General features: G+C 43.9%; 1 protein-coding gene across 2 annotated transcripts; it reads left to right on the top strand.

Annotated features, from left to right (window-relative positions):
* Positions 1-8,966: 8,966 nt before the first annotated feature.
* BCL2 (BCL2 apoptosis regulator) lies at positions 8,967-105,093 on the top strand. 2 transcript variants are annotated; one of them, XM_061995944.1, is made up of 3 exons: positions 8,967-9,651; positions 9,997-10,783; positions 100,306-105,093. In XM_061995944.1, the coding sequence occupies exons 2-3, from the start codon at positions 10,196-10,198 to the stop codon at positions 100,438-100,440; spliced, it is 723 nt and encodes a 240-aa protein (XP_061851928.1). In that variant the 5' UTR covers positions 8,967-9,651; positions 9,997-10,195; the 3' UTR covers positions 100,441-105,093. The 2 variants fall into 2 exon arrangements, with proteins under 2 accessions (XP_061851928.1, XP_010196385.2); XM_010198083.2 differs by having other exon boundaries at positions 8,967-10,783.
* The last annotated feature ends 255 nt before the right edge of the window (positions 105,094-105,348 follow it).

The following is a 105,348-nucleotide window of genomic DNA, read 5'->3' as shown; positions in this document are numbered from 1 at the left end:
CCATAACAAAAAGTGGGATTAAATTGACAAAATCTGCCTTTATTGCAGGAGGTGCTGCCAGTAGACAAACTAGTGCTTGCCAGTCCTGATGAGCCAAGTGATGCTCATTCTCCTCCAGTGGAAAACATTAGAAATAATAGTTCGGGGTAGCCGACTTTTTCTGTACTACCACTGAGCCTGCAGCTGCGTAGAAAATCACTGCATTATGTTTCAGCTCCATGGTAAGAGGGCTGAATGGATTGCTTAGCTCCAAGGTAGTAGCAGGGGAGAAAGAGCCTCAAGAGACTTGTTCTCAAACCCAAAATCGCAGAAGTTCAGTCTTTTACAGACACATCCTTATTAAATTCTCAGGCGGATAAAATCAACATTGGAGTCAGGAAAGTATCTGCTATCTAAAACATGGTTTAAAGCTGAGGGGCTGGTGTTCACCTTGGAATGTAGGAGACTGAATGTTTTGAAATGGAAGAATCATAGAATGGTAGGGGTTGGAAGGGACCTATAGAGATCATCTAGTCCAACCCCCCTGCAGAAGCAGGTCAACCTAGATCAGGTCACATAGGAACATGTCCAGGTAGGTCTTGAAGACCTCCAAGGAAGGAGCCTCCACACCCTCCCTGGGCAGCCTGTGCCAGGGCTCTCTCACCTGAACAGTGAAATAGTTTTTTCTTATGTCTAAATGGAACTTCTTGTGTTCCAGCTCCATCCCATTACCCCTTATCGTGTTGCTGGATACCATTGAAAAAAGGGATGTCCCAACCTCCTGAAAAGCCACGTTGCAACTGGAGCTGCCGATTTTTGGTGGTTTTTTTTCTTTTACCGTAAAAATAGCAGGCCAAGGTAGGTTGCTCTTCATTCCTTTTTGTAACTGGATTTCAGCTACAAGGCTAAATCATCTGGTAGCTCCATTTCTTTGAGTTTTTCCGTGCCCAGCTAGTACCTATCACGCTGAAGGGAGGGGAGTGTGTCATTATCTGTCAAAGCTGGTGCTAAAACCTCCTGAAGTAATTTCCTTCCTTCTGTCACTGGGGGGAGACTCTCACCAGAGTCAGAGCCCTTTAAATGAGGTGTCTGCGTTGCCACACCTCCCAGCTTCTTATTTCCTTTCTTTCAACCTAGATGCACTAAACTGCTGAAAAAAAAAGAAGACGGTGCTAATCTTCCATTGTTGGTGGTGTGCGGTGAGGGGAAAATTATACTGTTAAGCTTCTGGACAGAAACTTGCACTGAAGGAAGAGAAAAGTGTAAATACTTTTATTTATTTATTTATTCCTTTTGTATGTGTGTTTTCAAACCTCAAAGATTTCCTAGAGGAGGGGCTGGGGGATGCATGTGATAAAGCTGACCAGGCAGATTTGCTCTTTGGGGAAACCTTGATGTGAAGGAATATCATACCAAAGCTCCCCTCCAAGCCAGTCTAAAAGCTTTATTTTTTTTCTAAGTCAAAAACAAGTTTGTTTTCATCTTGAAGGGGAATCCCCATGATAAGTTTAAACCTTTCAAGTTCTAACTGTGAAGTTCATTCTGCAGTAGTGTGGCTAGAGCAATGTAAATAAACACAAGGGGTGAAAGCAAAACATAAATGACTAATACTAAATCATAGTACTGAGCACTGAGAATCAACTCCCTTGACCAAAATAAGGTGTTACATCTGTGAAGCCACCAGCTGTAAATAATATAGATGAAAATAAGCCTAAAGCCAAATTTTTAGTGTTCTAGGCAACTTGCAACTGAGGGGAATGTCCTTTTCAAAGCTAAGAGGTGCTTCAGAGAAAGTACTTAAGATATGAGGTGTGTTGGTCTATTTCAAAGCATTTACTCAAATGCTTTTTACTTTGAGGAATTTTAACAGGTGTAGTAAAAGTTTATGGATCAGATGTGGAAGGTCCTGTTTGTCCAGCAAGCTCTTCCCTTTTCCTGTTCCTCTGTGCTGAAACCACCTCCTTTGCTTTTCTGCCATTACAACTAGGAAGTTGGTTTCCAGGTCCTTTTCCCACAGCAGAAAGAAGAAAGGCAGGCATAGGTAGCATTGCAGAAGTCACGGGAATAGATTGGTAGCTTGTGAGAGGTGATGGGACAGGTCAGATACTGTGAAGACAAGACCCTGTTGTCAAATAGCAAAGTAGATATGTCAAAGAGGATTTATAGAATCATTTTAGTTGGAAAAGATCTTTAAGATGATCAGGTCCAACCACTAACCTCACAGTGCCAGGCCCATCACTAAACCATGTCCCTCAGCACTTGAGCTACATGTCTTAAATAAAAATCTCCAGGGATGGTGACTCCATCCCCTCCCTGGGCAGCCTGTGCCGGCGTCTAACAACCCTCTCAGCGAAAAAGCTCTTCCTATTCTTCAATCTAAACCTCCCCTGGCACAACTTGAGCCCATTTCCTCTTGTCTTATCACTTGTTACCTAGGAGAAGAGACTGACCTCCACATCACTACAACCTCCTTTCAGTTAGTTGAAGAGTGTGATTGCGTCTCCCCTCAGCCTCCTCTTCTCCAGACTAAACACCCCTAGTTCCCTCAGCTGCTCACCAGACTTATTCTCCAGATCCTTCACCAGCTTTTTTATCAGTCTCTGGACATGCTCCAGCACCTCAATGTCTTTCTTGTAGTGAGGGGTCCAAAACTGAACACAGCACTTGAGATGTGGCCTCACCAGTGTTGAGCACAGGGGCACAATCCCTTCCCTGGTCCTGCTGGCCACACTATTTCTTGATACAAGCCAGGATGCCATTGGTCTTCTTGGCCACCTGGGCACACTGCTGGCTCATGTTCACCTGGCTGTCAGTTAACATCCCCAGGTCTCTTTCCAGTGGACATCTTTCCAGCCACTCTGCTCCAAGCCTGTAGCTTTGCCTGGGGTTGTTGTGACCCAAGTGCAGGATCCAGCACTTGGCCCTGTTGAACCTCATGGGATGGGCCTCGGCCCATTGCTCCAACCTGTCCAGGTCCCTTTCAAGAGCTTTCCTACTCTCAAGCAGGTCTACCCTCCTGCCCAGCTTGGTGTCATCAGCAAATTCACTGAGGGTGCATTTGATCCCCTCATCCAGAGCATTGATAATGTTAAACAGAACAGGCGCCAGCACTGAGCCCTGGGGAACACCACTGGTGACCTGCCACCCACTGGATTTAGCTCCATTCCCCACCATTGCCAGAGCTGGAGGCAGATGTTTTGCCCCCGTTCTATCCACACCATGGGGCCTCTGTGTCTTGAGAAGTGAAGATGAGGGACGAACACAGTAAAAGAGATCTGAAAGCCAGGAGGTGTTTGCTATGTTGGACCCTAGGGATATTATCTGAGTATCTCATCCAGCTGTCTTTCCTGATGAGCACAATTAAGCCCCATGAAATAAACCATAATTGCAGGTTGAGCATGCCTTAAGCATTTTACAGTAGCATTCTCTGCTCTGCGGGCACGTCCAGCCAAAAAAGATCCACTCCACACCTGCAGCATTTGCAGCACTGGCAGGATGAAAGGCAACCTCCCAGTTCAGGAATGCAGGCGGAAGAAGTTTGTTCAGGTTAACCTGCCACCCTCCTGGTTAAAAATGAGGAAAATGTGCATCCATGCTACTTTTCCCTATACTTCTTACATGCAGAAAACTGTGTTTTTAAAGCATAGTATGTGACAGATGCTGGATAGCAATGCTGGGCAACACACTGAGCAAAACAGACGAGCCACCCTTAGCAATAAACTGTGGTGTGCAGCTGATAGCAGAGGATTACGTGCATGTATACAAGTCTCTAGAAGAGCGTTGTTTTCAAGGCATTTCATGCAGCTCAGCACGGTACTGTGGGTATCGTGGTCTCATGGACAGAAACAAATGTGAAAGATCATGTGGTTGGTGGTTGGTTTTAGTTGGGGCAAGTTAGAAAGCTCTTGCAAGCACAAAGGCACGCAGAGCAAATAATGTGCTAATGTGGAGAGGAGAGGCACTGAATGCCTTGGACAGGGGTAAACCCAGCTGTGAGTGGCACAGACCAATACCTGGACGTAGACTAAATGCTGGACTAATCAGCATTTACCGGGCTGTTGGCATTTACAGGTGTTAACAGAGCCACTGGCTGTGTGAGGAGCAGCCTGCTAATTTGCATACATGCAAATTCCTCACCCCTGGGCCCAATCTTAGCAGACTCTCAATAAAATGAGTATTTAAACTGTGCTAGAACACCATAAGGCAAAAGGTCACTTTAGTTGCTATAATTGTATTTACTTATGCCACTCTAAATTCTCTTTTAGGGTTACAGATTTTATGGTTTTGTTGAGATTCTTTCTCTGGCTTTGATTTGTTGTAGAACAGAAAACCTCTGCAGATTTTCAGCCAAAAAAAAAACCCAAGTGGCAATATCCTTGCTCACTTTGAGTGCTGTAGCACAATGCAGAGATACACCCTCTTGGTTCAAGCCTGCTCAGGCAGGGCTTTAAACAATCGTTCGCTTCTCTCCGACTTGGCTGCTCACAGGCCAAGGAAATAAAAGGGTGGGCAGGTCACCAGGAACCAGGGTTGCTGTTGAAATCCTGTTGATGTTAATACAAAGGTACAGGAGAAAGGTGTCCACTTTCAGGTTGTCAGGAAGTTCAGTGTTGCCAGGCATTACAAACTTTGCAAGATCGTTTGTTAATAATGCATCTACTGTACATGAGGCACCTGGGAAGCTCTCAAAGAGAAACAGCAGGCTCTGCAGGATCCTGCCTGTTTGGTCAGTTGCCCAAGCATGGATAAGAAAGCCATCTTGAGAAAATAATCTGCCCTTGACACTGCCAGACCTGACCAATGCCTGATGCTGCTGCCTCTCTAATTGTCAAAGGAGCTTTATTTTTCCTTTTCACTCGAGCTTCTGTTTGTATTGTTAATCAGTTCCAATTCTTTATACAGCTAATTCTTATTGATCTGATTAACTTTGGTGGCCCAGCTCACATAAAGGTAAATGTGTGTGCAGAAGCCTCTGTAGGCTCAGATCTTGAATAGTCTCCCCGTTATCCTGCTACCTAGAAGCACCAGAATGATTTCTTAGCTGATTTTATGTACTCACACCATGTTCCTTGATAAACCCTGAGCCTCTCTTGCCAGTTTCTTCTATCTGCCCCCACAGACACGTTGCCTTTATTTTGGATGTCTTTTTAACTGTTGTTTTATCCCACTGAGCTCAAACAAACAAGCAAGGTAAAAAGCAGGTTTGTGACACTGTAACATGCTCATCACTCGCTCAGGTAGCATTATAATTGGTTTTAAGATGCAGCTCCCTTCAATTACAGCTGTAAACACAGGTCAGATGCAATGCATTGGATGTGTTAAATCAAGAGCAAGAAAGACCGTTTAAATGCACCTCGTTTTGCTTTTTTTATAGTCCAAATTTGTCCTTCTTCAAGGCATAGTTTTTGTTTCCAGTGACTCATCCCTACTACTCTTGCTTAAAGCAAACAGTTCCTAGGATTTTGCCTTGTGCTTTGCTTTTTTTTTTAGTACAGTCTCAGCTGTGTTTGGTATTAGGAAGCTTTCTTGGGAACCATGACCACCATTTTCCTATTAAACTTTGAAAAAGGCTGGGATCTGTCATTCCTATAGCAGAGTGCCGAATGTAGAGGTAGTGGGGGAAAGGCATCTTTAGCAAATCCATTCCAAAGTCTTGCTGTGTACCCATTTATATCAGAAAACAGTTATGAATTCTCAAAATGGTTACTGGTTAATGGTTAATTATATCCTCTCAGTATGCTCTGTTCGTTTAGTTGGTCTTACTCCCATTTCTGCATACAAAATACATTTAAATACACTGAGCAAATTCAGTGATATTTTCAGTTTCTCCTTAGAAGAGACCGTTGATTTTATATTCATCTTTGTTTTCTGCATCAATCCTACACTGATTTATCTTCTAGGCTTTAAACCCAATCCTGCTATAACATTGTTGTGCAGCTTACCCAGACAATTTTCTCCTGTGGCACCTAACATCTGTGTCTGATGTATTTCCAGTTGTGGGACCAACTGCATTAGATTCAGCCACTATCACAGTGAGAACCTGAATCCACAGCCCAGGTGGTTATGGCTGTTCTCAATTTCTGTATCACTTGTTCCATTTGTATGTACATCTTTCTTATGAGTAAAGGCTACAGGATCTGAGGCTGTTTACCCTGGAGAAGACTGAAGGGGGGACCTCATCAACACTCACAGGCACCTAATGTCAGGAGGATGGGGCAACGCTTTTTTCTGTAGCACCCAGTGACAGGATAGGGGGTAAAGGACATAAGCTGGAACACAGAAAGTTCCACTTAAACACAAGGAAAAACTTTGCTGTTCAGCTGAGTGAGCCCTGGCTGCCCAGGGAGGGTGTGGAGCCTCCTTCTCTGGAGGTTTTCAAAACCCACCTGGACAAGTTCCTGTGTGACCTGATCTGGGTGAACCTGCTTTAGCAGAGGGTTGGACTGGATGATCTCTAGAAGTCCCTTCCAGCTCCTACCATTCTGTGATTCTAGGAGTCTATTTAAACCATATCATGTTCCATGCAAATGTCAGCTTACTTTCTGTATTCAAATGAGACCTTTTTCGTTCTTTTGGTGCAGGAATATAAAGGCAGTGATTTTACTTGGTTGACAGATCCCTCGGCTACATTTCTGCCATCGGAAGCAATCTCTCACTTCTTTTCTGAGGTCTCTGAGGTGTGTTTGCACTCCAGTTTCACCGTGCCCTGGTGGGGTAGTACCCTTATCCCATGGTTGCCTCGAGCATCCCAGCTTCTTTTGACCTCATTTCACCTGCTCTCCGGCAACCTCCGTCCCTCTTACACAACCGAGTCTTTCAGACACCGACGGGCGGCAGCGAATACGAGGCGGAGGAAGGGATCATCGCGCTACCCTCCCTGATTCCCCAGGCGTGTACGAAGCGGGGAGAGCCCTTCGCTACATGCAGCCTCCGGGGCTGGGGGTCCCGGCTGCCGCCACCGCCGGCGCGCCCGCGGCGAGCAGCGGCCGCTGGGTGGCAACAGCCGCCCGCCAGGGAGGGGCTGCCGCCGGGGGACCCCCGCTCGCCGCCGCTCCGCCCGCCCGCCCCGCCACGGAGCGTCGCGCCGGTCGGGGGCTGCGTGTGTACCCCGGCGAGGAGGGCAGACAGGGACAGAGGGGAGACGGAGAAAGGAGGGAGGAGAGCTGGCTGGGAAGGGGAAAATGCTGACACTAGGGGACGGTGCCGAACGCCGCCTCCTGCCCCCCTAAAATAAGCGACGCTAGAACCATGAAACATTTTGAACATCTGGAAAGGTACTGGTTTATACACGTTGGATACAGATTCCTCAGCGCGGCCTCGAAACAAATCCCTGCATCACCCAGGGCACAAAGGAACTCTGCTAGCTCATGGGGAATCCTTCTCATTTGGGTGCCAGGATCCGCTCTTCTTCTGGATGGAGCAAAAGCCGATCACCCACCGTGCGCCTTCCCCCAGCAGGCGAGCTGCCAGCCTGGGAATCACGCGTGACGGGGCACGAACCGTGAAGCAAATGTGGCCATGAAAAGGGAGGTTTGGAGGGCAGCACACATTCATTTCCCATGTCCCCGTGTCAAACTCACATTCACAGCTTTATTCAGGCACTTGATTCCTCATAAGGTCAGGATAGTTTATGAATGACATTATGATCCCAGTCACTCTTACGTCAACAAAAGCTGGCAGGATTTATCAAACGTCCTCGTTTCTCTCCTCATACCAAGCAGAGAAAGGTGCTGAGCATCCCCTGCTCCCGTTTCACTTGGCTTTACCCTGGGACAGCTCCCCATTTCAGCAGGGGCTGTGCCAGTATCGCTCATCCCTGCCCTGAGGTCGCCTGTCGGGGTAGCAGCGGGACGGAGGCATCGCTGTTTCCCGGCGCACTGGCTTTAACCTACTATGAAGGTTAACTCTGGTCCTTTAGTCAAGATCCAGATTGATCTCACCTCCAAACAGGTCGGTTCACCCCCTCCTCAAACTAAAAAACCAAAGTCTTCGGGCCAGGCACTGGGACTAATCCGAGTCTAGTTCCCGAAAAAATGCCCTAAAATCCAACTCGGCGCCTGAAACCCGCCCGGGCGGCAAGTGCGGAGCAGGTGTGCGGAGCTCGCACCGCCGGGGAGACGGCAAACAGGGCCTCGGCCTGTGCCCGGCTCCGCAATGCCTCCGCGGCCGCGCAGGAGCGCCTGCCGGGCCGCCCCGACCAGCCTGCAGCCCCTGCGCGCCTGCATCGGGCCGCTTTCCTTTTTTAAAAGGGTGATTCTAGTTTTTAACCTCGCTTCTCATTTCTCAAACAGCTTTTTTTTCCCCCCTCCTCAAATAAATCTGGGGCAGCCGAGGAGCGAAGCGGCGCGGCCGGCAGCTCTCAGCCCGCCGCGCTGCCTGCCTCTCTCCCTGCCTCTGCCGCCCGCTTCCTCGGCGGAGGCGGCAGCGGGCGGGCGGCGTCCCGAGTGCCGCCCCTCCGCTCCGCTCCGCTCCTCCGCTCCGCTCCTCGCCGCTCCGCCCCGCCGCCGCCCCGCCGCCGGCCCCAGGCCCGCGCCGCGATGGAGGGCGGGCCCGGGCAGCTCGGGGCTGTTCGCCTCTCGCCTCCCCCCGCCGCCCCTTTTTTTTTATGTTTGATTTTTCATAGCACACCCCCCTTCCCCCTCCCTCCCCATTTCCCCCTTTTCTTGAATGAAGCGTGAGGCGGAGCTCTAGGAAACCACCGCGCCCGGCTGCGCCGCGCGGGGCCGGAGCCTCCCCCTCAGGCTCCGCTCCTCCCCGCCTCTCCCCGCCTCCGCCGCGGCGCTCCGCTCCGCTCCCCCGCCGCCGCCGCCGCTGCCGGGAGAGCTCCCCGCCCGCGCCCGTCGGAGCCGCCGCCGCCCGGAGCCGCCGCCGGCAGCAGCAGCAGCGCGGAGCGCCCGGAGGAGCCGCCCGGAGCCGGAGCCGGAGCCGGCGGGGTGCGCGGGCGGGCGGGCGGGCAGCGGCGCCGCGGCCGCGGTCCCCATCGGCACCGGTCCCAGCGCACACGCGCCCCGGCCCGCGCCCCGCCGCGGCAGCGCCAGCGGCTCTTCCTCCTCCGATACAAAGCTGCTCGGGAAATGGCATTTCTCCCCGGAGCCACAGTCAAAAGCAATTCGCCGCCTTTATTTTTATTTTCATTTTCCATTAATTTTGTGAAAAAGAATTAATTTCCTAAATACATCCTTTTTTTAACGTATTTTTTTTTTCGGTGTGTGCATGCGTGTGTGTGGATGCACCGGGCTCCTGCGATCGGTGTCTGAATGAAACTACGTAAATGCCTATGTCTGTACGTTGCACTGGAGGGAAAAACGGAGCACTTCGGCGAGAGCTTGGATTCAAATGTGGTTCATCTGGTCTCCAGGATTTTCCATCTCTTTGGGGTCGTTCGCCTTCCCGGGCTGCCAGGCGGGATTTTCTGAGCTTTGACACATCTTTGGAGATGTCTGTTAAACAGGAGTCTGGGAAAAAACATTTGAAATCGTAGAGATTTTTTTTAATCTAATTTTTTTCTTCTTCTTTTTTTTTTTTGGTCCCTTTCCCATCCCCTTTGGTGACTTGAAGCATCAAAGCAGCCAGCATCCAACGTTCCTGAAGACTTGTCATGTTTGGGTTTTGTTGTTGCTAATTTTTTTCTTTTTAGAGGAAACTTGACAGAGGAACATATTTATAGTCCAAGTAAGTACTTTACAGAGGAAATCTAGTTTGTGTAACTTAACGAAAAAAAGCAATGTTGAGGTTTCTAGCTTAAAGTGCGTTGGATTAACGTTCATCCAAGGCTGTTAAGCAAATCGTATCGAATTGCAGTTCTTACGGTGTGTGTTCCTGCGTGTCCGTGGTAGTTCAGCACCTAGGGGAAAATGCACCTGATTTTCAGTCGGTAGAATACTTTTTAAGATGTGTTTCGACACCGAGGAGGAAATGATCCTAAAGTAAATTTATAATAAGTAATAAATGTGCACCTGGAAGTAAAGTATTTACAGCATTTTAATCCCTATTTAATACCGTGCATCTCAAACCGAGGAGGAGACACTGAGAAGACAGAAAGTACCTCCGAGAACTCCCCCACGTCACCATGAATGAAACCGTGTCCGATACAGTAACTGGATTATAATTTTTTGGTGTTATTAATTTTATTATCGTTGGCTGCTTTACTTTTTTGGGTTCATCCTGCTCCTCTTCTTCCTCTCTCCCTCCCTCTTGCTGCTTCCTCTTGGGAATTATGGCTCACCCGGGGAGAAGAGGCTACGATAACCGGGAGATAGTGCTGAAGTACATCCACTATAAACTCTCGCAGAGGGGATATGAGTGGGCTGCCGGTGAGGACAGGGGACCCCTGCCTCTGGGTCTCTCTCCTCCTGCTGCTGCTGCTGCGGTTGCTGCTGCTGCTGGGACTTCCTCTGATCACACTGGGCTGGTGTCTCCGCACCCCGAGCCCCCTGGCTCGGCTGCTGCTAGCCACGTGCCCCCAGCCGAGGGGCTGCACCCCGCGCCCCAGGTCGTCCACCTCACCCTACGCCAGGCGGGAGACGAGTTCTCCCGCCGCTACCAGAGGGACTTTGCCCAAATGTCCGGCCAGCTGCACCTGACGCCCTTCACGGCCAGGGGCCGCTTCGTGGCGGTGGTGGAGGAGCTCTTCCGAGACGGGGTGAACTGGGGCAGGATCGTGGCCTTCTTTGAGTTCGGCGGCGTGATGTGCGTGGAGAGCGTCAACCGGGAGATGTCTCCCCTCGTGGACAGCATCGCCGCCTGGATGACCGAGTACCTGAACCGGCACCTGCACAACTGGATCCAGGACAATGGAGGCTGGGTACGTCCCCCGATCGCTCATGCCTGCGGCTGGTGGGGCTGTGGGGTGGGCAGTGCTGGCGGGGTTGCGTTGGTATTGAGGGAGTGAAAGGTGTGTCGGAGGGGAGGCATCTGCACTTGGCGTGTGCCAGAGCAGCATAGGCCTGTTGCCAGCTGTCGGGTTTCGCTTGGCCACGGGGTTACGGTGGAGCGGTTTGGGAGGCACAGGAGCAGCTACAGCTTGGGAGCAAGCAAGGGTGAGTGAGGCACCCTCTTCATCAGCGTTACCTGCTTTAGCAGCGTTCTCTGCTGATGGCAGCACTGGCCTTTGCCATGGAAGGGTCTCGCAGAGAGGTGGGAAAGGGTACGTGGTGCCCGTCCAGCCGCCAAGGACAGGCCCGTGGCAGCAGATCCCAGGCGTGGGGGCTGCAGGGACCGCAGGCGTGTGTCCCTGCCTGGGACAGGGGACAGGCCAAGGCAGGCGCACGGCCAATGCAGGACCCCGAGGCTACGGGCAGGCAGGTGGCCCTTGGTGCTGGTAGTGACTGGAGTGGGGTTTTATGGTATACGGTATGTCTAGTGTGAGAATTCTGTCTTTGTCTCGAGATGAGACAAAGGTGCTGGAAGCCATGGTTGTGAGGTTGTTCTGGAAAGGGAATATTTGCTGTGATCTGATGAGTGGCTCTGTTTCTGGGGGACAGACCACCTCAGGCTGGGGCATCATCCAGAAAGGGAAGATTTCCACGTGTGGAAAATGGACAGCTTTTACACTGTTAGTCAGTGGAAAGCCTTTCCTTTCTCTCTCTCTTTTTCCAAAATAAATAACCACACTGAAACTGGAGGGGTATTTCTTTCCTTTTCTCCCATATTAATTGATATACTGTAACAAAATGTGGTCCCAGACGTTCCCTCACAAACCAAACGTGTTGTATGTGTAAAGCTTGTGATATTAATATGTTGGAAAAAGAAATGGCAACAGTCATACTGGAGAAGAAACTTTAGGAATAGGCTGAGAACTGGTGTAAGTCACCTGGAAATGGAGGTCAGATAGGTAGGACACTGGAAATTTTGGGTCTGGTCCCCTGTGAAATACAGAGAGCTGACTCAGTTCCACAGCACAACTTTAAGAGGCATGTTTGAAGGAATGTAAAGCATACGATTCCCAGTTAACATGGTGTGCAAGCCTGGTGTTTGTGAAGCGTTGGGTCTCTTGCTATGTCAGCGTTAGGGTTGGTAACATCACCCGAATGGACCATCTCCGTTTAAAAAATGAAGATGCAGCATTGCCACTGCTGAACCCACCTGACTAAAGGGTATATATGTCTGGGGATCCAGAGGACATCTACATCCTGCTGTAATTGAAGGGAGTAAGGCTCTAGGGCCCTTTTCTCAGCAGGAATCCATGCTGCACACCTCCGAGATGAGTGCTGCAGAGCTCTGGCTACAAGTCACATTGGAGGCAGGACTGTTCTCCTGCTCTCCCCTACTTCCACAGAGAAGAAAAATACAAATCAAGATCCATGGGGCCAGAAGGGGGAGCAAAAAATGTGTGTGTGTGCGTTTGTCTGTATTTATGTACATGTAAACACACACACATATATATATATATATAAAGATGCACATATGTTCTGACACACACATAAAATGACTCCAACACTTTGTGGTTGGGACCACACTTAGGAGAGGGAAACCTGTACTCTGATCCTCTACTTCATGGGTCACTACAGAGGGTTCATCGGTGTTTGTTTGGTTTTGTTTTTTAATGAAACAGATAACAACTGGGGGGAAAAAAACCCTATTCTGCAAACAGCTCAGGCTTTTGGAGACCTTGGCTGGTTAGAGGACGAGCAGCTAAAGGGTTAGGGATTTTGTGATCACACTTCTGGGCTGGGATGCCTAACTTGTGCGTAAGTCCCTCCTCAGGCTGGAAGCCTGTTTGCAGAGCTGGGGCCCTCAGTTCACTCCAGAGCCAATGAAGTCATTCTGTTGACTCCAGTGAGCTTTGGATCAAATCTGTAAGTGTGCTGGAGATGTATTGTCCTGTGGGTGTATTCTGTAAAGAGAAACATAAATAATGAATAAAACTGAGAATGTGAAAAGACAGGTGTTACCAGGTGTGATTGGCCAGATGAGGCGAGTGCTGGAGCGGCCTCTCGATGGTTAGGAACGCAAGAAACTCGGACTATAAACACTGGCTGCCTTTAAATGGAAAAGATGCTTCTTATCAATAGCTGTGTAGTTGTTTATTGAGGTTTCCTGTAAACAAAACCTCCAGAGGCTGGATGCATGTGATGCCATTTACTGCTGCTTGTTATTTGTAATGTACACATGGAAGAAGATGTGCAAAATATTGCCCCAAGGTGGCTTTTTGCCTGTCTGTCCGGTAAATGGCTGGTACCTTTGAGCCATGGGATTATTAACCACGGGCAAAATCTTCTAGCCAGTTACAAATAGCAAAAGACTAATGTGAAGTTGCAAACACAGCTCTTAGAATCCTCTCTTGAGACAGAAGAAAACAAACGTGTCATTGGGTGGTAGATTTTTCTTCTTTTTCTAGCTTTCAGGATCTGTCAGTGGAAGAAGACGCTTTAATATATGCACTCGGTCTTCAGCTGTCACCTGCACCACACCCCACATATGAACCTTATCACAGCATCATAAATGGTTTCTTCGAAGTAGCTGACATCATGTTAGAATCGTAGAATGGTAGGGGTTGGAAGGGACCTCTAGAGATCATCTAGTCCAACCCCTTGCTAAAGCAGGTCCGCCTGGATCAGGTTGAAAAGGAACGCATCCAGGCGGCTTTTGAAGACCTCCAGAGAAGGAGACTTCATAACCCCTCTGGGCAGTCTGTGCCAGGGCTCCCTCACCTGAACAGTAAAACAGTTTCTTCTTACATTTAAGTGGAACTTTTTGTGTTCCAGCTTTATCCCATTACCCCTTGTCCTGTCACTAGGTGCAATAGAAAAAAGGGCTGCCCCAGCCTCCTCACATCCACCATTTATATACTTGTAAATATTAATGAGATCCCCCCTCAGTCTCTTCTCCAGACTAAACAGCCCCAGTTCCCACAGCCTTTCCTCATAAGGAAGATGCTCCAGTCCCCTGATTATCTTGGCGGCCCTGCACTGGACTCTCTCTAGAGGTTTTCTGTCCCTCTTGAGCTGGGAGCCCAGAACTGGACACAGGACTCCAGATGAGGCCTCATCAGTGCAGAGTAGAGGAGGAGGACCTCCCTTGACCTGCTGGCCACACTCTTCTTGATGCACCGCCTGGTAGGATATCCGAATGCCTGCCTGCAAGATCTCTCTGTCACGCAGGTTGCTGCAACATGCAGGAGTGCCAGCTGGTGTAGCCTTCCCCTCCCTTATGTTGTGGCTCCCTGGTATGTCGTGGAGTAATAATAATATTAGAGGCTCTATAGCAGTAGAGAAGAGAACATCAGAGTTAGTCACAAGCATGTGTTACGGCAGCAGATAACTTGGGCAGCAAGTGTTTTGAGTCTCTTGTCTGGGCCTGTGTCTTATGCTCAGGTCTGAAGTTTGGGTGACGTGTCTGTCTTATTTATCCGTTTCATTGGAATCGGTTCTGTAAGATGGCAGTGTACTTTCAGGGTGTGAATTCTTTATGTCATGAGGAGGAAAGCAGTGTATTGAAGGGACAGTTGGAAGCGGATGTAGCTGGTGGAATATAAATTTTAAGCACTAGACATCACTGTTGTCTGGGGATTGTTAGTACCCTTACAGTACACAGCTTCATGGGTTTGTTTGAAACTTAGAAGCAGCAACAGATGGGGACTGCCTGCATGGAGGCTGTATTATTAGCTTGTGGTTCTGGTGGCAAATAAATGCAGCTTTCAAAGATTTCCACATCGGCCAGGATACCACAATATTGTACTTTGGCCTGATAACATCTTAATTGCATTACAAAAGAAATAAGAGGAGAACTAGCTCATCTCTGCAATTTCGTGGTACTGGGTGTAATGTATGTTTTCTGATTGACAACTTAATGGCTTCGTTTCAGTTTTTAGAGCCTGGTGTTTGAGCTGCAGAAAGACTGGCTTGGCAGCGGGCTGTCTACGCCTGGTGACTTTTGACTTTGACATGGGGAGCACTGGGCATGATGCTGTGGGGGAAATAACAGTGCTTGTCTTGCAGTGATGGGTTGGTTCCTTCTTTGGGCACACAACTGAATGTACATGGGGAGCTGTGCTGAGCGCTGGGTACTTCTAGTCCAATGTGTGGCTTCGTCCCCGAGCTGTTCAAGAAAAAGCAAGAGCATGAGAAGTCCAGAAGGAGACACTGGCATCATCATAAGCACATAGAGAGGTGCATTTTTGATGTAACAAATGTAAAGAAGGGCAGGTGAGAGAAGTAGCATCGTGTTGAATTCAGCCAAGAAAGCGTCATCTCAAATGATGACAGTATTTACATGTGAACCAGGAATGCCATAGTTGCGCGGTTTCATCCGATTCTGCTCTTTTATTGCAGTTCTTTATTCTGTTCCAGAGTTAAGGCCAGATGTGGGGAATGATTTAGATGTCTGAAGAGGACCTGAGGTGGAATGTGAGCACTTGGATCCTCTGAGTGCCTGCCTGCCCAGAACGGTGGCAGAAGTCCCCATCTTCCTCCCATTCCTCACCCCAGCCAGCTGGGAGCTGCTCTTGCCTTGAGAGAGGAGAGCTGCTGGGGACACCATTCCCAAGACTCTCTGTGTCCTGAAGGCAACAGGCATCCTCTGGCCCAGCTGTTGTCACTCACGTGCCATACTCATGTGCAAACATAGGAGGGGATGACCCCCTGCTTTTTGTGGCTGCTCCACGGTTAAAGCCCTCTCCCGAGGTAGTGATAGGTTTGCATACAAGAACTTCTTCAGCCTGGGTTGGGGTTTACACCCACACATTTGCAACATCGCAGAAGGCCTTGCCTGCCAGACAGCTGCTGCTTTTGTTGAGGTGTCCTTCCCTTTGACAACAGGGTTTCTCCTGCAGGGATGAGGTTCCATTTGGTGGAAGAGGAAGAACTGGGGTGTCTAATTCCTGCTGTCTTGATGTGTTTTCTCAGGTGGCTGTCTACAGCCAAATGCATAAACGCTTCCTTGGACCAGCAACTAGACCCCAGGTTTCCCTTCTCCTGAGTTGACTGCCCTAATCACCGAGCTTCCTCTTTTTTTTCCCTAGTAAATCATTAATTTTCTTTGCTCAGTGGCACACCTTGGAAAGGAAGCCCAGAGAGCTGCCGTGCCCCACGGCAATCCATAGCCCCCTCATGAAGGCAAGGGATGGCAGATGGCCTCTGTCTCCGGGACAGTGCTAGAGGTAGTGGGTATCTCTGCGTCGCAGGGGCCTCCCCGTGCTCCTGCGTGGAGCAACGGTTGAAATCTCATCCCTTGTGGGCTCTGGAGCTGGCCTCCCAGCAGCTCAGCCAGGCACCCTCCTGCACAGCACGTTGCTTCTCCTGCAAGTCCTGAGCAGAAGCGTGTGGCTCATCTGGCAGGAGATGGAGTGTTCCTCGGAGCCGGATGGCCCGTGTGGGAGCAGAGGCGCTTTGGGGTTTTTTAGTTTTACTGTCGACATGAGGCCTTGTAACGACTGAATCCCCAGCGGGGCTAACCCCAAGTCACTGTTTGACTGGTAAAAGGAAACTGTCTGAAATCCACTCAGTTAAATAAATGAATTGGCAGTTTCAAGTGCTACACCTTCTAGGTCCTTTGCCAGTTTTTGTGGCTTTGTGGGTTTATAATCAAATTCTCAAAATATTATCAAAATATTTTTCTTTTTGCTGTTGCTGAAGAGCAAGAAATTCATTTTGCAGAGGGTCTGAGCTGAAGCGAGCAAGAGAGCCAGGGCAGAAAGAAAATGTGATTCTCTGGTCCCTTTAGTTTGTAATAGCTTTCTCTGTAACTTGCAGCAATGACAGGTTCCATATTATCTCAGAAGTCTTGTTTTTGGTGTGTTTTTGTTAAAAAAAAACCCCAACCCTATATGTATTGACTGTGACCTTTAAAATTTCAGAAATAGGGGTCTTGGCAATGGAGATGATGGCATTTGCCTTGATCTTGCAAAGAACAAGTTCAAACAGCAATCCTATTAAAAAGTTTGATTTTACTTTCAATATTGAGAAAGAAGTGAGTTCTGTGCCTGCGTTTACACGGGCCTCTCTCGGGCTGCTACGTTAGCTCTGCTAGGCAGTAAGTAGCTTAGGTTTTGAGTATGTAGCTTGAAATTCAGCGTCAGTAATCCATGAAGAAAATCCAGTTGAATGTTTCTGCTGAGGCACAAGCGTGTCTCCGATAGCAAAGCAGGACTCTAGCAGGAGAAACACAAGACCTATGCAATGATGTGTGAAATTGCACGTGGAGCAGAAGCATTTTCTCATCGGCCAGATGCTGGGGCTTGCTAAGGCAGCACGGGAACTTTGTACGGCATCGCCAGCAAACAGGAAGCCCTTGTGCCTGATACAGGCGTCCTTGACGACAGGGTCATTCTTCAGTGGGTTGGACCTTGGATGGTGGAGGCAGGTGGCTGTCGAAATGGGAGCGATGCTAAAGCGTCACTCCGAAACCTCTGCTGTGGTTTTGTACGCTCGCTCCTGGCCTAGGGTCTGGGTCTGTGGCCTTGGCAGTCAAGTAGCCATAAAAAATAGGTCTGATCAAATGGCAACTCTTTGTGGCAAAGTGATTTGGTTTTTTTTTTGGTTTGGATATGGCATTTCCTTCCCATCTTGCACTGGTAGGCACGCTGCCCGCTCCCGTCATGCACACCGGTGTATTTGGCGGATGTCTGGTTCTTTGCCTGGTTTGTCTTTCTGAATCATGGAGGCCTGTCAGTCCCTGGCTTTCCACAGGCCTTCCTGACCATCCTTTTCCATCCCCACTGCTGGTGATGGGCGTTGGGTGCCAGACATGGCCCTTGGAGCTGCTGCTCGGCCGTCAGTCAAGGTGCGTGCCGGGTCCGGCCCTTCCCTCCTCCCTCCCAGGCCTGTTTTGGTTTCTTTCATGCCCTTGGGAGGATGGAGCCCAGTTCTGCTCGGTTTGTTGGTTTTTTAAAACTAATTCATTTATGAACACCTCATGGGTACTCTCCTGTGGACTTAATAATAATAATAACAACACATGTTACTCGGTGGCAGCAAAATACCGATTGTTATGTTTTTTCTGAGGGCAGTACCGGGCTGTTTTAGTTTCCATTTCATATATATAATAATAGGATGGATGAAGGTGTGTGGTGCTATAAATCTTCTCTTCCCCAGCAGGATAACATCCAGGCCTTCTTGGCAAACACAAATGCCGATGACAGATTTGAGGGATTTTTATTTTACTCTGGCTTTCAGTCTCATTAACAATCTGATGGCTTGCTTTTTTTTTTTTTTGACTTTTTTTTCTTTTTGGCTCCTGGAGGACTATGAAACTGGATAACTTTTCCAAATGCATCTAGAAGTCTGGAATTTATTTTCCGTTCTTTTATCCCGATGTTAGTTTACTGTCAGAATTATTGTCTATCGATAGACCCTGCTAAATCCCCCTCGCTGGAAAGTTCCTTGCAGGTTTCTGGATTTTACAGTTAATGAGTAAGAAAACAAATCTGATTTTAGGCAGTGTTGCCACTGACTTCAATAGGAACAGGAAGAGGCACTTAATTGGACAATTGTAGCCATGTTTACTTTGTATATGCGGCAAGAAAAATAAGATCAAATGAAAAAGCCACAGGTTTTCAACTAGGAGAGAAAAACAGCCTTTTCTGCAATGCATGAGTAACCTTTGGGAGCTGTTTTTGTGGCAGAGCTGTGAGTGGGAGTACTAAGTTGCATTCAGGAAAGGTTTAGATATTTATAAGGGTAAGGAAAACATCTATACTTACATTTGAATAAAATTGCTTGCAAGGGCTGTCATACACCTTGGGGTAAATTTAACATTGGCTGCTGAAACGAGATCACCAGGTGCTGAGGATAAACCTTTCTCCGGGGAATGCTAGGTCAAAATTATCTATTACATTGCTTCTCCCCCAGAACACCTGGTGCTCGTTGATGACTGGGGATACTGGGATGGATGCCCTGCCACTCTCATCCATCCGGGGAAACCTTACTTCTGCATGTGTTCTGTGAAGGTAATTGTAATTGTGCTTGCTGTGTTGCCAAGAGCGCCCACATCCCTGAATTTGCTGACTGAAGATCTGTTAGGAATTGCCCCATTTAGAGTGAGTTAAAAGAAATAGCGTCTTTCAGTGCATACGTCATTTTCTTGCTGTTTTATTTTATGGAAGAACAAAAAGGATGGTTCCATTTCCTTGGTTGAAAAGGCAACTCAGTGGGTTTCAGGGTACATCAGTGAGTAATTTCTGTACAAGGGCCAGGTACAATCAAAAAGAAAAGGCCCCATTTTTCCCACTTAGTGGTTGAAAGAGGCTGTTGCGCAGTTGTTCGAGAAAGCGACTGAGAGTCAAAACTGAACTTCCTCTTCTTGGCTCTAGCACTGAGTACATGGTAGGACATGGGACAAATCATTAATATCTCTCTTTTTCAGTTAACCCAGTGATGAAATTGGTATTCTTGCGAACTATACAGCACATCAGGTCTAGGAAATATATTGTTGCTCACCATGCTATGGTGGGTTGGGCTGATGATTCTTAATTAAAGCAAAAAGAACTCATACAAGGCACAATATTGAACAAAATGTCCGTCATGGTAATTTGTGGCTTAGAATAAAATTCAAATCTGTAGCATTAAATTTTGTCATTGCTGGAGCTCGTTAGCCTGGGAAACAGCAAAGTGAGTCAGACTGTGAAACTACCTGGGGGTGAGATTTGAGTGGAGAGAGGACGTAGAAGAAAGAGAGAAAGAAAAAGCTAAATGGAAATTAGGCTTAAACTTTTTAAGCCCCACTGTTGTGTTTAGCAATGCCTGTGATGGAAACAGATCAGTTTCAGCTGTTGATTTCTGGTTTTTATTTAGGAAAAGCAGTGCGAGAAGCTGCAACTGACAATGTTAGTGTTTTCCTTTTTGTATCGGCACAGTTCTTCCAATGTTTCAAGAAGAAAACTGTCCTTCCTTTTCCATTCCCACCAAATGTAAAAGCTGTCTGTAGCACTCTAGAGGAAGGTGCTGTATTATATGTACTTGTAAGACTATCTTCGTGCATGTGGATTCTTCTGCTTCCATTCATAAGTTTCATGAGGTATTTAGATATAAGCAGAAAAAGCAATTTTAAAACATTAAAAAAAAAAAGTGAGTAGTAGTCAAGCCTTTGGGCTTAACCCAAAGATAATGTTGACTGTCTTGCTGAACTGAAGCTTAGGAGACAAAATTCCTGTTACGTGCTCTGGAGTGACTTGTGTGATGCACTGGAAAGTCAAGGTAGGAAGTTGGACAGAAGGCCAGTGAAATGCCTCCCTCTGTGGTAGGGGACAGACTTGTAGCATGACTTTGCAATGAAATAACAGCTTTGTCTCTTAAAGAAAGAACTCCTTTCTTAAAAATCTTCCTCACAGATTCAGACCGTGTATTTACAGACACGTAGTAGAGGACCCTGTTTCTAATCTTTTGAACTAAAAATGGTTCAAAGACAGGTTGAAGTAGAGCAGTAAATGAGTTGGCATTTCCATTAGCAAAGTTGGTCAGTATTGTAGGTGAGTAAAATCTGTTGACTTCTCAAGAATGTATGCCCAGCTGAAGTAAAAAATGACAATAAAAAAATCTGAAGTAAAAACTCCCTTGTTCATAACAGAGGCAAATCCTACATCATGCTCCAAGTGTCTGCAAATTTTACTTCAAGTTAGACTTATCCAAAGCCTCTCTCCTGAAGTCATCTGGCAAGTCACAGTAAATCACTGTCTAAATATCTAATCCCCAGTCTGCTGCTGGATGCAAAAGGTCCTGGATATAACTGAGAAGGAGGCCTAATGCCCGTGTTATTGTCAGGTTACAGCTTGACCTATCCCTTTCTCTGTTGCCCAAATCTGTAATAAATAGGCCTGCCATGAAGCCTGGGCAAGGGAAAGACTTTGCTTTTTGCAAGGCTGGAGCGTAGCAGCAGGACACACCAGCAAGGGAGGAAATAAAACCAGTGGCTTGAAATGTCAGGTGGCAATCAAGGCTGCATGGAAATGAACTGGCCTGGAGTCTGTTCAAGCTTCTGCAGTAGCTCACGGCTGTCTGCAAAAAATTCCTGCAGTAGAAAATTTGCGTATTTAGCTCTGGACTGAATGTATTAAATCCTTGCCCGGTTGGAGTCATACCTGTTTTTTTCCAGTATGGATGCTAAACCCAGCAGTATCCAGCCTCATACAGCAGTCAGCATGTAGGCAGACCTGACAAGGGATCTGTAAAGCATCATACAAAGCCTTGATTGTAGTGGATGGTTGGGCACAACTGTCCAGCAGTGGAAAACTGGAGTGAGGCTGCCTTGTGTTTTGCCTGGAAAGTGCTCCTTAGCCTCTCTTGGCATCCTCACTGTAAGGGCTGCTACAGACGTCCCTCTGGCAGTGCCTGTGTGGGTCAGGGGTGGTGAAGCCACCACAACAGCTTTTCAGAAATGGATCCTGTACAGCTTTGGCTAGTAAAGCTGTGCCTGAGCCTCAGGGACTAGCTGATGAACCTCCCTGATGCTTCAGGACCATAAGAGAGGGGGGTTCCTGCCTCTGCTTTCCAGTTTGGGTGGTACAGGTGGTGGGGAAAGCTGTGACGACATTTTTTTGTACCTTTATCCATCTCTGTTGAAGCTGATTGATTCACAAGGGGATGGTGTGTTTATTTTGCAAACAATAGGAATTTTCTGCCTTTTTTTTTTGTTTAATTATTATTTTGCTTTCACCAGCCCAGCGAGAAGGATAGTAGGGGCATGGTAGTGCATCCTGCAGGCTGGGACTTCTGTGGCAATTTAATGGGAGGAAGGAAGAGGCAGCACTGGCATGCTGTTAGGCTGTGTACATGGGCTTAGGGTTTGTTTTAGAAAACTGTCTCTCTTTCTTACCTCCCCCCCGCCACTGCTCCCTTCTCTCTCACCCTGCAGACACAAATACATCATTCTCACAAACAAAACTGTTTAATTTTAATAACTGGCCTAGAGCTAAAACTGACAGTGGGAGAGGAGCTGTTTGGTTTGTAGTCGCTGACAGTTGGAATAAACTACCTGTTCTCTTGGAAGGGATGGACAGCCAGCTTGTTTGGTTTTGAGGACACTTTGATCCCTAAAGAAACTCGTCTCAACAAAAAAAATATAAATGGTTGGAACTGTGACAGCTTGGTGTTACTGACTGCTCTTTGTATGTAAGGCTGTTAAGTATGATGGAGAAATGCTGTGTGTAGATGTTCCTTGTCCCTGTAGTTCAGACCCTTCTGTTGAGAGCAATTCCTCATCACCAAAGGTCACTGTCACCAGCACCTTGTGAGACATCTGAGGTCCCACTAGAGTAAGTTTCCCATGATCAAGGCTCCTACTAGGCTGGTTTGACAAGAGGTCTTTGGTATAGCTAAATGGCCTGGGTTCTCAAAACCCTGTCTTGAAGTGGCAAAGGCTGGATGATTAAGTTAGATATTAAATAATTTTGCAATGACTAGTTTTACCTCTGGCTCTGTACGAAGATCAGCCACCTTATTTTGCCAGTTCTCAGAAGAAAATGGCAGCACTCCCATTTCCTCTTCTGCTCTCTCAGGGGCTGCCACCCTTTTTATTTTTATTTTTTCCCTCCTGAGCCATTAGACAACATGTAAATTATTGTTAATAGGGCCAGAACAATACTGTGTTCCCAGTGGGATCGTTAGGGTCAAAGCTATCGCGTGCCAGCCCTCGGCGTGATACTAATTTTGGCTGTGTCTGCCCCAGGCTTTGGAGGTCAGGCTTTGGAAAGGGGCCGTGAAGTGGAGACCCAAGCAGGACCTGTCCCTGCAGCCCCGCTGCCCCACAGCAGGCTCTGGCTGGGGGCTCCCCTGACCCCCACAGCAAGTCTGGTGTGCTAAAAGGCCCTTTCTGCTTGCTCTACATTTGCTGCAGCCTCCTGAGAAGTCCCTTGGAAGACACAAGTCTTCCCCTGGACAGAGACCTTGCTGACTGCTTTCCTCCCTCTCTTCCCCACCACTCCAGAGGCATCTTTGCACTTGAGGAATACGCAAGCACTGCCTGGCTTGTTTGGACATGAGCTCCAGCTTGAAATATGGGGACACTCAGTAGCAAAAGGGTGGCCATGAGGCTGGTCTTGCCAAAGGGTAGCTAGCTAGCAGCCCACATCCACCCTGAGTTTTGGTGTGGCACCTCCAGAGGACAGGGACAGGTTGAGGGAGCTGTGGGGAGGATGCTCTAACCCTAGCGTCAACTTTCTCTGCCCCAGACCCTTCCCTCCTGGGAAGCCTGAGGGTCCTTTCATGGAGTAACACGCTGGCAATGAATTTTTAACATTAGCTCTACTAACTACGTGGACTGGCTGCCACAGCTCAGGGGGAATGGCAAGGCAGCTGCCTTCACACCTTGGCCTTGGGCTGGTTTCTGTGTTTGCCATTCAATTAAAGTCGTGGGATTTTGTCAATGGGATTGTTGAGGAGAGGGATTAGGGCATTTGCAAGGCTGCTTTTGTGACATCTGTTATAGAAAGGTGGCTGTAACAATATTTAAAAGTAAAAATAGGAGAGGACAGAGAAATGTACTTGCAACATCACTGACTGAAGTAGAAGTAGAGTACATTGGATGTTTCTATCAAGACTGGGGTTCCCTCTTGTCCTACCAGGCTTGCTAAGCGGCAGTCCATACCTTGGTTGCACATTTGGAAATGACAAGTCCCTGATGTTATGTCTTCACCTGAGGTTTTGGTGGATGAGCAAAGTGAAAAAGGAATGCTTTGGATTTTATAAAGTACTTCAAGTAGTGGTTGGGATCTTTGTCTTTTCTTTGTTTTGTTTTGACCAGGCCAGGGATTTTGCTAGCTCCCCAGTGCTGCAAACTCAGATGTACTTAGCTTTAAGAGGTAGCAGTAGGCTCACTGAAGTCTCTGACTTCCAGGGAAGCAGGATGAGAGGGCTGAAGCAGAAAGTGAAACTCTCTAAAAACAAAAAGGCAACAGAACAGCCTTCTTTCATTTTCCCGACTGAACATAATGCAAAAAGTAAACAGTTGGCACAAATGACTAATGCAGGTTTGCCAGGGGGTTGATCAAAAACACGCCGAATTCAGCAGTATGTTTTGCATGAGGTTCAGAGGGGTTTTGCTACGGGCCTGTTGCAAGGTAGGCAAGAATATCTTTTTGAAAGAAAACTGTCATTTAAAAAAATGTGGAAAATTCTCCTGCTCTACCTCCTACATGTTTCTATTGTCAAAGAGTCACTGATCTTATTTTAGACTTGACCTTCGTGTTCTTTCCACAGCACACAGGCTGAATGACATGTTATTCAAGTTCTCAGACAATATTATGATATATCAGCTTTTATATTTAGCTGTAACTTTTATTCTCCTTATAAACAAACCCACCTAATGCAACCACCACCTATCCAGGGAAAGTATTTCCATTCCCCCTGGTTTAATTTGGACAAATTTGGCATGAAAACATTCAATAGTTCCATAATAACCTTTGCAACAGGATGCCTGCTGTGCTGACATGCAGGTCTAGAGCAACTAGTACCATGTGCCAGGAAATTGCATTCTTAAGAAAAATCTAGACATAAATCCTGAACAATCAACACTTAAATTTTGAAAAGTCTGGCAGCAAGCTGTTACCTGCCTCATGGGTTTTTTCTTTAATAGATTTTTACTTTCTGAGCTCTACCTCTCTGTCCTTTATGAAGGCAGTACACTTCTGGCCCAAGTAAGCTGATCTCTGTAAAGTTGGAGAGAGGGGGCAATTAGTTGTTACTCTCTCCTTGTTCTTGTGTGTCTGTGTGCTCCAGGACTTCATCCTGACAAGGCTGGGGAGTGATTTCTTATCTGAAGAGAGCAGAGCTTAGCTGGAGGTTACACAAACGGGCATTTAGCTCACTGTCGGCATTCACGCGACAGGAGCTTGCTGGGTTGCAGTGCAGTTCAGCCTTGCCTCAGCCTGGGGAGCTGGAAAGGTGATGGGAAGAGATGACGTTCCCCCAGACCTAGCTGTCCGAGATTGGCCAGGCTCATCCTTCCGTGGGACACGCTAGTTTACTGAGATATGAAAGGACCAAAGACTAGACTTGACTCCAGGGTGAGAAAAAGTTTTCCCTGCCATGAAACCTCTTTGGTCTTGTTGCTCATCTTACTGGAAGTGGAGCAAGGAAACAGTGTCACGTGGATGCCGACTTTCCAGGACTGCTGTCAGCTTGGTTGGAAGGCTCTGTGACTCTCAAATGTTCCTGAGACCTTCATTGCTCCTACTTAAGAGGGCAACAGCATAGCTGGAAGAGCTTTGTGCTACTTTCTGCTGAGAAGGCCCCTCTAGATGTGTCTTGAATGTTACAACAGCAAAAGCAGGGTGATTGTCAATCTGCATCTGTGAGCTTTGCCACTAGATTGCAAGAAAAACTGACAAAACACTCACAGCTCCTTGGGAAAGAAAAAATCCTACTGGTTTCTGTAACGAGTTCAGTAAAGCAACTGGTGGATTTAATTGGTAAAACATTAAATGAGATTCTAGGAGGAGGCAGGGATGGGGAGGGGATGTTCCGTGGATACAAACTCAAAGCAAAATGAAGGGCTGCGAAACCGTGTGAACGGAACCCCATCAGGGAAGGCTTGCTAAAACTTGAGCCAGGAAAAATTATAGAGCTCTATAAATAGCTAAATTGGAAATTGAATGCATTTGTGTGTGTGTGGATGCACACATCTATGAGGTCATGTGTGTAAAAGAAATACAGTAGTACTTCATGTGATGGGTTTTTTTAAGTAGTGGAAAATGTTTTAATGATTTTTTTTCTTTCTTTCTTTTTTTTTTTCCTGGAGACAGTACATTATGTTCTGTCCTTAGGGCCAGAAACACAAAGTGCCTATTTTCTTGAGGAATCCTACAGAAGGAGGAAGGGAAAGTATTATGCAGTGTAGCAAGGGTATAGTAGCCATTCCACAGTGATTACACACACAAGCAAAGCCTGCACAAGAAAACTCAAAAATGTATTAGAAGCGGAAAACAAGATGTGTGAAGTATTTCCTATTCCCTCCCCACACTTAATGACAACCAAGCGAGCAGGGAGGTGGTCATGGAGTTTAAATTTAACCCCTTGTATTTGATAATAAGACCGTATTTCAATGGCAGGCAGCAAGTGTGTTATGTACATGCCAGATTGAGGACTTCCTCTGCTTATTAATTTTGCTCCCTCAAAACTTTCAGTTATTTTCAGTATGCTAAAAAAGTCCAGACACAAACCAGAAGCGACTGGAAGCACTCAATAATGCAGCAGACGTTCAGGAATTAAGGTAGCTGAATGACTCACAGCTTGAACAACTCCTTAATTAAAATACAGAACTGTTTTTAGTTTTAGATCAATAATTTGTGATTCAAAGTCTGACCACTATCCCCCCTCACACCCCCTTCCTTCGCCCATTACCTTTAGTACCTTTCATTCATACTGCAGTGGTCAAATGATGAATGAAGTAAGTCTTCTGAGAAAAAAAGGCTCACTTTCATAAGGAATTCAAATGGATTAAAGAATCTGTGCAGTTGTTCCATTTGATTTAAGAGCAAGACACAGTCTGGAGTGTAATGCCCTCATACCACAAGGGAATCAAATTTGTATTCAAGTCTCCTTTGCCGGCTTGTTTAATCGTTTATGATAACATCAGTAGCTTGGTAAATGATGTAATGGGAGTTAAATCAGGATGACCAACATAAACATCTGTCAGTGCATGTGAACATTTGATGTATGACCCCAGGGCCCAGTGCTGCAGTCAGTATCTTGGCAAAGAGTCCTTGGACGTCAGCGTCACTCGAGGTTGCAGGATCGCACGCTGGAGAGGAGACATGCCGTCTGCTCTGTGCCACCAGCCGCTACTTGGGTACGTGATCTGGCTGGTGGGTATTGAGTGTGTCCCTTGGCAGAGTGTCCCCTCCAGTTACTTCCTGTGAGCAGGACTCACCCCAGTGCTGAGGGGCAGCACAGGGCAGGGCATCAGCATCTTAGTGCTTGGCCTAGTGAGCCTCAGCTGGCATTAGGTGATGAGTAGGTTTGTGCCAGTCCTCCGAAAGCAGGAGAGTTTGAGAGAGATAACTGATATCATTCCGTGTAGCACATAGGCTGGCGAGGCTCACGGTCTGATTTCCACCCAAAAAATCAGCCTTAGTTTTGTATGACCATAGTATCAGAAGAATAATTTCCTAAGCTTGGATTATGCTGGTGTTATTTTCATTAAAAATGATCTTGTCAGCATATTCTTGCATGGATTTGTAATTTTCTGAAAGCAAGCTGGCTAGTATGTTTGTGTTCCTCAGGGTTATTTTTTTTTTTAAATGAGATTCATATGGGAAGCTAACAGTATCTAAGATGGACAGATGTGTTAGTTATTGAAGCTGTATGCCCTCCACAGAAATGTACAGAAAGAAATGTGTTGCAGAGGAAACACAAAGCTAAGGCAACTCTGCCTGCTGCTTTTTGGATTAAATTGTTCTTTGAAGGCAAAGCTGTTGGTAACAGAGGTGAGAAACACCTCAGTGAGGGGTATGGGGGCAGATGGCTCTGTCTCCCTCAGTATCGACAGAAACTTCAACCAATGTAGTGTCTGGATACAAAACCTGTGGTTATTGCCATGTGCCCACCCGCCCCAAGAGCAGCTTTGCTTTAATGTGTGAAGATACAGGAAAACTCTTCCTATTCATACTACATCCTTGCTGTTATAATCATGCTTTTGCAGAAAAAATACAGGCATTTTTAGCTATTTACTAATTCTGAATCACTTCAAGGTATTGCATGCTTACAATTTACTTCAAAAGGAGTCTTTCTTAGAATCATGGGGTTGTTTCAATTGGAAAAGACCTTTAAGATCATCAGTTCCAACCACTAACCTCACACTGCCAAGCCCACCACTAAACCATGTCCCTCAGCACCTCAGCTACACAGCTTTTCAACATCTCCAGGGATGGTGACTCCTCCGGCTCCCTGGGCAGCCTGTGCCAGTGTCTTAAGAACCCTTGCAGTGATAAATTTTTTTCTAATCTCCAATCTATACCTCTCTCCTGGCCTAACTTGAGGCCATTTCCTCTTGTCCTATCACTGATTACTTGGGAGAAGAGACTTGAGTAAGTACATAAAGTCACAAAACGTAAACGTCTTATTGCCACGACTTTTCAGACAAGAAGGCTGGCAGCATCCCTCAGTTTTTAATTTGAATATAGTCTAGAGTCGGTTTTCAACAAGAAGGAATAAGTTATGTATTCCAGAGTTGCTGGGATTTTTTTTAGAGATGAAATGCAACCACTCAAGAATGCAACTTAAGCTCCATTACTTCAAAATAAATTTATAGGAGTAAACATAAATGCAAGCTAGAATGTTTTATCTCTCTGAAGAGGCACTACCAACTAAAAAAAAACCCCAAACTTAATTAGGTGTGTATGTTAAAATGAAAAGTGCCAGAGCAGTACATGGTTATTCTAAATGAGAAGGAAGACTGAAGAAAGAAACTACCCCTCCTCACCCGCAGATGTGCACACGTGCACCACATATGCCCAATTTGCTTTTTACAAAGTACGCTGTCAAGTGAATACTGTCATGTTCCCTGTTTAATCAGTTTCCTCTTTTATTTGTGCGCTGTTGTATATAAAAGGAAGTCTGCTTGTAAAGTCAGGCTTTTTAATAATTCATTCAAAAATGATTAGAGTTCAAGGGGAGAGTTGTTCCTTTAAATGACAGAGTGAAACAGGAAAAAAACCCATGGGTATCAGAGGGTGAAATTCACTTCTGCCTACATTATGTATTGGATATTTAAATTCTACATTCAGACCTAAAAATTAGGCTTAAAGTGGAAAGTCAGTAGTTACCATCTCTATTTGGGTCCTCCTTTATGCTCCGTTTGGGTATATGTAATTTGTTCTGAATGTTCAAAGGTGCCATCTTACATGGTAAGATAAGAAAGACGATTTTCTTTCTGGTCTTTACGTGTCTTTTGCCAGTGGTAACTTTCATCTTCTCTTCAGGCTGTACTCTACTAAGCCCTGGGAAATGGTCATTATTCCCAGCTGGGCGCTGGGCTGGCAGGGGGCAGACCAGCTGTGGCTGGGTGTTTGCTCTGGGAGAGGGGAGATGCCAATCAGCGCCCGCACAGCTGCCATTTAAACGAACGCAACAGTGCTGGACGGTTTGGTGCCGTGACATTTGGAGGCTGGAGGAGGGGTGGTGTGAGAGAATCGGTGGGTGGGCAGGGTGTGGGACTGGCTGGGCTTCAGCCCTTTGGATGCCCTGGGAAAGTGCTTGCAGTGGGGTTTTTTATTTCATGTTTTCCCCTCCTTTCTCTTGTGCAACGAAACTACCAGGGGCCTGGATTCAACAATGTGTTTAGACCCGAAACTTCCCTTTGAAATCCCTGTCAACACTTTCCCAACGTTCAGTTAAAGCAGTGAAACAACAGGGCCTGAGGACGCTGAAGCAGAAATGAGAGCCTATGCATTGTACTGACTCCGGTCTCTAGAACTGCCCACGTGGCCCCAGAAAACCTCTTTCTATTAATGAGGACATTTCCTTCAACCGCTTTGCTTTCCAGAAGCAGCTGTGACCGGCGTTTTCTCTATTTGCTGGAGGCTGCTTTTGTGAGTACTGGTCAGAGCTTGCGTGGTGAGGCAGAAACACCATTCCTTTTTGGGGAAGCTCAGCTGGGGTGGTCTGCACTTCCCCCACGCACAGCTCATGTATCTGTGTGTGCTCAGTGTGCGTACCATCCTTGGGGATGCTATTGTGCCACACACTTTGTCTCTTGTCTTCCTGAAGCCACTCTTGAATGAGCAGAGTGTCATCATCTAAATCACTGGAGTGTGCTGACGCCACTTACATGTGACTGAAACCCAAAAGGTGATGTAGGTGTGAAGAGCAAGAAAGATAGCGCTTGTCACCCTGTGGTGAGCACATCCAAGGATGGTATTTGTAGGTCAATTTTAAATAGGAACGCTTTGGTCGTAGGAAAGCATAATCTCATTTCTTGAGCTGGAACAGCCTTAATCCAGGCCGCTGGTGTCATATGAGCTGGTTCAAACCTAAGCTTTAGGAATCTCACCATGGGAAGAGACAGAAATCTCATTGAGGTGTATCTGCCATATGGAAAAGACTGTTGCTAGTGACGACGAGCCCCTGGCCCTTGTGGGGTCCATAGTTTGCTTGGCAGAATAGGCAAGTGACAGCTGACCGTGACCTGCAGGCAAAGAAATAGTTTGATGCTAGGTCCGGTACCAGTAGATGGTGCTGAAGAATGGATAGCACAGTTCCTGGGTTTTGCCAGGACCCGTTAAGACTTCTTGTTTGAAGGCATTTTATTAGCTCCTTACATGCAGGTCTTAGTGTGGAGTTCATGTTATCAGCTGCGGCAACCTAGGCCCTGAGGTCTGAACCAAACAGGTTATTGGGTATGTTGCAACTTCAGTTTCTCCTGCTAAATTGAAGGTGTTTCATGTTTCAAACTTGTGCGTGTTGCTGGTTCAATATTCCCTCAACCAAGCATGCTCTGAAACTGCTTAGTCACTGGCAGTAAACAGCATTATTTTAGCAGCTTATGATAACACCCAACAGCTGCTCATTTTCAGCGAAAGGCCAATGTTTATTGGCCCCCTGCTATTGCCTCTGTGCTCTTCTGTCATGTACTGCTTTTGTCTCAGAAGGTCTGCAGTCCTTGTGGGCGTGATCCCAGTCCCAGCGGACTGTCACTTGACCTTGGTACACTTTGAGTCAGATCCGAAGCCGTCTTTTTTCACCTCAGGCTGTGTCCTACTTGCTACAGATCAGAAGTGCTGGAGTTTGTAACCGAGTAGGTCGTTGCTGTATTGTTTTCCATTTGAAGTAGGAAACTGCCTGTACAAGGAAAAAAAAAATAGTAGAATTTGAGATTGTTTCATGAAAAATAGATTCTATATTTTACAAGTTCAATTATGAGCGATTTTTCCATTTTTATCTTTATATGCTGTTAATGTTGAGTCTAAATTAGGCCACAGGAAAAGGATGGTCTATCTTCAAAGAAACAATTAGGCTGATTGCGCTCTTCAAATTCGTGGAAAACATCTGTGGGTGTAGCGGTGGCTCTCAAGCTTTCTTCCATGCTAGCGTATAAGATGCGAGTGCAAGCAGGATACTTCTGCTATGTGGGAGTTTGGAGGAGAGGCTTGGTAAAACTAGTCAGTGAAATTACCAACAGAGCTGTAGAGCTTCAATGGCAGGACCTTTTAGAGGTGCGTGAGCAGGTGGAAGTGGACATGCAGAAAGGCATCCCACATCCTCCTCATGCAACTATTAAGCCTCAGTGGATTTTTGTGGACAGAAACCACACTGCACAGAGGCATGAATACATTCTTTTCACTGCTACCTGCTCATTAAGAAAAGTTTCTTTTAAGTGCATAATTATTGTTCCTTTGATTGAAATGCAGCCCTAGCCTTATTAGTGCAACCTATGGAAGGCATGTCTTGTGCATTTCATTACACACTCACAAACTTTGTAGGGTGTTTGAAGGCAAGCAGGTATGTAGCTAACTCTGCTGAATTAAGAAAGATCTCCAAAGAGGCAAGAGTAGGAAAAGAAAGTATTATGTCAAGATGAATTGTACTTAGCTTTTCAGTACGTCTTCTTGCTGTTTCTTGTGCAACATGCTTTTGGAATTAAGTTTAGAAAACGTGACTCTAATTTTCATGGGCTTGTTTGCATGTTAACTTTTGTATGCAAAGACTGAACTCACATGCAAAATAAATTGCTTGTTTGCCATGTGAAAAGACCTTTTTTATGTGTAACGGCATGTTCATGAGCTTGAATCCAAGCTGGAAGGTGGTACCATGGGGAAAGCACCACAGAAGCCCTTTGGGAAGCCCATGGTACTTCTGCCAGCAGAGATTCTGCTCTTTGATCTTTAAAGTTTTGTAGTGACTATTCTGATTTTCTAGCAGCTTTTCATACAGCTCATCCAGGACAGTGAGTTAAACTTCAGTCTTCGTATTTGGTACCCAATGACCTGCATGTAGGTGTCTAACATATCTCACCAGTCCATAGCTTGATGTATTTGGAGACATAGTTTTCCCAGGAGTTTTTTACTAACTATATTGTTCAGAAACAGGCATGGAGGAGAAGCTATTTGTGAATGAGTCCGTGAACCAGCAGTGGTTTTTTGGAAAGAGGCCATGTTGCCTCCTCCTGAGGAGTCTTCGGTGTATTGTAGCGTTGGTTTTGGCCAAAAAGGAACAAAGCACTCCTATTGCAGAGCAAGACTGGCAACTCACAGAAGAATTCAGAAATAGCTGCTCTTCAGTAATTCCACACAAAACTGAGCTCTATTCTTTCAATGGTCTCTATAGATGTGCTGCAGGGCTTGGTTTGGGGCTTCTGAAGACCTGTCTTCAAAGTTTATGTTACTTAGTGGTTGTCTGAATGGTGACTTCAGAAACATTTAGCTTGGCAGGCAAACTGAACAAGCTTTGTTTAAATAACCAAACAAGTACAGGAGGCTATTTGATGCTTGGGATTGTCGGCAAATGCTGTTGAATAGATATTTTCAGCAAAATCTTTTTAAGTTTCCTACTGCTTCAGAGTACAAATTCAGCATTGGTTTGAGAATATTAAATGTACAAGAGTACAAGTGCTCATATGTGAGGTGCTGCAGTTTGGTTTGGGCAGGCAGCTATTTGCTGGCTTGCCAATGGCAACAGAAGCAATAACTGGGCTTTGCAAAAACATGTGTTTCTCTTCTTCTGAGCGACTGATAGCTCCAGCCCTTTCGGCGAACACAATAAAATTAGCAAAGATCTTGTTTTCGTGTTATAGATTTCATCAGCACTTGGAAAAGCAAAGCAATTAATAACTTAATACCTTCCAGCACAAGCCAGTTGATGTTTCTGAGAGAGACTCTTTCCATGCATGTGTCTGGACATGTCCTGTAGCCCATCTTCTGTTTGAAAAGTACGAAAAGTCATGTTGAGTGGTATCATTCTACCCGATTTTCATTTTCTGGCCGGGCTGTGATGCTTTTGCAGACTGCTAGGACTATCAGAGGGTAGCTCCCGAGCCTCCCCAAGGTTGCTCACACCAGCCCTGTGTCGCAGCAGTGGTCAGACCCTGCAGGCTGCATTAGTACCTGAAAAACCAAGAGTATTTGTGTGGTGCTTTCTTTTCGTAGCAAATGCTGATGTTTCATTACAGTACTTTGCATTGCTCTTTGTCTCTCTGAGTTTACAAGTTACTGAGACTTAGGAAGCCTTCTTGTTTATTGTTCCCTCTCTCACTTTCACATGACTTTTTATTGAAGGCCCAAACCCTTCTTAGGCAGAGTGTTAGATTCAACATTCTTTTTAAATTAAATGTACTGGGGTGACCTAATCAGATGCTAGCTGGTTGACCACAGGAATGGGAACCGCGATATTCTGTAATCTAGTTCAATGTTAATTCACTCTTTGACCTTAGGCAAACAGCTTACTTTCTGCAAAATGGGGATGATAGTTCCTTTGAAATGTTGTCAGAAAATTGAACAAATAAGCAAGTTTTACTCTCTGTGGGTCAGGCAGTCTTATTTTCAAAGGGACTTCAGAGTTTCCATTCTTTCAAAATATATCGGAGTCAAGGGATGTAGCGCAGATTATGGATCACCGAAAATTTACCGTGTTTTCCAATACTGACCCTCATACCTCAGCTTTCAGCTGTAGTGGGGGGATTTTTTCAGGATGGAGTGAGGGATTTATGCCTTGCCTCCAACCTCTGTGCCATTCACCATCTTAAAACTTGGGATGTGTATGCACTAGAGGAAAGGGCGTCATACTTCCCTCTCAGGCAGATATTTGACAGTTCTATGATGTTTTCAGTTTTGAAATAGTGTGCCATTATGCTAAATAATGACATGAATAAACTCAGCTCTGTAGGGTTAAGTGCATTTACTGCCAGTGAGTTTGCCTTTCCACGTTTGCCTGAAATTTCCCATGAAGTCCAAAGTGGTCCACTTGCTGCTTAACATCCCAGTGACAAAACACCTCGTGACAGCAGAGCAACCTTTCCAGTTTTTCATTTCTCAATTGTGTTTTTTAAACTTTAAAGTGCCATTTATATTGACACCTGGTATTTTTCAGTCCATGCTTTTATTTGGTGAGAATAGCATTAATGTGTACTAAAAGGCAGAAAAGCCTGAGGAAATGGCTAGAAGTTATTCCCAGAATGTAAATAATTCCCTAAATTTTGAACTCCACAAGTCCGATGTGTTTTAAACGGCCTTCCAGAGTGCAAAATGAAACTCGGTGTGGCATTTAACCAACGGTTTACAGAGGTGCTAGTTATTCCACTTGGCTATATTTAGGAGTCCAGGAAACAACAATGACAAAAAAAAATATAGTGAAACATTCTTGCAAAAAAAATTAAAGGAACAGTTTCAGCTATAAAAGTGATGTCTGCAGCAAAAACCCCACAGCTGCTAAATGTTACCAAATCATAATAATTGTGACAGAGTTACATCCCGATCTTTCTTTAAGACATCTTCACTCATGTGAAGGCCTCTTGATTTAAACAGGTCTCTGCAGCAGCAGAGGGGTTTATGTTAGAGGATCCTGGTAAAACTGGACTGCTTGTGTAAATTAAGACTTATTTTTGCATTCCAGAGGGTGAAAAAGTCATATTAGGGGAGTGAGACACGAGATGTGTGTAGAAACCTTTGTACAGAGACTCCATACTGGTGAAGTCTCAGCTGGATGCTGTGCCTGGCTTTAAACAAAAAAAGCAGTTGACCAGTCTGAGAGGGAACCTAGAAGCTTCCCTGTGGCCTTGGGAGCATCACCCCCAAGGAAAATCAGAGCTGCTTGTTTGGTCTGTGAAAGAGCTCAGCTGGCAGGATAAGTCTTCAAATGAGCAAGGAGCAGCCCCAGAGCCCGAATCGGGTAGGACAAGAGCAGAAATGCTAAAAAATTACGTAGTCATAGTTGAGAGACCATCTCTAACTTAATGAAGCCCTATTTTGTAAAGATGAGACAGTACAGTTAATGTAGGTAAACACACATAATTAGTCTCCAGCAAATAAAGTAGGTAAAGTAACTTAAGCTGACATTTTGCACTCTGCCTTATGATGTAACTTTCACCAACCTTTAAAACACTGACGGTGAATGAGTCAGTGTTTCTCAAGGGTTTTGGTCAGCTGTTCCCATTTACTGGTCTGGAATCTCGCTTTTATCATCCAGTCTCCCTGAGCTTCCCCTCATGTGTTTCAAACCGAAGTTACCATCATTATACTGAGATACTGTCATATTGTGAAGGTCAGAAATTCACTGTGATAGATCCTACTTTAGTGTACAGGGAGGCTGAGTTACCTGCTTTTGCAGGTCTGTGGTTGAATTGTTTTCCTGCTACAGTACAGTTTGTAGAGCTGTGATTTCTCATCACGGCACTTTTATAAGCCTAGCAGAAATGCAGTTTTATCATCAAAAGGGTGGTTTTTCTTGCCACGAGAAAGTGCTTGAGAGCAAATTGATGCAAGCTTCCTTCCTTACTCCCCACCCTCCCCCAGGATAAATGGTTTTTGCACAGCCCAAGCTCGCCTTTGCCATCAAGCTGCTGCAGTTACGTTGGTCAGCTGTTCCTAGTGCTGACCCAGCCTCAGGCCAGGCTGCTGCAAACACCAGACACATCACCGATTGGAGGACACTGGCTTGAATAGGAGCATCAGTGGGCCCAGGCCTGGTACAGATGCCATATTGTTAGCAAGGGGAGGGGAGGGAGCTGGTCTCGCAGGGCTAGTCTCCACATCCTCCAGCCCGGCCAAAGGGATAGCCTGGGAATGAATGTGTTACAGGGTGGATTGATACTTAGCTCCTGTGTTTCTTCTCTGAGAGTTTCGCTGCTATCCACCAGTGATTACCTGATGGGCAAAGCAGCCCCATTGCCCTCCTTCCAGGCAGGTAGAAAGTCTTTTTATAACCAAACACCTTCTTTTGCCCGTCTTCCTTCCTGCCCCTGGCCCCTTGCCATGAGCAGGTCGACAGCCCTGCTCAGAGACGTCCCTAATGAGGTCCCTTGCTGCTTGCTGGGCTGATTTGGTTGTAGTTTTTAATAATGTGAGGTTATTTTGTTAGCGGCTTTACTTTCCAAGTCTTTTCCCCTTTCCAGCACCCCTAGGTACTGCTCTACTGGATCAGTTACCATCTGCTCCAGTGTTTGCATTTAGCCTGCAGGGCCTGTGATCTCAGAAATATTTCCTGTAAATGGGATCTCTCATGCCAGGCCTGTCACACAATAGATATATAATTGGATAAAACCTAAACTGAAAACAACAAACAAAAAGAAGAAAACTACGTATTGTGCCATACGCAGCACGTGAGGCTGTCCAAAATGGGATATGCTCCTTGTTTATGTCTGAATCTGCTCTCATATATCTTTTTTATTCCCTTTTGCTGTTTGACAAAATCAAATTAATACAATAACTGAATTCCATCGTGCATTTTTTTCCCCACTTAATATCTGACCCGAGCAGCTCGTGGTGCACAAGCAGAACAGCGTTACAGCCACAAAAAATTCAGGTCTTGATCCCGGTCTTGGATACCAGGTGGAGTCTATGTGGAGGTCACAAATCTTTCTTCTTCTTCATGGGTTGGCCATGCACAGCATTTTTTGTTCGTCAGCAAGCACAGCTCGGGAGCAAGGCTGGGCCCTGGGAGAAACAGCAGGCAAACCACAGGCAGCCAGTCCCCGGGTCAATAAGAGCAAGGGTGAACATGGCAAAAAAAGGCATCTCTGGTCTTTGCAAAGGAAAAAGAAATGCAAAATGTCTTTAAATTCTTTCAACCCAGTTTGAAGGCCTGAGCAGGGCCCTATGTACGGGTTTGTGTAAGATGCATGCTGCTTTCTGGGACAGTTTGCATTTGGGAGCTGCCAGCCTTTCTGCAAGAAGGTGGAGGTGCTGAAAAACATCTGATGTGGTGAATGCACACCTAAACATTAAAAAGACCCAGACTGATTAAATAAATTAGAAATTGATGGCTGTGATTTTCCCCTTGCTCATACTGTGATTTTTCTTCATCATCCCTGCAAGAACAAAATGTTTGAGTCGTGTCCATGCCGTTATTCTAGTAGTAATGAGCTTACAAATACATTTTCTGTTTTGTTGGAGGGACAGCAAATGCTATATGCTAGTCATAGCTTGCAAAAGCTGCTCAGGAGTGCACTGCAGAACATCAAAAAAGGAATTGAATTCAGCTTCAGTCAAGACCAGTAATTGAGTTTTATACTTAAAAAAAAAAAAATCCCCAACTGAAAGCTGTTCATCTGTCTCTCTAAGATAAAAAAAAAAAGACCAGAGTTTGGATTTGATTTCCCTCCCTTAAACTAATAACAGTAATCCTAATAAAGGGGCTGATTTGAAAATATTTCCTGACAGGCAGTGCCACAACGTTATACTAACTTTGGCTTATTTACGGTAAACGCAGTCTAAAGCATGAGAAATATAAACCTTGAATCCTTTTTAATTCCAACATAAAAGGATTACATTTTATCAATATAGCTTATCTCCTAGCACCTTGCCTTTTGTCTCGCATCCTTTTTTACGGACCTGCAGAACATGAGCTTTTTTTCCCTTTTTTATTCCTCTTTGTTTTTCTCTTTTTTCCAGACCATAGCAAACATTTTCTAAATCAAGAATAAATTTCTAGTACCATTTTTGGCAATGGGCTATTTTATTGATTTCTACAGTGCCAACATTTCATCAATAATGATTAAATATAGGCCTGTAAATTTACCCTTCCTAAACAAAAGTGACCTGATCCTTCCCAGCAGCTTCCATTTGCCTTTGATTTGAACTGTATATTTAGTGGTTCATTAAAAAAAAAAGGGAGTTTGATATACCTTAAAGAAACAAAGAAACCAAGCCAGAAGCAACCAAAAATACATGCAGGTCCATAAAAAAGTGGGCCTTGATTTCTTTGTCTAGAAGATTAACACTTCCTCAGGAGGGCTGTAATAGGATTGAGCCCTCCCTGTGGTACTTCAAAGACGTGTGCTCCTGAAGACTTTTGCTGAGTAACTTACAGTATCCTTGGAAGCTTTGCCTTTGTTTTCCTTCCTGGTTTCTTTCAGAACTTCAGGGAAGATTGGAACAGAGGACCATGTTGTTCCTCCTCCTTATTTTTATCCCCCAAACATTTTCTCTCTTTTGTATGCAAATTTTTTATGCTCCAGAAAAAAAAAAAGCCTCTAAGTTGCATAATGGTTGGAGATTTTTTAGACCTAAATACCCATCTCTTTCATGTTACTACTTCAGTACTTTCCTATGCTGTATTCTTGCATTTAATGGTGTACAGTAACATATAGTAACCCATAACATGTATTTTTGTTTCATCTGCTCCACTATCTGCCATTCTTTCTCCAGGAGAATACCTGATAAGCTTTGAGTTCCCAGGCACTTTGTACAGGGTAATGAATTTAGCTCTCGGTGTTTATGTGTGGTTCTAAACTGCTGTCTCCTTTTTTACACACTTGAGCTCTTCTCTCCACCTTCTTCAGATGATTAGGCTGCTTTCCTTGGTGGTGGAAACCTTGAAAGCCTTCACACTGAAGGCAGAGAAAGCTACTCCCTGGGAAAGTGATAACTAGTGGCCTGGAGGTGGCTAACTTCTATGTGTTTGGAGGAAATAAAGCAACTATATTTCATGAGAGAAGCTGGTCCTGTGCACGTTAGGCGTGCTGTACTAGTTTGTTTCCATAGGTAATAGGTCCTACCTGCTTGGATTGAGCAGCTTCAAAAAGTAAAGCTGTAGTCATCCAGCAAGTTCCCCTGGCTCCAGGGCTATGCAGCACTGAGCTGGGCTCTCTACTTCTTGTGATGGGTCTGAGAGAGACCTGTGGAGCCTGTGTCCTGCTTAAATGCCTGCAATTGCCATTTCCAGATCTGGCCATCAGTTAATGTGCTGGGAGTCAGGCAGAGAGCAGAGAGTCAAACCCAGATACACAAGATCTTCGTCTGTTTGGCTGAATCACAGGATGAAAGTCCCTCTGTATACTCCTAGGACACATCAAGGAAAGAACCAGAAAGTCCCCAGTATCTTGTTCATTTTGTTCTCGTTCTTTCTGTGACAAATTTTGGTCTTGTACTGATCGAAATGAATGGGATTAGACAGGGCACACTGGTTATGATTTAATTTTTCACTTCGGATGTGCTGTCAGACTCTGTAATTCTATTGCCAGGATTTCTTATAAAGCATCCTGGTATGTTAGTTAATACATTTAAATCTACTTAAAAAGCCTCTCTCCCTCAAGAGCAAATGGAGCCCTGCTTAACATTCCTTATTAGCTTGCTTAGGGGGAAAAAAAACCCCAAAACGGTTGTCCTTGCCATATTGGCTGACAAAGGGAGTTGCATTCTTACTCCATGTACTTTACTAATTTGTAATCTTTCACTCTAACTAGCTTGTTTCCACCTCCTAGTGATTTGATCATTCTAGTATCTGCCTTGACTAATAATGTGGTGTAGCAGTGCAATTTCGATGACCACAAAAGAGCAAGCAAAAGTTGCAGAGTAATTCTGGTAGTTGGACATACCCAAACAGAAATTTCCCTCCTTCCACACAGTGTTCACCTAAGCCCCAGCAAAACAGTCTCCTCTGCCTAGCTTCTGGGCCTGCTTATCACCTAAGCAATTAGCAGGAAACACTGAACAAGCTATGGAAAGTACCCTTCGCTGACACTTCTCATGGCGCACAAGGGTTCAGGCTACGGCGTGAATAATCCCTGAGTTTCCCAGTGTAGCTGTGAGGTGGTGGGACTTGGCACTGGGAGGGTGTTGAGGGCTTTTTGGAGCACCTGAGTGGGATGAGACCCTCTCCTGGTCTTTACCCAAGGGGAAGGGGGTGGTGTGTACCTGGAGAGGCCCCCGGTCCAGTCAATACCCAGGGCTGTGGCTGAGGACATTGTCCAGGTGTGACCCAGTGTGCAGTTCTGGCCCATGTGATGGAGGGGGAATCGTGGTGTGTCATTGGCTTCTTTCAAATCAGGATTGGGCTCCTGGCTTGTTGCAATCCTGTAAATTATGCCTTTGCTTGCTATAAATTAACGACTGCAGTAAGTGCAAAGTCCAGAAATAAAAGGACATAAATAGTTGCGTTTGAAAGCTGTATCATCGTCTGTGGATGTTTAAGTGGGGATTTTATCCTTTAGATTAGAAATACCACTTATCTCATCCTTCTGGTTATTTTCACTACCCTTCTAACTTGGAGATAAATGTCCCTTAATGGTTTTTTTATGTGTTTTATTTCTTTTTCCGTGGACGATCAGATCAGTTCTAACTGAAAATGAAGCCAATTATCAAGAACAATAAATAAAAAAGAAGTGCGCATTGCTCCTTCTGCACTGGAAGAAAGAACAGTAAGTTGAGACAAAACAAATTTGGTTGCCAAGTCCAAGTACCAAAGGCAGAAAGGAGAACTCGGGCCCCATCCTAATTAAAGAGATCTAAACACAATGAAAACATATTGTACTGATGTCATACGTTAAAATATTTATAATTGCACAAAAAGGAATTGCAGCCTATTGAAAACATTTACAGAGCTCGCCATTTCTGTGAGCTAAAGAGAAGAGTGAGCAAAAAAAGCACTGGTTTTGCTCAACTGTGAAAGTTTTGCTCTCCAGGTTTCTCCTGTGAGGTCTGACGTTACCTTGCCACTCAGTCCTATCACTCGCTAGCGTAACCAAAGAACACAGCTGACTGTTGAATCTGAAGACAGGAGATGGTATCTGTCAGGAATTGCTGTTTCCCTCGGGCATCGCGTGACAGTCGGCTCTGCTGGAATAATTTCAGCCGCTGGGAAGCTGTTTGCAACACGAGGGCCCTTTGTATCAATCCGGCAATGCCAGGTTGCAAGCAGGAGGGCCAGGGGCTCCCAAGAGCAGAGGGGGTGGTGAGGGAGAGCAAGGCAGATGCTTTCCTTTGATACATGCACCAGGCTCGAGATTCAGCTTGGTAAGAAGAAATACTGTTGCCTGCATGCTGCAGGGAAATAGCGTGGGGAAACCGATGTGCCGGAACTCACGGTCCCTTTCAGCAAAACCAGCCAGGCAAGATGAAGATCCACAGCCATATGCATAGAGATCTTGCAAAGGCTGGAAAGTCAGGCTGAAGCAGTTCTTGTAGCTGTGTGTAGTGGGGATGGTGGGCCGAAGGCATGGGTGGCTTGCGAAGCTCTGGCGCCTGCTGGCTGAATGTGAATCCACCTGCGTGCGGTGTGTGAACGAGATCCCTGGTATATGTTCCCACAGAAGCTTATTGCAGATGTGCTCACTTAAATACTTTCTGTCGTATAAAAATAGGTTTTTGGCTGCACATCGTGTGCTCTTTGGAGTAGGAACTTTTCAAATGCGGCGTAATTTATGATCTTTCTTGTTTGTGTTTATGTTTCTTGGTATTGATTTTCATGTTTTTCTTCCTCAAATGCTGGTGAAATCCTTTTTGTGAGTAAATAATACTTTTCTTTCTAAGTTTTTCTAGTATTAGAAGAATTCTATGGCAATGTATGGACCTATTGAGGCTTCTTACTAACATACCAAAGAAGAGCATTTATAAGTTAATGGGCTTTTTTAGGAACTTACGTGGCACCAGAAAGGTATTTGGAACTTGGGAGTATCTAAAGCATTATTTTAGGGAAATAAGAGTATCTCTATTTAGCTAGTTAATATCTACCTGTGATATTTAATATGAAATTAAAAAACAACTCATAAATCATACAGCAGAGGAAAAATGGAGTTACCTCTCTGAAATTATTAATGAGAGAAGAAATGCTGTTGCATTTCTGTATGGCTGTGCTGCAGTTGGAAAAAAATGACACTTTTTGTCAGAAAGAGATTGATAGCTCTGCAGGGGTTCAGGACAGAACAAAAGCAGATTAGTGGAGGAGTGCCAAAAAGACATGTATGAGGAAGGATGCCTGTAGTTTTCTTAAGTGGCAGTGGGTTGCAGCAGAGGGGATACAGACAGCCCTGTGCTTGGCCTGCTTACCCATCAAGGGCAGCTTGAAGGTTAAGCCAATGCCAGTCCAAAATCTACACACATAGGTGAGCACAATGCTGTCCCCGAGGTAAGGCACTTGCTGGGAAGCTGGAGGCAGTGGCTGGAGTTACAGTGCCATGCTAACGTGGCTGCATGGCTTGGATGGCCAGAGTGGCTGACTTCTGGTAAGAACAAAAAGCATAATGTAAGCTGACAGCAAGAGCTCAGCAGGGGCAGAGTACCAGTGAAAAAGCCAAATATTTAGCTGAGGTGCCAACAAAATCTTTCCCTGTTAGGTTAAGAGCTTTTAGGGTTTGTAGGTTGTTTCCTGGGGGAAGTGAAAGGTGGAAGCCATTTGCAGACTGTGAACATGGATTGTTGTCCTAAAGCCAGACAGAAGTGCCACCCAGGTGAAAAATCGTCAGAGGCAGAGGAAGGATGGATGACCGCTTCAGCCTCTGAAGTAGACTCTTTCCACCCCTCAGGGCGTCGGGCACAGACATGTAAATGTTACCTCAATCTATGCCAAATAATGTATGGCCTTGTCATGGTCAAAAGCAGCCGCCACATTTGGGGATACTTAGTGGCATTTATCTTTTTCTTGTGATGTTGCTAGCAGCGACAGTGCACAGCCAGAGCCCTGTCATGGCTTTTTTCTCAGTGCTTCCCAACCTGGGTTTTCTAGCCATGCTCCTAACAGAATAATACTGGTGTTTGTTTTCCAAGAAGCCATCCCACCACCCATGCAAGAGTCTTTGCTAAAGTAACGTGGTTGCTTGCCTTATTCATTGAAGCAGACATTAGCTTGCCCTTCTGCTGCAGAAGTCTCAGGCTCTGTTATCTATTTACTCCTACAACAACTCAATTAGTTTGATGGAAATGAGATGTCAAAATGCCCCAGGCTTCAGTGACTTACCCAGTGTCACTCAGACAGCTTTGGCAGAGCCTTGCCTTCTGAAATCTGCCTGCCCTCTGGCAATGAGCTGTTCCTCCTCTTTACCTTCAGAGACAGCTGGGGTGAGTGGAAGTCTGAGGCATTCAAAGGACAGTTAAAAAATAACTGCTTGTTTATTTAACTTTCTAACAATTTAATCAACATCCTATTATTCTTAGGAAGTTTAGATATGGCTCTATTTTTTTTTTTGCATTTCCTTAATTCAGCTTGACATATGCACTCCTGGGGTCGGTCCTTTTACACAAACCTTCAGCCTTGGCAAGGTCTGTCTGAACTAACAGAGAAGAAACATATTTATATGATTTGTTCAATAGAGTATGGACATATTCCTACAGTTCAGTGTTTAGCAATTGAAGGTTACTGTGAACATAATTTGACTATGGGGAAAAAAACCTCTCACTTATCTTCAAATACTACATGAAACCTGCCTAGCTGACAGATTACAGAGCAGGCTTTAAAGTGGACATGAAAAGAATGCCCAATTCAGCTTTCCTGGCAATAATTGCCGTAGAAAGAAGTTGGCTTAGAGCAGCCGGGATAAAAAGTCAAGCACTAAAAGAAAAATGCTAATTACTGGTTTCTCTAATCATGCAAAATGAATGTTTTATGACATTTTAATATGATGCTTTTAGCCTTTCCCACTCTGTCAGTGCCAGCATCCTCTGAGCAGCTCAGGGATGCTATAATTACGTGCTCTAAGAGATCAGCTGCATTGTACCTTACCTGACTGTTTCAAGCTGAGCTGGAGACCTGATATTTTGACTTAGTACCATGCAAACCACTTCTCACTGGGAGTCAGAAATGAAGACACCAAAACAGAACACCCTTGCCCTTACTGTAAGCTTTTGGTTTTCTTACGGAAACTGAGGCTTGGCACCTGGAGAAGAGCTTTGTATCTGAGGTATCTCAATGTGATAAGGTATCTGAATGCAAGCTCTCGATATGGTTTATTAAAAACATATGGGCTAGTCACAATGTCTGGATATAAATTCAGACCTCCACAAAGGTTAGGAGTATGTGGATCTCAGCTTTGCTGCCAACCCTATCCGTTCAGGAGATGAAAAACCCATTGCATATTTATTAAATTTGCCTGCCATCAGCCCCTAACCATCTTCATTTTTAAGAGTGTTCATTCATATTTGAAAGGGGAACACTCATTTACCCTTTCCCTTTCTTAAGGCTTAACATTTTTCCTGCGGTTGATATTAATTCGCTATTGAGGCCTCATTTAGATGGTGAGATTGGCTTATTTACGAGCTGACTTGGGTGCACTACTGTTGAAATTAAATCTGCAGTTTAAATTCACTTTTAATCTGTTTCTTCATTAGAGAGAACCATTATTTCTTGGTAATGTTCCGTAGGAGGAGAAGGCTGCTGTTTCTATTTCAGCATTGCATCTCAGAGGTATAGCGCAGGATTTGGACTTAATGCTTCTCTGTGAAATTGCTAATTTCTTATATTTGTTCAGGTACATAATTTTTACATAGTGTGGGAAAGTAACTCATTTCAAGTAGATGGTGCAGACTGTATACAACTGTTTTCCACCCTACCCCCATAAGGACGTGAAACAGCTGGTATGTCTCTCCAGAGACTAATGTGCTGTCTCTAGCTCCATTTTGCCTTTGTAAGCCTCAGGCATTACTCTGTAAATGCGCTACAGGAATTAAATTAATTTACAAGCTGGGGAATATGCTGTTTCTCCTTACTTACAGGTCTCAGATAGGACTGCTACTGGATGGTTGGGAGCATAACGCACACGTTGCCATCGAGACCAACTAGCGTCTTCCCAGGGCAGTCAGCATGACAGCCAGGGTAGAGGCAGCCTGCACCCCTGTCTGCCACGTCATTTCAGGTCCCAGTAGTGTTAGCTCACTAGTGAGGTTATTAGGAGATAGTTCAGATAATCTATGTCTCCCCTCGTTTTAACCTTTATCCTTGCCATGCAAGGATATCTTGATAATGCCAGTTTGGTTCTAAATCTTGTCCATGCATACTTAAATTAAATCACTTCTAGGACCAAGCTTGTGTTTTCCCACATAGAAAACACAGCCAGTGTCTGTCTTTGAATCAGGTCAAGCTCCAACCCCAATATGCAGTAGCTGGCTTTAACCAGCGAATGAGAGCAATTCGAAATGAACCACGTTTTTTGCGCATGTCAGTAATAGCCATGTTGGTTGTACTTACTGCAGGAGCTCAGTGGTTCCTCCTTTCTCACCCCTCTGCCCGAGCCCCCTCCTGCCAGGCTGTATGTTTAGGTGTGCTGCTATAGTGCTTCATCCCTGACAAAACCCTGGCACCCTAGTCTGCCTTCTCGCAGTGAGGTTCATCAACATACGCATTTAGTGCCCACTCATGTTAGCACTGAAACAAACCAGAACTTTGCCTCTGCCTTCATCCAGAGTGAGATTCATCTTTGCAGTGAAACCACAATAAGGTCTGGTGATGAAAGCCCTACGGAAGGTCTGCACATAGAGTAATTGGGAAGCAGGGAAATATCTCGCCTCATACTGTATTATTCTAGTAAGATAAGATTTTTTGACACAGTTAGGATCTTCTGTTTCTATGTGCTGGCTACCTTTAGTCCCACTGGCGTCCTTGTTGGTGCACTCAGCCCCATTTGGGGCTGTCTTCCTACTCCTTTCCATCACGCAGGCAGCCCAACAGCTTGTGTAATCAACTGAACATGGCACATCCAAAGTTTGTTTGTCTATGTTTGTTGCTAGGGAGATTTGCCATACCTTGCCTTACATCCCTTCCAGTGAAACACCTCTCACAGATTAGTTATGAACAAAAGCTGTACACCTACAGGGAGAGGAAGAGCATTGGCCCTGTTGCACACTGGTGTTAGAAACCCAGCAGCGAAACAGCAGTGTTGGAGTTAGAAAAGCAATTTTTAAGCAGCTTCAAAGCATAATTCATGTCATGGTGCAGGAATGCCGAAGGCTTTTTGATCTTTGTCATCATGGACCTAAAGGTGAAGGCTGGGAGTTTTCTTGGGGGTAGTTTCTTAAATCTCCCGAGAAAAGGTAACTATAACAATAAGGGAGCAGATGTGTGGGAGTAAATGCAGCTGTAACTGAATCCAGACGCTCTTCTGTATGTAGGGACATGAAGGGAATGTTCCAATAAAATTCACGTAATAAAAACCTGAGCCCCCTTTTTTTTTTTTCTTGGTTAAACTTGGATTCACATGTGTAGAATTCCTGTGGACTTTGATGTGGATTGACATTAGCACCATACAAAACTGGGCTGGGAGAAAGATTTTTAACAGGCATGGGGTACTGGAAGGTAAATGATCTATGGAGACCTGCAAATTTCAATAGAAAAACACTTGCCCAATTAAAGACTTCAGCAAACCAGATATTTAAGTGATGCAATCACCCTAGTAGGATGAACTAGCTGGTCTAGGAAAGAGTTTCTCAAACTTTCAGAAAGTGAGATTCCCTTTTAGCTCACCTGTTTCTGTGTCACCCTGAAAGCCATAAAGCAGTGGCATGTGTTCTGGAGGGGGAGAGGAGAGCAGAGGCAGGGTGAGCTGTAGTTGCTGGCTGGAGGTGCTCACACACTCCCCCCAGCCTGGAGAACAGAGCTGCTGCTGGTGACTAAAGGAGGTTAGCAGCGCCCTGCCAAAGGAAAAGGCTTCCTCTTTGTAGCTGCTCCCTGTCTACTCTCCTCCGCTCTGGAAAAGAAGTTTCTTGTGGTTGTTGTTGTTCCCTCACCTTCCTCTGAGCTGCCTGGGTTCATGACCAACAGCGTGGGCAGCTCACTCTTCTAAGAGAAAGGAAAAAGCAGAGCAGCAATGTAAGCTATCCACTCCTCCTTGTTTTCCTGGAGTCAGATGGCTCTTTACTGAACTCTTTTTTTACCAGCTTACATTGCACAGTAGTGTATTTTGTTCTAGCCCCGTGCATGCTTCCAAACGTAGGCAGTACCGGACATTTCAGCGCGGCCAAAAGTGCCTTCCATCTGCCTCACAGCAGCTGAAGTCATCTTTGTACACAAAACCAATTTCACTGAATGCATACAGACCCTGTTTGCACTCACACTCGTGTTCCTCTTTGCTGGGATGTGGTGGGAACACTGCAGCATTGTCCCAGTGGGACATCTGTAGTGCTTTGCTTCTTCCTTCACATGATGTCCTTCCCCATGGCCCGCTGCACCCGTCTTCCCAGCACAGCGGGGAGGACAGCAACCTTAAACATGGCTGGCTGTTTCTAATCAACCAGGTCAGTGTGGGCTCGTTAAAGCGGCAGCGGTCACGGATTGTCCGCGGGGCACGGCATCAGTGGAGCGGGCAGAACTGGCTGCATTTGCTGAGAGCTGGGTACCCATATAAGGCTCCTCTGCAAGTCTGTCTCTGACATGAGACTATTTAATTAGTCCAAACTCCATCAAGCATTGGTTTGCATCACAATTTATCAGACTATTGTTTGGTGATGGGTACATGGAAAAACAGTGGGCTATCTAAAATGCTGGCTTTATCTTTTCTGTGTAGATTTTCCAGGAATGGGTTATGTTTTTCTAATTATTACAGTTATGTTCAGTTTTAAGGAATAATTTTGGACTTACTCGGATCCTGTTGGCCATCTGTCCTTAGTGGGAGATACCAGGAACTGAGAGAAACACAGTTGTTACTGAATTGTTTGCAATTGTTTGGCCTTCTAACAATTTAAATATTTAGTTGTTATGCTACTCTCAGAGGAAAATTCCAGTTCTTGTCCAAATGTACTTTGGAAGTATATATATACATAGATTATCTCCCTGGTGTCCTAACTGTAAATATGCAGCTATATGTATGCTGTAGCTGGAAAAAACTCTACTAAAAGACCTTTTCACATAGTAGACTGCAAATTATTTTCTTCCTTTCTTTGGAAGATGTACACTGGAATTACTGCTGCGCTGGAAGGCTCCTCCACTTCTGTTTCACCACAGTGTGCACGCTTAGTGCCACTCACAACTCTGTGACATACATATGCTTGATGGAGACAAGACAGCGTAGACTATTTTGCAGAGAGATACTATGTTCAAAACCATCTGCCTGCCTGGCATGTCCCCCTTGAGTACCCCTGGGAGATGTCCTGCAGTGGTAAGCATCCTTTGTACCCATTGTGGTGCCTTTCCTTAGGGTCTAGGTGCTGCAACTGAGCGTGCTCTAAAACGCCAGAGTTCATCATTCAAAGATGCTCTGAAAGTTTTGTCTTCTCTGCTCTTTGCCCAGGCTAAGAAATACAGATCTTTCTGTTGTGTGTTTTGATTGAAGATTTTCCTCCTTTTAGGAAATCTGGACTCATTTTATTGTACAATGTACAGCCCGATTGTACCATTGAAAATTTACTCAGGACGCTTGTTAGAAATGTCAGGTTTTGTCAGGCAGACAATGCCAGCTCTTACCTGGTGGGGCGTGGAACATGCCCACAGCCAAGCTCTGTTTCCCCTGCACCCAGCGCACAAAGGCTGCGATTCAGCCGCCTCCTGAAGCACAGACACGGCTTTTATGTACCTAAAGAGGCCTAGGAACTGAGAATGATTCAAGTCCTGCAGTTTGGTGTCTGACTAGCAAAGGGTTAAGTTGCTTTACATGCACTTTGCACATATGGAAATGAGTATGGAAGCAGGAGGAGAGTGACACGGGAAAAGCAGTAGACACAGTAGGTACTTTTGTCCGTGACCTTGGCATGGCTACAGCTTTACGCAAAGGGTAAATGGAGAGTAGACATTAGGACCTACTTTTTCAAGCCCAGGAGTTTCAAAATCTTCTTCAGCCACAGCTCTCCCTAAGGTCTGGGCTATTTAGGTCTGTGTTATTTGCTGAATATCCCAGGGAGACGTGGTAACCCCATCTCTGTCTGCATCCCAGAGTGAGGACATCACTGCCCTCTTGTCCAGTGCAGCAGCACTTTGCTGGCAGCAGAGTTCCTGCTCTCCCTGTAGGTACACGGAGGGCAGAGGGATGCAGTCTGTCATCTCAAGGACCTTCAGAAAGCAGCTGCCCACCTCAGCAACCATTGTACCAGCAGATAGGACAGTGCCAGTGGGGCCCAGGAGGGTGGGCTGCCTCATTGGTAAACCCCACCCTGTGCCACCAAGGTGGTCTCATGGGGTGCCACCACTGCAGCCTGAGCAAAGAGGATGCACAGATCAGCTGTCCCAAAAACAAAAGAGGTTTTTTAAAAATGAAACAAAAGGAGCAAAATAGACTATTGCAATCTACTCTGTACAGAAATTATTAAGTAATAATGATTTCATTCATTATGGTTTTATAACCTTAGTGAGTAACAAAGTGTGACAAGAAAGCATCATGATTGCATCAGGATTCCCTTGCTAACCAACCTTGCTCTACCTGAGACACAAAGAAACTGAACACTGAAGGGGAGAGAAAGGGGGAGAAAAGGAAAAGGGGAGAAAAGTAGAAAGTAAAGGGAAGACAGAGCATGAGATAAACTGAGAAAGAGACAAGATTAGTACCATGGTCTGTACCCACAAAACTTTAGCAGTGTTTATTGCTAAAACACACAACTCTGTGTTTTAGCAATATAAAGCCAGACAGTTTAGTTTTCTGGTTTAGTGTTTGTAGCCACAAAAATGTGTATTATTTCCTTCTTGCCCACAGTGTACTCAGAGTCATCCATCCAATACAGAAGTTAATCCCAAATAATCTTGTCACCCAGAATAGGGAAAGTGCCTTCAGTTTTACCACCCTTTATTCACTTTTTACGTGTATACATATCTCAGTAGAACTCGCCTTACAGTATGTTGGAGTTTATAATCCTCAGCTTGCTGGTTTTTTAGATAAATAAGTAATTTTAGTAATAAGTTACGCTTGCTGACAGTTTTTCTAACTGTCGTGATGTAGTTCACAAACCTGACATTAGAATGGACGGGCTGAGAAGGAATGAGTTCATCTTAAGGTAAAACATAATACAATCTCTTTCCTAGGTTTCAGTGCTTGAGTAGAGGAAGATTCAAGAGCCTCTGTATTTTTGTCACCTATTTATATAGAGAAGATATGATAAGGTTGGTGGAAGGAAGTACGGCTCTGTTCAGGCTCACCCATAACCACCGGCTCTGTCCTAACACCTGGGGAGAGTTGTTCCATTACTATTATCATCAATGCAGTAATTTGAAGCTGTTATCATTTCAGTTGTCCATATAGCTCAACTGAAGCATTTCCCAGAGCTTTGATCTTTTTCTTCCGGTAAAGTGGTAGGCTCAAGAATATTGACATCACATCAGGTCACATCCAGAAGCTTTGCTTTGCAACTGAACAAAGTAAGAGCTGACTGCTTAAAGCAGGGAAGCTACACTGTGGGGCTAGGAGAGAGGTCCTTCTGTGATCTCCACATGTCCACCGAGTCCATTTCTGCTGAAAGGTTTTAAAAGATGTGTTTTTAGAGAAATAGATTTAAGAAAAAACCCACACCTTTTGTCGTTCTACCTCTGAAATCAAAGAACTAATGGTGTAATAGTGGGAACATGCTAAATACCTGTGACTTCATGGGCAGGAGGATCAGAATTTCCCAGTTTCTAACCCTAAACCGCTGAAGTGTTCTACGGCAAAGAGGTAACATATGGTGCAGAATGGCCAGGCTTTCCCTTTTAGCCACTGCATTTTTCATCATGTAGGTTTTAAAACACTTGAAAAGAAATCCTCGAGCAATGCACAACCTCCTTAAAACCTGTTGGTAGCGGTTTGGCATGAAACAGGGAGAAAATTTTACCCCGGGGATTACCCATAAGAATGAAATCAGTCGTGAAATAGACTCATCAGTTTGAGTATGAGGCAGTCTATCTATTGACTTGCTGTTGTAAATGTCTTTGGGTATCTCTAAGGCACTTGTCACTGTGGGAGCAGAGATGCTTTTTGCCTGTCTGTAGTTCTTCTCAGATGATGGGCCTCTTGGGTTTCAGGGGCCTTTTGGTCTGTCATGTACATTGGCAGCACTGCCAGGCCTTGAGGGGCTGAGTCTCATGCTGACTGATGTTCTTAAGGCCTCCACTTCTGTAACTGATTGCAAAGAACTTTCTCAGTTGCAAAGTTGTCTGCAAACTCAACACCAGTGCAACCTTAAAGAGTCAAAAACAGAGGCTACACAAACCCTCCAGAATTACATTTTTTCCAAAACCCAACGTGTTATTTTTAAGCTGATGGCTTGGAAGGGTTTTGGTTCTCATGTGGGAATTCACTGGGGAGTTTTCCCAAGAGGGGAAACTCTCTGTCATCTCTGTCATCCTAAAGCAATTAATTCCTACAGCTAGATCTGCACTGAACTCCACCATCTTCTTTAGGACCGGACACCAAAAGTAGAATGAGCAACAGGTAGAGTTTTATACGGCAAGCAGAGATTTTTGTCTAGCTGTGACATCAAAGTGAGGCTGACTCGGGAACTCTGTTGTTTCAGGCAAAATCAGGTCTCACAACAGTGTGCATTCAAGAAAGAAGCTATGTACAAGCAGATGACTGAAAACATAAATGTAAATTCAGTCTCTCCTATAGCTTATGTGTAAACCTAAACCTACAGAAAAAGGCAAAGTTTGATTATGCGTTTGTATTCTCTTCTTCACTGTCTTGACTGAGAGACTTTATTTCAGTTGTGTAGTGTGCCTGGAGAAGTGATAGTTTATTCAAGCATTTTCTGTTGAAAAAGAGTTGCACTTTTCTTTGGTTTTCTGTTGGGAGAAATTATTGAGATAATGACAATTCAGAATTCAGTGTTTTTTGTAATTACCATCAAAGAATACTAGATGCAACACATTATTAGCCTCAGATAGGTTAATCAGAGAGTTTATTAACTATTTTGTAGTTAGAGATGATTGTGGGTTTGTGCATAGGATGGATTTGTGTTATCTAAAAATTAGACATCCAGCAGGCAGACGCTTTCAGGTGATGATTCATCTTGTCCTCAAATAGGTAGGGTAAAGTGAGATGATTCATCCAGGAAAAAAAAAATACATGATTAGCTGTGTCTAGACTTGCAGTTTTAAGACAACTCAAGCTAGGTAAAGTGCATCCGACCCTACGTTTCTTGATTTCTCTGAGTGGCCTGATAGTCCAAGCAGGGAGCTGACAGCGAGAGCTAAGCCATCGGTCATGCTATGTCACCGATGCAGCAGTGTTTATCCCTGCCTGCAGAATGGGCCCAACGCTATTTCCATACCCAGCAGAAGACAGGGGACTGACAGAATTCACAAGCACTTAAAAAATAAATAAATCTTTAGATCCTCAGGCTAAACAGATGATATAAAAAGCCAAAAAAGGATTACCACGACCCGGAAGACTACCGATCTATCTAAAGGCAATACAAATCACAATGATGGCATTTTTCATCTCTTTCTCCGTTGTGGGAGAAAAGGGCTGTAAGATTTTCCTATTTCTCATTCCACTGCTATATTTAAGAATAATTAAAGCCATTCTGGCTAAGGGTGATATAATGCATTTATTCAGAAGCAGGCTTTCAGTTTAATTTTTCCAGCTGGTGGGCCTGTTAGCCCATTTATTTGACTAATCTTCACACGTTGACTGAAATAGGTAATTGCTCTGTTCCCCCTGAGATTTCGCTTCCATTTTTTTTTCAGGCTTGAAAGATATTAGACTGTGTGCATTTTAAATTCAAATACACTGTAGGATAGATTTATGTCCTTAAACGCTACGCAGATCTAGCTATAATTCATTTCATATAGAACTGGAAAATGGATTAAAACGAGAGTGCTAGACAAGTAAATCCAGAGTCTTATCTGATGTGGCTGGAGTCCTTTAATCCTCACTCCTTCAAGTGACAGCGGTATCTCCCTTCACTTTATCTTCATTTCACATTTTTATCTTAATGGGCACGCGGGGTCGATTTGTTTGTTTGTTTTGAAATGGCTGGTGTTTCTTAAATGTATTGGCGTGGAGTGGTGGGTAAGATACTGACAGGGGGTACATCAGGACGGCGCTGACAAACCTGGTGGGTTCAGAGCTCGTGCGTCCAGCTGCTGGCCTTGCAGGGCACATTGTGTGGACCCTCACCTCGAAGTCAACAGGCACCAAGTGGTTTTTTTAATAGTCAAAGGCTGTGGACTGGCTATATTGAGAGCTGGACGTGTGCCAATGAAACATTGCTAACGGAAAGAGGCAGTGAGAGTTTTAAGGTCCAATAGCTCATAAATCACCAGGGATAGAAACACATGCCGTATCCCACGGGAATGCCAGGATTATACTGTTGCAACAGTATCCAAACAATGTTCTAGCTCTATACTATCAGAGGATACTAACCTTGTATAAATAAAAGTCTTTGGTCATGTATATATAGATAGTACTTGTCATCTTAATTCAAATTTCAACATGCTTTTGCTGTCTGTTGTGTCAGGAGCTATTAGGCATAACAACCCCCTTCTTCATACAGCCCAGAAATGCAGCTTTCTGGTGGTACAAAGCAGGGGTTGCTAACCCAGGGAAAATTTAACTGGTGGGCTGTTAAAACCATTTCAGATTTAAACAGCAGGCAGGACATGAGAGGATAGGACTCAAGGTACTATTTAGTATCAAACATGACTGAAGTACATGATTTTTTCAGATAAAACTCCTGCTTACAGGATATGTTGAGTTTCCTGAAATCAAACTGAGGAAAGGGATTGATATGGCAAGAGTTTCTGAATCGATATGCAAAGGGTTTCCTAGGTTTATTTGGTTTTCACTAGCTGTTCTTGGATTACTAGTGTTGCATTTTTCAGGTCCTAACAAAAGAGAATGGTATTTTCAGGTAAGAGGAAATCTTAATGCTGGGTTATTGCATAGAGTACAGTATATATGTGTGTATTTCCCGTAAGGCAGGTTTAGCGTTGTCTCCATTTTTGACAAGCTGCAACCCCCTTGAATTCTCTATCAGTTTATTGTGGTGGAGCATGGTTTTCTGGGTGATAAAATAGGGTTGCACTTACTTTAAGTCCTTTGTTACAGATTATTTATCTTGAACTTTGGAAATGATTGAACTAAACCCAAGTCTTCGTGGTATCTTTAAATGTGTGGGTGTTGCTCAGAAGCCTATTTCTTATTATTACTGCTTAGGTATTTTGCTCTATTATTGGCAAAAACACAATCCAGAAGAATGGTATGTCACTGTGTATTACAAATGTCTTTCAAAAGTACCTTAAAATTCCTTGATGTTTTGTAGCTTTTTGAGAAACAGGGTTAGAGTTTTCTTACCTATTTGCAGATGCAGAAACCTCATTTTGACTTCTTGCAGTTTGGGAAAACATTCCAATATGTCACCATCTGTGAAAAGCATGAAATGCTGGCTGAGGCCTGGAACTCATTGATTTCATAGATATCTTGTCCTCTGAATATTTTTCCCATAAACATGAAGTTGCATCACACTTTCTGTTTTTTACTCCTCCTCCACCCCCCTCCCACCCAAGCACTTAACAACTGGGCAATGGAAAGCAAAAATTAATTAAATCGCCTTCTCCCGCATACACTTTGTTTTGGTTACAGAGTTTGATTGGAGTATTTTCTCAAAAGATTAAGGCCACTATTATCATTGATAATGAGTAGATAAAATAGATATGAGAAATTATGAACTACATCTTTTCCAGTGCACTTAATAGTATAGGTTGTCTTAATCCTGTACCCTTCTGGGGGAAGACTTTAGAACTTAATACCAAGAGAAATCATAATCCACAATTTAATATGGCTATTATCTGGTTTTATCTGTCTGTGAAGAAGATTAAATTCCAGATGGTAGAAGTTATAATCCAAGCCTGTTACGATCACCAAAATGAACCAAATAACCAAATGGAAAATGGTCTCACCAGATTTATTTGTTCAGGAGCTTATCTGCTGTAGCCACCATAAGAAATGCAAAATATTAGAAGTACTTTGGAAGGCATTTGGACAACAGTGCCCCCCAGCAAACTGAGAGCTGCTGTCAGGCAATGGTACTGGATGTGATGAAAGCCCATTTCCTAGGTCATCACTTCAGACCAACTTTTCAATCACCTTGTTACTGTCTACAAACTGAGCTGTGTATTCCCTCCTCACATCAGCTTTTGCAGAGGAGAAGGGATGGGGTGTACCGGAGATGATGGAAAGTAAGTACCTAAAAAGAGGTACCCTGTGGTGATGCTTGCCTGGTTACCCTTCATGGACACGGTCAGGCTGTGCCTGAGGCACACATGAAAACACTAGAAACTAGGTGAGCTGTACTGCAGTGCTTCCATCCCTGGTGAGATATGGAGCTCATCTGACTGCATTGCCTGAAGCCAGAGTGGGGATGGTGCAGATGCTGTCCATGTCCATAGTTAGCCTGGGTTTCTGTCCCAAAGGCCTTGCAGTCCAACAGAGATCTGGCAGATGTGCTTTTAACTTGAGCTAAGATTTAAGGCTTAACAAAACCCACCATCTAATCAGTGGTTCGTGCTCTGCTTCCCTAGGAAATTGGGCTGTGACATCCCTCTGAAGTTGCACAGGTCAATTGCGAAAAGTAGGTAGAGAAGCAGTTTAATATTTCAGTGGGTGCTACCTGCAGAATCCACACTGGTTTTATTAATTCAGTGATGGTGTATGAAATACGCAGTGCAACACGCTTCTTTGGGGTTGTTCAGGGAAAGATTTCCTACAGCACAGCTCAGAAGCTGGGTTTCAGAGAGGTGTTAAAAATGATGCAGCCCAAGTACTCACGTATGTGTCAAATATGTGATAATTCTTCCTGTTAGCAGTGACTTCCTTGCCTAGAAAAAGGCATCACATGTCTGCATGTAGATAAGCAGTCCTATTTCCATTTTTATTGAAGAAGAAATTGAGTTGTGTGGTGGCAAAACGACATAGCTATGGTTGCCCTTGATGGGAACTGGACAGGGCACAAAAACAGGTTCCTGTCTTCCCAGCTTATCTCCTACATGTCCCAGTTTCTCCAGTCATTCCAAAACATTGATTCCCAGTCAGCTGCAGAGATTTCCCAGTAAACAAAGTTACTTCATGTAGTCACATGCAGGATCCCTAAAGGAATTAGTTTTTTTTTTTAAAGGGTATGATTTATAATAGCCCCTTTTCAAGGACTGCCCATGCTTAGGTGAGGTTAAACCAGCAATTATTCCAAAGTCCTGTTTTCAGTGCAGGCTCTCCGGATGGTTGCTGATTTTGTTCCATTTAAAGCATTTTGTGGCATGAACTCACTTTGTTTCTGCCCACATCACTGCATTCCTGGGATGTTTTTCACAGGCCTTAGCAAGATCATCTGACAGCAACTAGTGAGGTCAATGAACTTTATACACAATTAAACACTTGAAGCTAGGAGAATTAATTGTTATTTTTTTTCCCCTGCAAAGTTAGGGAAGGATACATGGTACGTTATAGCCTGTAACAGAGTCAATGTTATGTGTGGTAATCAAGCTAGTTTCACATGATTTAATGCTGAACAGAGTCAGAAAATGATTGCATCCTTTACATGGGCCTCACAGAGCAGTCACCACCCACACTGTTTATTCAGACTCGGAGCTCTGCCATTCACTGTTTAAGCCAGAGGAGGAAAAAAATCCCTTCGTGAATGCTCTTGAAGCCATGTATTCTCAGTGCAAAGTGGAGCTAGGGGGAGGAATCCAAATAAGGTCCTTTCGATTGCCGCAGTTGCAAGGAGGTACGACTTTCTTGAAACCTCCAGCGGCAAGGTAAAAAGAGGATTGTTTGGAGATGGGGATATTGGGACAAATCAAACCAAACATTTGTTGATGCCATTAAGATTTCAGGAGACAGCTGGGTAGCTTCTCTCCTCCCAGCTTTCCCATCTGTTGGTACCTGAACAAACAGGTAAAAACACTAGTATGGTTTGCTGAAAAGGCATGTGGTATTGCAGATTTCATTCAACTCACCTCTTTCAAGAGTGAAAAGTTTTTCTACTGTCTTATGCCTTAACTTTTTTTGGTAGTAGAAGTGTTTGGGAATCAGTTCTTTGCTCCTTCATGCTCACCCATGCTTACAAAGGAAGCTCTAAATAGAAAAGGTGAAAGGATGCAAGACATCTATGACAGCCCAGTAAAATTGTATATGGATCCAGTGATAGTGGTTTTACTCCTCCTGTACCTAAACTGATCTCATGAGGAAGGCTTTCGTTATACTTCCATTGATATTTCCCTTTTACAGGTTTTCAAGTCTCTTCTGCCTAATCCCTTTCCTGTTAAAAAGGGATTCCTCACTTCCCCAGGCGCTTACATTTTAAAGTTTCTGCAGATCTAAGCCACTCTTAAATTTATAGTGGTTTCTGAGGTTACAGAAATGCCAAATGTATATCATCAGCTAGTCTGGAGACATAAACTAGAACACCCCCTTTAATTTTATGCAGCAATTAAACTTTTCATCTTAGGTGCTGGATAATCCAAGTGGAAAGCAGGAATTTGTTGGGCCTTCATTTGAGACTGCTCTGGTGCTGTGCACTATCCAGCACATGGTTTTGGGTCCGTAAGTGGGGGATTTTGTTCATTCTCTCCTCACCTCTCAATTGCTGGTCTATTCAGGGCTTTTTTTAAATAAATGAGACAAGAGTTCCTTTGCTTTTTTTTCCTTCTTAAAATAATAATTATGTAATATATAGTGATGTATTGTTAGAGTGGTACCCTTCTGTATCTTATTGCCTTCAAACATTTCAAGACCCACTCATTTTGTGTATTCCCTTGACTGGAACAATTTTATTCCAAGCTCAGGTATCTCATCCATTTTTCCATTTAAAAAATGATCATGAGATGAGCAATAGCTTTGTCCACATGCTTTTGTTCTTCTCGCCAGACTCTTACTTCATAAATTAAAGCTGAGCCATGGTAAACCCAGGGATCTGGAGTGTCCTCCAGATTGCCGTCTAAAAATACTTAGGGCTTTTTTCCAGTCGCCCAATAACTAGTAAGATGGATTTGTTTCATGCTCGTTGTAGTTAAACATTATGGGTAAAATTCTTCTTGGAGAAGTACAAACAGGGCTCTCACTGACTTCGGTGAAGATCAAGGAATAAAACTGTGTCCAAAATGTCTCCTGTTAGGAGGTTATGGGGCATGTGAGCTTACAGAGGACAATGACTGTTTCATTCAATGTTTTCCTTGTTATTCAAAGCACTGACATAAAGCAGTGTCTGGAGGGAAAGAAAGTTAATTATCCCCAAACAGAAACCCCTTTAGATACAGTAAGGGTTACTGAAGCAGTATTTATATTTCCAGCATAATGCTGCTTTCCCACTTGCCTTCGAGCTGTGACAGAAATGTTCCTCTCCTCCCACTAGTGAGAACGTCGTTAATACAGAATTCATATGTACCATTGGTACATGTTTGTATTTCCACACAGGGTCATTTGAGTACTTTTAGCCCAGGTTTGCCTCTTTTCTGCAGCAGCCTGGAAGTTGCAGCACGTAGGGTTTTGGCTTGGTCAAGCTTGTTGAAACAACCAATTGTACCTTCATCCCAGCCTTATGTGTTTTGAGTTTGCTTGATAACAGGTGCCCCACCAAATCAGCTGGCTTAGGAGGAGGAAAATTATTCTTTGCTTTGTGAAGTGAGTGAACTTGATGTAGGTGTCTGTGTGGAACTAAACATCTTTACAGATACAAAATAATAATATTTGATATGGAAAAGTGTTTTGGGTTTTTCCTAGGCATTGTTGGAGTCTTTCCACTTTCCTCCCAAAGCTGTCAGCCTTATGAGGTCAGAGGGGGGTGCATTAAATCTTTGCCCAACTCAAGCTCACGTGGTTAGTAATTAGTAACTACTCAGTTCAATGGTGCCCAGAGGCTATTTAGATTATGGCACAAACTACTACAGAGCTCCTTAGGGCTGTGCCTTGAGCTCATGGGAAGGCGCTGCCAGGCTGAGCTGGCACATCTCACTTTTACATGGCCCCTGTCCTGCCTATAAGTATATTTTAATTTCTGTCCTCTGTGATCACAGCTCTGTTAGATCTCTCAAGGGCTCAGGGAGCTGAGAAACTCATTTTTCCTGTTACACATTGCTTTTCACAGGCTCCGCTCCTCTGATATGTGGATGTCCTGCTTTATTCTGTACCAACACAATGCAGGCAGTGGTCCTTTTTCAAAAAATACTGCCCAGAATTGCAGATAGATTGAAGGAAAATGTTAGCAACCACTCTGAGGCTTTGGTACAACTGGTGGCCACCTTACCCTATGAGGAGGATTTTGGTTTTTATTGTTGAGTTATTGAGACAGCTTTCACTTCTCCTGGCTGAATTGCTTGAATCCTGACACTCACCTAACAGTGAAGACAGATAGAGCTGTTATTATTCTGCCTGATAGAGCTTGTTAGTCTTCCTTTTGTCACCTGGAGAAAGAAATCCTTGGAAACTTGGAGTGTGGGTGGGGTTTGTTCATGGTAACACACAGCACCTTGATTCCTGAGAGGGCCTGCCAATAAGTGTTTCATTGAAAGGTGCTCTTTGCCTTCAGCTACATTTCCTACATGACAGAAGGATTAAACCTAGAGTGACTAGAAGGCTTTCAGGTCACCTAGAAAGCTTTGTATTGCTCTTATAATGCTGTACTATGTTAACAGGGCATCAGGTGAGTCTCTCTACTTTCTAACTCCCATCTTCAAGTGAATGCTTCAGCAAAGGCTGAAGGCTATGCTGGAGCAAGACCCATGTGCCCTTTTTTCTTCCCCTGGTTTCCTTGGGAAGGGGACAGACATACATAACCTTCAAGGAGTGTAAGATGTGCCCCATAAGTTTCTTTCTACTGAGGACAATGTGTGTCTCTGGAACTGAGGCTTGGCTAGTGCTGTGCAGGCATTGTGCTATTAATTCCGATTCCATCTTGCCTATCTGAAATAGCAAAAACAAGCCCACAAACGTAATGTTACTGGCAGTTTGTCACTTTGGACACCAGCATGCTGTAAAGGCTTTTTGTGTTTCTCTGCTGAAAAAAAATGAAATGAGCCCAGGGTGGCCCTGCCAGCCAGGCAGCAACAGCTGAGGCTGGGCCAGAGCACGCAGTCTAGGCGAGTAAGATCTTGTGGAGTTTGCTAGTCCCATAGGTCTCCACAAAAGGTTAAGTGTGGGCAATTTTCAAGTGAGTTTCTGAATTGAGATGCTTGCTTGGTTTGGAGACTGATTTATTTCCCTCTGTACATGTCTGGGATCAGAGCACTTGTTTCCTCTGACTCCTGGTGTCTTGGTGGTCTCTGGACTGCAGCTCCGCGAGGCTGGGACTCTTACTTTGCTATGAAGCTGGCACGGTAGGGCCTCTTGGCACCTCTGTAACCCAGAAGATCAATAGTAATAAGTGGTGGAGATGTTTCAGATGCCTTAAATTGAACAGTCATATGGAAAAGGAGTTTGTATTCCCCATGGCTGTAACGTGGATGCCTAATACTGTGGGTCAGGAGGTTGTGTTAGGAGTCAAAATGCTACACGTGCATCTGAAAATCCTTGCTTTTGGATGGCAGAAGTTGGGGGGTGGAGGTGGGATTTAAGACCCTTAATTCTATATAAATATAGCTTTGTGGTTTAATGTGCACAGCAGTAGCTCTGTGGTTTATCATTTACTGAGAACTATGCTTTTCTAAGAAAATGCTCTCTTCCTGGTGCATATCTAAGCCAAGGCCTCCGCTGTTATTTAGTTAACTGTAAGGACTGCTCTTTGAAATAACTGTTTGGTAGTAACAAGGCCAAACAATTGCCCGATTCACACCACAGGTGAGTTTAACAGAAATTGTGTCGGCTAAACCTACCCTGAGCAAGACATCAGTGCTGCATTTGAGTATTTGCCAAGAAAAACCTGAAAGCTCCTGAAACTGGCTACAAGAACAAGGGATTAGCTTGTCCTTCCAAGTCTGTAAATAAGGTCCTCAAACACTTTTTCCATTTGGGAATATGAACACTGACTGTTTATATCTTTTAAAGAAAAAATAAAAGAATGCTATGATTTTGTAGATTGCAGAGTCTACTCAGCTACCAGCATGTGGGTCACTTGATGTTCTTTTCTAAGCAGGAATTCATCATGAAACTGCCGTTCCTTGCGGTGAAAAGTCAGTGGATTTTTAATTTCTAGTCTCTGTCTGTATTTTTCTAATAAATCATACTTTCTGATAAACCAAACGACTGAAACCACAAAGCAAATTAAACTCCAGAACAAAACCTTTCCTCTGGCACATGTATGGATCCTAGAGTTTGCCTGAAATTCCAAACAAGGTACACTTTCAGTGAAGTAGTTGGTTATTGGGAGGCCAGCTAGATTAAGAAAATAAAGGGTGTGCACTCTGTATAGCTCTGTGAGTTTGGAATGTCAGAATATTTTGGTATGTTTGTAAGCACGGGTGTTTAGTTTCAGAATTAGTATAGGGGCCGAGTAGTTGACAACCCAGGCTGTTATGACTACATTCACACTGCAGAAATATATCCAAGTCCCCGAAATTATAGCTTGATATTTGTGATTTAAAAAAACAAAACAAAACATCTTCTACTGCATCTGTTCAGGAAAGACCAAAACCATTGCTTTGTTGCTGGGTTTTATGAAATGTGACTGCTGTGAAATGCCTCCATGTAATGGATTATTGGTAGATAGTCCTTTATTCTCTTATTTCCTCTTTCTCCTTTTTAAAAAGAAAAAAAAAATCTGACTTTTGTAGCTAAGTGAACTGGTATAAAACTGGAACAAGGCAATATTGGACTCAAGAGCTTCAGTTTTTCTCTCTGCTGGGATCCGTGCTGGGACAGGGCTTGGGTGCAGGAGAGACTGCTGCCAGGCTTGAGCTCCCTGGCTCGGAGCTGTTTGGCTTTACCTCTCCCTGTCACTCCCCTGCTGCTGAAGAAAATATTTCCATTTGTTCTCTCCAGGTACTTTATGGCAGTGCGACGTGGCCAGAGAATGCAGTCCTTCCTCAGTGAGAGGGGCAGGACATACGTCCTTTATTTCAGTTGCCTTCTGCTTGTTGTGTTGAACAGGCAATCTCAGTTCTGGCATCTTGGACCATTTGAGTACTTGCCTCTGGAAATTTAGGGTTCTTTTGATTGGAGAGAGGTTTGGATGTCCCGTTGCTATAACTTACAGATACTTTTTTCACTGAATGAAATGAAGAGGAAAAGAGAAGACATATGCTTTGTTTTGCAGATTCAAGAGACACAAAGAGTGCGTTGTTCAGGCCCTCCTGGCATGCCGGTAGATTTTTTTTAATGTTGGCAAAAAGGATCTGAACTTCAGAAATCCTGAGCACTTCTGGTTTCTCATGCAAGAGCTGAGGCCTGCGGCGTGAACCAGTACAAAGTCTGGGACCCGTGTCCAGCAGAGTGATAGCAGGCCGGTGGCCTGCAGCGTAGGGCATTTCCCGGATGGCAGAGGAGGCCTCTCGGCATCACTTACCTGCTCAGCTGAACCCTGTGGCCTGTTAGGTGTTGGATAGAGCTCTGTAGGAAATATTTGAGGCTCTGCAAGTGCCATTCGCAGACATCTGTCTTTGTGGTACCCTGTGTACCTCTTCATGTCACTTGTTGCAGCATTAAGGCATGGCGCTGCTCAGGTCTGTCCACAAGCTGCCAGGGAGGTCCCCAGCCCTCATTTCATGTCCCAGATCCCATGCACATTTCATATGTTTGGTGCAGGGAGCAACCTCCATGAGCCAGTGGAAAACCTGCCTCTGGGCTAGGAATCCCAGCAGCTCCGAGGGGTCCTGGCAGCTCCAGGGGGTCCCAGCAGCTGAGTACAGCTGTGCTCAGGGTGGGTGGCATTGAGCTCCTTTGCAGCACCAACCCTTAGCTAATAAGGTCCAAGACAAGAGGATGTGAAAAGGGTGTCCCAAATAGCATGTTTGTTTTCTCCTTGTCATTTTTTGACAGCCAAAATGATTGCCTGAAGCAAGACATGCCCTTTAAAACAGGGCAGTGGGAAGCACACAGATGCATCACTTGGGTTCTGAGGCAGCATTTTACATCTGATGGGCAGTGGAGATTGTAACTCCAATTCCCTTGCACAAAGACAATGCTCTGTCCTTGTTTCGGGGAGTGTGCTTCCTCACTGGGGAGGAATCGGTTTGAGCTTGTTTGAGGTATTGGTTCATGCCTTGCTCTTTGCTTGTTCTTCAAGGTTTCATGGTGAAGAAAACCTTTCTGCAGAAGATGCACAGCAGAGCTTGCTAGCATTTAACCCTGTGTGTCAGCCAGGTATTGTGAGAGAAGATCAAAGGATACACTTCCTCTGGCAGGGTGTTTTCATGTGCCACGTGCTTGTTCAGAGGAACAATTTGCTTTTTAGTTTTCTGTGGAACCAGCCCTCTTACCATGAAGTGCTTTGGCTGCATCCTCCCTCTGGTGTACTCCCCTGCATGCCTGGGATTAGAGCTTTTGCTGCAGTGGTGGGGATGCCACAGGCTAGCTCAGGGATCTGTCTCCTCTCCCCTTTCTGCAGGTGTCTCCATGAGGAGAGAACCTTTTTTGCATCCCATGGGAAACACTGGAGGAAGCATTAGCAGTTGGCAAGGCCTCTGGGGCAACCAGAATTCCTGGTCCCTACCCACTGTTCCAGGAGGGCTGGAGCAAGCTGAAGTGCTCCTGGTCCATGTCTCAGTATTGGGTAGAGCGTGAGCCAAACCGTAGTTACCCACATCAGGGCACAGGGCACCCACCGCTGGCAGCCTGGTAACTGGCTGAGGCAGAGGTAACCGTAGATGGCTCTGATTCATTCGGCTTCCTGTCTCTCTCTAAGAAAAGGATGTAAATAGCCAAAAGCCAGGGATTCCAGTGAAAAGAGCAGGTGGGTGCCGTGGCGTGCTGGCTGCGGCACTCAGCCTCGCGGAAGGCCGGTAGTGGTGAGAGCCGGGGTTCTCAGAAGCGGGGGAGGCATGGGCTGGCGTGGTGCTGCATTGCCCTGTTGCATAGGAGAGGCTTCCTGCGGGTGGAGAAGAGCGTGGAAGGAAAAATCTCCGCGGTGACAGCGGCCTCGGCCCTGACTGCAGAAAGGATGCGCCTTCACCTCTGCGCCTGGAGCAGAGTCTTGCCCTTAGAGCCCAGGAGGCACCCCGAGCCGTGGCCAGCGCCAGGAGTGTGCGAGGTCTCAGCTGGCTGGCAGCTGGAGATGTGGTGACAACTTCTCATGGGAGCTTCAGGGCTTGAGACCAGGGAAACATAGGCAGGGTAACGTGGACAAGCTTTGTGTCCATACTGGATGCTCATATTCAGGCATGTGAGTGTTGAACAACTCCCTGCTATGGAAATACAGCCTCCCCATCCACCAGTGTTTTCCATGTTCCCAGCACAATAGCTACCATAAGAAGGCTGATGTCACTCTGTCCTCCCCCCAGCTCTCAAGGGCATTGGTTGCGTGATCTCCTGAAACTAGCAGTGCTGGAGACACTTGGCAGAGAGGTGTAGAGCTCTGCCCCCTAGCTCATCTCACACATCACCTTTGCAGTCATCAGCTTCGCAGTCATCAGCTGGCTAAAGACATGCCAGCACTAATGCCTTCACCTGGCTGGCTCCAAGGCCCTTCTACCTCTTGCTGTTTCCTTGTGCACAAAAGGGGAATCCAAGTGAAGATGGTGCAAAGGCGATTCAGTTTTGTAGCATGGGTAATCTGTGCCTGTAAAGGAGGGAATTAGGCACCCTCTAACAGCCAACAGACATGGGCATTCTCCTATCTTGCTTGCCTGTGACAGTAATCCCTGTGTAAATCCAACAACCCTGTACTTTTTTGATAAGGAAATAGGGAGGATGGCTCACGATATGGTGCTGGAATTACCTCTTTGGTGTCCAGCTCCATACTCTGGCGGCAGGAAAGTATCACATCTTTAGTCAGTTGTCTTTAAGCCTGTTAATGTACCTAAAAAAATGCAAGAGCTGGAGGCAGAACTGAGGCCTCAGGTATTAACCTGGAGTAGAGTTTGAGATCTTTTTTGGAGCGTGACTTTCTAAGACAAGGTCACAGTGACGGAGTTCATGGCACTTTTGGAACCAGAATATTAAACTGTTCAGTGGGGACAGACTTGTTCCGATAGCTTTTCTTTTTTAGAAGTAGCTGCATGTTTAAGTGGAACTCAAAGAACTTGTTGTATTTTCTGTATGATAAGTAAAAAAATTTACTTTGTTGATGGTGAAGTTGAGGGCGGGAGAGAATGGGAAACATAATGCTTTTTACAGGGAGCAGTAACCTGATACCAAATACAGTCAAGGTTAGAAAAAACAGACACATAGAAGGCTTAGCTAACTGTATCTTCTAAATAAGGGCTCTAGGGATGCTTCAAGGTTGCAGATAAAGCCATTCACCCATAATGAAATTATCGATATAACAAATACTAACAAAAACCCCACAACATTTCACATACAGATAGGTTTAATACTTTGGAATATATTTGCTGGAAAGGAAAGGTAGTGTCCTGGATATCACTCTGGAAGAGGCCAAAATCACTGTTCATGACTTTAATGGGACAGTGATCTGCTTTCCCCACCATCTTATCTTCAGTTCTCTTCCAATGCACTCATTTTCCCTTTCAGTCTGTTCAAAATGGTTTCTGCTGTCTTTCTGTAAGAAATTCAAGCTCCACCTATGTTTAATTAGATCTTGGATAACCTGGGTTGTTGTATTACGAACATCTAGGGCAAGAGTCTAGAAAAACTAATCGGTCCTAGGTCAAAGAGCAATAGTTCCAATTGTAAGCCAAGTGAAGCAATAGGAAGTATAGAACATGAGACTGACAAATCCAGAACAATTGTTTAAAAACAATTAAGTAAACCCCATTGCTTGTATATACTGGCTTGTAACCTATTTGTGATTGCAACAGAAACAAGCACGAAAAATGATCTTTCTCAAAGGCACAGGAAGATCATGATTTTTTGCTGGAGGTTTTCATACTCTTTAGTTCCTTTACATTCCTCTCACTTCGTAGGTTTAAGAGTCAGGACTTAAGATTTGTTCTACAGGGAATTTCAGGTACACAGGGTAAATCCTACTTGCAAAAGGAAAGGATAAAAGAATTATTTTCCTTTAAATGCTCCTGCCAGCTTTCAAAGAAAGGAAGGAAAGCACAGTCTGCGTGCCTCTAAAGGAACTGCTCCAGTGATAATACAGCATTTTTATGGCCTAAGGAACAAGAGAGGGGATGTGGGGATCTGCAGTTTGTTGCCTATCTCAGTGAATGCTAGTGCTAGAGGGAGGCAGGGTTTGTAAGCAGAGGTGGTATCTTTCTAACTTTCCCGATCTACTGGGTAGTGGTGAACAGATCCACTTAGGCACACAGACCTTCTTTGGTGCTGTATGTGCTGGATCATCCAGTTGGGTGAGGGCATCTGCTGCTCCATCACAGGGCTTATTCATCCCTCTCTCAATAATTTTGCTTTGAGCAGTGGAAACCCTACAGCAGGAGGGGTTTGCTGCAATTTCAGCTAGGGATAACCCACAATGTTGGGTTTGAAAAGAAGCAAAGTAGTGGTTTGTAATCCATTTGAGTTGGAAGAGGAATCACCCTGGGTCTTCTCGTATCCTTGCAGAGCAGGGTGAGCCCAGAGCCCCTGAGTTGGATCAGAGAAGTAATTGTGGAAGGAATAGGAATGTACAAGCCTCTGGCTTATTTTTTTTCTTTGAAGGAAAATAAGTGCTTCAAATGTAAGCATCTAAACTTCTTGAGGATGGAGGCATTGCTCTGCAATTCTGAGTTAACCCCACACTTTGGCCTTGGGGTGAGGGCATGGTTTGTCTTGTGCTTTGTCTCTGGGCTAGCTCTTTGCTCAGCCAGATGATTTTCAGTAAGTCCTTTCTTAAATGTTTAAAGATCCATCTGCTCCAAGCGAGGCAGCCCTGGTGCCCCACGTGGGATTGGCTGAACTCGACTGTAATGGTGAGGGGATAGCAAGGCTTGGAGCTGTCATGGGTAAGCCTTTCCCAGGGCAAGGAAGATAGGCAGGTGTAGTGCCAGGGGCTAATTAGAAAACCTGTGGTTTTGTTAGCATCTGCTCGGACATGTGAAGATGACCTTAGTTGCAAGACATTTTGCTCAAGAGCTCCATGCTATAGGATTTCATTTTTCTAGCTGCAGGCCCAGTGAAACCCATACCATGTCTACAGCTGATGAACCTTCAAGTTCACTGCAAAACCTTTTAGCCTTCAGATGCTAAAATATATGACTCTCTTCCCTCCTCACCCTAAAATTTCATCAGCCCAGTGGTGGTACCCTTCCCCCTATAGCACCCACCATGCTCTCCCTCCTCACAGAAATGTTTCTCTTGGCAGTCAGTGGTTGAACTTTCTTGACCTTGGCTTTTTTCCCTGTGGGTGAGAGTCAACTCTAATGACGGAATATGTGATGGTTATAAACATGCTCTTCTGCTCACCCAAGAGCTCTCCTGCCATTTATATGCTCTCCTTAAGAGTTTGTGGTATCCTTTCACTGCAAACGCTCTGTGAGTCAGCAAAGCTCCTTGGAGTGCTCGTGTACCTTCACAAAGAGCTTTGTAAATACTGGACTTTGTTTTTGCAAAACAGCCAAGTAAAAGTTATATGTTTATGATACGATACCTTCCGTCTTGCATTCGTTAGGGCTGGTACAGTTCCTCTGACACCAGACTAACCCCAGTGCAGCTTTGCATGCCTTCTGCCTTGAGATGAAGAGCACATCTTGCATTGCCATTTTTAAGCTATTTGGGAAAGAGCTTGCTGGAGGGTAGTTAAGTGTGTTTCTGGTTTGTGGGAAAGAGTAAGATTCTCCTTAGATTTATAGAGGTTGGGGGCATAGCAGCTGTTAACTCATCTAGCCTACTTGGCCCGTGTCTTGTGCACAAGTTTCACCCACATGTTTATTTACTAAGCCTGAAAGGTTTTACATTGCAGTGTTTTGAGCCACAAAGGGAAAGGAAAACTGTCACCAAGTGGGCTCAGAAATATAAGCTGGACGATCTCAGCAGGTAGATGGATCACAGTGATAGGCTTGTCTTCCAGCCCCGGATTGTTTTTGTGATTCTCTCGAGATTTCCCACGTGTCTCAGAGCTGTGGGACCTTTCCAAACAATGCCATGCCACTGCGGTGTGGAGCAGTGATGTGCTGGCTCCAAGCTACCTATGGGTCTGTAGACACAAGCACATCCAGACAGAGACAAATGTGCTGTTGCACCATGCCGTGTTATCCCCAACAGTCTTGTGCGTGGCTCTCAAATGTGGTGCTTCCCCCCTGAATAAGCCTCATCCTCCTTTGACTGGGTTGGGACCGTGGAAACAGGCATTAGGCTTTTCATGCCAGACTCTTATGCTGATTTCTAAATCCTTTACTAACTGAATTTATGTCATTTTGGTTTCGCTCCCATCATTTGTATTTTTATCACCGTTTCTCCTTCTTTAGTAGAAACGTCCTTCTATCTAGACTGAAGTTGTAGTCATTTTTTGTTTTGAACTTGCCTGTGGAATTGTGGATATCTTCTTTTTATAAAACCGTGTTTTTGTCAATTCTTCCTATTGCTAATTTTTGTTGCCAGTCAGTTATGCTAATATGTCAAGTTTGAGGATACTGATGCATTTAGGCTTCTGTCATACACTTCCTTGGTTGACGCTTTATTCTACTTGATCCTAGTGTGACCATCATTATGCACAGCCACCTGCTAATTCTTCAATCAGTAAACTCTTTTTTTGTGTATGCATCCGAATGAGGTCAGTCCTCATCTCAAGTATGCTGGGTGCATGACCGTCTAAGGTATTTTTTGAACAAGCACATGAGATCTCCAGCAAATATCTCTGAGGCTGAAGTCACCAGTGATGGTAATTCCTCTTTCTACACATTACAAACAGATGGTTGAGGAGATGTTCCATTCACTGGTAAAATTTGTTCTGTAACAGATGCCTGCCAGCTGCCATTCCCTGCCCTGCTGCATGATTTTATAGAACTAACGAGATTAAGAAACTGTTGAAATTGATTTTTGCTTCTAAATACAGCAGATATGATTCTGAAAATGCAGGGAGGGCTCTGACTCAGGTGGTGCAAGCTGGCACAACTCCAGTGAAAAGTCAGCAGAGCTGAACCTCTTCACGTTGGCCACAGCGCTGCCTTGAAAAGCAGCTCTCTTAGATGAAAGCATCAGCGTTAAGAAATCAACAACAGAAAGAAGTTTCCAGGGTAGAACAGCAGCACAAAAGTGGGAAGAGGGGAGAGTTTGGGACAGTTTAAAAAAACTACCCTTCACTCATAACAGCAGTTCAGAAGTGCTGATACTTCTTGAAAAACTCGTCTCATTGGAAACTCCGGCACATCAGATGGCTCACAGCTCAGCCTCCGTGCCATGGCAGAAGGTTGTTTTGCAGGTTTTGAACTCCCTCGCTACCGAATCGACACTTCCCACCTGTAGCCACTGGGGCTGAAGCTGTGAAACCTCCCAGGCTGGAATCCTTCTGCTGATAAAAATCTAGAACGAACTCGGCATGAAGCTGTGGAAAAATGCAGATGTATATTTTGAGAATCCATGGTTGGGCTTTGAACAATCAGATGAGTATTAAGAGGGAAAAAATGCAGTAGTTTAAAAATAACGGATCTACTTCATGGCAGCCATAAAAGGAGATTTTAAGGAAAGGAACAGAAAATCATGCCAGATGCAGACATTAAGAACAGCAGTTGATACAGCGTGTACAAATGACAACATATATATCCTCTTTCTCTCCGAAACTCACGTGAGAACCTTACAGAAGCAGACAGAACATGCTGTTGAAACTCTGTTAGCACAAGGTTCACCATATCCTACCACTGTAGGCTTTTGCTGAATGCTGCTGCTGTTGCTTTATGTCTTCAGCCAAAATTCAAACTCAGGTCAAAACTTTAGCAGTGCTTAATTGAACAAACCCATTAAAACCATCACAGGCTGTTCGAAAGCATCTGTGACCCAACAGATTTGAATAGTGAAAAACATGACATTCAGCATGACCTTTCCTTCCCCACTGCTCTCTCAGCTTCTTTCTTGTCAGTAGATTTTTGAATCTCTGCTGTTTTCCTACTTAGTGCCTGCTATGATTAGTTTGCTGCATCCATCCCACCAGGCCCAGTAGTTGCAGGGTCATTTATTCCCTCTCCTCTGTTTTGTAAAGGGACAAGAAAGCAGCACTGGGGCTTGGCAGCATCCTCCAGCTAGCCACACACTGTCACGGGTTTCCCAAATACCCCCATCCCCAGAGAACTGGCCTCCAAGGTCTGTCATGGTTTGAGATAATCAGCAAAAGAGTTTGGGCCTGCCACAAATATCCCCTGCCATCACCACCCCACAAGTCCAGCCTTAAGTCACTGTTTGCCTGCTGCAAACATCCTTTGTGAAGAGCACAGTTGCTCCTCTGTAACTGATCTACATGGAGCAGGTCATCAGCTGCTTATGAGCTTTCCTTTTCTTTTTTTCTCAGATATTTTTCCTTAGGGGGAAAAAAAAAAAGCGCCACGCAGTCATGTTAGAAATAGTCTTGTACTTCTCCCCTAATTATAGAAAGAGGTGCCTTGTTAGGCTACATGTGATTTTCAGTGTCAGCTTCTCACCTGGGAGGATACATGGGTTTCCATACTGCAGAGTAGCTGTCTCTGCAAGTTAAAGCAATTTAATTTCAGCAAAACTTGAAACAAAATGCTTTATTATCTCAAAGGATGATCTTTGAATTACTGAGCCTTTCCTCAAGGTGACTTTGAAAGCCATCTCACTCACCCCAGCAACAAAATCTGTGTGTGGCATACAGCTGTGACGGTCCTTGGAGAGTGTTGTCCAAGCCAAGAAATGAAGAGCCCCATCTAATGGGGTCAGCGGCTGCTAATGAAGTTGCACATTCATAAACTACAGCTACAGCCCTCATGGGAAACGCCCCATCATCCCTGCTTTGGGAGGCACGGTTAGTCTGTGTCATAGGAGCTCACAGGACCTTTGAGAGCTGCTGGAAACAATCTGCTATATGGGCTTTATTTTTTTTACCCATAACCCCGATCAGGTGGTTCTTTCATTCCCAAATTGAATTGAGCAGAGCTTTAATCTTGATGCCTGTGTGAATTTGTGGGAGGTAGCCAAACAAGATGGGAGTTATTCAGCTTTTTTCCTCCTGTGGAGGATCAAACAACAAATCTGTATAAGGAATTCTTGATGAGGAAACCTAAAAGGAAGGTTATGAGTTTTCAAAGCTGTGGCCTAGTAAACCAAGCATCTCTGCAGACATCATGGAACAAGAGCTCATTAGGAATAATCATCTAAAATCTGACTGAAATCTCTGTAGCTTTTCTGACTTGCACCAGATGAAGATCTGATCTATTCACCTAGTTTGAAGTCCAAACACGCACTCTTGCGGTGTCATACTTTCCTCTGCGTGCTGTAACTATTGCTTTGCACTGTGACAAGCAAATGTTTCTTGGGTTTTGGAGGGCTAAGCATGAGCTTGTAATACATTTCCTTATGGCATTTGTTTTGCTATACATGATGTGTATTTTTGTGTTTTTGCTAGTACTTTATTTGACGCTCAAGATCAATCATTTCTGAAGCACAAGTGTGATATCTTGGGAGAAATAACTTCCACTCACTCAGTACTAATCTATCGTGTTGACTTTATTTCCATCACAGCATACCTAGAGCAAACAATTTCCAACTACTCTGTGCTTTTCAGCTGAATGCCTTTTCCAAAAGGCATGGGAAATGCTTGTGTCATGGAAAAAACAGAACACAGCTACATAGGAAATAAATAAAGAGGTGCAGTGGATCAGGCTTAATTGAGCCCTTAACAGGTTCAGGCTAGCCTGAGCTTATGTTACCGGAACCATCGAAGCTGAACAGATATAGAACATTTTGGATATGCTGTGAAGATACTCTTTAGCATGGAGTTCTTTACCTGCAAGTACTAACACATAATCACCTGGGCAGCCACACTGAAAATCTCTCTGTAGTGTGGGCAGAGAGAGGGACATTTTGCATCTGTACAAGGCAAGTTGCGCTCGGATTCTCTGAGTAGGACACGTCCCCTGGCTCTGAAGATACAACTAAGGATTCTCCCAGGCTCTTGTTTTTTGGTGATTTTTTTTTTCCTTGAGTGTTTGTCCTGGGAAGCTGATATTGGGGGATATTCTCAGTATTTCAGATGCCTCAGAGGTAAAGGGGCTAGTGTATGACTTCATCCTTGCCGCAAGGACTTTGTTTTTGCATGACTCGGACATCTTGCTATATTGTGTTGCTCCTTTTTCCTTTCTGAGGAGATGGTATCTCAAAGTCAGTGTGAGGATTGCCCTAAAAATCTCCACTTCACTGGAAATAGTGCTTCTAAAGCTGAATGTTAGTCTTTGCTAACTAGACAATGTTGCTACTACACCACCACAGCTGTTGGTCATTATACAGTACTCTCTGCTGCAGAATGTTTTTTTCTTTTTGACCTTAGGAGGAAAAAAAAGCCAATAAAACAACTCTGTGCACACTGTTATCCTCAGACAGGTGATAGCCCTAGGTGATCACAGGGCTCTTTATATCGTTATTATATCTGTGATTAATTTAGAATTCTCTGAAACAAATGTTTTTGGGGAAAAAAGAGCATGATTGCAGTTTAAGGTCACGCTTATTACAGCATCTCTGGCTCTAGCAAGCAAATCATGAACATTGTAGCTCAGCATTTTCTGGAATGTAGGGATCTATCTGTTGGCTTAGGCTTTGCTAAAATGTAAGTGGTATTTACAATTGTACTTGGCCATGAGCTGCTGCTTTTTCATATGAGTCCAAATGCCAGGGTTATAATTACTGTGAATATTGCATCCTGCAATCGGGAAGCATAAGCTCAACATGCATTGAGTTGGTCCTCACAAAGAACTTGCTGCGGGCTGCAGTGGCTATCCCTGAGGAATCTTCCCACGGCCATGAGTCACATAGCAAACCCTCATCTATGTTGTCTCCTCTCCATGCTGTTTCATTTTGCCTGTAATAACTGTGTTAGACACCACTGCAGGCTGACTCTGCAGCCTGATGCTGGCCCAGGCATCAGATGTGGGATTCATCTTCCTCTAGTGCCTAATTTTAAATAAAACAAAATGAGAAAGCTTTGTTAGGGAACAGACCCACTGAAAAAGGGATGCTCTCTTAGAGAGTATTCTTGTAGGTCATTTTGTAGTCCATGTAGTGGGCAAGGGAGGGAACAAACCTTGATTCTCCCAAAAAAGAGAAGTAGCAGTAGCATGAGGATAATGCGAGTCCTCTTTTCATAAGGCCTGGTCCTGACAGTGATCTGTGTAGGCACTTACCAAGTCACACCAGAGCAAAGCCATTTAGGCAGCCAACATCTAGACACCTAGGAAAATATTACTGGTGCAAAATTAGGACATCGGTACTGACAGCAACTGAGAGAGGCTGCCTAAATTTGAGACTGGCATGCCTAAAGTGACAGCTGAAGGTATGAATCATTTTGTGGGCCTGCCTGTGTGCTGTTGATGATGAAGGGTTCAGCCTTGCCAGATGCCAAATGGTAAGCCTTCCTAAAGGATGACCATCAACACCTCTCAGGCCAAAACAACACTTGCAGTCTACTGGATGAAAACCAAAGCTAAAACCACAGCTGAAAGTTTGGGCCAGGCTATAAATAAAGTACCTAAGTAAACTGAGGAGAAATTGTTCTTAAGGGAACGGAGTAAAGGAAGGTACCTGTCCACATGCCTTCAACTTCAGTTTTGGGACACGGCTTGGTTGAGTTGGGTTTTTTTTCTGGTGGGTACTAAAGTATATACTTACAGTAAATACGTTTGGACAAAGACAGATGGTACACGCTGTTGATGGGGAATTTTTTCTCCCATAAACAATTTCATAACTTCTTCTTCAAAATTTTATTAGCAACAGCCTTTTTATAATGTGTAATTGATGAATTTCCTATGCTAAATATGTTGCTTAGACACATATACTCAAAGAAAAGTAAGAGATTCGTACACAACAGACAGGTAGGCTCATAGTCCTAATTTTAGCTATAAGGAAAAAAGCCCCTGAAAACTAAATAGGTCTCAAAATACTCTTCTCTAGCCTTTGAGTTTGCACCGTGGTCTGAATTTGACACAGCAGAAAAGTTTTCAGCTAAAGATAGTGGGGATTTTGTACAGACAGGCTTGCTCTTTATGTATTGTATGCATGTATGTATAGTTTAGAGGTGAAAAAGATGAAATATGCCTTCTTTAGCTTTGTAATAAATTCAAACCTGTATGTAGCCAGAGGAGGACTTTGACTGTGTACTCAGCCTCTGCAGGTAGAGTCTCATTCCTAGTTTGTTCTATAAACAGACTCTTTTTCTTCCATTATTTAAAACTGCTCAGCTTCTTCCCTGTAAGAAAACAGGAAAGGCAGTTGAATACGGCCGTGGTCACGTAAGTGGCTTCTTGTCTCAAAAGCTGGTTCATATTCGATACTGCCCTGGTTTTTCTTTTCTCGGTCCTATAAAGGTCATTTTCAGAGTTGAAGAAATTTCAATTAGTGAGCTCTGAGGTCTCTGTGTGAGGGAAAAAAAGAGTACAGTATACAGCATACTGCTATAAAATTACATATAAATATTTGCATGCCCTTTAATGTCACCTCATGTTCAGTTAAGCTGTTGAAGTGGGGGTTTTTTTCAGCTTTTCTCTAATCTTCATTTGGTCATTTCAAGCATAACTAACATTTTTTGAATTATTTTTAAACTTCCAGCATCTTCTCTGTACAAACAGTGTAGTGGAAGGGGCAGGTGGCTGTGCTGAGTTCAAAGAATTAATTTGCTGAGGAGACTTAGGACTTTCCAACTGTATTTCTGTGCTTGGGTTTCTTAATAATAAAGTCATCATGTTATCCTGAACTTAGTCTAACTCCATGGTTACGGTGGTGTCGATTAACCATAGTGTCAAAGAGAAGAATTCAGCTTGAAGTAGCCAATTCAGGGATGTTTTGTTTTCCTCTCCTCTTTACCAAGCACGGACAAAGAGGCAGGTTGCTACGTATTCTCGTTACACCTTATCTAAATATATTGATCAGTTCCTCCAGACTCTTATCTGTTTGCTCAGCAATGGCTGTGATTCATTCACACCGGGATTGCAGGGGAGCTGAATGGTTACGGCCACGTGAAAGGTCCCGGTGGGCTGGCTCAGCTGAGTGACACTGTGCCTGGCTTCTCTTTTGTTTCTCCTGGCTGGCTGTTAGATATCTGCCAGCCTCTCTGTTCATTAAGTCGATATGATGAGTAGAAGGAAGCGAGTGTCATTTGGGCAGTTGGGACCACCTGGCTGATGAATAAACATCCACTAGAGCATCTCTCTCAGTGCTACGTGCGTCACTGAAGTGCAAACTGCATAATGTATGATAGTGAATGGAAATCTGACATAGATGTGATGATACTAGCAGTTTCCAGAGCCACACTCAGCACTGGCTTCTCTTGTACCCAACCTTTCTAAGCCAAATAAAAGAACATTTTTTGAAGGTGAGGTTCCCCCTGTAACAGAGAAATTACGTTCAGGTAGTAGTATTATTTTTTGAGCAGAAGACATCTGGTTTTGCTGGTTTTTACACTGGGATAGTTGTGTACCCAGCCACATGGGATCAGGCTGGTGCATACAGTTGGCACAGTGGTTTCTGTGCCATCCACGCACAACGTGTGTGGCACAGGTGAGGTGCTGGGGAAGGCAGCAGAAGGGGTCTCTTGCAGCACCAGTAGTCTTTGCAGAGGTGAGGTGAAGCTCAGCCCACAAGAGTCCCAACACCAGCTGATTTTGAACATCAGCTTTAACTTAACACTCCCAGCCTGTGCCTTTACCTGAGCTGAGGTCTGCCAGTCCCGACGTCAGCAGTGTTACCGTGGGCAGGGATGTGGCATGGGCCCAAGTAAGAACCAGGGACATACCATTTATGCACTTGACTTGATAATAGTGATTTGTAGATGCAACCTTGAACTCAATGCTGATCAGCAAAAGCAACGCTTAGGCATATAGGAACAGCCTCATGCTAGCCAGTGAGTGTAATGTCTGTAGTAATGTCTTTAGTAATGTCTTTAACAGACTTTGCATCATGAAGCGGTTAACGAATTCTTTTGTACTGAAGGGCTGGATTCAATAAAGAGTTTCTGGGGCAAGTTACCATAGCCTGCCATACTGCAGTGCGTCAGGCAGACCCTTTTTTTTTCCTTTTCATTTATTTTTTCTTCCCCTTTTATTTTTAAATTGAGTGCAGCTGACTGCTTTCAATGCTGTTAACAATGGCACTTCTTTCCCTGGGACAATGTAACATTTAAAACAGATAAAAGCCCATGTGGGGCTAATAAAAATTTGCCCCCATCCTCATTCCTGTAGGGCAAGTTTCCCCATCGTTAACATTTTAAGTAGCAGGCAACTATGAGTGTAATTGACTTTTACACACTATTACTCATCAGCGCGTAACTCTGAACAGGCATCACTGGAGGGAGGGTGATGAATCTCTGAGAAACTTTGCTTGGCCCAGCAGCAGAGAAGCAATGTGAAGCTGCATGAGCTGTAGCCTTAGTGAGACTGGGGAGTCAATGGGCAAACAACAGTGAGGACCAGAGAGATGGATGTGGTAGTCCAGCTGCCCCAGTCCAACAAGAGTAGGAAAACGGGAAGGATTTGCAGATGACAGCATTTTGCCCTGGAAGGACTCCTTTGTGCTCCTTCCAGTGGCTAATGGAGAGAGGGAGCAAGTCAGCAGGTTCCCATCTCAAATTTTCCATCTGAATTGCTTGTGCAGCTTGGTTTAGGGGTGTAAATGAAATCCTATGAGCATTGGTCTTTCTGCCCATATCTATGGTCAGGGGGAAGGCACGTGACTTGCACACCTTCTTGGATGGACAGCATTCGTTGAATCCTTCCAAAAATCCTTGCAATCAATACTACAATTTCCAGGGCACTATAAAAGCATTAGGATTTGTGGATGCATTTTGAGGAGACTTCTCTCCTGAGCAGTTTCTGCACAGTATATGTGTACTTTTATATGATTCTGTCTAAATTCTCCTTCTGTCAGCAAACAGACTAGTTTTTAAATAGTGTGTGGCAGAGGTGTGTGTTTTGACTGTGCTCAATCCCATACGTTCCTGACTGGAGTCTTCCTTTGCCTTCATGGTCTTTGGATTAGGCTCTGTGTTGCTTTGCATGTCTGTGCCTCTCAGTGAGGGGGATTTATTTGGGTTTTTTTTCTTCAAAAACAGTTTAAAAGCTTCTCTTAGTGCTATCATGGGAAGGTGCCTTTGTTCCTTTCCTCCACCTTGTCCCAGTCTTCCTGCAAATGGACAGCTCTTGGTTCCCTCACCAGATGCAAGTGGCTGTAGCTACCAGACCTGCCCAGCCCTTTCGACCAAAAACTCACATCAGTAAGAGCTGACATGGTACGGACTGTTTTTATTTACAAGTCTAGAAATATGATTGCTCCCAGCCAGTGTTTACCAACTATACGTTCCAGCTGAAGCACGAATGAGTCATCTTTACATGGCTTATAGAAAATAAAAAAAGGCTCAAACACCCACAAAATTTGCTTACTCTTCAGGTGTAGCCCCCGGAAGGGTGAGGACAGCTTCCGCCATCTTCTGGTTGGAAACGCCACTCACATGAGTATTGGAAAGTGGAACAGTCCCTACCAGTAACAGGTGATGTGCAAAAATTAAGGAAAAGGCCATGAGTTCAAGTCCTGAGGACAGTTCCAAAGAAAGGCTGGAATGCAAGAAGTGTGTTTGACTTTGTAAGGCCTTTTCATGACACGTAGCCCGACGATGCTACGTGATGCTCGTAGAATTAAGGCATTCTTTACCCACACAAGTATGAAGTTACATCTTGGGGTGCATAAGTGGCTGTCTGCTAACTGATACAGTTGGTCATTTTGTTCAGAACAATACGCCCAGAGGTATCCCAGAGGTGAAGGTCAGAATACCCGCATTGCTCTAGCGTGCTGCTCCCTCTCTTTCCATGAACACAAAATGGCTCGCAGGCTCCAAAACACAAACATTGATCAAAAGACCGAAGAGTGATTTACTGGTGCGGGATGGGACAAGAGGTTCTTTTAGCCAACAAACAGTAACTGTGTTTAGGGGTTGGTATTGCCAAGGGAGCCCAAGGCGGTGCTTACTTACTAAATTGGGTAAAATGCAGGGATTTCACCAAATGCAAATGACAATGAACAATATGTATGACTCAATGTATCCGCTGCGCTTTCAATGTGCAGTCAGAGGGTGGTATAGCTGACCTTTTAAAGTGATGCTTTTCAAACCACATTGTTATGATTATCAAAGTGTTCATTTTAGAATACAATATTTGGACCCACTCCCGTTAACATTCTCGTGTATCGTTTGAAGGCTTGTTTGCCCTGCTGTTTATAAGAAAGTACTTCCAGGCAGCCCCTAGAGTGTCGTACTTTTATTTCCATGTCTGACCAGGGAATGAAATTTGCCATCGGTTCTCCGAAGCTTTGACGCACACCTCTGGAATACTTCAAGTCACTTAAGGCATTAGCTAAAATAAGTTTGATGGTGATTTTGCCAGTCCTTCCTGTGTGCTAGAAATAGTCTCTGAGAACAATGTGGGGCGAGAAATATTCTCTGCTCTTTAGCCTCAGCTTCCTTCTATCTAAAATCCATCAGTGGCATCACTGGCAGTGCAGAGCAGATCCCAGCACGGCTGAGGGGTGACTCCAGTTTTGCAGTACATTCAGGAAAAGAAAAAAATTGGCATGAAATTTGTAAAACTAAGTGTAGAAAAGGGGGAAGGCAACAACAACAACAACAAAAAAGCAAAGAAAGAATTAATCACAGTGTCTCTAACATGGTCAGCCCAAGGCCATCAAGCAGACTGGAACGAGGCCCCTGCAAGTTCGAAGAGAGGCAGCTTTGCTGGGATGCGTTTCCTCCCTGTCTTCCATCAGCTGAGCCAAGAACTGAACAGGAAAAAAAAAAACCAACAACTTAAAAGGAAGCCGTACAGAGCAATTTGGCTGCACAACATTGCTGATTACAAATAAAATAGCCTGGGCCTGGTTCTTCTGCATGGAGAGGACTCTGCACGGTGCTGGGAGGCCAGGCGAGATGCTGCTGCTGTGACCAGTGGTGGCCGTCACTCTGGTCCCCACAGCACTGCTCGGTTGCCAGCTCCCTGAGTCACTCCCCTGGCCCGAAGCCTGAGCTGCGATGGTCAGATACCCGATCGGGTAAGAGTTAAGTGCTACAAAAAAGCCATAGCAGAATCTTTTATCACTTTGAGGATGCCTTATTTTGATCGTGGGGGTCAGACACAGACATGGGAATTCCCCCGTTGGTTTATTTGCAGATTTGTTCAGATAGTTTCTTTTTTTTTTTTGACAAATCAGCCTGTTTTTTATAATAATCTCATCTTGAAACTTGAGAGGAAGGGAATGTATGGGTGAGCAGCTAATATCTGTGAGTTCTGGAAACTCCCTTTTTATGAGCTCTCTCACTTAGCAGCTGTACTGTTTTGATGCTTTCATTGCATTAAAAAGTTATTTGACAATACTGCCAATAAAGCAACTTCATCTGTTCCAGTGAAATTAGCTTCAGCTCACAGCAAGTTTGAGAAAAGCAATACTAAATACTATTAATATACAGACCAAAGGCCTTTGATCTAATGTGTCATCAAGAAGAAAAACATCAGAGGTGTTAGCATCAGAGAAGGCAAAACTATTTTCCTGTTTCTTTACTGGTTATACTCCCAATTCAAATATTATTTTAAGAGTGTATATGTAGCATCTAGGAACTGGTAGATGTAAACACCATTTTAAAATTAATTTTAAAACATCTCTTTATACAAAGCAATATATTTACTGATTTAAATCATACCCATCTGGACATGTTTATCAAAATCAATCCTTGTCTGCTATAAGCCATTTGCTGCCATTGCCACCCACTGGCCAGGGACAAATAACCATCCTGTTACTGACCCAGATCAACAAATATCCTGATTAAACAGACACATCTTGCTGCACATCCAATTGCTTCCCATACAGCATCTTGGCCTTTAATACAGAATCAGGGCAGCTTTGTACAAAATTTATTTACTGATTTTATCTTCAAAACAAAAGTCGTAGTCCGGGAGAGGGGCAGGGGGGAGGGAACATGTTTTGCAGACCGTGAACTCTGATCTCGTAGTTTCATCCGTCTGTCGTCTCTTTAAACGTACCGTTTAGAAACCAAAAGGAGCTCGTCCATTTATGTTTCTGTAATGCAAGACACAGTTTTGGCAATATACAGTAAAACAACTAAAATTAATTACAGGCGGTAAGGGAGCCGTATTTCTCACATAAGGGTCGGCGCACAAGGTAATACCTTGGATTAAGGATGAAATTACTACAGGACCGTAATAACTAACCTTATTAATCTCTTCTCATGTTCTAAAGTGTATGACAAAAAGAAATATTACAGCAATAACAGCTTAACATTAGAATCCTTTCCTACTTTAATGGCAGTCCCTTATGTACTGTGATTTTATGTGTTATTTTGTACTAATTGTGCTCACAGTTTTGTTAATCATCGTATCTGTTGCTCTTGCTGGTTTACCACTTTCCTTCACAAATGATTTTAAGGCCCAGTATTTGGGCCTTTGAAATCAATTTGAAAAACTGATGTAAGAAATTATTCTTCTCAGGAGAAGAATCTCTCTGCTCTTCGCTAAGGTACCTGTAAACAAAAGGTAAACCGGGCCCTCACCTTTCCCTTCCCTGTGCCTTGCAGTACCATACCAGGTGCAAACCACAAATGCTGAGATAACCTTCTCTACAAATGGTTAATCAGGAGCAAAGAAAGGCATTAATGTTTTGTTCTCCGCATCATTAATAAGGGGGAAAGAGGAGGAGAAGGACTTAGCCGAACAACTGTGTCTTTTGTTTTTACGCTCTTTGGAACAATTCTGCCAGGCAGCGCGTTTTCCCTCTGTTTCATTTGTCTTTGTTATTTTCCTATCTAATTAAAATTCTGCAATGCTGTCATTAAGTTGTTGTCCGTTTAAGGTCACAAACAGCTTCTGTCCTAATGAAATATGAATTGCATTAGTTAATTGAATTGTGCACTTATTGTGTGTTGTGAATGGACTGAGTGCACTTATATTCTTGATGTATACGGAGCATTTTATCAGTCTAGGGAATGTGTGGACATGGAAAATGCTGCTATCATTCTTCGCTTCACAATAGGGAGATTTAATTGGCAACAGACAGAGCTAAGAAATATTTGTGAAGGACAAGAACTGTAAGATCTCACGCAGGCGTCTGCTAGCTGGGATGAGATCGGCCCTTCAGCGGCCTGGGGTCAGGTCACGGTCCCGAGCGGAAAGCTGGGATAAACCCGTATTATGCACGGTGTCTCTGTGATGTCTGTGGAGATAGGAAGAACGGAGGAAGAGTAGCAAAACAGCTGTGGCCTTCTTCAGCAGCGGGCTTTTTGGGTTAAGTGAACCTCGTAAGCAAACCCCTCAGCGCATGGTCCAGACTGTTCTCTTTCAGGATCTGCCTGATCTCTGTGTAGATACTGCCCTCATACCCCTGGTATCACAACAAATTTAGCTCAGGGGCCCTGTTTGCAGACAGGAGATTCTTCTTTGAACTGTGGGAAAGTTCAGCTTAGCATGTTGAGGACCTGAACAAAGTCAAATGAAAACAGGGCAACTCTTCCTATAGACCTCAGGGCTGTGAATGAAAACAGGGGCTTAAGGGAAGTGCAGGCTCTAGCACTCAGACATTAGAACGTCTAAGATGGATATATTGCATCTGTATCCCGTCAATGGTGGACTCTCCTAATGAAGCAGACTGTTTTAGAGGACAGTCATTAGCTGGAGAAACAGCAAGGGAATATTAAATTTACTTTCTTTACGTGATTTTGATTTTCCACTTTAGTTGTTCAAACCGTTCAGCGTTATACACGCATACAGATGTAGTGCCAGGTATATATTATACGTGTGCATATGATATGCATATACATAGATCTTCAATACTTAGCCTTTATTACAGAGAAAAATATATCTGGATTATGCATAATACTTATGTAAGAGAATAGATCCAAATACAATATCTTCCAGTTACTCTTTAACTTGACAGATGTGGAAACCTACTGTTTTGTCACACAATGCCTCCCTTAGCTTGAAATGGTATTTCATTCAACAATGGGCTGAAAGAAAACATAAGCAAAGTTCAGGTTGAAGAGCTGTTGAGAAATTTCTTCTCTTTATCATTTTCCACTCAAGAGCTGAGGAGATTTGCCAATGGCAGTCTTTATTTTACTACAGCAAACTAATGCAGGACTATAAAACCACTTAAGATAAACACAGCTAAAATTGACTTGCCATGATACAGTTCCCAAAGGGAAATACCATGACTCTTTCTACAAGAATGACAGAGAGAAGAGTACCTATCCTTGATCTGAGCACGCATGGACAGCCTCTTCATGGGGGACTTCCCAGCTCTGTGCACGTGCAGAGCCACTCGTAATTTCTCACTGTAGGCAGTCCTCCACAGCTGCAGCAGCAATCGCCTTCCAGGAACACTGCTCCAAATGCCCCAGCCAAGCACCTCATTTCCACCATCCACAAATGATGCACCGAGATACAGAGATTGAATGAGGCCTTCTCACTCGGGGTGAAGGCAAGGACTTTGCCTACACACTCAACAGAGAAGGAGGGAGGTGTCTCCAGAGGGCATCTCAGGGATAGCCACATCAGGCTGCTGCTTTTCTGAATCACCTTCTGGAAATGTTTCTCTCTCTCTTGATCACTGTATTTGCTGAAGCTAAGGGGATCCGCCTCTGGGTGTAGTTGTTGCATTGCAGAAGTGCTTCATGCAGAAGAGTTTCCTGCACTCCCCAGTCCCTCCGAGATGGTCATACCTGATAAATCTTCTGAGTAAGGTCTTTCCCACCTGGTGCCTGCATCACTCAGTTCTCTCCTCTCTCCCTCACTTTGAATTTTCTGCTTTTAGCACAGTACTGACAGCTCTCTCTGAGCTGCTGTTGAATATCCCTGCCCGCATGAAAGGGCTCCGGAGGTGAGTCAGAAGGGGTGGGCGTCTGCGATGGTTGTTGAGGTGAGTCCTGGCAGAGTCACAGCAGTGGGCAAGTGACTGAGAGCGAAAGCGGTGGGATGGGGCGTGAGGGGTGATTGACAGTGGTTGCTTAGTGGTCTGAAAAGAGGTGAGTGAAAGTGCTCGGGTAGGGGGGGAGGGGAGTTTGGGAAGCAGAGCCTGCCGTGGGAAAGGCACCAGTACGTTACCTGTGGCACACAACACGTGTGTGTGCTGTAATCACTTCCATCAATGCAAGTTTAAACGATGTCATTAAAAACATCCACGTACTTCTATCTAAAAATATGAAATATAATGTTGTATAATTAAGGAGGGGAGGAAATGAAAGAGATTCAAGGAAGGCTGAAAATAAAAATAAGCTGAGGAGTCCTCTAGGGAGAGCAGAGAAGAAGCAAAGCTTCGCAGGCTTTAGCACGGCTTTGTTGTCTTCTGCAGTGCCATCATGGGCAGGGAGACAGTCTGGGGCCCTGCTCTATGGGTAGCCCTCCATGAGGACACCTGTGCTCAGGTTGCCCATGGGTCCTGACACAGGATCCAGTTGCCCATCTGAGGTTTGGTGGAGCCTGATCTGCCCCAGCACCATCAGCCATACCTCTATGGCCTCTTCTAGCATCCACCCCAGCCGTGTGTGGTGCAGCGACTCCTCTCTAGGTGAGGAGAGGTCCTCAGAGCAGCCTGAGAGAGACTGCTTGCCCATTGTAATTAATTCCATTTAAAAACAACAACTAACCCTCACAGTTGCCTATAGTTGGCCAAAAGACTGAAGGCAGCCATACATGAACAGTAACATTTAACAATCCGGCACATTCGGTATTGAATCATGGAATGGTTGGAGTTGGAAGAGACCTCTAGAGATCATTGAAAAGCAGGTTCACCCAGATCAGGTCACACAGGAATGTATCCAGGCAGGTCTTGAAAAACTCCAGAGAAGGTGATTCCACACCTGCCCTGTGCAGCCTGTTCCAGGGCTCCCTCACCTGTCCTCATGTTCAAGTGGAACTTCTCACATTCCAGCTTGTGCCTGTTACCCCTTGTACAGTCACTGGATGCTACAGAAAAAAGACTGGTCCTATCCTCTTCACACCCACTCTGTAGGTATTTATAAGCATTGATAACGTGCCCCCTCAGCCTTCTCCTCTCCACACTGAACGGCCCCAGGTCTCATAGCCTTTCATAGACAAAGCCAATTTTTTTATTCTGTTTACTTTTTAGTTTTCATTACATATTTCATGAAAATTTTCCTTTTAAGATTAAAGAACTTGCTCATTTTAAAAATCTGCCTTGAACTTCTTTTCCTGACCTTTTAGTATGACTAGCATTTAATTTCCAGCATTTTTTTTTAGTAAAAAGCCTTTTAAATTTTCTTAAGTTAAAGGTACCACGTTGCTTAGTTTTTAAATCTTCTGTACAAATCTTATTTTAGGAATCAATGGGTTTTGTCTAAATCAACACCTTTTTTAGTAAGATGAGCACCAAAAAGTTTAGAAAAATTCTTTGTCAGTGAAGGACACAAAACTCTCCTGCTCAGCTAATACAAAAGTATTAAAAATGACCTTTCTTCATCAAAATCATGATGCATCCAGCACAGACTGTGCCTGTGCCTGGGCTTATTCTCAGCACCACTTGATTTAGATGAAGGTGAAGAAATGTCACAAGAGGTGGATTTAGGACAATCTCTTCTATCTCTCATCCTTCTCCCGGTCCTTCATAGTCCCCTTGAAGACCTCACACAAATACCAAGAATTCAGAAATTGATTTAATCCTTCAAGCAGAAGGCTTCCATTATTGTTAATGTTGTTGTTGTTACCACCATTATTATTATTATTACTATTATTATTACTATTATTATTACTACTATTATTTTGGAATAACTGTTAACAGCTTTTGTTTACTACAGAAGTATTTAGTGATTCTTTGAAGCTTGTTAAACTCACTTCTCAGCATCGTGTAGCAATCATCTAATTTAAATACTTTATATAATTAAATGGTCTAATTGTGGATCTCATGCAAGAGTACATCCGCTTAACAGCTTTGAATTTCCTGCCTTTCCCTATGTAAATGAAATCCCTCTTTTTCTTGCATAATGAGGACCAGGAGTGCTGAATGTGCATCTCTACTTTTCTCTCTCCCTATCACTCATTCACTCCGTTCTCAGTTAGTTGGTGAATGACTAGTGTGGCTAGTTTTTTCTGCTCTTACAGTCTCATTGCTCCTCTCTGGCCCCTGTCAAATAAACAGTGCAGAAAATTCAGACACAATATTCAGGAAAGGTTTTTTTAAATCCCAGTGCTTTTAATGAAATTATTATCAATGCAATTAATACATAAGATTAAAAATTTAGAAATGTGATCAAGAATTTAACTTCCTCTGTCCCCATTCAAACTGTAGCTTTGTAATGTATTAGTTGGCTCAAGACTTTCAATGTTTGGCACCTACCTAACTTTAGACAACAAAGACAGAAGGGTTCTCTATGAAACTCCATCTGTTAATTTAGGTGCCTACTCATGTGTTTAGGAATCTAACTTGAAAGCATATTTTTTTAAGTTCTAGGGAAATGGGACACATTTCAGTGAGAATGAGAAAGAACTCTTTAGGGCAATATAGTACTGACAGTTATTTGCCCAGTCAAAACCCCACCATTTCAGTAACACTTCAGCATGTAGATATAGATCTAAGTAGATATAAAAGACAGTAACTCTTATTTTGACTAGGAACTGGTTAAAATACCTTAGCTTCTGTTAAGAACCCTTGATCTTACAAAGCTGCTGCTGCTTTACTTTCAAATGCCCTGAAATCCCACAAGGGAGAGACTGAGGAAACTCAGAACTGAGTCACCTGGGAGATGAAGGGTGGCTCTTAGGCACAAGCTGACCAATGCTTTGTTTTAAGAAGCAAGCCAGCCGCGTGATGGAAGAGAAGATCGGCCACAGAGCAGAATGTTGGATCACCCTTCTCTGTCAGACAATGGGATTCTTTGTGGCTGAGGATGGCTTCTGCCACCAATCAGAATGAGACTGGTGAGGCAAATGTCCCCAGTTGTCCCCAGGAACATAGTCCTGAGGAATGTGAACTCAGAAAGCTTCTTAATCTCAGCCAAAACAATGGATATCATGAGACACTGGATGAGCTTTTCTTACCAGTAAGTAAGAGACACTGTCTGGGAACTAACATCATTTGGCTAGATAAAGAACTCTGGGTCTGAGACAAGGCTGATGGCTTTGACTCACTTGTTCCCAGTTTCAAATGCAAGCTTGATGAGGCAGTGAGATCTGTGCCAGTTCTGAGTGTGGCCAGAAAAGGCTGTGTAAGGAGGTGTTTTAGTTTGTTAGAGACTGAGGAAACCTTCTGGGGAAAGGAAAGCCTAGGAAATGGAGAGGACCAGAACAGAAGTAGATCCTGCAAATAACCCAGAAGTTATGAGGATCTGGGGAACGTATTAGTCAGATATGTCTATTAAAGACATCTGTATGTATGGCAGCATCTTGTGAATTCAGTGAGAATGATGCCAATTACAACCATCAGAGAGTCATAATTTTGGTGTATGCATAAAAGAGAATTTAGTGAGACGGGCAAGAAAAAGGAGTTGAATAAGTGTAAATGTTTAGACAAATGTAACAAGCTTAAGAGCAGAAGAACAACCGGGAGTATTTTGCCATGGAGGGTGATTTCAATAATAACAAGTGGAAATGTAGTGGAACAGCTTCATTATCTACCCATAACCTCTCCAGGAAAGGAGGACTGGGCCACAGAGGAGATACCACCATATAGAAGGATAACATGAGTGTTACTTTGCTGAACTAAGTAACTGGGAAGGACCATGCAACTGAATCTCTAAAGACAAATAAGTAAATACTAAAGTAGAAATTCCAAAGCACTTTAACAACTTTTGGAAAGTAAGGACATTAGCAGGTCTTCATTGCTAATACCCATCTTAAGAAGGGAAATGGAGTGAGCAATGTTGAACTTTAAAAGAGCTGTTAACAAAATTGTGGTAATAGGGATTTTGGCTACTCCCCTATGCTTGGCCAAATAGATCAGGAGGCGTACAAAGAGAATTCTTGACACTTGATGCAACAGCATCTTGGAAAAGTGACACAGAAAAGGCAGAAAGTAGTCTTAACTCTGGTACTAATCACAAACTGATTGTATCTGTCTCCCTAAGTCTTAATGACTTAACGAGTAGGTGGACCACAGGCTAATTGAATACAGCAACTCCCATGTTCATGGATCATACTCTTCATCTGTTGGAGGTGGTGCTGTTTAATTTTCTTTAAAAACTGTGACATAAATACATGTTTTAGTATCTAAGAAATTCCACAAAGAGCAACTTCAACTTTCGCCTCCTAAATCTACTCTTAAAAATTGGCCGGAGATGAAGTACTAAACACAGCTTTATGAGCTGCTCCTCCTCCTGGGAATGTGAAAGCCTTCAGAGAGCTTCTTGTATGGCTCAGCAGCTACTGGCTTCTTGATAAAACACATAGATGCACTGTGCCTTCCACATATTAGGATTCACTGAGCAGGGCTGAACTACAGCTGTAGTGTGCCCAGGTGCCCCTGCTTTCTGAGCACCATTTTGTGTTGGCTTCACTGCAAACCAGACACAACTGGTGTTTGTACTAAACCTCGCTTCAAACACTCTTATCCAACCCTGCATGCTTCTAGAGCAGCACCATCTCAATTTAGGATTATGTGAGACACGAACTGGGTAGTGGAGTCCCACTGAGTACTAGGCAGGGCTACCACGGTGTCGGGACACAACCCTGGCACAATGCCCATGGTGACTTGGCAATTACATCCTTCTAGGCTGCACTCAGCATTGTGGCAGCCAGCTGCAGTTAAAACCTGCTGGGACTACGGCTCAAGCACGATCAGCTGGCACAATGACAGTCATGTGTTTGTCTCCACTAACTTCAACTCTATAGAAAGGCATCGGCAATATACAGGCAAGAAAAAGCATGTGTACATACAAATGCTTTGCAGAAACTGGGCAAGGTAGTACTGGATGTGTGAAAATCAATAGTGAAAACAGCAGTTATGAGGGAATAGAGGTTACACAGCCACAGAAAGAAGGAATCACACAAGGAGCAGCTGTTGAAGAAGCATATGTGAGAAGGAAAGCAAATACCTGAACAAAGCACATGAAAAAACCCCAATTAATGAAAGGGGTGCAAGGTAAGAGCCACAGTTTGGGAGTGGATAAAGATGACAAAATTAGACTGAACCAAATATAGAGGGCCAGGCAGGCATGAGACGAGACTCACTCACCTCCCATGGTTGTTACCTACATAGGAAGACCATTTGGATGGGACAGAAAACATTAGGCAAAAAGGATGCAAAGGAGCATTGTATTTTTTCCAATCAAAAGCCATCCGTAACCTATGCTGAAAATATCAGTTTTCTTCAGATATGTTTACTGTTTAATTTGTGATAGGATCACTGACGACAATGAGAGCACTGAGCTGTAATGAATCGATAGATTTGTTTCATCTTTAACTAATGTGAACCTTTAATCCTCTTGCTTGTGCAAAGTCATCTTCCTTTGGGTCAAAGTATTAAATAGGCTCAAGAAGTAAATAAGGAAATAAATGCCAGAAACCCCATGGGGAACATTTAAATTAAAGTTTTCTAATGGTCAAATCAACTTAATGCCACAATCACAGGCTCAGCTCAGCTTCTTCCCTTCCTCTTCACCAACTGTATGGCTAAAGCTGTGGGAACAAATAGCCAAAAAAAGGAGAGGGCTTTGGTTTTATCTTAGTTTTTTGATGCTTGTATTGCTCTAGATTGGGTGTTTTGTTTGGGTTTGGGGGGGGGGAGGGGGTTGCTTTGTTTGGTTTTTTTAAATGCTGTTTTAACTGCTCTCATCATAGGCACACAGAAACTTTTAAAACACTAATTTGTAAAAATCAAACACATAGCCCAAAATAGGAGCCTACAAATCGTCGCCTATATTTCATGCCTGGTTTGCACTCTGTTATATGCCCATGTTGTTTATGCATCTGACTTTTTAAATGGATATAAATTATACTGGTGCAAACCCTTATGCAGACAAAATCTTGCTGATATAACTGTCTTCCACCAGCACAACATATTTCAGTTAATGAGTCAGAATACACTTTGATATCAGTATAAATGGTTCCTCCTGGGGGGAGGATTGCTTCTTTCCTGTTAAAGTGTAGATAAGTTCTGAACTTTTGTCTTCCCTTACTCAGGCTTAAATCAATCAAACCCATATCTAGTATTTCTTATCCAGAAATAATACAGCTTTTCTTCATCGCCTTTTTGTCTGCCAGTCCCTGTCTCTGCTCTTGCTTCATTGTATGGTGGTCAGAAAAGGGTGTACCTAAAATCCTTCTGAAAGCAGAAGTTCTGTTTCAACCAACAGCAACTGGAGGATCAAACACCTCCAATCTTAGAAAGAAAGAAAGAAAGAAAATTCACTAAAAAAAATGAAGCTAACAAGTGGTTTGTAGTTGGCCAAGACACTTGTATTTAATTAGGAAGAAGCATTGATTTTCTGGCCTCCAGTGGAGCATCTCCTAGACAGACGGACAGACAGGCAGGCACATAGCAAAATGAAGTCTTGATGCTGTGAGCTTCTTGAGAGTGCTACAATAACATTCTGGCAGACAAGGCTCCCTTGGCTCCTGTACTCAATGCAATGTGAACGTCTCTTTCGGTTTAGCGTGATGCTTGGCAAGTTTCCCAACCTTACATTATTTGGGAAAGGAAGACAAGAGAAGTTGGTATGTTCAAGGAGCCTTTGAAGAAGCTTCTTCACAGTTTTCTCATAGCAAAATAGTTGGCTGCATGTAGAAGTGTCAGAACTGCAGCTTAGACTACTAGCTTGAAAGGGTTTTAACTGAATTGCATCCAGGCACCAAGATGCTCAGATACCACAGCAATGTGTGTGGCATAAAAGCCTAGATAGAAGAAGATTAGATTGCAAATCAGACAGAATTTTTGCATGTGATTTCCTGGGTTTGTCTAAACTTATAGCAGCAACAGTCAATTATAGGGAGTTTTGAAGACATCTCCTGGGTGGGTTATGTCACTTATACATTAGATTCCAGCCATAAGTTGCTAGCTGAGAGTTACCCCTGTGGCAGGAAGTCCGTGTTGATGGAAAGCTGATGGAAACCATCCCTGTGCCTTCCCACTCAAGCAGAAGCAGCAGATATCAGTGACGAAGGATCTAGGGGAGAAATGCATTGACAGCAATGGCAGAACTCCAATGAAAAGAGCATCAAGATGGGCACAGGTCATCACCCAAAGAGAGTCAGACACAGGAGGTGGTTGCACACAAGAGTTCTTTGTGGTCATCCTGTAGATGATTGCTGTAACTACTTGCAGATCTAGTCCCTCTCCTTCTGCCACATGTGAATCCCTCAGCTCTTGTAATCACTTCCTCTGGCTCTTAAGCAAAGGTGGCTCTTTATTAGCAGACTAATGCTTTAATGAAATTCTTGAGGCTACTTTGAAGTGACTGGGCAAGGGAGACTGACCTTTCATCAGCAGCTGAAAGCTGGCACGAGAGTCACAGCGCACGTTGCTGTACAGGGAAGGCGGTGCCGTAGGACTCCCTGCACGCAGCAGGATTTTTTCTCTGTCATTTTTTCTCTGGCACTGAGTGCCTCAGGACACATCTACGTGGTGCTGCACAGGGATGCTTGGGCTGGTTCTAAACAGTGGTTGCACTGTTCTGGCAGGAGTATGAGTCTAATCTACCCATACCCTGAGGTGGCACATTCAGTGTGAGGTCACCTCTCTCTTCCTCTCCTGCACCCCATCGTGTGTATCCATCTGCACTTTGAAGTGTTAAAAAAAGTAAATTGTAAAGTTTAGGACCTTATATTAATTTTGATCTGCAGTTTATGATCTGTAGCATCTTATTTATTGTAGAAAGCCAGAAAGCTTTCAAGACTGATTTCACAGGTAATGCTTTTTTCTTGTTGTTAGATTGTAGTCCTGATTTTACTTTTATTCTTTGAGTGTCTGAATTTTTTCATGAAATTTCTACTCACTTGGAGACACCAACACATGAAGTAATTACCAGTCTTTCCTGCCTAAGTTAGCAGCCTTCTCCTTCCTCACGCTGTTAGTTCAAGGTCACAGTGGTAGATTTAAATCTTTCATGAATTTTCATCTGACTTTTCATCTGAAATTGTTCATTAAAGGATACAATTTCCATTGGCATTCTCCCTTTCAAAGGATGTCAACAGGAAGTATAAATGCTCAGCCCTTTGTGAATTATCTGCAAGGACATGCAGGCTTATTAAAAAAAAAAAAGCAGCAGTTAACCAAATCCTTTAGTTTCTGTTTTGAATGACTGGCCATAGGAATGCAGGCTAAGCTGTATTTCAGCTGTTCCCAAGGATGTATATGTTAACATGTTGATAGTGGTAGGTACTTCAGGCTCCAGTGACAGCTATGTGACCGCTCTGATGATCATTTTCCTGTAGCAGGACCAGCCCCTGCCTCCCCTCAGGATCACTAGGCATGAAAGAAAACAAAGAGGGATTTGTTGTTTCGAAAGGCTGGCACTCATACCTCTTGCTCCTTACCAAAAGAAGAGAGATCCTAGGTCACCTCAGCTCTCAGCCTACACTCCCAGTAACCATTAGGTTGTAAGGAACTACACAAATTGCCCCAGCAATTGATGTGAATGTTGAGAGCTGAGCTTTCTGCCTTACCGGACCTTTAGAGGAACCAATTAATACGAACAAAACTCAGTACCCAGAACACCAACCTGTTTGGCTGGAGACTAAACATCAACATCAAAAGGAACGATAAGTCCACCGCAGCCTTAGGGTTTCAGTATTAACATTTGTAAAATCTTCCTGGTGTCCAAGGTATATGTCTTTCACAGTAAAAATGGCTTGGAGTGCGCTGTGAATGCACAGACACACATCAGTGCCGAACATCTGGTTAAAATAAATTACAGTCTTATTTTGCACATAAAAGTTCCTAGGGTCTACATGACAAAGTCTGGCCAGCATAACTATCTCATGGGGAAAAAATCACATCCCTAGCCTGCAAAGATAACTATTTTGGCATGATTCCCTTCCCCACTATGTAGACTTACGTAGATGTATACCAAGTACAGGAGTCCTTTTGCCAGTATAACTCACGTTGTTTGGGAGGTACTTCAACCATGCTGGCAGACTCCTGCAGCTGGTATAAGTCATATCTCTGTTGAGGGATTTGGCCAGAACAGTGGCACCAGAAGGGCCCTTGAAGTACAGAATAATCCTTTTTCTCCAACTACTAGTCTCTAACATTTTTTCAGTCTTAAAGCTTCCTCCTAAAAGGAAACACACAGAATTTGTGCCCTTTCTTGTATCATTATGTCCTTTTATAGAGGAATTCAAGTGTGCTTATGGGAAGGAGACATGTCACTTTCAAACATCCTAGTGATACTTGCTTTTGAATGGGAGGAGGATCCTACTCCTGCAGGGTGCCTTTTGTTGGTGGTGGAGGTGGAGGGGCAGAGGTGGTTTGCATTTTATGAAGTTTTCATATTTTGATTTTGCATTGGAATAAATCTAATGATCATAGTTAATGGATTACAACTATGTATGCAAATGAATTTAAGAGCTGTTTAGAATAAGAAAACAAAAGTCCTTCAGTCTGTTTATGAATTATATTCTTACACTCTGATGCTTTGATGTTTTTTTCATATGGTCCCTGTTAGCTGTTACCTGATAACACTTGCCAAAAGACTTTCTGGATGGTCTCAAAAATCTGAGATTTACCAGCCAACCGTAACCTGTGAGCCCTTCCATAGGGCAAGGCAACTCATAAAGCTATCTTGGCTTAAAAGTAGGATTCAGACCATTGTGGCCAGAGGCAGTTTTCCCTTGTCTGTTTTAGACAGTTCATTTTCTCTAAATTCCCACTTGCTACATAGGCTCTCCTCATCCTTTTCCCTGCTCCTTCACCCTCCACTTGTCTCACAGGCCATATGCTTTTGCGCACAGTGTGAACATAACAGAAAGGACAAGAAGGAGGAGTGGAGGAGAGACCCTAAAAACGATCTCTTCCAAGCAGATGCAGACCAGCAGCTTCACCTTGGGTTTATTTCCCATTGTCACTTACCTATGAAACGATGAAAACGTGAAGCAAACCACGAAGAGGCCTCCACTTTTGTGTGGATCATGTTGGGAGGCAGGAGGACTTGCAGCTTACTCTATTAGGCTGCCTAACACAGCCAGGACACGTCTGTCTCATAACTAACACAGACACACAGTACCTAGTGGAATACAGCACCCAAGGGCTGATGTAGGAAATGGCAAGAGAAAGCAGTCGCCGAAAAATGCTGCCTCTTCTCTGCCTCACATAATGCTTTTACAGGTGAGCAGAAATGGTTTGGGCTGCTAATGAGGTGTAAGCTGCCAAAGAAAACACATGCACCACATGCACAAGTTCATATTTTCCAGGTGGCTGCTGGTAGAAGTGTAACTGTCCATTGAGGTTGACAGCATAAGTCTTTTTGGGGGGGGTGGGGAGGCTTGTTCATTAAATTGCAGATTTATCGTGAGATTACTTTATCATAAGGTTAACTGTGTTGTTTCATTCCCCCTGTAACTTATGAGTGTCACAAGATTTAGGAAAAAAAAGTGAGAGCCTGCTTCAGGTCATGTGAGGAAGGGGTGGCACCTCTGCAGAAGGGGCCGGTGGCTCTGCGTGACCTGTTGCCGCTGGAGCACCAAGGAGCGCCAAAGGCCGATGCTCCGGCTCGGCCTTGCTCTTGCTCAACGCTGAGCACGAGTTACTCAAGCCAAAGGGATTTGGATCAGAACTGAGTGTTGAGACAACAAACACGGGATGGAGTGTTTCCCTGAGGGATGTTAAAACAAGAAGCAGAAAAACGCATGACTGGGCCCCTCGTGGTTCAGCCAACAGGACAACCTGCTCAGACTGGTTTGATTTCACCCTCCTCTTTTGTACGCACACACTCCCCCTTTTCTGGCCAAGGCCACCTCGAGCCAGGCCCACTTCACCAGAGAGACAGCCTTGCTCTCTTGCTTTCCCCTGTCTATCTCCGCCAGTACCTGTGCCTCGAGCCTGGCGCAGCTGGGTGCACTTGTTAAATAAAGCCCTCCTTGACCTCAATGACAAACGCTGTGCCACAGAGTTTTAAGGGTTTCTACAAGCAGCAACTTTCGGTTCCCATTTCTCAGGCGGTTACGTGATTTAACTCTTTTGTGGCGGCCCGAGTAGCATGGGCAGCTGGAGCGGGCAGGGAACATAACAGGGGATGCGTTCACATTTCCCTCTACTACCAACGGACATGCTGCAGCCAGATCTCTAGATTTGGGCTTTTAAGTTAGATGGGTTATTTGCAGTGTAAAAGCACTCATATTGAAAGTAAGTTACAAGCAAGATGGAGGATATAAGACAAGATTTTTGAGGGAAACAGGCCTGCATTGTCATTCAGGCCTATGTTGTCATTATTTTCATCATTTAAAAAGTAATTCTGAAGATTAGACAGGATTCTTAATGCATCCAGCTTCTTTTCAGAGAATGCAGGTATAAGGATGATGTTACAGGATGAGATGAATCCCTTGCAGCAACTCTCTGGCACTTGTTCTCTCCTCTCAAGTGATCCACAAACCCATAAATGGATGTTTGCTAAGTTTACTGTCAAATGTGAACTCTCTAGAAAGCATTTGATAAGTTTGAGTAAGAGGAGAAGAAGGTGGCCTAAAACTGAGCACTTCTCAGCGCAATTGAGATTCATGAAAACACATAAAGGGACACATTTGTTTTTTAGGTACGAGTCACATATTGCTTCTAGGACTCAACCTAAGTAGTCTACCTTTGGGAGATAAAACTAAGGCTGCTAAATAGTGATGCAAACAAACAGCAAATTAGCTGAACTTGATTATCAACCCACGCAAGGTCTGAAAAGGGAATTGTGAAGGATCAAGTAGGGCGGCTTTGACCATGTTTGAATATCAGGTTTTGTCCAGAAGACCTTCTCATCGTCTTTCTCTCTAATGCTAAAATTGCCCCCTCAAAAGTGGCATCCATTAAATACCACCAGCTGGCTGCTGTAGTGACACTGCAACTGTTAGGCTGATGCCAGAAAGACCTCATTTTAGCGTGGGCCTTTCCAGGAATAAGAAAACAAGACAGCCTCCACTAGGTCTGAGCTTTTGCGTATTGCAGAGCCACGTCTAACTGAATTAAGTAGAGGCGCCAAGACTAAATTACTGAAACACTTCTCGTGCTGACTTGGTTTAAAAAGAATGCAGCCTAGTCTGAACAGAGCATGGGTTTCCATGCAAGCCGAGTGATCAACACCTTACAGATCCTGTGTTTGTCCTTCATCTTGCCATGGTCTGGAGGAAATCTGTCTGCCAGCAGAGTCACTCTGGGAGTGTGAACAGGAGGAATAGTCATCCCTGTTATAAGCACTCATATCTGTATATTTCTAAGTGTCTGCATCAGTTTTCGTGAACAAACCTAACCACAATTAGTCCTTGCTCCTTAGATGTGCCATGAGTGCCATGTGTAGTCAGCTTTCTGCACATAGTATTTCCACGGATTTCAGTTCACACAGGCAAGACTGGGACCTGCAAGACCCCCAAGATCACAGGCTCACCTGTGCAAGAATTTATACAAATAGATATCAAAGACAAGGAACAAAGACATTAGGCAAGACCACTATGTTGAGAACCCGTTTTCTCCAAAATCAGAATCCTCAGACGTCACTGGAGATATGCAGCCAGCAACTCACACAGCAGCTGCAGACCTAAGACTATGTCAGATGTTGTGCAAACAGAGAATTCAAGATAGATCCATTTCTACCACAGGCAAAGGTGAGGGGGGAAAAGGAAAAATCTGGATGGGGATTTGATCAGGGATGCATGTGCCGAAGACGCTGCCCAGGCAGGTTCTCTACAGGTCAGCAGGGCTTGTGTAGTGACAATTTCTTTTCCTTCCCCTTATAATTTGATAACATGCACCTGGCTGGACTGCCAGCATGTTGGCACTCCCAGGTGTTAAAAGATACCGGCCTCTCTAAAGACACCGACCTCATGAAACACCACACCTCAGCACAACACAGTCAAGGTCTGCGCTGTCTGTATTTGCATGCAACCTATGACTTAAACTTGCATAAAAGGCCCATAAACACTTCGGGAAAAGAACAGCTACAGATTTGTCTATTTATTGTGTTCCAAGAACTTTTCTCGTTAGCTTCAAGATGACATTTTAACGAGGTTTTGCTGCATAGAAAGCATGGGACAGTTTAACCAGCTCTGTCCACTCCCTCTCTCCTTCTCCTCCCTCCCCATCTCCCCAAACTGAAGTTACCATTCGGGAACAAAAACTGCTAAAAAAACCCTGTGCTGTTTGTATGGAGGCAGGGGTAAGGGAAAAGGCATTCAGCTGCTAAACCTTGGCATCCAAGTGTCTGCCATTCCCTCTGCTGCCACCGTATTCAGACCTGTGCAAGTTTCTTCAGAAGCCAGGAGCTGGTGTGTGTTTGTTTGTTTGTTTTGGAGTAGCAGAGAGGACAGCGTAAAATAGCCACAAGGCAATTCCCTCTCGGTAAAATGGAAGTCTCGCTGGCTCTTCATTCAATACAATGTGGCTCAAGAGGATATCCTGCCAACCCAATGATAACGAGGGAAATAAAGTCACTTCCTCACCAGCTGTTTGATTCAGGTAGAAAAAGGAAGCCTTTACTTCCTCATGTTCGCTCTCCTCACCGCCCCCTCAGTCAGAAATGCCAGGCTGAAACTGCCTTTTCCCTCCGTATTTTCGGTAAGGAGCTGTCAGACCCGTAATGCTCGGCTGGGCTCGGCCTGTGGGAAGCACGTACTTCTCAAACCGTGCCCTGCTTCGCGAGCAGGGCTGGAGCCTGCTCAGCAAAAGGACTGAGGCTGAGCAAACTCGTCTCAATGCGTAAGCAGAGAATGGCTGTGTGATTAAAGATGACATTTGTTTCTTGGATCAGAGCTGCCAAACGCTGGCCAGCGGAAAAGCGGCATAGTGTGATCTGGATGCTTTGTTTTGAGACTGCCCTGACTCACTGCGCTATTACACCTCTTAATCCTCCGAGGGTGACAAACTCCACTTTTGCCCTGGGCAGTCCGCAAATCCCAGGAGCTCTGGCCAGGAACATACTGCCCTCCCTGCAGATAGGCAAGAGAGCAAGCAAGGCAACTTTCCTGGCCTGCCAGTCAAACCCAGGTAGGTGAGTCAGGCATCCTCAGGTGCTTTGGTGCCAAGAGGAGTTTAGGCAGAGCATCTTTCCTTGCCCCACCACCATCTTTCTTGCTTTACAGAGACAGTCGGCGTAGAGTTGCATAGTAAACCGGCAATGGACTGATTTGACTTAATAAAAGCCTCTGAAGAAACTGCCTTTTATAAAACTTAACAGAGATGAATGAACTGTTCTTTTCCATATAATTTTTAACTGCCCTGATATAATTTTACTTCCAGGATATAACTTTCCATTAAATTTTGAAGGTCTTAAAAGCAAGGCCTGCAAACATTTTGTTTTCCAGTTGTGTAAGACTTCCAGAAAGGTTGACCAAGCCAGAACTTGCCTCAGTTTGTTTGCCAAGGGGACCCTTGCTTTCATTATAAAGAGTGTTTTTCAGAGGACATCAAGTGTTTCAAGCCATTTTCTTAACCTTATTTGTTTTAGCAGAGATTCTCTTACTTTAAACAGACCGGTTTAGGTGACAAAAATCCAGTGACAAATACGTAAGTTTATAGAAGGAGACCAACCTTATGAAACAGTCGTGATTCTGTTTAGGGTTCTCTTTGTGCTAAAATAGTTTTCAGCAATGGGTCATACTTCCCTCTCCCTCCCTCCCCCCCCCAACTCCTTGTTTTAATACATAAAATGGACATGTGTTTATTTAAAACAGGTTTGAAACTTAAACAAATAGTGACAGGCTGTTCAAACAAGCTTCGGAAATAGGCCTAATCAGGATGTTTGAGAAGGGGAGGGGGAACGATCATAAAGAGCTACTTGTAATATATAGTGCAGACACCATTAGGTTGGGTTCATGTTATTGTTGTAATAACGTCGAATCAAAAAGTACTGCATGCTGCACATTTTTGTTAACATTCCTCATTTGAGCCATAGGCTATGCCATGCTTTTGCCTCGCACTCAAGTTTTACTGCAACCCTCTGATCATCTTCATACCCAAAGCCAGGGGCTCTACTGAATCTTTAGAAGGGGCCTCCCAGACAAACTGGGGGGAATGTACCTTAACTGGGATAGAAGGAAGGCACAGAACACGCTCATTTTGGTGTTGATACTATGTATGTGTTGGCTGCCGTGAATGTACAGAAGTGAGACCTTCCCCACAGAAAGAAACCATGAAGATCTTCACATCAAAATGTTTTCACATGACTTGCATTTCCATGGGTTTGGGTGGGTTTTTTTCTTCATTTCCTCTGTTTTCCACCCATAATAATATCACCAAGGGTTGAACTTTACCCTTGTATTTTTATAAGGCCTGATGTTGAACTCCCTGTACAGACAAAGCTCCCATGGAAGTCAGTGAGTCTGCGCTGGCGACAGCAGGATTTAGCCCAGTCTGTAACATTTTAGGATATTGTGTTACTTCATAGCCTTAAGGAGAAATAAAAGCAGCTTTCCAAAGAGCTGCACAGCAAACGGAGTGTGCTGCTTTTTTTTTTTTCAGCTCTGCAACAGCACAGTAGAATATTAAGGCCAGAGTTTGCAAATGCCTATTTCAAAAACCAGGCAGCAAAGCAAAAGTTGCCAAATTTTCTCCAGAATGAAGAGTTTGCTTTAAGACATTCATCCCAAAGGTTAAGCTACTTTCATTGCAGAATATACCTTTGCAAATTCAGGTTTGAAAGCAATTGCCTGGAGAAACGAGCATTGAGAAGTGGCGGGAGACAGACGTATTTTCAGGTCAATCTGTTGGCTTGTAGCTATTCTGTTACCGGCTTTTACCTACTGACACTCTTACCTGCAACATACACCAATATTACTTGATGCAATAACATACTTTGGAAGTAAATGCGTTATTATTGATTTGAATCTCAGCATCCAGTGAACGGGAGTCAAAATGACACAGTATTAAAAAACCTTACACGCCCTCTCGTGGTAAAACCACAAACACTCCGGTTCTGACGGTAACTGGAGGTGGCTAATGATAGAAGCTACTTCAGTTACATAATGTATGGAAAATTAGCTCGGCTAGAAGGTTTATATTAATAATGGAGAACTTTCGCTCCTTGATTCCTGCTGTAAACCATAAAATATATGCATTTTTAGAAGTCAGGTTGCTCCCTAATGTAGTAACATTACAAAACACCTAAGGGCACAATAACGTAAACAGAGAATGTTAACTTCTACCAAAAATGGGAAGTTTACAGTAATAAAGGTAGAGATGGAAATCCCCACATTAGATAGTTATTTCATGGGTTTATCTCAGTAGTTTGGAAGCAGACCTCAGCTGGCTGCACAACAAAAGAATTGCCTTAAATGATGCTATCAGTTTTGTTGCATTTTTAAAGTAATTCAGCTTCTTTGTTTACTGCTTTCATGCCATATGGTGTGGTTTATCTGTCTCTCAGGGATGCTCAGTGGCTTCATGTTTGTCAGAAGTTGCAGCCTGAAAGAACAGCGTTACGTGCAGAGTCTCACCAGGCTGACCACTAGCGTAGGCAAACCCCATTGTTTTATGAGTAACAAAAACTTTATCTTTGCTGCTTAAACAGCCTTTGCATTGGGTGCCTACAGGCACCTCCGGACTTTGCCTAAGCAGCTTTACAAAGTAGCTCTCTGTAGATGGAGGACTGCAGCTCCAAGGAGAAAGCCAGGATGGTTCGGGCTGGGCTGAGGGAGAGGACTTCTCCTACACCTCATACAAGGTGATTTGTTGAGCGGCCATGAGAAGTGGCATGACTGTATGCATCCCCTCCTCTCCTTCTAGCTGAATGTCTTGGTTGTAAAGCAAGTCAGACTAACAAGATGATCACATAGCATGACAGCTCTTTTCTAGGCAGACCTGTCAGATCAGCTGGTTGGCCCAATAGACCCTAAAATGAGACCACTGCCTCACCCAAGTCGTGATTGGCAGGAGCACAGGACCAGGGTGTCTGTCACTCCTTTTGGTGATACAACCCCAACGGCTTCAGTTCATGTGGAAGAAACATCTGTGGCTGCTAGGAGCAGTCTTCTTCACCCATCCACAGGAACCAAATACCACCTTGTTCTCAGCAAAACTGACCAGCAATGTAGCTGCCCCACATCCAGTGGAAAAGAGAGGTTTGGAGAACCAAGGTCCCTTTACTTCCTTCGTGTATGTTTGTATATATAGTGTTCAGGAACCCAGATGGTGCTACTCATACTTTAAAATGCTGCTCCTCTGTTTTCTCTTAGACTGGGCATGCCTAAAGCAGAAATCACAACTGTAAGTAATTACAGCATTATTCGTTAAAGAAATAGGGAGGAGAACTTTGCACTGAAATCGCTATTTTAATAGGTTCATAGAGGGGAGCTGTGCCGGCGTGATTGCTGGACTACTGTTGAGTGTGAAGAAGTTGCCCTCCCTCTATGCAAAAGTTACTGCAATTCTGACATTCTGGTTTTTCCCTTCTAGGATGCCTTCGTGGAGTTATATGGCAACAGTATGAGGCCTTTGTTTGATTTCTCCTGGATCTCTCTGAAGACTATCCTGAGCCTGGTTCTGGTGGGAGCTTGCATCACTCTTGGCGCTTATCTTGGACATAAGTAGAGTCACCCAAGTTTGTCGTGGATTACAAAAGTCTTTCAAAACAACAAAATAATATTTTTTTTTTCTGTAGCACAATGATATTTTATGAGCAAAACAGCTTCCCAGCTAAAGATTAAATCAGCTATTACTGCCAAAGGAAATATCATTTATTTTTACATTGCAGGAAAATTATTTATTAAAAGATATTTACATTTTAACCTGCTATTTTCAGAAACTCTGCAAGTTGTATCTGTCACCACATCACGTCGTTATTCTTAACATTAATGAGCTCCGAAGTCTTTTAGGGTTTCTTTTTTGTTGTTGTTTTTAATTAATGCAGCTGGCTGGATTATTTTATCTCTGAAGAGCAAATATACTGACAAAGACCTACCTGCTTACACCTACGAGAGCGGTTGCTTGAGCTGCTAAAGGCTGCGTAGTTGTGTTGGTTTTCCTCGCGTTTTTCCCTATGGCTGGTAGGGGATCCGAAAGACGAGGTCAGCGTGAACAAAGTCCCTGCGCTGCCCTGCTGGCAAGCAAACAGTTCATACATGGTACATACATGGAGCCAAGAAGGCAGGTTCTTAAAGGACACCTGGCTGTCCCCACAGGAGACAGTTGGAAATACGATTGCCTATGCCTTGCAAACACGTGTTTTCAAGTTACCAGTTGTGCCATCACGTCATAACCACAATACCCTAATACATGTCAACTCAAATACTTTTTTTTTAAATAGAAGTGTGAAGTGAAATCTCTGGGGCTTGCAGGAAATTGCCGTTCCGATGGTTTTCTCAGCGGTAAAACATTTTTTTTTCCCTGGCTACTGACACAGAAACATCAGGAGACCTTAAGTGCCTGCTTCGACAGAGCAGAGCTGGAGTCTGAAGACCTGACCTGTGTCCCACTTTAGGGGGCTCATATCTGCAACTAATCCTGTTTACTTACTGAGTTCCTCCAGGGGTTTGAAGCCAATTAGATGCAGTCTCTAAATCCCTGAAAGTTGAAAAAGATCTTAATTTTATTTGGCAAGAGGCAGACCTCAGCTGAGTTACAGATTAGCTCTGACTAGCCTTGTTTATCAAACTGGACACCAAAATCAAGTTCATTTTCATAACAGGAAAAGAAAGTGAGCTTTATCCCCCTGCCCCTCGCCCTCTAAAATTATGTCATGCTAATAATTTCCTAAGACTGCCTACAGAAGAAAAGATGATGAAGAAACTCCAGATCCTCTCTCTGGACAGAGACTCTTTGACGCCTTGATCGCGCAGGTGCCTACTGTCATTACAAGCGAAAATAGGGCGGAGGGAAAGGCAGGGGGTGAAGTCACCAGCTCATGTTACAAAATGCAACTCAAGTAAAATTAATACAGAGTGCTCAGTATGCAGTTTTATAAACAGACCTGTGTTTTGAAACCAGATGTGTCGATCCCGTTTTAAAGCGAGGCTTTCTGTGCACTCAGAAGGGACCAGAAGTCCCGACGAAGCCCAAGAGCCTGAAGCGTGTCTCACAGGCTGCTCTGAGCCACGGAAATGTCCAGCTTCAAATGTTTAAGTCAAGCACTCCTATTTTTTTTTTTCTGTAGAACTTCTGAAATCTGGGATTTGTGGGATGTCCAGACGTAAAAAAAGAAAGGTTGCAAAGCTCTGGATCAAATGTACCGTACAAGACGTAAGTGCTCTAAGGGTGGAAGAAAAAAAACCACAGTGAATAAACTGTAGATTCAACCTCAAGATTTTAGTCGAATAACTTTGTGGCATTATATGCAAAATATCTCCATTAACATGGGAATGTAATATGTTCAATGTTAAGGCTGTAGTTGATGTTGTGTCTTCAAAGCTGCTTTTTGTTTGTTTGTTTGTTTTAAGAGTTGTACATCTCAGCATTTTTACTGCTATTTAGTCGTGGCACCTACACTTTGTATGAGCAAAGATGGAGCAAGCTTACATTTCAAATTTGAAATTGCTTTTTAGTTTTATAGAAACATAGAAAGGAAATGTTTCTGAGTCAACAAAAATGTGAACTGTGCTTGATTAAAGAAAAATGAAAAAAAAATCTCACCATCAAAGGAGAAGCACCTGCAATGGTTTCAGTGTGCTTCTGTCAGAAGTGGGCAGGCTCCTGTAGGGTTTGTGCGAAAAATATTTGAAATGGGAGCAACCGAATATTGTGGGTTGAGTGTGGGCTTTGGGTTTTTTTTTTTATTTCAGCTTCCAAGATGAATTTATCTGCAGCCAGTTTCACAATTGGAATTGGCTGGTATCGAGCTAATGTTCCATTTCACAATCTAGTCTTTGTTTCAATTTGTGCCCATACGCCCATTAAAGTTCATGAACTATTAGACCTCAAATTGTTTCAATATTGTTTATTTTATTAAAGGTTTACATTGTCAAAAGTAGTAAAAGAGTAACTATCAATTCCAGTGCTGCTATACTACCAGGATAATTTGAATGGGTTTTATTTTTTAATACTTTCCAATGGCTAAAGTTTTTTAAAGCTGCTTTAGAAATAATATGAAGAAGACACGTGATACACATTGAAATAGATACTGAGGATTTTGTGTTCTGTCGTGTCTACTCACTGGACTTCCCAGTGTATTAGTTAATACCAGGCAAAAAGAAAGAGTCCTGATGACTGTTGATGATTTTATTTTATTAAAGAGCTAATGGAGTGTTCCCATCCTGACTGCAGAATAGTACAGTATTGTGGCTGCATTAGGTATAATGATAGTTGGTAATACATTTATTAAGAAGCATATTAGAAACATTGAATGTATATAAAAGCTTGAACTTCTTTAATAAAATCCTCTCCTCTCACTCCTGCATTTCTTTTGCAGTAATTCCTGCCTTTCCTATTCTTCATTACACTTTCACAAAAGATTTTTTTTGCCCTACAAAATGTCTTACAGACTTCAGTGCTCCAAGACTATGCTTCAGTGACAATGCATCCTCTGTCACTATATGTGCACACACAGCTGACCAGTCCCAGCACAGGCAAGTTATAAAAGCAAAAAAATAAAAAAGGAGGGATACTTTTAAGGTTGGTTAGGTGTGGAAGGGCAGTGGACAACAAAGGAAGAGGTCAAGAAGTAGAAGGAAACAAAGGGATCACTGAAATATCTTCTGGGTTAAAGATGACTGTTACCTGGAATTTGTTCATCTCTCGTCCTTTCCCTTGAAAAAAAAAGGATGAAATAAGGGCAGAGTAAAAAATGTCAGAGGCCCCACAATTACTCTTCACTGTAAAAACTTTTGTTAATTCTGAAGGTGGTCCTTTGCAAAACAGGAAATCCCTAGGAATTCAAAACAAGTGCTTGATTCTGCTGTATTCAGTTTACTTGTTAATTTGGTTTTGCTCCCTGTATTAAGAAAATAGTAAAGGGAAATATTTTGCTTCTGGAGAAAAAAAACAAACAATCCTGTAAGATCATCTAAGATCTGTTCTAGATCAGTAACTTAGGAACAGATGGAAAACCAAGAAAAAAACCCTGTAAGATAAGTACTCTGAAATCAGACTGGACACGGAGGACATTTCTTAACAGAACAAGCACTGGATCCACCAAAGGAGTAATGGGGCTCTTGAGGTAACAGAGAATGTACAGGCAAGGAAAGGGGATGGAAGATACAGAGAATGACATTGGTATGTAAGAAAATCTCGTGTTTCACATGATGCAGGATTCACCTGAGATGGTCTGAAAAGTTTAACTAAAGCCTGTTACAAATGTGTGCACTACATGACAACAATTACTAACAAATTTTCAATCACAAAACTATTTGTAAGTTACTATAAAACTATCACCATGAAAGTTGGACGATTGGCTGGTGTGATCGGGGGCATTTCACAGGCAAGAGTAGGGCTGCACTAATAAGGGACAATTCCGAAGAAAAGAAGTTTCTCTAAACCCAGATGTGCAAAGAAACCGTGAAGGTGATGCAGTTCCAAGAGTACAGAGCCAGTACCCCCCATCCTTACCTGCACGCAGTCTCCCCAGCTGAGGATCTGAGAGTCAGCTCTGCGTTAAGGACCGCATGCTCTGAGCCTGAGGCACGACATTGTGCTTGGCTGTGCACCTGCGCTCCACGAGCATAAGAGTCCTAGTGCTTAAAAGTATAGTGAAGTAGCATGTTTGAAGCCTGTCTTTCCCCCCTCTACCCCGAATGATTCATTTGTATTATGAGTTTAGGGCTCAATACTATACAAAAAAAATAAGCCTCTTTCGATTTACAAGCATAAAAATTCTTTCTCAATGCAAAAGCCCAGCTTTGTTTTTCATTCCTCTCTCCCTTTCAAACAAGGCTAAATACAAGAAGGACAAAAGAGCTAATTTAATAATCTGTATTTGGTTTAAATCACACTCCTATACTAAGTTAATGCAGCTTTGTCACGCCATGAAATCTCTTTCAAGAAGTTATACAGCATTAAGAGTTCCAGGCGAGAACAGTATATTTTTATAATTTAAATAGCGTATTTTTTTTTTCCTTTTTTCTTCTGAATATTTGAATTTTAATTATCACCAGCATAAATGTACATAAGCAGATATCATATATCCAGTACATTTGGGTGATGTATGTACGGTAATGTAGTTTGTCAGTTTATCATCAGTTAATACGATTACGTTGTTCTTTGTCTTTTAAAGTGTTATAAGAACATGCTGCCATTAAACTTTCCATGTCTGTCTAGCTAATATTGTGAAAAAATAATAAAGCACACTGTGAGTTACTTGTTCTGCATTTGCATTGTTTAAGATTTGTTGATAAAAACCTCCTCAAACGTGTTGAGGGTAATTGCACAAATGAAATGTAACGTTTCCTTCCTGATCGTTCTGTTGACATGTTCTGCTCAATATTGACTGGTATTTGCCAGCCTTCCTCTGTGCATGGAGGTGCAATAAGCTGGGTTTGATAAGCTGCTGCTGTATGAAACACAATCCAC

The sequence above is a fragment of the Colius striatus genome, chromosome 4, assembly GCF_028858725.1.
Source record: "Colius striatus isolate bColStr4 chromosome 4, bColStr4.1.hap1, whole genome shotgun sequence".
Classification (NCBI taxonomy): Eukaryota; Metazoa; Chordata; class Aves; order Coliiformes; family Coliidae; genus Colius; species Colius striatus.
Note: the sequence above shows the minus strand (reverse complement) of the source record. Positions and strands in the feature narration are given on the sequence as shown.

What these genes read in the sequence shown, in the direction of transcription:
- BCL2 (XM_061995944.1), top strand. Translation starts at nt 10,196, where the DNA reads ATGGCTCACCCGGGGAGAAGAGGCTACGATAACCGGGAGATAGTGCTG. An exon ending in TCCAGGACAATGGAGGCTGG is followed by an intron (nt 10,784 to 100,305) that starts GTACGTCCCCCG and finishes TTTCCCTTCTAG; the next exon opens with GATGCCTTCGTGGAGTTATA.